The following is a 122,542-nucleotide window of genomic DNA, read 5'->3' as shown; positions in this document are numbered from 1 at the left end:
GCCTTGACATTTACCTGCCACTGCCAGGAACCCCACGGCCCTGCTTGGCCACTTTTTTAGCAACAGCCTAAAAATCTTGTCTTCCTTATACTCAGAAACCACAATTTCTTCTCTTTCCTCTCTCCCTGCAAGGCTGGGGAGGCCTTAGCACAGACCCAGCTACAAGTTTAAGAAAGCAGCTTGGCAAATGGTTTAAATGAAAATCTCTAGTGGTTTTGCCAACTCCTGCAGTGTGAGAGTGCCAAGATCCAGAAGATGGCTGTTCACCAGCATTTGGCAAGGCGGTGACATCTTGTCAGTGCTACCCTTGAGCACTGAGGCCCACACAGGTACCCCAACCAGTTGGCTGGGGCAGGATGCAAAGCAGTGTGGGAAGGACAAGGGAAGGCTGCCAGACTGTTCCCAAGGGAAGTCACAGCCACGTTTCTTCAAATATTGCCTACTCCAAGGTGACGTTACTCCTGATGGCAAACAGTCTCCAAAGCTATTTACCAGTTATGCCAATGTGTCACGTGGGTTTTCCCATCCTTCACATTCAGGTGTCCCAGTCTGCACTAGCACAAAAGGATGGAAACTCTCAGCAAAGGAGAAAACAATCCACATCCAGCAAAGCACAGTCCTGCTGCAGCGAGCTGCCAGAGTGCTTGTGGGGCTCAGCACTGACTGTTGGGAAGGTGCCCAGAGCTGCAGGGGAAAAAAAGAAAAAAAACCCAAACAAAAAAGAAGTCTGTTTTTACAGTGAATTCCTCCTGGGTCCAGAGGAGCAGGGTTTACATCTTCATTGTAAGCAAGCTATGCAGCATCTACAGAGTTGAATCCATCACCGGTTACATCCCATGGTGGGAAGAACCTGCAGGTCAGCTATGGCCAAGTTTAATGTGAGAGCTTGGCCATGCTAGATGTGTTAGTTAACAGTTCAGGAACCCCTTTGTCAAACTACATGTTATTCACAGCTTGGTGCCACTCTGCTGTCCTGTTTCAGGGACAGGGAAGGACCTTTTATTTCACAGACTGCTGCAGGGCATTGGGGTTTTCTATCCAGCTCATGCAGGTGCATTGTACTGGTATTTCTTTCCCAGTCAGAAAGATTTTTTCCACTGCCAAAGGCTTCCAAGATGTTCCAGTGTCTCCCCTTCTTTACAGGATGCACAAGTCCTGTGGTTACTCTGCAGTTGTTGGAAACTTTACAACTATCTGCAGCTTTTAGACAGGTGAGTATTCACTGCACCTTCCTACACAAGCTCAAGTTTGGTGGCATAGTGTGGCTTTCTCCTGAGGTGGGCAGGAAGCTGGGCATAAGGCTTGCTGACCAAGAAATGGTGTGGTCCACTGCCCTGGCATGGTACCTGCATATCAAAACCCTATTTGAATGAAGAGTTTCATGAGACAATTTATTGGAGCAGCCACAGAAGATAACTAAGATGCTCCTCACCAGGACACGGTCTAAGCAGCCATCAAAACAGTATCACCTTCTGCCTTTGTCTATCAGTGTCCAGCAAAAGTACAACTCAGCTGCAGGTACGTTTCCACAGGAGACCCTTTATCTCCTGCCACTTCCACACTCTATGGAAAACTAAGTGGCTGGTTATGTAAGAAAAAGGAAACTTAAATTTCATGTGCAAATACAAACTTAAACCAAGAAAACTGTTTAGTTGTGTTTTATTTACTCGATTGCTGAATAGAAAAATGACATTTTCTTTCCAGGTGTCCCTAAGAAATACTGGTTTATTTAAAAATAACTATAAAACCTGAAAAATACCTTCATTTGGTTTTTCTAGAAAGCTCTCATTATAAAAAGGATGGGGGAAAATGGGTGAACCAGTTCCTCCTTATTCTGAGCTCGCTGCATTAATTCCATATTGCATAAGAAGCAACAAACACAAAATCTAAGGAATATAAAAAGTCCCTGTGCCTTCAAAAGCCTTAATAATACAACTCTGAGCTGGGGAATGATGGCACTGACATGAAAGTGTTTTCCTTTCTAAGAAATTCCTGGATAAAGCAGAGTTTAGGAATACCTGCACTGTATCCTCACCATGAATGCTATGTGGTGGCACTTCTCTGCGCAGGGCCTGTTCCAGCAGCAGACCTGCTGCCCCAACGTGCTCTTCCTTCCTGGGAGACTGAGCTGCAGCAGCACAGGTCACGCCAGGTGAGACTGTGGGCTGGAGACTGGGTGGTAACTAAGGCCTAGGTGAAAGAGGAGAATTTGGACTTAATAGCACTCACTAAAGCATAGAATCACAGAATGAGTTAGGTTGGGACGGACCTTTAGAGGTCATCTAGTCCAGTCACCCTGCAGTGAGCAGGGACATCTTCACTAGATCAGGTTGCTCAGAGCCCCATCAAGCCTGACCTTGAATGTCTCCAGGGATGGGGCCTTAACTAAGTCTCTGACCCACCTGTTCCAGTGACCTACTACCCTTGCATTGAAGAACTTTTTCCTAATATCCAACCTAAATCTCCCCTTTTCTAGTTTAAAACTGTTACCCCTTGTCCTATCGCTCCATGCCTGTGGGAACAGTTCTTCCCCAGCTCTCTTACAGGCACTGTTCAGGGACTGGCAGGCTGCTGTAAGATCTCCCTGGACCCTTCTGTTCTCCAGGCTGAACAAGCCCAACTTTCCCAGCCTCTCCTCATAGCAGAGGTGCTCCAGCCCTTTGATCATTTTTGTAGCCTCCTCTGGATGTGCTCCAACTGGTCCATGTCCTTGTGTTGAGGGCTCCAAAGCTGGACACAACACTGCAAGTGAGGTCTCACCAGAGCAGAGCAGGGCAGAGGGGGAAGAATCCCTTCTCTCAATTTGCTGGCCACACTTCTATTGGTGCAGCCCAGGATGTGGTTGGCCCCTGGGCTGCAGATGCACATCGGTGGCTCATGCACAGCTTCTCACCCACAAGTAAATACACCACTGTGTTTAACACACTGTTCCTGGCCTGTGAGAGGAAACTGCATTCTCCACTATGACCTTTAATGGAGAAAAGTCTCCATGAAAAAAATGGTAAAACCCATTTCTGATGCCCACAGTTCATGAAGGTAAAACCAAAATTGCTGCTTCCCAGGTTCTTTAACACTGAACCTTTCTCAGACTCGAATCCTAAAGGTTCCTTTTTGCAAGTGGCATAGTTTTGGTGGAGGATAAGGTCAGTGCGCTCCCAGATTGCATCCTGCTTATCCCTCCTGCAGACTCTGAGGGATATGCAGATGCTCAGCATCTCTGCACACCAGGCTTGCAGAGAGAAAAGGGCAGAGCACAACTATTACAATTACCAGGGAATTAAAAAATAAATACATCTGTATTCAAAGTAAAAATAAACCTGGGATATTTAAAAAATTCCTGAGGTGCTCTTTTTGATCAATTAGAACTTTGGCTTCATTTCAACGTAGGCATTTATTTTATTGCAGGATGCAAAATGTAAACTACAGTGTGAACAATACAAAAGCTTTTTTTCCAGACAGGAATTCCAGAACATTTCCATTGTTTGGGGGTTTTTCCAAGGTATTTTTTAGCAAGTATGATTTTCTGACACGGTTAATCTTCAGTGGAGCTGTGTTCTCTGATACAAAAGGGGATGGGTCTGTGTGTTGCCTGGTAGAAATGATGTAGCCCTGTAATTTTCACATCTCAAAGTTCTGTGGCTCTGCTTGAATATTCCAAGTTCTTTCTAAAAAGATGCAAGCATATCCTTTATCATAATTACCAGTGGAGGTGTCTACTCATGTTAAGCCATCTAGTTTGGGTCCAGCCTAGGCTGAGTGGTTAAGTTTTATGATGGGTTTTGTATATTTGTGCACTTATACAAGTTCTGATATCGTGGTGTTGATGGAAGAGAAAGCAGAGATGAAATGATGGTCTATAAAATCATCACCTCTGGGGAGATGTTGAAAAGGCAAAGTTCACTCATGTCTTGCAGTACAAGAACGGAGGGTGTGAAGATGTGATCAGGTGGCAGGTTTAAAACGGAGCGGGTGGAGCTTTCCCACAGGAAGAACAATGAATCTGAACTCCCTGTGAAGAGACCTGGTGGAACCAGGAGGGTACGTCAGTTACGAATGGACCAGATGAACTCTGGGTGGACAGGCCTGATCAGCAGCCATTAAACTGCTCGGGAGCTCCCCAAGCCCTGTGAAAACCAATTCTTCTCACACTCCTCCCAAAACCTTTGGCACTGGCTGCTGAGGACACTCATTGTCTTCACAAAACCCCAGCCAAATCAGAGATGCCAAATTCCATAAACCACCCCAGAGATGCACACTCCCAGCTCTAAGTGCAGATGTCTGGGTACACAGCTGGACTACACACAGCTGGGAATCCCAACACACACTGAGCTTGGAAAAAAGCTGGCTTCCCATTTCAGGAAATTACTAGGTAAGTGTTTCCCAAGAAGAGATTTTTTAGGCATCTTCCTCAAAAAGATACTGTGCTAGATACTTCTTCTTAATATGCATTTTTGTTAATAATCTGTTCGATCTAAACTCTAAAACGTGCTGAGCAACATGACTGAACGAATATTGCTGTGAGAAATAGTTCCCCCTTGTTTGAGTAATTTAAATTTGTAAGCTAATGTAAGTTTTTGTATTAAATAATGTACTGTGTGCAATTTTCTTTCTTGTAAAGCACTTTGAAGCTTTCAAAGGGCACTCTAGGTTAATAAATAATATGGTATTCTTTGCCAGAACTGTAGGGCATTTCCCATAAGTTCTGAATCTTCTTTGCCAGAATTGCAACATGTTGCATGCCAAATCCTGCACACAAATGTTCTGCATGTGGCAAATACACACTGGCAAAGACCAGAGGCATGGCATTCCTGGATTTCTTAGAGAGAGTGGGGGAAGGGAAAGAAGTGGGAGGGCATAATGAGGGAAGGCAGGAAAACAAAAATGTCTGTGAATACATCTTAAAAAAAAAAAACCAACCAAAGAAAAAAACCCCAAAAACCCAACTGACAAAAGAAACAACCCCCACACCCAAAACAACCCTTAGCCCACACTTCATTATTCTCAGAGAGTAAACTGCTTGCTGCACACAGCACAAACTCACAGGTACCCAGAGCTGGGTCTAGATTTCCTGCAGTTATGGAAATCAGGACTCCATTTCTGGGATAGCTGCAGAGTCTTCAAATCCAGATGTCTGAAAGGACCTAAACACCTGCAGTCCTCGCCTCTCCAAGCACATGCTAACAGAAACAGAGGCTTGGTCAGGATTACCACTATTTAACAGACTGTGAAAATGAATCCTTTTCTTCAGGCAAAGCTGCAAATGCATTTCATACACCCTAGGCTACTGGGAATAAACCCAGACCAGTATTTATTGAGAGGGAACACTTGCCTTTTTGCAGTCTCCCCCACGGATAACTAGGCTCCTACTTCTGTAGCCAGAAAGAGGAGCGTGAAGCGTTACGACCCAGAAATGAAGGCAGTGCATTTGGCCCCTTATCACATCAGTTAGTTTTCTGAAGGATACCAGGAGTTTAAAGTGTCTTTGGTTGTAATTGTCTTGATTTAATCTCTTCATGCATTAAGCACAAACAAGTAATTTCAACATTCCTTGCTAGTTTGGACTGAACGTCTACAGTAATTAAACCATGTACCACTTCCTGCCCTTCACTGAATGTTAAGAAAATGGTGACAAAAATTGTTAATCACACAGCAACTACCAACAACTTTGAAAGGCACTAGACTCTAGTACCTAATCTGGTAGGTTATTAGACCTAATCAGGCCATTAGCACCAGGATTTGCTCCACATTTAAAAACCAAACCGAAGTTAAAACTGAACTCCACATTCTGCAACACTAAACGAACGCTTTACTACATGGTTTCCTTTGAGGTGGCAAGAAAGGACTGTAAAGCTTTTGGTGTTCCCAGAATTACAGTGCTTAGAGAAAAAGATCCGGTGGGTTACCATTTGTTGCCATGATTTACAGAGATAAGGCCGATAATCTGTGTCGGTTTCATGCTGAAGTTTTAAAGGAAAAAAGCTTTCTGCAGAGTTGGTAGATTTCTGCATGAGGGTCTGTGTTGTTGCAAAGAGGACCAAGTGGTGCTCTCTCACAAGCTTTTCAAGAAAGTTGGCACATTTCTTCAGATTCATCTCCTGCAGCTTAAGACTCTCTCCTCCGTTGCTTCTGTCTATCCAATAAAACGCTGATACACTATCTAAGATCAAAAGGCACAGAGAGGGGTGGGTGCAAAACATGTTTTCTAAGGAGTAGAGGGTGAGGAGTAACTGAGTGCTACTGTTGCAGCTCACAAGGAAAAGCCTCTCCAGGCACTGCTTTATCATTTCTTCCGTCCTTTGCGCCAGTCTGTTCTCCAGAATGGTGACCAGACGCAGCAGATCGAAGTGGTAGTCTGTGTCAATGAACATGACTTCTACTTCCAGGCCTCCTCCTGACTTTGGAACGATGCAGCGGGCTATTAGGTGATAGAGCATTTCTGTTTTTCCTGTTCCTTCTGGACCATGGAATTCAATGACATCTCCTGTTCAAAAACAAAGCAGCAAGCTGTGAGGTAACAGAATAAGAGCTCAGTTTTCAGCGTTCACTGAACCCACAGTCACTATTACACTACATGGAAAATGCATTTTTGAAAGTTTGATATCTGTAAAATTGTGTTAAATCCTGGTTAGCATCTCCCAAGGGAAGCCTCAATTCTCAAGAAAGGCTTCTGAAGGGATGAAAATCAACTGGGAACAAAGGTTGAAAAAAACTCCAACCCTGCCAGCAGCATCTAGGACACAGATACCAATAAAAGGCTGGCAACTGAATTTCATCTCTATCTATATTACAGGTAGATGAAAGCTGAAAAGGAAACTGCTACACAGCACTGGAAGAAACCATTTATTTACACTATGTGCACAGTTTGGTGTCCTCAGCAAACTTGCTGAGGTTGCACTCCATCCCACTGTCCACATTGCTGACAAAGACATTACACTGTGCCAGTCCCAGTACCAGCCCAGAGGAATGAATGCCACTTGTCACTGGTCTCCACTTCGACATCAAACTGTTGGCTGAATTTAGCCAATTCCTTATCCACCCAGTGGTCGGTCCATCAAACCCATGTCTCTCCAGTTTAGAGACAGAGATATCATGCAGGACAGTGTCAAATGCTTTACACAAGTTCAGCTAGATGATGTTAGTCACTCTTCCTTATCCACTAATGCTGTAACCCCACTGAAGGATGCCACCAAATCTGCTAGGCATGATTTGCCTTTAGTGCAGTCACCCTGGGCTCCTTCACCTTCCTATTTTCCATGTGCCTGAGCCTAGTTTCCAGGAGGATCTTCTCCATGATCAGGCACAGAGGTGAGACTGAGCAGTCTGTAGGGACGCAGACACTTCATCCACCAGTTCCCTCAGGACCCAAAAATGTATCTCATCAGGTCACATGGACTTGTACACCTTCAGCTTCCTCAGATGGTCTTGAACCTCATTTCTCCTACAGTGGGTGGTTCTTCCTTCTCCCAGTCCTGCCTTTGCCTTCTGTGACCTGAGAAACGTGGCTAGTGAAGACTGAGGCAAAAAATCATTGAGTTCCTCAGCCTTTTCCATATCCCAGACAACCAGGTCTCTTGTTTCTTTCCAGAGAGGGACCATGTGTTCCCTAGTGTTTCTTTTCTCACCTTTAGAAGCTTTTCTTGCTGCCCTTGATATCCCTGGCCAGATTTAACTCTACCAGGGCTTCAGCTTTCCTAACTCAATCCCTGGCTGCGTGGGTAGTTTCTCTGTATTCCTCCCAGGCCACCTGCCCTTGTTTCCACCCTCTCCAGGCTTCCTTTTTGTGTTTGCCCAGGAGCTCCTTGTTCACCCATGCAGGCCTCCAGGCGTTATTGCCTGACTTCCTCTTTGTTGGGATGCATCACTCCTGAGCTTGGAGGAGGTGATCCTTGAATACTAACCAGCTTTCTCAGGCCCCTCTTCCCTCCAGGGCTTTGTCCCATGGTACTCTACCAAGCAGATCCCTGAAGAGGGGATTAATTTAATTAACATTTAATTAATTTAATTAACATTTTAAAATGTTAATTAAAAAAAAAAAGCATTACTAGGAAACCAGTTCTTTTGTTGGATGTGAATGCAAGATAGTCTAAGTCTTTTCCAAAGTCTTCTGATTTCTTGTGTCAGAACAAGGCTCTTTTTAATTTATTAGTTGTTCTTTATAACTTTCTAATTTTGGAAACTGGATTATTTATTTATGACATTTTAGATTTTAGGCAGAAGGGGAAAGACAAGCAGTAAGGAGAATCACACAGCTATAATTGCAGGAAGGTGAGAGATTTCTATGGCCTTGGCAAGTGCAAATGGTGTAACAGCTTTTCATAGGGGGGATGCAAGAGTAGAGGATTAATTGCAACTTCACTTAAACATGTTTGTGCCTGCCTGAGCTAACAGGGTTTTTCAAGTCATTACTCAACTTCCAGAGGATGTCCTTGTTCATAATGCATACTATGTCAAGATGCAGCTTGGGATGAGGGGTAGATGGTGGTGGGGAAGAAGCAAAGCTCTTAACTTCACCCACCCCAAGCCCTGAAAGCAGTTTACACCTGATATGACAATTGTATCCATTTTGGTGACACCCAGACTGCCTGCCTCTCCATAATGAAATTCCTGCTGCTCCACAACTGCAATTCTGTTTCCCTGAATTTCTGATACTTTGAAATTTATTAAAAAGCTTGATTGCCTCCCAAGCCTTTACTCATCTGTTCTGGATGGCTCTCCCCACTTCTGAGAGCAAAGACAACTACATTTCCTATGACAGAGCAACTCGTTTTCTCTTCCCATTCCGAGGTCGCAACGTCCAACTCTGCCACATGCAGCTGCTCTGCTGTCACACAGACTGTGCCAGTGACATAACCACACCCTGTCAGGGTAAGATACCAGCTTGGAAGAACCCCTCCTCACCACGCTGGGGAGGGCATTCACTCATATTTCAAGTCTACTGAAGTATTTCAGAAAAACTGCGTAAGGCACCTCTCGTTAAAGAACTGAGGGGATCTTGTGACTGCCACCACCAGCTTTGCCACGAGACCTTTGCTGCCCTGACTGGCATTTCTGAATCCAGACCAGTAACTGAACTGGGCCAACACGCAATACAGATTGCTTCACCTACCTTTACAGTAAAATATGACTTGTTTAAGATAAAACAGCAACTCTACCCAGCCACTAAGAAGCAGCAGTGGACAAATCCCAGTGTCTGTTTGGTAATTATGCAAAATAATAGAAATAAAGGCTGTGACTTCATCTATTTGCAGACGTTTTATCAGGATGCCTGTGTGTTACCTCCTAGAAAGCTTTACATAAGGGAGTTGTAACACACAGAATAATACTGGATGAACTTTTATCGTCAAAACTAAGAAATTTATAAAAGTAAAAACTCTTAAGTTGAATGAAAAAATCATTGTCAGGCATTTTTGTGGTGGTAGATTATAAATTTTAACAACAAGACAGCTACACACCCTTCAGAGGCTGTGCAATATTGCTGAACAAGATACACATCTGGGCTGTAGTTTGACTGAAACAATTTACTCTTAAAAGAGTAACGGTTTGGACTGTAAGAAAACCTCAAGAGAGCTGGGGATTTCTGTGCCTTCATGATTATCAAAGAGGCTGCCCACAAGAAGAACGGGTGCAAAACAGAAGCCATTTATAGAACATCTATAAATGTAGGGTTTCATTAAATTAGCAACCGGGCTGTTACTGCAAGATAAGAGGGTAAATTCATCCTTCTGGATCAGAGAGGACAAACCATATACAGCAGAGGAGGAAATGTTGCCAGCAACATTTTCAAGAAGCCTTTGACATCCTCACAATAAGTCGTGGATGTATTGGTGATCAGGACTAGCATCATCCATTAACGATGTCAAAACACTTTCAAAGGAGGATTAGTAAAGGGATACTGCTATGGCATGGGAACAGTCTGAGCAGCAGAGCAGGAAGACACTTTAACATGGAAGAAAGTTAATGGGAAATTTTCCTGTTAGAATTGGTGTTGCCCAGTGGTAAAAATAGCAGTAGACCAATGTTCCATTAGCTTGGCAAAATGTATAGAAGACAAATTGGCTTAATACAGACTCAAGATTGAAGATCTAACAGATCAAGATGGATGGTTTCATATGAAATTCAGCACTGACAAATTCAAGAAGTATGTTTTAAGGAGTAGCCCCAGCACATTGCTTGTCACAACAGCTGGAACTGGCCCACTATAGTCAGACTAAAGAGTGCACAGCTCTGCAATGACATACAGGATAAACTAAATCGTGTTGCACACACGTAAATATTTATGTAACATGAATATATTTTTTAACTGAAACATTGTGCTCAGTCCTGGTCATCAATTCAGTGTTATCATTTGAATGAGAAGAGCCTGTCCTGGTTTTGGCTGAGATAGTTAATTCTCTTTTAGCAGCCAGTGTAGTGCTGTGCTTTGGATTCAGCATGAGAATAACGTTGATAACACGCTGCTGGTTTCAGTTGCGTCTGGGCAGTTGCAGTGTCTACACCAAGGGAAGGACTTTTCAGCTCCCCACGCCCTGCCAGGTGCACAAGAAGCTGGGAGAGCACAGCCAGGACAGCTGAGCCAGCCTGGCCCAGGGGATATTCCCTGCCAAATAGTGTCATGCTCAGGATAGAGCTGGGGAAGCACAATGGGAGGTGGGATCACTGCTCGGAAACAGACCAGGCACTGGGTGTGGGGGTGAGTGTCAGGAGGACACAGCCAGGCTCTTCCCAGTGATGGCCAGTCATAGGACAAGGGGCAATGGTGTCCTGGTTTTGGACAGGATGGAGTTAATTTCATTTGTAACAGCAGATGAATGCTGTGTTTGAGAGTAAAATGGGAGTAGTGCTGATAACACCCTGATGTTTCTAGTTGCTGTCAGACAGTCAAGGACTTTCTCAGCTCTTCATGAGAAAGGAGGGGCAAAGCCAGGACAGGTGACTGAGCTGACCAAAGAGAGTATTCCACGCCAGTTACGTCCTGCCCAGGATATCGGGGGGCTGATGGGAGGAAGGCCTGGGGCGGCTCCGGGACGCGCGGTTCTTGGGGGACGGTCAGGTTCTGGGACGGCTCTGGGTGGCACGGCCTGAGTTGTGTGGTTTGGTGAGAAACTGCATTGTGTATCAACAGCTTCATATATTTTGCTTTGAAGTCCTGTTAGTATTGTTACATTGTATCTTTCTGTTATCTTAGTAAACTATCCTTATCCCAACCCACAGGCCTCTTAATTTCTTGATCTTGGGGTTATTTGCCCCTTTCTCTTCCTTTTCCCTTCCCTTACTTCTCACCCCCCCTCCCCTTCCCTTTAACCTGCTCTTTTCCTTTAAGGAGCAGGCAGCTGCGTGGATCTTGGCCCTCAGCCGGGTGAAACCACGACAAATGGGTACAAGCTGAAGCTCAGGAAGTTCCATGTGAATGTAAAGAGGAACTTTTTCCACTGTGAGGGTGACAGAGCACTGGGACAGGCTGCCCAGAGAGGTTGTGGAGTCTCCTCTGGAAACATTCAAACCCACCTGGATGTGTTCCTGTGTGATTTAGTCTGGGTGATCCTGCTCTGGCAGGGGGGTTGGACTAGATGATCTTTCAACATCTCTTCCAACTCCTGACGTTCTGTGATTCTGCAGGTGGTGAGCTACTGCATTTGTGCATTATTGTCTCCCTTTGTTAACTTATTAAACTGTCTTCATCTCAACCCACAAGGTTTTTTTGCATTGTCCTCCCCATCCCCTTGGAGTGGGGGGTGGAGGGGTGAGCAAGTGCCTGTGTGGTGCTCAGCTACCGGCTGGGGTTACAGCACACCAAGCCCTAAGTTCAGTCTGTAATCATTACACTAGCAAATGTCAGTTAAACTACTTTCTAATGCTGCAGTAACACACAGGCTGTTACAATACTCAGCAACAGCTCTGCAGGTGGCACATCAGATACCTTGAAGTTACTGGACTAGCAACTTACAACAGTGAGCAGAAGCTGTCACTAACATTTGTACCATTTAGAAGTGAAGTGGAGTGGAGAAGCCTAATATTTATTCCAGGTTAATGTTGTGTGTCATGCCATTGCTGAACATCAGAGCTTTATACTGACACCCACACCTTCATTCCAGTGGCACAGGAGAAATATGACTGGCAACAGTAGGTGGTTATTTAAAGCCCGTGTCACTTTTGCTCCGTTCCAGAACAACTGAAATGGTATGTAATTAATATGCTTATGTGTTCTTAAATATGCAAGCCCATCATAATTAGAAGCAGTGACTAGAATACCATCACAGCAATACCTTTATTTTATAGTACTCTGATACATGTTATGAACACCTAACTATGATGTAACTTTTGGATAGTTAAAAAACCTTCATATTTCTGTATATTTGTTTCAAAGAACATCAGGAAAAAGAATAATTTGGGTCTTTGCACTGCTTTAGTCATAGCATTTTAGATTAAGAGCTGTTCAGTACAGACTTCATGGGCAATGTATTGCACAGTGATCTACTGAAAGTCAGGTTCATGACAAATGGAGAGGTAGGTCTTCAATGGGGATTTAAGACTGAATAATGAGAACACACATCAAAACAACATGCACTCACAGAAATACTGTGGCATTAAAAGACAAAGCAAAAATGTAATAAAAGGTGAAGTCCATTTAAGTATATAAAGCCAAAGATCTGTGCTAGTATGTTATGCAACTCCACTTATGTCAGCCAAAAATCATGACCAATATGGATACTAATTGATGCCATTTGTTAAAAGCAGAAGAAATATAGAAATACTTCAGAAGCTCGATGACCGTGTTGGCACAGAGATATCAGTGATGGATTTAGGTTTCCAGCCACCTCAGAACTGAGGTTCTGGAACACTCTGAACAGTCTGGAACAACCTAACATAGCTTTGAGATCAAAGCTGATAGTTTGATGATGAAATTATGTGATGCTCTGAACTGTGACAGCAAGGGTGATTACTGGTCCCCAGGAAGGCTTCTTATAGTCTGTTCTACCAGAACATGCTCAGTTTAGTCTCAAAGATTTGTTTCTTGTGTGTAAAGTTCATTAAAAAAAAAAAACCCAAACAACAAAACCCATACTGAAAGATCAGTATTTTCTATTATTGAATTTTTCAAAACAAAAATATCTCATATTTTAAAAACCTGTTAAGACTTCAGGAGCCTTGTGAAGCATATGCCAATTTCACTACTGGTTCTTAATTCTTGTGGGTGACAGAGCAGTTCAGAACTGAGAGCATTTAAATAATCTTCTCTGATCCATTTGTACTGGCTTACCAGTATTTCTCTGCCCTTTATCAGTGTTATATCACATTTGAAACTTTCAGAGGCAGGAATCATATATTGCTAAACCCCTAATGTATTCTCAAGTGCTGCAAAATAATACAGAGGCAGTCTCACAGTGTCTGCCTTTGTAGACTGAGCACCATCTCTCATCCAATTATCCTGATTCTTTTTATTGCTTTTTCTGCTCTTTCTTCTGAACCTTCTATAATTTGTGGGAATTCAAACTGCAGATAAGTACATTGATAACCTCTGCAGCCACGTACTTTTAATATGAAATCCATTCATTCATACATATATTCAACAACTGTAGCACCTCACAGAACGACCCTTACAGTTTGCCATTCACATGACAGTTTGTCATTCTATTTTTCTACTATCTATATCCAGTTTTGTGTAATCAGAATAGCCCACTCCATTTTGAAATCCATGAAATTTCACACAATCTGGAACACCAGTCTGACTTCCTGAATAATCAAGGAATTACTAAGTGTGCTAATTTCTCTTTCGCTCAGTAGTTCATTTAATTAAAGCATCCAATTTTAATCTTAAAACTTCTTGCTCCAAGAATCTACCATAAACTTGTTGTACCAGCATCACTGGGAGGTAGCCTGATTTCTCTGGTTTGAAATTCCCATTTGTTTACTGAAGTTCTACACAAACCATTTTGATCCCAACATTGTCCACAAACTCATCCAGCTGATTCATACCTACATACATAATGGAACTGTTTCCAAAGTTTCATTTATGTATAACCAGGATTTTTCAGGCCAAGACTGAATTGCTTGATGGCTTTGCTTGATTGAAAAACATTGATTGCTCATACAAACTGATCCAGACCACTCCATATCACCGAACTCTTTGCTACTTATTCAACCTCAAGTTCTTGGCAAATTTCTGCAGTTATGACATCACAGTGTTTTTTTTGGACTACTGATTTGAAAAAAAAAAAGGCTGAGTGACAGAATCTAGAACAAATTTCTGTAGAACTACTAGCAACAGACTAACATGTTAGATACTTACTCACCCACGTCTGTGTTTTGATTCCTGTAAAGTAGATTTTTAAAGCCCATTTAATAATGTTTTGAATGGTGTTTGGATTATTTAATTTTCTCTAGTTTGCATAAAACTACATCAACAATCCAGGGCTAAAAAAACAATCTACTTGTATGCTTATCTCTGCCATCTTACTCTGAGAATACTTTAGATCAAAACTTTTCCACAAACAGGATAAAGATACATTTTTACCATGAACAGGAGATCCTTCCTCAGCAAACAGAGAAGGTTCAAGATTCTTCAGAGAACTTCTGCCCTCAAGTCGTGCAAGTAGCTTGTAAAGAGAAGACAGAAGAGATCTGCTGTTAACTCAAAGTAATGGACTGTGGGAATTGAATTTAAAGAATTCTGAGAACTGGGAATTTTCTGTGACATCCCTATCAAAAGATTAGTTTGATTTTAGAAATGTTTTCATAAATACATACAGAAATCTATAGTCTGGACTACTACAGCAACAGACAATTAACACACAAGACAATTAGCACTCAGACTCAATGGCAATAAAGCTTAAAAAGAAGAGAAATGCCACACAGGTAGCCTAGCAAGAGGGATGGTCCCTGGTACACAGCAGTGCTGCCATCTGACAGAACAAAGGGAAAGCAGATCATTCGTAATACCCAGCACCTCCACAACAAACCACCAGTTGAGAGGTGAAACATCACCCATCAGGAGTCTCATTCGTAGGCAAAACCATGTATATTTCATCTGAAAAGTTATACAGCACTTCTCTAGACTGCAATCCTATGATATCATAGTTACTTGTTCAAACATAGTATGGATTAAGAATGATCAAAAGAAATTAGCCACCAGCGGCTCTGCAAGAAGCTTTCTACAGCAAGCTTGAATTTGTAAAGCAAGTTCTTCCAAAGCCCCTTGTAAAGCAAGTCCATTGTAAAACAAATTAGTCCAAAGTTCATAGACAATTTCTTAAATTGACAGGTATTTGCATAGCAAGTAGACAGGTATTCACATAACTTGTGTTATTTGTAGTTCTGGCATACATTCGTAAACCAAGAATTAACATTTCACCCAGTGCTAGAGCTGTTATTCCCTGCATGTATTAACACACCCGGGAAAGGACACTATCAGGATACTCAGAGCATTGCCAGAGCACGCTCCCTGGTGCTGAATGCTTCATTCTCCCTGACACCCAGCTGTCATTTAAAGATTCAAACAAGCTCTGTCCAGTTTTATCCCATCCTCCTTAAAGCCCGTCACCGAACGAGCAGCGAGCACACACCTTTAAACACACACTGCCTTATCTTGCCTGCCTCCCTGCCACATCCATGAGCACTATGCACTACTCTGAATCATCTTAGAAGCTGTTTAAACAGTTGTGTGTGTGTTTGCCTTTAACAGTGGAATAAAACTCTACTAAACGGCCCTGAATTTACTTCAAGTGGTCACGATGGGAATCTAAGTGTGACATTTTCATTGACATTTTAACTTTCCCTTCCATTAACAAAATGTCAATGCGTTTGCCTTTGTTTGCCTGTTCACACTATTCAGGGGAGTTCTCTGACACCTCCACTGAAGGGCCATAAAAACACCTGAGTTGACCTTGCTCTGGATCTGCAGATCTTCCCGTTACTTTTCACACATTTGTGCAGCGCAGAAAACACATGGTGAACTCTTGAGTGTTTTGGGAAGCAGTAGGGGCTCTCTGCAAAATTCCAGACAGACTTAACAGACACAAGAATATAGGAACATATGGTGGAGTACATGAACTAGGAGCTTGCAGCTACCAAGAGGGTCATCAGAGACCCTACACATGCAGCCCTGCAGTCCAAGGGGCTGCCTGTGCCCGGCCCCAGCCCCAAGGCGAGCCCGGGGAGAAGGGCCCCAAGTCTCTCACCCACTCATCCGGCTGTGGAAGTCGAGAGAAACAGGAAAGCCACCGCCTGCTGCTGGTGTCTGATGCTCTTCGCTTCTCAGCAAAGGAAGCGCAGCTCTGGCACCCAGTGATCACTGGGGCTCGATTATGGGTGCTGTGGGGACTGGGAGTCAGAACTACAGCCGGTCATAACACATTTCTGCAGCCCCCCGTTCCCAAATTTATGCCCACACTAGCAAATACCTCCCCTGAAGTTTACTACTTCTGGAAACAGAGAGCCCCATCTCTTAGCCTGTCACCTCTTTAAGCTTGCTGCTAGAGCTGTGGAAAGACACAGCACATTGATCACTATCCTTTACGTATCAATCTGCGGTTATTTAAATTATGAGTTTATATGTTCATTTTAAATAACTACAGGTGCTTACCCTGAGCACCGCTCCTGTAGGTAATTTATGATAATTCACTGATGATAGCGCACCTGTGTTTTTATCAAACTTGTATTTACTTCCGAGTTCTGAAGCAGGATCTCCACAGGCACTTGCCTCATTAGTGTCACGCTGGGAGCAACGGGGTTCCTGGCAGAAACAGCTACCAATTTCCCTGCAAATCTAACAAAGGTCTGTCCACGCTGCAGCACAAGTGACAGAAGCAAAGCTGCGATGAGACACTAACTAGACAGGCACCCCTCACCTCCGCTGACATTAAAGACAGGGACAACGTGGGGTTTTTCCAACTCGGCAAAAGCCACCCTGGCTCTTTCCCAGGCCAGGCATTTCCATTTTGACTGCTCACATTTTCTTCTGTAAAGTGAGGAAGGAGTGGATTTCCCCCCGGACACCACGTAAAGGGTGATCTGGATGGTGGATGTCAGTTGTCCCAAGGTTTGTTGGCTTCAGCATACAGAACACAGCACTGCTGGAGGGAGCCTTTGAGTGGGAAAAGCTTGGAAAAAAAACCCTCCCAAAACAATTTCAAATCATGTACTAGGGACACTGAATTCTACAATTTCACTGCAGATGCTCATTTCTTCTTTCATAATGTTCTTTTTCATCTTCTTTTAAACAAAACCCACTTTTCAGCAACCTACTTTGCTCTTAGATGTTCTTCAAAAGTATAATTATATTAGCAAGAAATTGCCCATATATGCAGATACAAGCAGAAAACAAGCTACACAGCAAGAGTCAGGCAACAGCTGGGTTAAATTTCATTAATCACAAGGCTGATGAGACTCAAATATTTCAACTATGTCTTTTATAATTTATCATTTTCATCTTTTTAATAAAGAAATATGCATGTGGACAGTCCCACTGACTAATACACTGCATGCTTACACTATATTGGTTTCAACAAAGCTATGCATAGATGTAGGTCTTGTCAGGAATGAGATATTACTTCATTAAAATGTTAAAGAAATTCAAATTAAATACTCCAGCTCCATTCGAGGCTGTGAGCTAACCTACGGGCTATTTACAAATACAAACCTATCTCAAGTATGAGACAAAATTTAATTTTCAACCACTCTAACCGCTCCGACTGAGCTTTTGTAAACTTTGGGCACAAAGACATATGCAAGCAATTTATCATTTATTTTATTGTGATACCCCAAAGGTGTTTTGCCAGAAGTTCTAATTTGTTGTATTAATTATATTCAATAATAAGAGTACAAGACTGCGGTCTCTGTAGAACTCTCACTAAAACTTGATCTTATGCATGACACTATTTGAGGGAGTATTGGTTTAAATTAGCTATTTTCTGTTTCAAGGGCTTTTACCATTTTTTTTCTGGACAAGATGCCTGCACATTTTGAACCCACAGGTTATCAATTCCTCCTTGGTTCGGGTTGGCAATCCATTCCATCATGAGCAGTAGGCACTGCACGTGTTCCCTCCTGGCACAGCATAGGTGGGCAAATAAATGCATTTACTCACTCGGGCACGGAGCACAACTCGTGTCCTTAATTTGTGTGTGTTTGCTGATAGTGGACAGCTGTTACTGGGGTGTTTTTTTTCAGTGTGGAAAGGGCTTAAGAACTTAAGTCCTACTGAAAAAAACCCCATGGAGCTTTAACAGTATCACACGTTTCTATGCTTTTATGTGCACTGGTGGCATATTGTGTTACAGTAACAGAAATCCCCAATTAACTGGTTGATTCCAAGTAGAAGTCACAAAAAGCCCATCCAGCAGGGAGAAAAACAAAAACACAAACAAAAGCAAGCAAAAAAAACTATCCCCAAAACCAGCAACTTCTCCAAACCTCAACCCCCTTTACTGCAAAGGACAAGAACGCGATTCCACCTTCCATACTGTTTATTTAAACCAAACCTTCCTCCCAGCTCCTCTCCTTTCTACGCAACCGCTCGGTGTGGGAGGGAGAGCGCGAACATTACGTTTATAAAGGAATTAAACACCTCAATACGCCCCCCACCCCGCGCTCCAAGGGCCCGCCACGGCAGACGTTCAGCCCGAGCCCCAGAGCCGGGGACACAAAGGCAGGACAGAGACCCGCGCTCCCCTTCTCCCGGCCGAAGCGGGCTCTGCCTCAGCCAGAGCCCGCCGCCGAAAACCCGCCACCGACCCCGAAACGCTTCACGGGCGACTGAACACCCCGCGGCCCCGCCGCTCCCCTCGGCGTGAGGCACACCCTGGGGCTGACGAGGCCCCGCTCCCCGGCAGCCCGCTCAGGGAAGGCGGCAGCAGACGGGAGGGGGGAGGGGGAAGGGAGGCGCGGCTCCGCGGCGCGGCTCCCCCGCTCCTTCCCTCACACACCGCCCCCTCGGGTGGTTCCGCGGTTGCCGGGCGCTCCCCTCCGCCCGCCCCGAGGGAGTGGGGGATGGTTGCCCGTCCCCCACCCTTTCGGGGCGGGCGGAAGGGAGCGCCCGGCGCTTCCCCTTCCCCGGGCTGCGGCCTCGCCCCGCCCGGCGGTACCCAGCACCCCGCGGCTGAGGCGAACCCGCACGGACCGCGGAGGGGGAGGGGGGGAAAGGCCGGGGGGGGGATGGGGGGACAGCGCCTCACCTGAGTGCCCGACTCCGCCCTCCGGAACGCGTCACCCATGGCGCGGCTGGGGGAGGGGGCGCAGCTCCCACTCCAGGCCGGCAGCAGCTACTGCGCAAGCGCGCTACCGCGGGTGCCTTCCCCCGCCGCCAACGCCTCCGCCTCTACCCCCGAGCGCAACAGCGAGAGCCGGTCGGTTGCTGTGCGCATGCGTGGCTCACCCTCCGGGGAGGGTGGGGTGGAGCTCACGTGGTGCTTCGTCTTGTCGGGTTCGAGTCCCGCCTCGGGCTCTTGCTGAGCCCGCCGGCCCAGCGCCGCCGGGGATTCCTGGGGGACCGGTCACTGCAGGGGAGCGGGTGTTTGTTTGGTTTTTCTTAAAGCGCTTTATAGACTTGGGGGGTTTTTTTTAGCTCCTAATGAAATGGGGGCAGGCTGTGTTGGCGTGGCTCAGAGGAAGCTCATCTGTGCAGCCGCGATTAAACTCTTGACGCCTGCAAAATTGCTCTTCAGCTATCAATTATGGCTTAGATTAAAAGGGGGGGCTGGAATATCTGACATGTGCGTTGCATGAAGCAGGCTCGTGTGGTGCATGATGCTCCAGGGCAGAAGCTGACCGCCTGGTGAGTCCCTTGCGTGGGTGGCTGCGTGCCCATGGCCAGCAGTAGGACCTGCTCCTCCCAACGACCACATCTGCTGAGGTTGTGCAACCTTGAGGCAGCGAGAGGGACCAGTGCAGGAGGAACACGGGGAACCTGTTTGTGTTTTCCACAGGCTAACTGCAAAAACAGGAGGATAAGAATAGCAGCTTCCCATATCTGCATATCAAAGAGCGCTAATGATATCATCCCTTTGGGTTTAGTGAGGTTATTGGTGATACTGCACGTTCTTACAGTTAGGAGGAGAAACTGGTGGTAGAGTTTTTTTGTGTCTTCAAAGAAATCGTGTTTGTCTATATAAAAAGACCTTCTGCCAGCTTGGTCCTCGGTGCATCACAAACCAGAAAAACCTAACCTCAGATTACTCCCTCAGCCCAAAATACACGGCTCCCTCTGTTCAAAACACCCTGTTGTTGCCACCAGACTCTTAACTCAAGGTTTTAGATGGATGCCATCTGCTTCTGCAAGGTCAATCAGATTTAACTCAACTCAAACCAGTACTTTCTGTGTGAAGTCCTAACACCGCTCATTAAAGCACAGAAAGGAGATGGGTCTCTTTGGACAGCTGTAGTTAGTGGCCTTTCTTCTTCTCCAAGTATGAGTACCTATGCAAAATTATCCAGAGCATGCGAGGTGGTTCTCTAGTGAGAGAACCTTGGATGGCTGTGGGGGACACATGACCCAAAAACACAACTACAATACTACTAGTTTAATTTTATTGAAGGAATTTTGGAAAAAAGCCAGGATGAGAGACAGACAGGAGCTGCATGTCTGACTGTTGTTGTAGTACCTTAGAGGTCTGGACCATGTTCCCTGGAAGAGTTCAAAAGCCTCGATAATTAGAAGTGATTGCCTCTGAAGCTGTCTGATGATCGCACTTAACCCAAGAGCCGAGTGGACTCGCTGTGACTTATGACAAAGACATGACTCACTGCATCTACCACAGGTTTTTTTTCTTTTTTTAATTATAAGCTTTTTGTTGCTGTTGTCCTCTAATTAAAGCCCGTGCACTAATTTTTTTAAAAGGGACTGCTACTTGAATTTGGAGACATAAAATATGCAGCACACATAAAGGGCAGTTGACTGAAGCCACTCCTACCTCATCACTTACCACGGCCTGTATCCCAGTAGGGTCCTATGGGAGCTCTTCTACCTGCATGGGTGAACATAGTTTTTGGTGTTACAGTCTAACGCAAGATGAAGTATCACAGTTCAATGGAGATCAAGCAACTAAGAGAGAGAGAGAGGGTAAAAACATTAAATTCACCTAAGCAGTGAAAAAATGGCTATTTTATCTCTTGACATACTTAGTTCATAACAGAAAGGTGTAAAGCAAATATACTGGTCGCCTTGATAGGCAGATTGCTGTAACCACCTCTCATATGTTACCTTTGCATTAATTTTCTCCATGCAGTGGGGCTGGCACCATGAAGTTAGAAAATTGATACTTACGCTGACAGCACTCTGCCTTAATAAAGGCTCACACTGTGCTCTTCTCATTTATTTGTCAGTGCTATCATTTCCCTGCTTGGCGGATCGAAAGCTAGGTTTTGGCAATGATGCACACTTCCAACTTTAACCCCAAAGCAGCCTCATGTAGATCTCTGTGCATACCCCTGCCCTCTGCATTTTAGCAGTCAGCTTCACAGCCACCTTACCAAAATTAATACAGTAGTAGCTTCTCAAAATTGTCTATGTATTTCTCATCCATTTATCCTTTTTTTGGTTGGGTTTTTGTGTTGTTTTTCTAGCTGTAAATTCTGCATTCACCTTCCTCCTTTGGACAAAAGCAGTAACATAAGTAGGAAAACTCCTTACCATTGGCTTCAGCAGGGCCAGGATTTTAGCCTCTGGGGTTTTTTTAAGGTTTCTGGTGGGTGGGGTTTTTGTTGTTGTTGTTTGGGGTGGTGTTTGTTTTTTTGATTCTGTCTGCACTCTTTTATATTTCCCTGTAGCATCTCTGTGTGGTCCAGGGCTACGGGATCCTACCCGCTCCTTACTCTTCTTTCTGAAACAGCAGAAACCTCCTTAATGCAGAATCCTCCTTAATGCAGTACAGCTATAAGTAGCTCATAGTATCCAGGGACTCTGTGCCCCAGCACTCCTGTTTCTACAGGCAGAAAATTAATCTTCCTTTGTTTGGCATGTGGGGAGCCTGAGGGTGCCCCTGGAGCCACAGGCACTGTTGATGCAGCAATTCAATAGCAAGAGCAATGACTTCTCTAACAGCAGAAAGACCCGACTCAAGGGGCTCACATCTCTCTCTTTATGAAATGAGTATTGGGGAAAAAATTCCTCTTTCCCAATCTTGATTTTGAGCATCTTCCACTCCAAGATGCTGTGTATTTCCACTGCACATGTTTAAGATCTTCATTGTAGGGAGAGAAAATCGACGGTGCAAGAGAGGAAAGTATTTTGAGCCTTGAGCAAAATCAGTTTTCCTGCTGCTTTTTTTTTGTCTGTTTTTGTTGGGGTGGGGGTATTTGCTCATTCATATTTTCAACATCCCTAATTTCAGCCAAAAGAAGGAAACTGGTCTGGGATCTGGGGAAGCAAGGACTAGCCCAGGTGCCCCAGAGCTGTAGAGGAGAACCCAGTCTATTGTTTCTATAAACATTTATTTCTTTTTTTAAGCAGCAAAGTCCTAACTTTAAATTGCTAGCTGGTCTACACCCTATCCTGGAACAAGGCCTGAGGTAAGAGCTTAAGTAAATGGGAAAAGCATGAAGAAAACCAATGTGGTGATAAGAAATTTAGATTGTGTGAAGATGTTTGCAAAAAAATACATCAAACTTTTATATTTAATTAAATAATAGCTAAATTAGAAACTGGAATGTAAATGTTTCCTCCTTTAAGCATTTTTTTTCAGCTGCAGAGATTCTGTTCCAACATAAGCTTCATCATTTTGAGCGTATTGTCACTTAATGTTCCCTTGCAAGATTTGAGTGGGTGACGTTCCAGCACAAACCAGCTCCAAACAGATCTTCTAGGTTGAAAACAGTTTGTCTCTGTTCATATAGCTGAATTAAACTCTTTCAGTCAAGTCAGCTGTTGTTTTTCTAATTAACCTCCAGACTCTTAAATACCTTCATTCCAAACGTGACAAACTATCTGAAAAGTCACTACACGGAAGAATCACTCCAAGAAACAAAAAAGAAAGGCCTTGTTTTCTCAATCTGTCTTATCTACTCCTTTGTGTAGTAACGCTCAAACCCCAAAAGCTTTATCAGCTAAGGATCATCTCATGTTGTAAGTAGACCCCAGCGAGGAACATCATCATCATCATTATAATAACAATAATTAGCACTACTACTAAAACAATTAAAACTAAGACTTAAGGTAGATGTTGAAGGGAATTATGAACTGCCGGTCAGATTATGTGCCACCTCTCTGTTGTGTGACTCCTCCAGTTTCATATTGCTGACTGCAGCCCAACTGTTCCAAGTTTCTCTCAATGAGTGAAGTGATCTGTCACCAGGTTTTATTATATTTTTTTTGGAGCAGATGGCTGATTCTTTTTACCTGGAGAGCTGCCATTTTCTTTAGATGCATCCCAGTTCTATGGTATTCTAATTTATCTGATTACTTGAGAAATAAGTAACTGAAATTACAAGGGTGTTACAATCTCACCGACCTCCAAGAAAATGATAGATTTGCTGTGTAACCTGGGCAGGAAAAAAAAAAAAGAGAGAAAACAAGTTAGTCCATTGGTAGATGGACTGCTAGCCATGACAAAAACAGCCCAGGGCATTACTAAGTTCGGGCATCTGGGACAGTGTTTCATAGCTGGTTGCTCGATATTCTGCTTTACATTTGAGCTTATGGTTACTTCAGGAGTAAACTCACTCTGTGTAGCCATTCACCTGTATTTCTGTCTAGATTTCTTATTTCTGCAGGCTGCCTTTTATCAGCTTGTATTCCTGAGTTGGAATTACTCCTCGTTCATTTGCATCAGGTTGTTCTTTTCTTGCTGCATCTTCCATCCTGTCTGAATAATACTGCACTGGCTCAGTGTAAGGGCGTTGGGTACTCCTTGCTCAGACGTTAATTGCACAGATAAGGACTGGTTTTGTATTGTTGACCTGGTCAGGGGTATTTCCTTGCTTGTCTTTGGGGCGCAGTTTCAGGTTAGCAGTAAATAAATAAATAAGGCTTACAGAGATGAGCAGACGATTTGCAAAGGCGCCGTCACAGCCAGTGGTGACTACAGATGAAGTTTCGTTTTGAGTGCCTGAGCTCTGACCCGAAGAGGTCTTGTATTTGACCTCGTGAACCTCCGTTGCTGCTCGTACCCCACAGATGGGAATGATGCAAATTCTGGCCCAGTCAAACATGCTTGTGAAAATGTTCTCCACCATCTACAGAGCTGTTCAGTGAAGTATGAATGATCTTTCTAAATTCTACTCTTGTGAGTTCCCCTTTGCTTGAATGTCGGTGCCCTCATGAGCCCCAGATTATATGAACGCAACAAAAGAGCAGTGCAGGCAGTATGACCTTGCTGAGAACAGAGCACAAACCCTAGGCCTGTCAATAGGAATGAATCCATATTTTAATTAATTAGCTACATATGCCACCTTGAGTACACTGATAAAAGACACGGCCAGGTACTGGCACCAAGTCTAAGCGGACTGGTATTCCTTGGTGAAAGCAAACTAGAATTTCCCTCCCCCTGCAGTACAGAGAATTAATGGTACGGGTCAAGTGTCCATTTCTAACCATGAGATAAAGCCCAAGAAGAATAACTGTACAATCCAGGCCATTTCTTTTTTTTTTTTAAACTGACTAGGGAATCTCCATTTTACCCTTTTTACACAAATTTAGCATTAAAGTTTCTGTTTTCTGTAATCCCCTAGGACCTCCTGTCAGCGTGAAATATACATCTATTTCTTTTCTTCTTGATCTTAACACTTGTAAGTAATAAATAATTGATTGCCAAAGGAATTCTGGGAATATATTCAGCCTTAAATTGAGCACTAAACTATTTGCAAATGTGCTTAGGCGCTAGCCCAACAGATACATCAAAAGAATGTCAATTGGATATTGGGATGTGAAGTGCCATCATATGTTAGAATTAGGAAGCATAAAATATAAGTAGAGATATAACAGCTGTCAGATCCGCTACCAGTGGTAATAGAAAAAGGTATGTTTTTATAGAAGGCTATAAACTTCTGTTCAAGCTAGACCACACTTTCACCTCAGTAATGACACTCCAGACCCTGTTCAGGGAATGCCTCGGTTTTGACTGTTGTCTTGAAACCGGGGCTTGATAGTGTACTCACCCAGGAGATGCCTACAACTTAGTCTGAATGCCCTGTGAAATAAATCTCTTAGAAAGATATGGGGCATATTTACTGCTGTGACTGGCCGTCCTTGGTACTGATGACAGATTTACTATGGCAGTCTTGTTTCACCGTGGCTATAAGCCCCAACGTAAGCTTGGTCAGTAAAGCTGTGTCTTGGTCTCTGTGGCAGTGGCTGCACTGTTTGTAGGGTCTGAGATAACCTGACTACACCTACATGTCTGTGCTTGCAACAGAGTCATACTCCAATATCTGGGTACCTGGAAATCAATTTAGATGTATGGTGTTTGCCTTGCTCCTGCAACTAAAGCTCAGGTATGGTCTTCGTGGCACACGTTCTCTGGGAATCCACTTCCAAACAGGCAAATGACAAGAAGAGAACGATGAGGAAGACTGAGAATAGAATTATTTATCAATGATATATTGACCACCATTTTATGGTGAAATGTTTGATGAAGAAGATGAGAGTGATGGATGTAATATATCTTGTCTCCAGTAACAGCATTCTTATTCGGAGGCTGAGGAAGTATAGCCTGGATGACTGTTAGATGAGATGAAAACTGTCTGGACTACAAAGTCTGGAGAACAATTATCAACGGCCTGATTAGTGTACCATGGCTGGTTAGTGTACCATGGAGTTGATATGGGGGCTGATACCCTTCAGTGCTTTCTTTGCAATCAGTGAGAATGCACCCTTGAAAAACTTACACATGATGCTAAACTGGAGGAAAAGATTAGCACACTGAACAAACAGAGCTTCAGTCCAGAGGGATTTGAAACACTTGTGGATTGGACCTTAAGACATTCAGTAAGGTGTGTGAAGCGTGGTACCTACAGCAGAGTAACCTCATGCAGCAATACAGACTGGGAGCTTACTGTTAGAACTGGAAACTGAGGGCAAATTTGTGGGCAAGGGGCACAGTTTACATCTTGGGAGATTGAAACTGGACATCAGCAAAATTTCTTCCATTACAGCACTGGAACACATCATTTGAAGAGTTCTGGAGTGTTGATCCTTGGAGGTTTTCAAGACTCAGATGGATTAAGCATTGGCTGATTTGACCTAGAGCTGTTGACAATCCAGCATTAGTGGGATGTTGGTTCAGATGTCCTTCAGGACCTTCTTCTAGTTTCTCTCATTCTGCAATCATTATTTCCACACAGCAGCTAGAAAAATCACAAGTGAGTTTGCTTGTGACCTCCCCAGATCTGTTAGATTGTTCTTGCTTACAAATTTCTTGCATCTGTGCAAACTGGCCTTCTATGACCACCAGCATACATCAAAGATGGCTCTTCTCTGGCTTTGTCAGAAGCCATTCTGTCTTCTGGTACCACAGAAAGCTGTATCACCCATGATGTAGGTTACATCAGCCTCACATACTCGCCTGTGTAAGGCAACTTGCAGTAGCGCTTATGAAGTTGCATATGTAGAGTGTTGCAAAGAGAGCAGGCTCCACCCATGTCCATTTGGCATACTCATGGTTCTTCTGTCATAATGATGGAAGATGGTCATGATAGTGACACAGAATAGAGTCAGTCAAGAGTTTCCTGACGAGTAGTTTTCCTATCAGACAATACAGATGGGTGTAAAATCAGCAATTTATGTACTCCCTTTTGGTTGAATGAAGATGGGTTGGCTGGATTTCTCCTCTTCAAAAGTACAGATAGAGGTTTTTTGGAAGCTGTCGAGACATCATTAGCTAGCAATCACAATGTGAAACCGTCTTGCAAAAATGAATTTTCTGATAGCTCTTAATCACACTAAGATAATGTCAGTGAAAAAGGGACATAGTTGAAATGAAACATTTAAAAAATGTTCATGTTGGCTCACTGGTGGATCAGATAAGAGTACAAGACTTTCCTCTTTCGGTTCTGAAATCTTGAAACTCCCCTAGGATGGGAAATTTCTTCCTCCTGTTTGTTAAAGAAAATAGCCACCTAACGTTATGTTAGGTCAGGGTGGCACAAACTAGCCATGTTGTGGCCTGGGACCATCACCCTGTATTTTGATTTCCTATATTTGGTGCATCCTCACACCAGTGCAAAATGTGGCCTTTCTCTAATTTTTAAATATATTCACTTTACTGATGTTCACATCTATTTCAGTGCTTGGTTTTCTGCAAATGTTCTGACAACAAGCTGCTGATGGCAATGTTCACTGAAGCAGCAAATTTGTAAGGGAACATTCAAGTATATCTGCAGAAAATTAATTCTAAATATATATATATATTAAAAAAACCACAATTTTTTTCATCAACTGTATTATCTCAACTTCGAATAACCAGCAGTGGCCTGAATTTTCTGATGATGCACGTTTATAACAAACTTGCTGAGGGATAGGTTACAAAAAGATATTTCTTATGGAAAAGTTTGAAAAAAAGTAATAACATTCCTTCTCTGCAAATAGGGTTCTTTTTCTGAAATACTTTCTTAGATTATGTTGATTGTGGAAAAAAAATGGTTCCTTCTTTCGCTGTTGCAATCTTTGATAAGCAGTGCAGCAGTGAAGAGTGTTGTACAGAAATATTAACTGTGAAAATTAATCACTTTGCTAAAATTAATGTTAATTTAAGATTTTCCATGTGCAGGCTAAGGCTACAATTGCCCAATTGCTCTTAAATGGCATAAAATCAAGCTGGTCCTGCAAGACGTGATTCTTCTCTGATCTCCATGTTCCTGACTGTGCTGTGTACTGAACCAGCTCAGCCTTGTGACCCAACTGGGAGCTGATGGAGGTGAAAGGAAGGAATCTGCCTTTCTTATGGGCACTCTGTTCCCGATGTGGAGATGACAGCATGAAGTCAGAGGTCTCCCTTATGATGGCAGCCAGTGTTTAGGTTGGCCAAAAGTGACTATAGAGCCAGTTGCATGGAGACCTCAAGGCACTGGTTAATCTCAAAGGTTAACTTCTCCTCTGTGAAATTTATGGTCTCAGAAATAAAGCCTGAAATTCTGCAGTGTCCAGAAGAAAACATGCTGTTGCCAGGCCATCCGGATGTGATCCAAAATGGTTTTTGTGCCTGACCCAACACAGGGCAGTTTCCACCCTTTAATTTGTGAAGGAATTGCGATAGAGTTGTAGGCTGAAATCATTTCTGTGTAAATCCGCTGTCAGCAGCAGAGTTTCAACAAGAGTGATTTCACCCAAGGTAGCAACTGCAGCAAGAAAAGTGTTACAGTGCTTCCCAAAGACCTGCATGCAAGCACCAGCTTGGATTTATTACATGGATGGTCAGTAACAAAGAAAACTAAGGCAACGTGGCAAGTTGGGAAGTAGTACCAGACTTGTAGGAGCCTCACAGCCCATGAGCACTGGTTTGAGTGGTATTAAGGGTGCTGAGAACAGAGTGCAAACCAACAGGGTTGGCTTTCAAAAAGAGAGTGGTATTTGGGGCTGATATGGTTTGGAGTCTGATATTGACACATCTTCAAACTGAACACAACAGCCACTAAAATCAGTGAAGTTTTTTCTTAGTTTAAGAATAACAATTATTTAGAGAGTGCCAGAGTTACGAGGACTCAGAAAAGCTCTTCTCACCCCATAATCTGGAGTCTTCAACTGACTGTCATGTTTGCCTGCCCTACTAAAAGGAACCTAATAGTTCCTAAAAAATAGCTTTAAATAAAGTAACCAGAATCTTTCTCTCCATTTCCCTTCCCCCCTGGGCATTGGCAAACAAAGCCCTGACAGACAAAAGCCTTCACTACAGTAGTTCCCAACCCTCCACATTAACCTAAAAAGTCTCATGGAGGTAGAAAAAAATGGTATAATCTGGATGATTATACCATTCTTATAGCCTGAAGGCTGTATGAGCAAGTATTCTTCTCCTTCTCAAGAAAGGAGGTACCTATGAGGGATTAAACAAAGCTAGGTAGATGAGTCGTCTGAAGAGTCTCAGGAGCAGTGAAAGGGAACACAAATGTCAGGTTGCCTCCCTTGGAAGCAGCTCTGCTAATGTTTTAATATAGATATAAATTAGGGGGCTGAAGAAAGAAGGGAAAATGGTTCTGATAAATTGGAGGGATTGTGGAAGTATCTTTTCAAGGCAGAATTCAAATCTGCATCTTCAATATTGTCCTATTTCTCTTAGGATCCTGCCTTGGAAAAAATATCACATTTCACAATCCGAGGTAATTAGCCAACAACTGTGATTTAAATCACTAATTACAAGTATCTCTGCTTACATATAACTATGCATCGACCTTTGTATGGCCGGATGAACTCCTGCTTGCTTGTATCATTTTATCACCTTCTATGATCAGTCCCTTTCATCCTTATGGCATGTTGTCTCGCTGCGCTTTGCCTGTGGGGTATCTCAAGCCAGGTAGCAGCCGTGTGCTCCCTTTCTCACAGGCAGTCCATCGATTTGTGTCCTTTCCCACTAGCATGCTCAGTCCTCAGTGGCAGTGGTGACCAAACCATGGTTGGTGAGTTATCATAACACTGTCCTCACAGAGGCAGCCAGGTGTTGACCACAGCAAGAGAAATAAATGTTGATTCTCTTTTTCTCGGGGTCATCTGCTTCCTTTCAGTTAAACAAGAGGTGAACTAGGCCCAGCCAGCGCTGAGATGTCTGCCGACGTTCTCCAGCTGTGCATTTATCATCTGCTTCTATTCTTTGTTTCCCTCCCCCTCCCTTTTGCTGGATGAAAGTAATGACAATGTGGGATGCTAAATATACCCGAGTCGCTCGCAGGTTCTGTGATTGTGCTGTAGGCTGTGTGAAATCTGCAGGCAACAGTACGTCCGCTTCCAGTGTCGCTTTAGGTGAGAATCTGTGTAGTGCCCTAAGAGAAAGTTAGACACATACAAAGGCCCAAAGGCTAACACGCTGGAGGAGATGTTGGCAGCATTTGCCTGAAACCCTCTGTCTGTCAGCAGGTAATGTCCCTGGTGGAAAGTAACGAGTGCATTCAGTGGTAGATCTTTGTTACAGTGAATTAGACACACAAAGATTCATCAAGTGAAGCATTTCAGGGAGAAAGCACATCCATATCCTGACAGAGGCACCCCAGGAGCATTTGATCCCAACGAGAGAGTGATTTTTTTTTAGGCTGCGGGCCTCAGACCTGCTGAAGCGGTCCCTTCTGCTCCCTCACCTCCTCCTACTTCCAGCCACCCCTTCCCACTCCCGTGCTCCTCCTTCTGCTATGCTGGCACAAGCATTTGGGCATGTGGTGAAGTGCAAAGGGAGAGCTAATCCGGATGAAAAAATATTGGCTGAAAAAGAAGGGGGGGGGGAGGGTGTGTTTAGGCAGCTTAGGTCCCTGCTCCGATTTATTTGCAGCAACCTCGGAGGTACAAAGAGGAATGATATAGGAACAGGGACTCCTTAATTAGACAGAGCTGCTGAAAATAATGCTCATCAGGCTATGACAAGATTCCTTATTGTGATTTCTTCCTGCTACCTGCAAGGAGACAAAACAGCTCTATTAGAGTTTGCTTGGTGAGTACAGGGAGGAAATCACCGACTCACAGGTGCTGGACTCCAAACCAGGCATTGAGGGGGAATTTAGAGTAAACTGTCACATGATAATAAAGATTTTTTTATATTCATTTGGCATATAGTTCAGGTCAAAATAACAGCTTTTCACTAGTGAAGTTCTGCGTGGTTGGAATCTCACTACCTCCGAACAGAGAAACTGCTGCTTAGTTCAAAGCACTGATACAAGAAAACAGTGGACCATTAGAGAATCATCTACTGAAAGGGAAATGTCTCCTTGGTTTATATCAAGGAACACCCAATTTGTGCTCAGAAACTGAATGCTTTGCATAATTTGTAAAATATCTTCTATGGTTTTTTATTGTAGTGTTAAATATTATCATTAACTTATGCACATACATATCTATATATCTATATATCTATATATCTATATCTTCCCCTCCTTGATTTTTCTGTCTTACCTCTTGGCCTGAAGAGATAACAGAAGGCTGCAGAGAGCATTTTCAGTGAGTCAGCTTGAAAGTTACTCTGGCGATCTGAGGTTGCACAAATGAAAACACGACCAAGGACTCAAATATACCTGATAGCTTCAGGCACTTGGCAAAGTGCAACAGTGCTTCAAAACGAAGTCCTGGCCATCAGGCAGCGATTCCAAGTCCTGCTGGTCTCCATGTAGTAAGTGAAGACAGATAGCTCACAGGGCATGTCAGCATGCCTGGGGCAATACCTCTCCTTCTGTGCGTAATGAACCTATGGGATGATGAAGCCTGTGGGCTGAGGAAGAAGCACTTGGACTAGCCCATGAGAAGTGATAGATGAAGATGTGTCTGAGACCAGGTGCTTGACTTTGGACTGCCTAGGGGGGCCTTTGTCATTTACAGATGAAGAACACCAGGTTCTAGGAAGGTAGGTAAGTGGGAGCTGTGGGGAAGAGCAGTTTTGTTCTTTAATGCCTTAGGAGTGTGCTGCAGGCACTGATTTATAATACAAAAGGGTACCACCATCTTCTCCACTTGTTATTTGCAGTGAATTCATGTGTAAGACACACCTGGACATATTAAGATAAACTCCCCCCCACCACCCTGGGGAGTTTTTCAATAGGCACAAAAGCTTCACAGCAATTTTGAGGCAGCTTTTAGGGGCTCAGCGTGTTTCTTCTCTTTCAGTTCTCAGGTAGGTTTGTATGCCAAAGCAGTGACAACAGTTGAGATAGACACACATACAGACATACATACATGGATGTGTGTATGTGTGTATATATCTGTATGTACTGCTGCAGTAAGTGGTCAGAATCACTATCTGAGAGTAAGTACCCCCAGACTGGCAGATTTGCTAGTGATGTGGGCGGTGAGGATCTGGCCTTCTGGCTGTTACAACAGGCAGGTAGAACAATCCCCTTGTGTTCTGCTTTCTTCTCATTCCAACAGGAATGGCTGGTGGCAGGGCTGTGGCGCACAGAGATGAGCCACGACTTTGTCATTAGAAAGTGAGTGAGGGTTACACAGTGATGATGTAGTGGCCATGTCCCTGCAGCGTGCTGGCCAGATTGTGACTGCTGGATAATCTTTAAGCTATTGCCTAACTCTGTGTAACTTTGAAATCCTGAATTACATTAGAATCTCATTTTTCATCTTTAAAGCTGTGAAGCAAATACATTTTTCAAACAGTAAGAAACATTTTCCTTTCCTGTCTTTTCCATGCCAATTCCATACCTTTCCTGAGGGAGCTGGAGTGCCTGGCTAAGTGGAAAAGTAACAGTGGGTCTGCAATAAATAGATAAGATGAAAAATTGTAAAGGTTGCAGCTGCTTGATTGCATCTGCTTATTTTGCCAGTGTGTGATATCCACTTTCTTCTTGTCAGGCTTTGAGATTATTAGTACTGAATCTTCACCTCATTGCTCGCATCTACTGATAGTCTTTCTTACTTTCAACCTCATGATATGATAGTCTCAGCTACTGTAATAACAGCTGACTTTATGCAAAAAACAACCCCACGAGCAACAAAACCAAACCATCTGAGGAAAGGCATGGCACCCACACTAGTACCACACAAGTCCTTCTTCCTTACAGAACCACAGAATTGTAGGGGTTGGAAGGGACCTCAAGAGATCATCGAGTCCAACCCCCTCCTTAGCTGATCCAAAGAGTTTCATTGCTCTAAACAATATTCCTAAGAGTGGGATTATAGGCAAGAGGAGATCTGGTATGCAAGGACTCACAGAATAGTGGAGTGGCTGTGTATGTCTGCCTCAGCTGGGGACCTGCTTGTAGTGTGCGTAAATACATTCGATTTAGCTTTGATCTACTTTGCTTGGGCAACAAGCAGGGTGAAGAGATCAATGGAAGAGCCACCCACGTGGTTAATCACCCACAGCCCACTCCATGCTGCCGCATCATCACTACTACCTGTAGCTGAGATGGATTAGGGACTGTCTGCTTATGTTTACAGGTGCTGCAATTGTTATTTTTTTTTCCAGTTGCAGAACAGAGCTGTTGCTTTGAGGTGTATGTGAAGGTGCGAAACCAGGTGTCCACAGACTTGAAAGCCTTTGTTTTTGCAAATGCTGATGCTATGATATAGGAGGCATGTTTATAAATATCTTAAGTGTGGGAGACAGAGGTAAATGGCCAGCCTTTTTTCACTGCTCTGTGGAGACAGGATAAGGGACAATGGCCTCAAGTTGGAGCACAGGAAGTTCCGCACCAATATGTGGAAGAACTTTTCCACAACAAGGGTGAGGGAGCCCTGGGACAGGCTGCCCAGGGGGTTGTGGAGTCTCCTTCTCTGGAGATGTTCAAGACCCGTCTGAACGCCTCCCTGTGTGACCTGTTCTAGTGAGCCTGCTTTGGCAGGGGGGTTAGACCCAATGGTCTCTTGAGGTCCCTTCCAAACCCTACAATTCTGTGAGACTTGAAACATGGGGGTTTGCCTTTATGTGGTAGTAGTATCAAAACATTTTGTAATCCATTACCAAAATTCTATACTTCATGGAAAAGTCTGAGTTAGCCTGTTCAGTTGATACATATTTTAGCTCCCCCCAGACAAGTGGACCTGGATGCAGGGAGGCTTTAGTGGAGACATAAGAGCCAAGGAGGAAGAAGATGCAAGAGTATTTGAGAAAATCATCTTTTTCCGTATAGCAGAAGATGAAAATACCAGTTTGGGAAGATGGGTTTCCTTTGATATCTTGTGTACAGAAATGGGAAGTTTTGATAGTGACTGAGTTTGTGTAACTTAATAACACTGATGCTGCCATAAATCTTATGGTGCTTGAGGTAGAAAAGCAATGTTGCTTTAATGGACAGCTGTCAGCAGGGCAGCTACTACAGCTCTGAGCACTCTGCAGTAGGTGACAGCTGTCTGATGTTGGGCCTATGAACTCAAACAACACCCTATATTTAGCATTTTTACTGCTAAGTGGATGAATACTTACAATGAGTTAAGTCCAACTTGAGATTTTTGGGATTCTTGATCAATTTTGATATGCAAATGCCCAATAAATGTATGTTTGCTTGAGTTAGAAGTAAGGCTGGGCTCTAGTTATTGTGAATCTTTTTGTGGGAAGGCCTTGGAGAAGGAAACAGCCCGCTAGCAGACAGAATATGCCAGGATTGTGGTTTTACTGAAGAGAATTAGCCCCTGGTCTCCTTAGAAGGCTGGGTTTCCACCTCAAGGTACTATGAGCCAGTACCAGCCTCTGAGCCCTTCTGGTGTGTGACTTGTTGCTGTTGCAACCTGAAAAATTCACAAGATTTTCCTCAAAAGCCTTTTTAAAAAACAGTTCTGCTGCTTGAGACAGTTAAAGACAGACTCGAAAAGGTATTTGGTATAAATTGCAGGGGGTTATGAGATGAGGAATGGCCCGGTGCTTTTAATGGTACTTCAGACCAGCTAGTGCCCTACTCCTGCGGCAAGGCTTGGTCAGACCCCTTTGTGTGCCCTTGGGGTTGATCCTGTCACATGCAGTTTGGATCTCCGTGATTTTGGACAGCTGTATTCAGCTACAATAAATGTTTTCTTAAAGCCTGATTAAATCAAAATGATGTTTGTGGTGCATGTGACAGTGATTGTGGTGAGTCGGAGAACCAAAGGCTTCATCTCTACAAAGAGGCTCCCTGGTATCTCCGGTTTGGCTGATTAACAAATGCATTTAGTAACTGGAAAAATATGCTGCTGCTTTGTTGACGTGTTGACTCATTTGATGTATTTTAAAAGAAAACAAACAACAAACCGATTTGCTTGTCCAAACAAGTCTAGCTGACATATCTGCAGAGGTAGGCTGGGCTGGAGGATGTCAAGATCATCTCTCATCAGATTACTGTGATGTCTTGTTTTCTTCATGGTCCATATGAAGAAATCAGTTTTGTATTGCCATCAACTCTTCTGGCCCTCAGATGAGGTTTCATATGGCATTGTTAGGACAAACAGATCTATGCTTTATGACGAGCATGTTATGGGGAAACGTACCAAACCATGAAACTTGAGCATGCTTGATATGGATAAAAAATATATTGCATAAAAATTAGCTGAATGGTATTGTAATAACTCAGATATAGGAGAAAATATTCCGTTCAGCCCACAGGAGACAAGACATGCAGTTTACAAGGTAAAGTAACAGAAGGGGAGTTCAATCTGCAGGCAATTTTATTTAAGGATGGAAAGCCCTTGGATAGGAAGTTCTGCACATACCTATGTGCTTTGAATGATGCGCTTCTTCATAGTGGGGGTGGTTCTTACACATGTTGTTTGCATCCTGGAGTACCCCTGGAGGAACTGAGCTCGCTCTCCTTTTTGGTGTGTCTAAGCAGCCTGAATTGCTGTTTTTAGAACTGGCTGAGATGCATCTGTTTTCAAGCAAACAGATTTGTATGGCCTTACATGCTCTGACACGGACAAATTAATCACTGTGTCGCTGTGTCCTGCGCTGTTCTGATGACTTTCTTGTAGCCATTTCAGGCAACTGAGGGAAACAGTCCCCTAGAGAGAGGCACCTGGGAAGTTACCTCTGCCACGTTTATTTGTTGTTGTCTAATAATATAGCTATGCTGATGCTGCAATCGCTCTGTGAGGGCAATACTGCCCTTTCTGTCAGCTCCTCGGCTATTTTTTTATGCAACTACTGAAAGATGTTTACATCTTTCAGGCCTCTACCCTTTACTCAATCCTGGTTGAAGTTGCCCAGTGAGTTCAAGATGGAGGGTGGGAAGAAACTGGCCGATAATAGAAGCGTTTTTTTTCCTCAGAATACCAAACTGAATGCCAAAGATGGAATTTGAAAGGGAACACCAAAATTAATAGAAAACCTTGAGAAATACAGGCGACACTATGCCATTGTCATGTTCAATATGGACTGACTATTTTCCTTTTCATAATTTACAATTCATAAGCCTGTATCACTGGCATTTTTTAGGGAGATGGCGTAGTTCATCCTTAGGAACTTGCTGGACCTTCTGACGTTTTCCAGATTGCCTCAGAAGTGTGGGGTAAAATCCCCTGATGCAAAAGCGTAGCTTCTGCTGTATTGTTTTTAAAACCAGAGGTGTAATGTTTGGCAAATTCCATGGTGCAACATCACAAAATACACAGAACTGAGTGTATGTTCCATTTTAAAGCCATGTAATGCAGTTATGTTGCATATATACATATATATATATATATATATGTATCCGGAGTTTTACTGTATACTTAGCAGTAACTAGATCTCAAGGCAGATGGGTGCCTTAGCAGGGGTAAAAGTGAGCACAAGAGTTTACTGGAAGTCCAGTGGCTTTGCTTGAGTTCATGGAATTGTTATTTTTATAAATTGTTTACGTTCTGCATCACAACATTGCTCTTAGAGAACTATCTAAATAATAAAGAAAAAGAAATTACACTGGTGGCAGAATTACTGCAGTTGATATTCTCAGCTAAAGCTGGGCCCTGGGTCATGCTGGACTGTCTTCAAATTTCAGACTGTTATTTGCAAAGTGCAAAAGGGTAATTTCTCAGCTGGGGTAAGCTGAAGTTGTTAAAATTCAGTTTTAAAGGCAGAGAATCAGAATGGTTTAAAAACAGCTTTGCATAGCCTCTACCTCCAAGATACTTCCTAAGGCGTTCAGCTACCATGGTGATGAATGTGGTATAAATAGAAAACGGATTAGATAGAATCCAAAATGTTTCTGAGTAGATCTAAATTAACAGTGGCCACTGAGGAAAGAGGTAGGAAGTCACTGTGCAAAATTTAAGAAAACACCCAGCAATAGTAAATCTAGAGTGGTTTATAGAAAGAGGAAGGTGGGAAGCCGTTGGTAATATCCTGGCTGGTAATACACCAACCAGAGTATTGTATTGTATTCTGTTCTACCCTAGCATGGAAAAAGCAGACACAGGAGATGTTGTAGAAACTTGAGAGAGACAGAAAGATTTTTACCTGGGAGATAAAAACCTCCTTTGAACACTTTGAACAGAGAGATGCTAGAAATGGTGTTTCCCTGTGTATCATAGAATCATGGAACCATAGAATAGTCTGGGTTGGAAGGGTCCCCAAGCATCACAGAGTTCCAACCCTCCTGCCACAGGCAGGGCCACCAACCTCCAGGCCTGGATCTACACAAGGTTGCCCAGGGCGCCATCTAACCTGGCCTTGAACACCTCCAGGGATGGGGCATCCACCACCTCTCTGGGCAGCCCATTCCAGCACCTTACCACTCTAACTGATGAAGGAAATAAATGATCCCACAATAGTGGGATACACAACTAGGAAAACCGCTCAGAAATATATTACCTGTTCTGCAAACATCTTACATCTCTGTTCCCCCTCAACCAAACCCTCTTTAACTTGTCTCTTTAAGTTGCCTTGTAACATAAGACCCCAATATAATTCAAAGACAGCAAGTACTTTTTAGTCTTTTTGCATAAGCAGCTAGCTGTTTCTTGACACAATATATTAAGATCAGCTGTTCAGTAGGAATTAAAGCCCCAATTTGCAGACTTGTTTAAAGGACATATAACTTCAGGGACATGGATAATCCTATTTTTTCTTCAGTGGGACTACTCACATGCTCTAAATTGCAGGTGGACTGAAGAACCTTGCTGAAGAATAGCGTTAGAAATAGCCATAAGAATTTGCAATAAATAATAGCTACGTAAAGAATTGACAATAAGTTAGCATGTGCTCTACAGACATGTCTTTGTACGAACAGTTTGCACAGTGTTGCTGCATGGTTTTGGCTTTGTTTCGTGTGCAGCCAAGGGGAAAGCTTAGCTTTGCCAACAATTTACTTTCCAGTGATTGAGTAATACCCTGTGATTGCTAGTGTGTGAACACCATTACTTGGTGACCTTTCCTAGTGATTGTTTGATGACAACTTCATAACAGCTGCCCTTAACTTAGCCTCATGTTTGAGATGATCAAGGGATTAAAGACCTGTCTTTCGTGTTACTACTTCTTGAGGTTCTGAATTGAGTCTTTTTTACACTGACATCAGTCTTGCTCATCAGAAAACAAGGTGAGACTGTAATCAAGTACTTGTGACCAAGATTTAACTGTGGGTTTCAGCTGGTCAGATGGACAAAATCAGATGGTGTAGTTTATCTAACTAAGAAGTGATTCACTGAATACAATCTGACAGTAGTTCTCTACTACTTGCCAAAAATCAATGTTTGAAGGATGAATGCTGACCGGCCACTTCTCTAGACTGAAGTTTTAGATTTGAAAGTAATTGAAAAAAAAATAAACCGAGATAAAATTATTTTGGATGGAGGATGATAGCTGGACAGAACAGAAATTTCAGGGGCTGTGTGATAGTCCTCCTTCACTCTCGTGTTACAAGTGATTCAACATACTGATGACCTCTCTGCAAAAAGGCAGAGGTGCAGGAGAATATTCTCAGGCCCTCTATGAAGATGTCCACTAAAGGAGTGATGGAAGAAAAGACCCTTTAGGTAGAAGGAACATGACCCTTTAGCTAAACTATGAACGTGTGGCCAGCAGGTAAATTGTTCAGGCAACATGAACCTCTGTGGCAGCAATGGAGTCCTTTAACAGATCTTAGGTCCACTTATCAGTTCCACTAAGATACCCTAGTGCTTTTACAGATCAGCTCAGCATGAAGAAAAGGTGACTGAAGCTGATACCAAGCAGGGGAGAGGTTATATAAACAAAGAAAACCTTTTTGTAGTCTCATTTCTTTGAGGGTAGGCAAACAATTGGTTAGCTTGCTAATTAATTTGGTGATGTCCCTGGACTCTGAGCTGTCACTAAGCTTGTGCACGCTTTTTGTTCAGGAACCCATGTCTCCTCCTGGCAGATGACATATGTAACCAAAGCTGGGTTTCCATTACCTCTTCTCTGAAACAGCAATGTGATATATCTGGGTATGACACCATCAGCTTTTAAGATGCATGATCTAGAACACAACAGGCAGTTCATCTTAATAACAGAGTTAGTATAAATGCATCCCAAGCACCCTCTTCTCATATACTGGCTTCTCATAGCTAATTGCAGGCTCACTTTTTCAAAGTTATCTAAAACTCCCTCGGGGGGGTTGTGCTCTGTCACCACTGAATAAATTCTCACAGGAGGGAAGGTTTATCAAAACTTCAACACCTTCTACTTCTTTAGATTACCTTCTTTATTGTAAACATACTTTACAATCAACATTTTAAGATAAAACCCCTAAAAGAAAAATTAAACCCACAATTCTGTCCTGCCTACACAGTTCTCCCTTTGAGATTGAAATGCAAGAATGACAGATATTAGCTACGTCACTTAACGCGTTTCCTGGAAGGCATTTGGATGCTGTGGTGTAAAGGGGTGTAGACAAAAGCAGTGTAAATAAATCTGCGTAGCTTCAGTCTTGTAATTCAAGGAAGGCCCTAGAGATAGTCAAACTGAGATCATATATGCTTCCTTGGGCATCAGTTTCTCTTTCAGTCTAGGTTAAACTTAACTAACCGCTGTGGCCTCTATGGAGCTAAGAGTGGAAGGACATCATGAACCCTGTGGGATCAATACCATGGCTGTGTTCTGAGGGAGAGGTTATGATATTCTCCAAATGATGAAGATGATCAGAACTGATCGTTCGCTAAGCTATATAGATCAGGTGTCTCCTCCTTCCTTTTCTACCTGAGGAACTAGTCACCATTATTGTCATTGAAATAAGCATTAGAGACATGATTTCTAATAAATCAACATAATGAATGAATGTTTTCACATTTCTCATTGCTGTAAGACCATCAGCTGATGTACAATATCATAGTTTCAGAGCACAATTTTTGCTCCAGGTTTTCCATGTACTTGTCTCTCTGTTTCTTAGACTATAGACAGATGTCATCTTCTGGATCCAGCTGGAACAGCTTAAAACGTTACTGTGATTTATCCCTCCCCTCACTTCTGCTAACAAAGCAACTTAGTTTGAGTGTTCCCTAACCCACTTCAGGCACAATCAACCAAGTCAGTGCATTTCGCCTACTTATACTGTTTGAACTCTCAGCTGATTCCTCTTGAAGTGGGTTAGGGGGCACTCAAAGAAGCAGCTGGGAGAGCTATGGGGGTAGTAATCAATGCCCCAGGGATCCTGATAAACAGCTTGAGAAGAGAAGGGCCGGGCACAAATGTTTTAAACCCCTGCAGCTGTTTGCAAATTGGATGTCTATGTAGGCTGCATGTGAGCTATGTCAAAAGAAAAATGTTGAAAATGATAAGAAAGTTTACGGTGATGTGCCCATATAGCATATGAGAAGATATGCTCTGAGCCCAGCACAGCATATTGTGCAACAGCATGGGAGAGGGGAAATTTTGGCCAGGAAAGTCAAAGCATATTCTTTCTTTTATCTGTTGGATGCTAAAGCAGCACTGTTCACGTGCTGTTTTGATTTGACTGGTCTGAAAAGGGGGGCAGACAATTTCTATCCAGCTTCAATCCCTAATCCTGGAGCCTACTTACTACAGCCTGAGAATTCACTGATAAGGGAGCCCTTCCAACAAACAAATTGGGCTGCCTTCCACCATACTCTGTGTCTTCCAAACTCTCCAAGGGGAACAGAGTGAACAAATCTGTTGAATGAGTGTGCTCAGTTTGTGGCAAATGGCTGAACAACCTCCCCCTAGGGCATACACACAGTCTAGAGCCATCCCACAAACGCTGAGTCTGAGGATCAGAGGCTACATCTCATTCATTTTCTTACACAAGCCCTCTGCCTGCATGAGCCTGTAGTGTAGCGATGCAGAGCTGGGAGAGGGTCACAGAAAACTACACCCTCATGAGAAACACACTTGTTCTCGTGGTTCATGGCTGGGCCCAGGCATCTGGAGGGTCTATTTCTGGTGTTACCACGCACTCAGTGTGACCAGGGCTGAGTCACAGCTGAGCCATCATTACCCTGTATGTAAATTAAGTATCAACAACTTTGCAGGTGATGTTTGTTGCAGCCAATTTATATTTTTTTTAAAGTACTTTAAGTGTACTAGTATATTGTATCATGGGGCTGTTCACAGCTGACCTGGAAGGATTTATGGGCTGTAGTGTGGCCACCTGCATCCAGAGGAACACAGCTTTGTGTTTTTCACAACTCACTGGCTCTATGTTGGTATTTTTTCCTGCGGCAAACCCCACCTTCACTGAAACGTGAACTGTGAGGCAAGCCCTGCTCTGAATGGCAGCACCATCTGCAGTGTTTGCTGGGGGGTGGCGAACCCTTTCTTCACCCTCGCCCATGCACTGTACCTTCTGTGGCCACACACGGCTTGAAAGGAGCTTCAAAGCTTATGAAACCCACCCTGGCCAGCGTGTTCTGAGACACTGCCCTAGATGAAGGAGCACCCCTCAGAAAGCTCTAAGACGACTACAGCATCGAGCCCAGAACAAGGCTCCGAATCCGCTGACGCGCACATAGCTCCTGACAAGCCGCCAGTAGAGCCCATGGCAATACCGGGACCACCCGCCTCACCCTGCCTTACCCGCCGCCCCGCACCGCCCTGACCCAAGATGGCGGCCCGCAAGCGGCGGGGGCGGACGGCGGCAGGGACCGCATCACGTGGCGGCGGCGGGCGGCGCATGCGCCCTGGGGGCGGCGCTGGCAGGCGGCTGCATGGTGCCCGCCGCTCCGCTGCCGCCGATGCAGTGAGGCCGGGCCGGGGGAGCCGGCGGCGGCCTGGATGGTGGCGTAGGGCCCGCGTTGCCGGCTCCCCAGTATGGCGAGCTACCTGCCCCCCTGCGTGATAGACGGAGGCACCGGGTGAGTGCGGGGAGGGAGGGACCGGCGCTGCCAGTCTCCTTTCTGGGGGGCGGGGGGGTGTCTCCGCCTTGCCGGCGCCCCTCAGCCGCCTCCCGCCGCCGGTGAGGCCCTCAGCGGGGAGTCCCTTCCCCTCTCTCGGGTCCGGCCTCCCGCCGTGTGTCCCGGGACCCCCTCGGCCTGTCATCCCTGGAGCGGAGGGGCTTTCTTTCCTCCGGGCACCTCTGCCGCTGGGGCCGCCGCTGCTGCCCGCCGCCTTCCACCGAGTACCCCCGTCCCGTCCGTCCTTCCTGCCGTTGGGAGCCCAGAGGAGGGCAGCCCGCCTGTGTCCCGGCCGTGTGTCCCGGGCAGGCCGTGTGCCCCCGGGCATCGTCTGTCTCCATGTGCCCTTTTCTCTCGGTGCCAATTTTCATTCATGTTCGCTGACTTTAAACTGTTACATAATAAAACCTCTAGAATTGAGGATGGCTTAATTCAAGTGGCTGCCTGGAGAGAGTAGACGTTTGCTTTGCCTGGGAGCTACAAGCGCTGCCACTGGTCCAGAGGCAGGTGAGGTGCACTGGGCTGCAGTGTCTCCTCATGACCGCAGTGGCCTTGCCGGGTTGCATCTCTAGATGGCATGAGCATCTTAAACCTTTCCAGGTGTTAATTGCTGGCCAGCAATGGGATAGGACCTGGCCGTCTTCTAGGTCATCCCTTCTTTGCCTTTGTCAATCATTCAGAGATTTATTCTACACTTAGCCAAACCACGAGTTTTATAACTCACGGGTCTTTTGAGGACTAAAATGAATCTGAGTTGCAGAGGCTCTGCTCAGGAGGTGTTTCAGGAACAGGTCTTTCCTACTTGTCTGTAACTAGAGAAGACCCATTCATAATCTGATAGACCAGTTCCGTTGTGCCTCAGGAGTGGGAAGTGTCAGAGGCAGCTATAATGGATATACTGAGTATGTGGTGTGTTATTGCAAATATCTTTCCTTTAGCCAAAGTTATAGACAGCTCTGAGCTGGAGAGGAGACAAAACTTGTTCATCTTAATCCAAACCCCAAACCAAACAACGTTCTACAGATAACCAGAGGAAGCACTTTGCAGTGGTATAGTGTCACAGTACCTTCTCCTGCAAAAGGTGTTTTGTGTTTTGAAATACATCTTTATTCAACTGTAAGAAAACTTCAAAACCACTCTCACTCTGTTTCAGTTTATACCTTATCCTATCAGAAATAGTCGCTGTCCCCCTCCATACTGGAGTCCACATACAGAAATTTTGGGGGTAGAATAGATGCCAGGTTCCATCTTGCATGTAATTCTGCCTATCAGTTGGATACCTCTTGGTAGTTTCCCAGAGTTCCTTTGATTTATTTGTAAAGGTATTTTAAATATCCATTCTCTACACATCTGTTGGTGTTACAGGAATATAACTTGACAGGTCTTAAAGAGTTTTTTGAGGAGAGAAATGGAAGCTCTAGGTGGATCCTTTAAAATAGCTACAGTGTAAGCTACAAAACCCAGAAAATGCATGAAATACAATGTCTGTTGCTGAACATCTCCTTTGCTTTCAGTTTGTGGAGCGATTCCAGTGTTGCACTAGCAGTAGATACTGCTAATCCAACGGCTGTGCAAAATAAACAAGGACAGAAAAGTTTATTGTGCTGTTTCAGGGAAATAATAATTACATGGAATTATTAAGCCGAATTTCTGAAATTTATTTAGTGCTTGCCTGGGAAAAACTGCTGGATTTTGTGTATATTAGTGTGTTTCAGGAAGGGTTGGGATACTCCCTAAATGATGCAACTTTGCACTTCCATGCCTCTTAATTCATACATGGCAACGTGGTGTCTCTGCTGACGGGACTTCTGCTTGGTTTCGCAGCAGCACATTGAAATATGGAAGACTTTTCAGCAAGGAGATTACTGAATTTGCAATGAGTTGTCTTGCAGAATTCAAGGAGAAATAAAAGTCTGAACCAAAGCAGCCAAAAGAAGTAGCTTGACTCATTGATACGCAGTCTCTGGAATTTTCCTCTGTGTGGGCTGAAAACCTTCTTATTGTTAGAATGAATCTACTTTGGGTTACAAGCCTCAAACAATTCATCCAAATTATTCATGAAAAGGCTTTCAGATGAAAAACTTGGAAGAGCATAGCGGAACGGGAAAGGTGTATGCAGACATGTGGAACATTATGTGTATAAAATACACTTTTCTACTTACATCTCTGGTGCTGAATGAGGTGCTTTGTCCAGGCACTAATCCCTCTTCTTTTTTTGTAAGGGGATTTGAGAACTTTGTGAAAAGACTCTTGTTGTTTTGCAAGTAAGGAGCCTGGTTTAATTTACTGTTGTTTGCAGCCATAGGCCTCAGTCCTGTAAAATGCTGGAATTTCTCACAAAAAAAATTTAAAAAGGGAACAACAGGTATATAGAAAATAGGTACAGACCTTTACTGAGAAACATAACGTCGTAGCAGGAGAGGCTAACGTTCCTTGTCTCTGTTGGGTACATGACTGGAACTTTCTTTATAAATAAAGACAGTTTATGACAGATTTGGCAGAAGGTGGTAATAATTTGCTATTATCTTTGCTGTTTGTGTTTGGAAATGGCTCGTCCTGCTTCGGTTTTGATCATGTGTTAGGTTTTCCTTGTGATCAGTTTACACATTGCTATTGGGCTTTTTATGGAGAAGGGTGTGCTATTTTTAGTTTCTGAGGACTACCAGGCCTCTCTGGGGTGGCTGTTTGGAATCGCTTTAGACTTTGTAACTAGTTTTATTAACTGGCATTTAGCTGTGGGACATCAGAACGCTAGTAGGTGGGTGTGTGAAACAAAGATGTCTCAAAATACCTCTCTCCTCTTCAGTGTGTGTATTTGCAGACACTGAGGAATACTTCTATTTTGGGTGTATTTTATTGATGTCACTTCATTTTTTCTTTTAGTAAAGAAAAATGACTTTGTCAAAGCCTTACTGATGAGCTTGGAGTTAAATACTTGATTTCTGGAAGAGGTGAACTGGACTTATCTTAAAACATGAAGCTTAGGGTGTTTGCTATTGGGCTGTTAACATGTTCTGAGGTTCCAGCTATCTTTATTTATGTTTTCCACTTTTTACTATACTTCTGATACTAAAAGAGTTGCTTCAGCCAAGCATTACCTGTGATACTTACATGTGAGACTTGTGAACAGGCATTATTGTGATTGTGGTTCTGGGTCTAAGGAGCCTGGGTTAATTAACTTGTTTATAATCAGAAGCTTCACTTCTGTAGAGGGCTAGGTGCTCTCAGAAAAGCAATGGCTATTAATGTATGCTTTATTCTTATAGTGGCTGCTGGCGCTCCTGGGTAAACTGAGCAGACATAATACTTTTCTTTTTATTCCTGTTTGATATTTCCTCCTTCATCTCGTCCTTCTTCATTCCCATTCCTTCGTCACATCCTCCTGCATTTCAAAAGCACCTTTCCACATCTTTATGGAGCTCTCATGTTGCTAGTTTCTCAAGCATATTTGTACTAATGATAATACAGTCTGTTTATGACAGCATCGCATCACAGTTGTTCTGGCAGTAATAACTGTTAGTTACTTACCATCTTAGCTGTCTGAGACAGTGTTCTTTTTACAGAGGTTATTTTTTTGTTTGTTTACAGGACTTTAAGCCATTTTTGCTGTTTACAATCACTTCATATCTATCTCTATGGAGCTTTTTTGTTTGTGTGGATGTAACACGTTGGGTTAGAGATCTGGACCAAAAAGCAATAGAATCTGAGGAAATACTAAAACATTCACAGCTGGGTTTTGGTCTTTTACATACCTGTCCAGAGAAAAATTGGATGTCTTGCTGTTTTGAGTTGAATAAAGCAACTGCCTGAGTTTGTGGTTTGTAAATGCCTAAATGGTGTTGTTCTCGTGCTTTAGTAAGAATTTTCCCAAACAAATCTTTACGCTTCAAAGTGGTTGATGGTGCAGAAGAGAACAGGGTTAGAGGGTGACCATTCCTCATGCAAAAGATGTTGAGTCGGATTTGTGTGCTAACTAATCACCTGGGAAAAACAGTATGGAGGGAGGAAACAACTCTTATTTTTAGAAACTGCTTGTTCCACCAATATATAATTTCCAGTAGATTTTTTTTTTTTAATAACTAGTTCCTCCAAATCCCCTTGTATGAAATAGCCTTAGTTTATTGGATCAGTCTTCTACTAATCTTTAATGCAGCTTTCAGTATCCTATATTTTGGAGAGTTTCCAGTATGTTCCTATCTCACTGGCAATAAATCTGCTACTTTTAATGAAATTAAGTTGGAATGCTGATTCTCTACACATTCCCTACAGCTGTCTCTGTAATTCACAGATCACAAGATGTTGCATTACCATTAGTCTGCTAGGCTGTAACCCAGGAGAAAGAAAACCATGTTTTAGATGCTTAAATATTCATTGGAGAAGGGACTGGAGACCAGGTAACCTCTCTAACTGTTTAAATCCAGAGCCTTTCAGGTCAATGAATATTTAAATATCTTGTATAAAAGGAAACAATCTCTGTAGGAGGGCCTGGAAGTGGGTCACCCAAACACTTTAATGTACTCTTGGGTATGGCTTTGGAAGGTGGAATGTCTTTGGGTCCTGCTGGGCAGAAGGAAAATCTGAGACTGAGTCTGGCACATTCAGAGTGAGTAGGCTACTGGGTAGGTAAGGGCAGCACAACCACAGCATCTTTTTCCTTCTCTTCCTCAGTGGTTTTGAGAGTAGTTTGAGTTACCCTCCTTTTTTGGTTTTGTTAAAACACCTGAAATGCATCTGCTTGTTCAGGTCTCTCTCTCATTTGATGCTAAATAGATATTTTTTTTTAAACAGCAATTTTTTTTGCCACTTCCTTGCTTTAACACTGAACTGAGAATTTAGTTACTCATAGTTCTAGTATCAATCCTTTCTGAAATCTTTCCAGATGCTATCTTTTCTGAGATGTGTTCTTTGAACAGAACTATTTTTCCTTGATACTGAAGAATAAGGTTGTACCATATTTCTAATTGGGGTTAATTCAGCTAATGAAAAAAACCCAAATCTGTAAAATACTGAGCTATAGGCTTTTGGTACCTTTATAAATTATTCTAGTAGGAGGATCTGATCTCTACTTGAGAGGAAAGGTAAAACTATTGCAGCCTGACAACCCGAGTTGACTTTTTGAGGGTGTTTTCTTTTTAATACTGTAGGTGGGTGTGAGTTTAGCATGTGTGTAGAGGGGGGGGGGGAAAGATGGCAATCTGAATTCACCTCTTGGCCAGAGAGTTTAAGAAATGAGTTTAAGAAATGAGTTATATTGCAGGAACATGTAATTGCATGTGTGTGTGTGTATGTATGCACACACGTGTAATTATATATAATGTATTGATATATATAAATGTATAAAAATATATATACATTTTTACATGGTTAGGTATGTGTGTATACATCTTAACTCTGTTTTTTGTCACTGGGCCATTTTCCTGAGCCTGATTGCCTTTTCTAAGGCTCAGAACTAGGTCTCTTGAATCCAAAAAGCTTTCCTTGGTCCTCGCTGTGTGCATTTGAGCAAAACCCATTTCAGAGAGAAAAGAAGTATCCTTTAATGTGTCTTAATTCCCAGTGTAACTCCTGTTGTTGCTTTGTTGCTTGTTATGTTTTAATGCTATTCCCTAGGTAGGCCTCATTCTAAAATGTGAAGAAGCTATGCAATAATAATCCTAAAAAGAATTCTTACTAGTAATAGTCTTCTCTACAAATCAGTCTAATTTAATGTCCTGATTATATTTTTTAGAGAGCCACAGAAAGTATGCATAAACATTTTGGATTAGATTGAAAGCATATGCCCGTATAACGATGATTAAAAATACAACAAACCCTTACACCCAAAACACAGGCCTTGCCTTTTTAGCCTTGGGGATTTTTTTTTAACTATTATTTGATGCCTATTGAAGCTATAGCTTTGAAGAGATGTTAAAAATATAATATTTAAATTCCAAAGTCCTTTCTAATTCAGTTTTGATTCCTTTATCTAAGCAAACTGACTCTTAATGAGTGGTTTTATACTAAATATTCTATAAAAGGAAACTCACTGTTTAATCTGTTAATGAAAAAGCAACTCTGCTTTAGCGATGGCATAATATTGTTGGCAAATAATGAGAGTAGGATGTAGACAAAGACCCTAAATTCACTTCAGACTGTGATTGGTCTTGTTCAAGAATGTCATAGCTTTAGGTTTTCATGGTAAAAACTGATGGTAACAATGCTAATTTCCCTCAAATGATTGTATTATTATACTTTTATTCCAATCTATGACAATATTAGGGAAAGATTAAAGTCTCTGTAACCATTCAATTAATTTTGTGGGGTTTTTTTCCTTTGTTTGGAAACTACTTCTGAGTTGGGTTTTGTTTTTGTGTATCCTTCCCAAGGAATTAGAGCTGTTTTGCGTAGTTTGAGTTGTTAATTATTTCTAGTTGCTAAAGACCTACATCCAGTTACACCATGGAGAGATTGAAGGTTTTGTGTGAAAATTCCTGGACTTTTTTTCTTCCCCATTTTATGATTTCTTTTTTTCTCTGGATCCTTTAGTTGTTAAAATAAATACTTTATGTATATTAAAAGAGACAGACCATGCTTCATACTGTGCTGCCCATCTGTAAAGCATTATATCAGTGTGTGCTTGCTTGGGCATAGGATGTGTTCATTACCACTCACAGATACTATACCTGTGACAAAGCTAGTGGTTTGTGCAAGTTGTGAATGGTATTGGGATTGCAACTTAAGTTCTACGGTTCAGAACTCTTAAGACACACTATTGCTTCTTCCCCCCCTGACATCTTTGGTCATGGTAGCCTTCTGAAAGGTAAGATCTGCCCAGCTCCTTTTTTGCCAATGAATGTGGCTTTCCCATCTTTTGTCATAACTGGTCAATGGGATGGAGAAAGTAAAAGCTGAGTTTTCAGATTTCATAGTATGGGAAAAAAACATTATTAAAACTTGCAAGCTGAAGGTGTCTGGAAAATAAATAACACCTAAAATATTTACCACTTCTGAGTTTGCTTCTCAGCAGGATGACACTTGAAAGCATAACCCAGAAAGCTGTAGATGTGGTGTATGATTATTTGGCCCTATAGTGAATTGAAAAGTATTTTTTTCTTTTTTTTTTTTTTTACATCTAAGTGCTTTTAATGACCTTGTGATCATTCTTTTTCTAGGTATACGAAACTTGGCTATGCAGGAAATACAGAACCTCAGTTCATTATCCCATCATGTGAGTAACTTTTTGTCCCTCCAGATTCTAATGTACACAGCTACACTGCTCATGGAACAGGTTTGTGAGTAAATTATGTGCTTTCCAACTGAGCCTTCATAGTCTCTTGTCCATCTGGGAAGTGATATTCATTGTGTTAGCATCTTTGGCTAGAGTGTAGCTAAACAGAACTCCTTGTTTGCACTTAGCTAGGACTGTTGCTCATTAAATCAGCTTTTGGTTGCTATGACGAAGATGAAGAGAACTCCAGTCCAATTTCCTTTTTATCTCCATTATTTTTCTGCCAGGTCTCTTGAGTAGACAGAATGCAATTTACCTCCTGTCTACCTGACACCATGGTTACTGCCCAGATAATCTGGGGAAAGCTTCCAGTGAAATGAAATAGTAAGGTACAGGTGGTGTCTGCCTTATTTACATTGTCTGGGACTGTAGACAGTTTAATATTCAAAAAAGTTGTTCCAATTAGAAAAATCTTTTTTTTGGGGTGTGTTTTCCATTTAAAATTCTTTTGTTGGGCAAATGTACTCTTTTTTCAAATTATTTTAAACATACTTAAATGTTGTACCTTTCTGGTGTTCTGGATTCTAATGGTCATCTTAATAGTTTCTCTCAAATGCTGTATATATTTATAAATAGTTTCACTGACTACTTATTTACATCTATAATGGCATCTGTTATCCCCACTTAAACACTGCCTTTTACTTTTTGTGAGCTCTGTCAATGAACTATGTATTAATGTACCTAGACTGCCTTGTAGCTGCTCACAGTAGAAAGTGTAAATATAAGGAAATAATAAAGGTAATGGGGAGCCGAAGAGGTGGAGGAGGACATGCTCTTTACAGATGTGGCTGCAGTACTGGTTATGGTCTATTTTAAGCATTGGTAAAAAAAAATTCAAACCTAAACCACTAGTAAAGATTTAAATGTCTTATGTTAAAGAAGTGGGATAGCAGGAGTTTCCTGTGAATTTGTTATAAATCCTGTTTTTTAAAACTGTATACTTGTTGGGGCTTAGATGTGCTTCCAAAAGAATTGTTTGCCTTTCAGTAAATTTTGGTGCTGATAGTATTTGGTGTGTTTGTAGATGATGCCTGTCTGCTCTCCATTTTCTACTGTATATTACTTACATCCTGTTACGTGACCTATTCGAAGAAATCTGTATATAAATAAGGTTATATTTTAAGCATACTTTATTCCATTTTTATTTATAGCTTGCCCCAGATTTGGTTTTTTGCTGTCTCATCTTCTTGCCTATAGCAGCCATCATCTAATAATTTTAGTGATAGTTGCAGCCTGCTAATGGGAAGCATAAATGTCTCCAAAGATTTCTGTGTCACACTGTAAATTGATTTCTCCCCTTCCTTGTTCTTCTCACCAACTGAGATAATAACTCCAGTAGTTATTTCTGAAGTACATGGTTTATTTTCTTCTCCTCCTGTGCTCTTAATTCTCAGAGTTAAAACTCAGAAAATCACGTTGCTTACTGGCTAAAAGAGTATCTCTGGTGGAATGCTGCACTTGCACAGGTTTAGTGACTGCTGTAGTCTGGAGCAGAACACATTTTTAAGGTTTTCTGAGTTATGATTGATATGAATGAGGCATGGCTGGCCAGAACCCTGTGTGTCACAGTAAGAATGGACAAGATATATTGGCTTGTCCTAATTTCAGCTTTGTCAAAACTATACCTTCTATGTCCAAATTTTTATTTATGGAGAAGAATTCTTAATTAACTAATTTTTTTTTATTTACCTGGTTTAATTTTGTTTTAATTTCTTTGGGTTTTGTTTTTTTTTAAGGTATTGCAATCCGAGAATCAGCCAAAGTAGGTGACCAGGCTCAGAGGAGGGTAATGAAAGGTGTTGATGATCTGGACTTTTTCATAGGAGATGAAGCCATAGATAAACCTACCTACGCTACAAAGGTAAGCATTGAGTGTTTTTAAGAAGTCTTTCCAGTGTTTCACATTTTTATTAGTATCTGGTTATCTAGGCCTTACTGGTAACCATTTAAAACTCACATTTAATTTTTGTAAAGAATTTTTGTTGCTTTTTAAACACTGCATGGTTTTATTCATGGCTCCACCCTTTCTAAATGTCGGTTTTACCAGTGCTGACCTGTATCATGGGTGCTTGAATGCTTTTGTAAATATTCATCAATACAGTGCAGCTGTTCAGTTTTCAAAACTATTATTTATTAAAATAGTCATAAACACTGAATACTTAAATTCTTGCTGAAAATGTATTGTCTTAACGTGGCATATGAACTGGGGAATGTGTTGGATACTTTTGCTTCAGGGAACGTCACAATTGTTTTGCGGAGGGCTGTCTTCAATGCAGCTTTTCTGTGAATCATATTTTCCATACCCAAGTAAAGGACTTCTTGTACTTACAAAATGTTACTGGCTTATGAATTATGTGGAAAAAATCATATTTTATACATCCTACTGTATTACTTAAATGTCAGCTCTGTTCTTAACATTGAACAAAATGTAAACATCATCCCTGCCAGAATTTTCGTTGAAAAATATATAGCCTATATGGTCTTTACTCCTTTTTATAGGTTGGAAAGCATATTGAAGACAAGTGTGATTTTCAACTTAATAAATGATAAATTTGATACAAAGAGAGGTTAAAACACACTGCTGCGATAGAGCAATAACAGATTTAGGGATAGAGTCTGAATTCTGGCTTCAAGTCATGCAAGATAAAAATCACAATTTGGAGTACCTGGGAGTAGCAGATAACTTCAAATAGTGCCTCTAAATTAAAATTAGAATGGAGGATTTGGTAAGGTAACCATGAGATGAGGTGTTTTTATTCTAGCAGAAGATGTAAGGCTTTGGGGACTTTGGCTGTTCCTATTTCTGGATTTGTTTATGCTTGCATGGTCTAGAGTGTTGATGAGTTTTCTTGCTCCAGTGGCCTATACGACATGGTATTGTTGAAGATTGGGACCTCATGGAAAGATTCATGGAGCAGGTCATTTTTAAATACCTACGAGCTGAACCTGAGGATCACTATTTTTTAATGGTGAGTTAATGAGACTGGGTAAGAAAATATTTTTGTAAGGGGAAAGCTAAGTAATATTTGGAGCATAAGTAGCTGTTGGAGGATTTTTCTCTGTATATGTCATGTATTTCTTCAGCAAGAAAAGGTTAGGGGTAGGGGAAGAGGAAAGTAATCTGTAAAGCTACATACAACCTAATCCTGTTCATTTTGCAATGCAGGCTACTACAGATTGGATTTTGGTTTGAAAAACCTTCACTTGTTTTGTTTAAATTTTACTGGAAACTTTCTGTTTTGAGTGCACTGAAAATATTCAAAGTTTGATGACTGCCGTACCCAGCGAGTCAGTACGTGAACTATTAAGACTATATTGAGATGCTTTTTTCAAAACTCTTTTATTTTGCAGACAGAGCCTCCATTGAACACACCAGAAAATAGAGAGTATCTTGCAGAAATCATGTTTGAATCATTCAACATACCAGGACTTTACATTGCTGTTCAGGTGAACAAAGTGAATGTATACTTCTAAAATACAGTATAGCTGCAGTATGTATAGTCTTCTGTACACCTAAAATGATTGAAACAGTATTTTCTGAGATTGTAATTTAGCACACACTGCCTGCTGCTAAACATAAACTTTCTCCTGTAGGCAGTGTTGGCCTTAGCTGCCTCTTGGACATCGCGGCAGGTTGGAGAACGTACTTTGACTGGAATTGTCATCGATAGTGGTGATGGTGTGACCCACGTCATTCCTGTGGTATGTAGCGGGATGCAGTTTGAGATAATCAGTGGTTTGGGCATGGTTTGTTTACTATAGGTTCATGTAAGAAGTGTTCCTCCAACCTTTCTGCTCCAGTGTGGGGTCCCACCCACAGGAGACAGTCCTCCATGAACTTCGCCAGTGTGAGTCCTTTCCCACCGGGCTTCAGCTCTTCACCAGCTGCCCCAGCATGGGGCACTTCTATGGGGTGTAGTCCTAGAATCTCCAGCCTGGTCCCACATGTAGTCCCAAGTCCCTACCCCAACAACCCTGCTCCAGTGTGGGTTTCTGTCTCTGACTCCGTGGGCTGCAGGCCTGCTGCCAGGGGCTTGCTCCAGCACGAGCACAGCATCTTCCATATGTCTCCACCCGTTCCAGTGTGGGGCCTCTCCATGGGCTGCAGATGGGGTCTCTGCTCCCCATCATCTTCCATGGGCTGTGGGGGGACGCTCACTCCACCCTGGGTTTCTCCACAGGCTGTAGGGGAATCTCTGGTGCCTTGGAGCGCCTCCTCCCCCTGCTTCTTCACTGACCCTGGTGCCTGCACATTTCTTAGATCATCTCACTCCCTTCTCTGGTGGCAAAAAGTGGTTGCTAGCTTGTTTTTTCTGCCAGATGTGATTCACAGAGACGCTGTGACCATTGCCGATGGGCTTGGCCTTGGTCAGCAGTGGGTCCAGCCTTGAGCCCAGCTGGTATTTACTCTTTGGGTCTACAGAAAGCTTCTGGCTGCTTCTTGCAGAAGCCAGCCTTGCAGCCTCCCACTTCTCCACCAGAACCTCACCATGTAAAACCACAATAATCATGTTGAGACAGAACTTCCTGTGTTCCAGTTTGTGCTCATTGCCCCAGGTCCTGTCACTGGGCACCACTGCAAAGAGTCTAACGCCATTCTCTAGGCACCCACCCTCTAGATATTTATAAGGGTTATTCCAGATCCTTTCTCAGTCTTTTCCAGGCTAAACAGTCCCAGTTCTCTCAGCCTTTTCTTCTATGAGAGATGTTCCAGTCCTCTCATCATTTTGTAGTCTTCCACTGGACTCTCCAGTAGTTCCCTGTGTTACTTGAACTGGGGAGCACAGAACTGGATGCAATATTCCAGATGTGGCCTGCATCTTGATTGTTTAATACAACTGAAAATATGTGTGTTTTTATCATTTCACTGTATTTTAGCAGTTAGGGATTTCTGCTTGTGTAGAAACAACTACAGGCTGATATAAATCCGCATTCATATACATGGTCTTGCTCAAATGGCTTAATTATGTTAGGATGTTAAAAATACAGTGTTACCTGTGCATACTAGCATCTGTTCTGTTGATGTCGTTTGTGTATTTCTGAAGCATACAGTATGCTTGAATGATCACTTCAGAAATGAAAATTTGATTCCCTTTAACTTCATCTGGCGTGTCAGCATTAACCAAGTCTTCTCAGTATTTTCTCCATGCAGGAAATGCTGTTTTCCCAGCATTTGATGTATGAAGCTCTTAAAAGGATAAAAACAGCAAGGGAAGAAATAACATTAGCTCAGCAATACCAGTGTCTCTAGTAAATGCATCCTGGAAAAAAAAATAATCAGCAAATAGAATTCTTGTTTTCATTGTGCTTACCATTAAATACTACTTCATGGTGGTTTTCTTGTGTGAGGATTTCAATATATGTTATGCTTTTTCCTGTTCAGTCTTTACTCTTAAACAGGACCTGAGTGGTCTATTTATATTACGTTTGCTTTTCAGATCATGCCTAAAAGGAACCATCTGACCACATTTTGCCTACTAATGTGTGCAACATTTTTTTCATGTATCACTTGCATATATATTAGATAATCAGTATGTTTACATGTGGCAATCAAGGTCATTTAAATAAAAATAATATCCACTATTCAGAGTTGCATATTTTTATAGTAATTTTACAGTTTCAAGATTTTAATTAAAAATCAAAACAATTATAAAAAATGAATGCTAGTTTTGCTGTTAATTATTGACACACAGTATGTTTTTCTCTTTAATATTTTTTCCTCTCCTCCTACATAGGCAGAAGGCTATGTAATTGGAAGTTGCATCAAACATATTCCTATTGCAGGTAGAGATATTACCTACTTTATTCAACAACTCCTAAGGGAAAGGGAGGTGGGAATTCCTCCTGAACAATCTCTGGAGACAGCAAAAGCCATAAAGGTACACCCTTTCTTTATCTCTTAATAAATAAAGAAAAGTCTTTGAGCTAATTTTTTGGCTTTAACAAGTTGCCAGTGGCTCTCTTAAAAATGCAAATGTAGGCAGTGCATTGTAATTACACAAGCTTCTGGTTGTTTATCCAATCAAGTGCGGGGGAAGGAGAAAGAGGAAGAAAATCTCCATGGAAGACTGTTTGGAGCGAGTATGTTCTGCAGATTAAATCAGCTTTTTAAGCTTTAAATTTGTTTAAAATTTGCTTTCTAATTTAATATAAAAAAAAATAAACGTTTATAATACTGGTGGGGTGATTGTGTGGAATTGATCTTGCAATGAGAGCTTGCTGTTGGAAAGGTTTGTCATGATTGACCTAATGGTTGTGGTGGTTTAATTTTGAGAGAGATTAATCTAGAGGCGTCGGTGTGCAATCTTACTGGGGAAAAAAATAGGCCAGGTGAGTTGTCTTGTAGGGTTGTCTGTCTTCAGTAGCTTTTTAGGTGAGACCATTTGCTGAACAGCCCTGTTGTGAGACTGCTGGTGTAGCTTTATTTTCAGATTCTGTTACACTTTATTTTAAAGATGGAAGAATTATTATTATTATTATTATTATTATGGCAATTTCTAACACATGGTATTTCTTTCCAGGAGAAATACTGTTACATTTGCCCTGACATAGTGAAAGAATTTGGCAAGTACGATGGAGATCCTCGAAAGTGGATCAAACAGTACACTGGCATCAATGCAATCAACAAAACCAAGTTTGTTATAGATGTCGGTTATGAAAGGTTCCTCGGACCTGAAATTTTCTTTCATCCTGAGGTAAGAGTAGGGACTAGGGATTCAAAGTTAGTGAAACTTTACTGTTTGAATAGAGGGGGAAGGTACAGTCATTTTTGGAGCCAGTGCGCCATCAGGTGGAAGAAGGTACCAGTACAGTCTGCTGGCTGAAAGCCATGGCCAATCTCAGATAACAAGCACAGAAAACCCTGAGTAGCATTGCATCGATAATATTTTAAATCAAGGACGCTGGCTTTAGTATACTTTGTCTCTTGATACAGAGTCAATTTATGAAGCATGGATGTTAAATGTGTCCTTGAAGTAAGTCTGTTGAAATTTGTGTTGCTGTGGCTATAAGTAACATGTACAGTTCTAGGAAATGTTACAGTACTGAGTCTGTCTGGTTTTTGGTAGTTCAGTTTGAGTGAGCTTCAGGCAATTTTGGTGTTGTGGGAGATCAAAAAGTCAAGTTTTAATGTTACAGCGTAGTAAAGAAGGTTCTCTCCATTCCTGTGTGCTGTATTCGCTTTATTGCTGTTAAAAATTCCAATAGATACACACTAACACTGGTGAAGTTTCTCTTTGTCTATCCTTGTCCTGTCTATCCTTACTGTTGGAAGAATATTTAAAAAAAGATAGTTTTCTCACCTCTTCTTTGAATTGCAGCCTGAATCTCTCTGTAGCCAGTTTATAGCCATCTGATCATTTGACAGCATTAAAAACTGTCTTCTCCCTCCCTTCTGTTCACCCATGGGATCTTACAGAATGGCATTGAATCTCATGTCAGACATTGGTTTAATAGTTCATCTTTTTATAGCCCCTTCAAAGACTGTTAGGAACAGGATAAAGGATTAATTTCTGTTTTCCTTATTTCTTGATAGTTTCTTGGCTATTTTTGAAAAAGAAACCCACCAAAAACTAACAAAAAAACCCCCAACAAACTAAAGTGACTTTCTAGACAAGATAAACAGACTAGATGATACATGCTGCATCCAAAGAGAAACTTTTGCTGGACTTCATTAACACCTCCCTTCAAAGGGTTTCAAGTTAGCTAGGTAAAAGCTGCCTTTGGGAAAGCTGTCTTGTAATCTTTTCCTATTTTCAGTTTACAAATTTTGTTCTGAAATCTTTAATAGTCTTGAAGTTTGGGGTTTGTAGTTATCCAGATTCTCTATCCTCTTTTCAAATTAGCTATTTTTACTTGCTATTCTCCGATTGTATGGTATTTGCTAGCAGACTGCAATTTCACATGTCAGTGCTGTGGTCCCCATTTGGGAGCATGTTATACTTTTCTCTGGATGCCATAATTCCCTTTTCTACCTATTCCTTTTGCCCTGCTGTTGTAGCAATATCTTTGTGGAGAGCTCAGGAGATGTTCTCAGGCTGTAGTTCATTCAGACAAAATTTCTCCAAATGAAGCAACAGCACTTCTTTTCTTAATTTGTATGGCATCATGTTTTATATTCTTGCATGATTAATTATTATTATGGAAATTAGCTTAAATTCTTTGGTATTTTTTGCATCTTTCTTATGGCTCCTGTTCTCCCAACTGACTTCCTTTGCTAATTTCTCTTTCAGTTCGATGTGTACTTGTTGTGTTTTGGCTTTTGTTACTCATCCAGATACTTCATCTTGCTTAGAATGTAAATCCCAAATAGTTTCTACACCTTTGGGAAAGCTTTAAAGTTACTTAATAATATAATCTATGATAATATATTACTGTTTATTCATAATTAATTTAATTTCTCAAAGTTTAGTCTCTAGGCTATGAAGTGGGTTGTTTTTTTTTTTAAAGCTTATGGTAAGTTTTAAATGGAAAATTGCCACTAGTCCAAGAATGTTTGTTTCCCAGCATTAGCAACTCTGACTCTCTAGTATTTATAAATGCAGAAATTCACATAAGCACTGTATTGATGTTTGCATTGATGTGGACTTCTGCTCAAGGCCCTAGAGGATTTATGCCTTTTTGAATATTAGAGATTTTGTGCATGCTTAGAGGAAAAAAAATCTGATTTTTGGTGTTAATGTGATGTGAGTATCTTAGTGAGGTTGAAAATTTTTTACAGGGGAACTTTCCAATTTGCACACTGAGATTTTTGATTTAACTTGAAAGGCAGGGCCACGTAACAGTGTATTTAACATTGCAGAACTCAAACTCATGTGACGTGGGGTAGTACGTCCATAGTGTATGTATTGTGAGCAGTGAATTTATGACTGAGAGAATCTGAATTTTTTAGTGGAAAAAGGAATTCTCATTTCCCTTGTATGGAGGGGGTCTGTTATCATGTAGAAAAGTGGTGAGCAGGAACAAAGCTGGCTGAGTCCCACCTGCCACCTTTAAAAGTGCTATTACAAAATCTTTCTACAGTCTCACTTCTGCCTTTTTGTTTCTCCATTCTTAGGATGAAAAATCTAATGCCTGTTCTCTTTCATTTTAGTTTGCTAATCCTGATTTTATGGAATCCATTTCGGATGTAGTAGATGAAGTTATACAGAACTGTCCCATTGATGTCCGGCGTCCATTATATAAGGTATGGGCTTTCTGTTGTAAGACCAGCTTAATTTATTTATTATTATTAGCATCATCATGATGAAGCATATACATAGATATCTCTTCCCCCACTGAGGGAAGTGTGAACTTTGAATAGGAATAAAGTCAAACGAAGTGCCACTTGTGAATGGAGAGTACTTGATACTTGCTGCTTTTTACTTTCAAATGTGTAACAGTGACCTGATACATTGGTGAGTATCATCCCCAAGGAATTGAGGCAGAGGGATGTTATTTGTATCTGACACTTGTCATGTGTATTCTTGTGTGTGAAGGTCTTCTGGCTTTTGCCCATTTTGAGGGTTGTGTTGTGGTCTCATTGTCTCCCTCCCACACCCCACTTAATTAAGCTGTGCTTTCAAATACATGTGGTTTTTTCGTAGTTCTAACTTGAATCTGCTCAATGTCAGCAGTTTTTGCTAGGTATTGAACCCAGTATTAAAGTACACGAAGACTTAAAATCCTTTAGGAGACAATAATTAAGCCTGCTTAAATTAAACATGCCCAGGGTGTAGTCAGGAGTACTTGTTGGTCACTGATTCTTCCAAGCAATGAAAAGGAAGGTGCTGATGGATATGGCCTATGGCAAAGGTGCTCTGTGTTGACAGCTCATCCTGTGCTTCCTGATTGTTATCTGCTTGTGTCCCTTTCAGAAATAACAGCATAAAGTAACAGCCTGGAGAGGTTTGCTTGCTTGTGGAAAAGGTGGTAGTTTTCCTCACTATTAAACCAAGCATTAAGTTCCAGCTAAGTCATATCACAGCGTAATTCATAAATATTAACATTTTGCAGTCTGTTTTATTTGTCTGTTAAATACAGACAAATGCTTCAGAGCCAATCTGTGGAGCAGGTTAAAATGTGAAGTAGTATAATAGGCTCATATTGGAGTAAATTTTGCAGTATATGTCTTTAGTGGCTTTAAACTTTGGTATGGTACAGAAGGCTTTAGGAAACTCTTAGTGTCTGGTTGTGCTTAGGGTGTCTGCTTTGTTTCCTGCAAGATCAAAGTTGCTGTAGAGTAACAGCTTCATTGCTTGGTGAGGCAGGGATTAGTACTGACTTCCAGAAAGTGGTATTTTAAAAATTGAGGTGAAGTTCCTCTTTCCTCACCACAATCAGCAGGCAGAGAGCTTTCCCAGCTTGCCACTGATGGAGACTTTGTTTTTTCCATTTTCTTTTTCATTATACTTGCTTAATTAAAACAATGCTACACAATTACCTATTGAGTTTAATGATAGATGTTGGTAGTTAATAATGCTAATAGTTGCTATCTTTTTTTAAGCAAGGTCACTGCAAAGGGACGAGCATCTCTGCTCTCCTTGTTCAAAGCAGTATGTAGGTACAGAAGTCCACTCATACCTTCTCTTAGATTCTGTGGTGTGTCAGTTTTGCTTGCCACAGTGCTGAGTGGTGACCAGCCATAGCCCTGCACTTTAGAGCTGGGTTTCCATCAAATGTGTTTGGATTCTTCCCCAGTGTTACATAGACAGTACCTGCAAGTATCCTTCTTGCAGATTACATGAGGTAGGTGGCCTTTGAAGCATTGTTTCACAACCAATCTTTTGATGTCCTACAGTACTTCTCTCTTTCAGTTTTACTGCCAATATCCCTGTTTCCTAGTCTGGTCAACATCTCATAAATCCAGTTATTTTACCTTGAGTTGATGATTGAACCAGCGGGACCTTCAGACTGACTTCTTTAGGCAGATCCCATAGCCTGTAGCTGTTCAGTATCAAGCAAAACCATTCTTTAACATGTGGTGGAGCCTTTTTAATTGTATAATGGTTGCCAACAATGCACTCTTAATTCCCATGATTATGCTCTCTTAATGTGATTGCTTGGAAGAGTTAATTTATATTCTTATTCTGTGTCTAATGGTGAGTTGAGAATTCTAGATTGCTTGAAATGAGCTACTTTCTGCTACAACAGAAGATATGTAGGCTGCAGGGCTTGGAACCGGGGTACTTGCACGCTTGTGTCAGTGTTCCCTCAGAAGGTTAAACAGTAGACTGCCCAGCTCCTAAAAAACCACCTTCAAAGCCTGGAGAGATGTGGGCTGTGGGAAGCTAAAGGGGTGGTAAACATTCCCCTAGCATCACTTCTAACCTGAATTGCCGGTACTTTGTGACATGAGGTACACGTGCGCTGCGTGGTGTGTAGATGGCGCTGTCAGACTGCTGTGCTGAGGCTGGCTGGCTATCTGCGAGCTGCAGGGAGCAGTACAGTCTGGGTGGTTCCCGACTTACTTGCTGTATCAACCCTATTCTTGCCTCTCCTCTCTGAAATTGTACATAGTCTCAAGCAAAAAGCAGGATAGGGTTCAGCTGACTTCTGTTTATCTGTGCTTCAGCAAAATGACAATGTTTGCTATTAATTAGTAAGTACAAAACAGAGAGGCTTTGGTGGAGAGACTGCCAGGCCAGTAGATCTGCATCGTGTTGGCACCGCTGGTAAGACATGGGAAAGGACAGGTATTCTTGCCACATCATGCAGAAGCCCCATGTGATCGGCCCTGTTAGTGTAGCACAGAAGTACTCAGGAGAAGTTCTGTTTATTCCTATCACAGCTGTAATTACATTTATAACACTACCCTTGCTAGCTGGATTAACAGTGGCTCAATGCACCCATGATATTTTGTGGTTACTTCTGTGTCTGGGTGCAGACGTATTTCTGTGGAACAGCACAACTGTAAGTCATGCTGAAGCCTTTTGCTATTACTCCAACTGGAAAATGAACATTGAAAATCGTGACTTTAAAGGAGCAGAAACTGTTTTTTCATAATTCAAAGTCAAACCTATTTAAAAAGTGTTGATCACAATACATTTACTTTTCAATAGTATGTGTTTGGTATGTTTACTTCTCATACTTTCTATACAAGGCTCACAAATATTGCCTAGTTTAATTAAATTAACAGAGGCATGTTGTTTAATTTATTCACTTGCTCATGGAGTGCCTGGCTTCAGCTTGTGAACCTTTTCAGTTTTAACCCATAATAGTTTTTAAGTCCTCTATTGCTCTCATTACATGCCTCTGGTGTGGTTGTGTCATGTTAAACAACTTTAATTTAGGCTACCATTTGGAAAGAAGGGAAACTGGGATGTGTTGCTGAAGTTTGGAATTACCAGAAAAGCAGTGGAAACATCTCGGTTTGATGCTGCAGAGTCTGAGAGTGTCCAGCTGAGAGCGTGCTTGCACCACGTTACAAAGTGCAAAGATGGGCAAACAAGTTCAGCACCTTCTGTTTGGTAGTGTTGAGTTCTGCAGAAGCTAATTTAACTTTTTTTGAATTTTAATGTAAATTTTATTTAGATAGAGATTTCTGTTACAGTAACAGTTGTTCTGTTGGGTAGCTTCGTATCTCTGCAGCATTTCACTGAACAGGCATAACACTAGAAATGGTATGGAGAGAAACTCAATGTCTTCTAGATCATAAGAGAAGCAAAGGGCATGGATGAGAAGTGAGCAAATAAAATTTTTGCCAGCCCTCTGAGATGAGTGTTCAGCCCTCTCTTTCCCTCCAGAAATGGTCAGCTTTCATTATTTACTTGTTGTGATTAGCTTTTTCCAGTGTGTGGAAGGTCTTTATCCCTCTCTTCATAGAACCACAGACTGTTTTGGGTTGCAAGGGACCTCAAAGCCCATCTAGTTCCAGCCCCTGCCATGGACAGGGACACCCTCCACTAGCCCAGGGTGCCTAAAGCCCCATCCAGCCTGGCCCTGAACACTGTCAGGGATCCAGGGGCAGCCACAGCTTCTCTGGGCAGCCTGTGCCAAAGCCTCACCACCCTCACAGGGAAGAATTTCTTTCTTATATCTCAATCTGCCCTCCTTCAACTTAAAGTCATTACCCCTTGTCACTTCCTACCCCTGTAACCAGCCCCTCTCCAGCTTTTCTGTAGCCCCTTCAGGTACTGACAGGCTGCTGTAAACCCAGCAGAAGTGTGTTTGAGCAGAGAAAGATCAGAAGAAGTCTTATTTAAAGGATTCAGCTGGAAACATATACCTAAATGTGAACTTCTTGATGTCTTTTTCTGGGAGGCCAGTGGATTCCCAGGCAGACTGAATGCCCAAACTGTTCTATTTTTCATTAAGTAGTTACTGGAATGACTGTGGTGTGTTTACACTCAGTTTTTCTAGTCAGCATTTGCTGTGAGGGGTGGTTTCTTGGTGGGCCCAGTGCTGACCAGAATGCAGGGGGACTATATGTATAATTAACCATTTTATAATGACAGTTGGTATTACCTAGCTACTTATGCACAAAATTCTGCTTGGCCTGGCTCTTAACAGATACATGATAAGACGACTTACCTTTTTAACAAGCATACCCTAGTGCTTCTCTTCTTGACAAATATCATTGTTAAACTTATTTCAGTGTGTGGAAGTACTTGAATAATTTGAGGAAGGTGTAGCCTCTTGGCTTCTAACCCTGGAATAAGAAAAGATCCTCCCAATGTCACTGCTCACTCTGTAGCTGCATGAGTTGGTCCCTGATATATTAAAAAAATTAGTCTCTGGTGTATTGTGAAATGTACTTGTAGTGGTAACATTGTCCACTTTATGCTGTATACTTGAAGTTTAATTTGCTTTGAATAGAATTATTATTTTCACCATCTTTGGCAACTTCATTATCTTCAGGTAATATTTTCTGATGGCATCTTTTTTAATTGCTCAGGTTGGTGGATGACTTTTTTTTTTTCTCCATTAGCAATTTTCTTTTTCTACATGGAGTGTGTGACCACTTTGAGGTAGAGAAGAGGTGTTCTTGTGTATGGGAGGAGCAGGGGGAATCTCCCTCTTCCATAAATTTTAGGACCAACTGTGTGTTCCCAGCTCCTGCTTACACACATGGCCTCTTTCCGCTCTCCTCTTTCTTTTGGGAAATTTTTCAGTAATGTTATGGGGATGTGTGCTTTTCTTTCAAGTACACCTGCTGTGTTATGCACTTTTCATACTGCATATAATCTGAAACTGTGAAGACATTATATTTTTCATTAATAAACAAACAACTTGTCACTTTACAAGTTGCAAACAAGATTTTCTTTGTAATTTGTTGCTTAAAATCCAAGCAGATACTTCTGTACCCTGCAATGTTTATTATGCATGTCTTTGACCCTGCAGATCTGTGTGCAGACTTTCTGGCTGAAAACAGTGTTTCAGGGATTTTTTTTCCCATTGTTACGTGGGCAAAACTGGTCTGTGGTGTCAAAAACTGTCACTGAGCGGGGATGATCCTTTGACCTGTGTTAGAATGAACTCTTGATCTTGGTGGAGTTCCTGTGGACATGTGTCTTGGGCACACAAGTGTTTTCCATAAGCACTGATTGACACTTTGGTTTGCAGTTGCAGCAGTATGCAAGGGCACACGTGCAGTTTTGTCATAGAGGTCCTCTTTCTGTGTATGAAACACATTTTTGCTGCCACTGATCTGTTCTAGGTTTCCTGTTTTGAATCCCCCCACCTTTAAAATGACTTATGCCTTAATCTATGACTCTGCAACACTATCAGAATTAAGCATGTGACATTCTAAAGCCCCTGTTTATAATCCAAGTAAGAGTCCAAGCTAAGAAGGTTTTGGTTCTGCTCTGAAAACTAAGTAATACGAGGCAAGCAGGTAGAGATAAGACAAATGAAAAGCATTGTGCCTTTCCCTGTAGTGCAGTTTTCTTTGGGAAGTGTGGTACCTTTCTGATGTATTGTTGGATTTGCTGGTTGCTATGTTTAAAAGTTTAACTCAAAAAGTACAAATTGAGTTCTAGGTAATTTTACATCTTATGGAAAGGTGCTAGTAGTAATACGAGGCTAGAGCCTTATTTGTTATCTATATACTGTGAGCATCTATGGGAAACTTCTTAATGTAGCATTTTATTTCTGCTGCTTTGCACGTGTAGTGTACTGGCTCACCATTTTAATGGAATCCTTCTCTTTTCTAATAATGTGTTCTGTATAAAACTCTTCTTTAGAAGGGACCACAGACCTCCTATAGAAATCGAGCAGTGCTTAAGGCGCTCTGTGTAGAGATGTTAAGATCCGAATAGTTACCTCTGTGGTGTTGGCTTTTGGGGAACGTGCTTGAAGATGCATTTAAAGAATGTGTCTCTAATTTCTGTACAGAATGTGGTCCTCTCAGGAGGATCCACGATGTTCAGGGACTTTGGACGACGACTGCAAAGGGACTTGAAGAGAGTAGTGGATGCAAGGTTGCGACTTAGCGAGGAACTCAGTGGTGGTCGGATAAAAGTAAGTAAGAATTTCAGGTGTGTTAATTATGTGAGTGGTGAAAGAAGTAGAGTTCAGGTTTTTCACCTCAGTAGTGACAGTGGAGTGTTGTGAAATGAGTGGTGCGTGTTTGTGGTGTTAAACCTGTTGATAGCTGTGCAGTGTATGAGATGTCTTTATAGGAATCTTGAAGTTACTGTGAGGAATCTCTAAGGACAATTCTGGTTTCCCTTCTAGGAGATTTGTGATCTTAGCAGTAGGCAAGAGGGACTTCTGTTGTGTCTTTCAGAACACTAATCACAAAGAGTTTTATGACTTGTTCTTCTACGGAACCGTGGCACACTGAGTAATAAGTGTGAGATAGTGATGTGCATAGAGGGGTGAAGATGTCTGGGTCTGAGCATTTTGAGTTTGTAAGGATCTTGTCAAAAAATGTCAACCGACTAAATTTGAACTGTTTTTCTTAGCCCAAACCAGTTGAAGTTCAAGTGATAACACATCACATGCAACGTTATGCAGTTTGGTTTGGTGGCTCCATGCTGGCTTCGACAGTAAGTCTTTATTAAAATCATTCTCATTTTCTTTTTTCCTCATTGTATATTGTCTCCCAGCTATATTCGATCGGAGTACTAAGTTTTCAACCTTTTCACTGTGACAGCCTAAACTGTGTCACCTTCTAAAATCCTTACACCACTTCTATCTTGGTAAGATATGTGCAGGGCAAGTGGGAGCTTTACTTGAGTAAGGGTATCATGATTTGACCTAAATCTGAAGTAGTTTTATATGATAGTTGCAATGTAGTATAGGCTCCTAATGGATGGTTTAAATGAGAAGCAAATACAGGAAAATGGGAGCAATTCCTCTGTCCAAAGTGGGCTTTCTTTTTGCTTATTTGCTTTGTTTAAAAGCAGTTTTCTCTCCAAGCAAACTTTTATTGATTAGTAGTATTCATATCATAATATTTCTTGTCTTCTCTTTCAAATTTGTAATACAGAATCACAGTATATCACATCATAAAGCTGCAGTCTACAAAAAACATTAAGGCATTAGTTTATTTGTCATTTTATATAGTATTTTATATATTCTTATGCTTTTGAGGGGATTTGTTTTGTATTTTCATAGCCAGAGTTTTTCCAAGTATGTCACACCAAGAAAGACTATGAAGAGTATGGCCCCAGTATTTGTCGTCATAATCCTGTTTTTGGAGTCATGTCATAACGCTCGCCTGACAGAAACAAGAGCTCTGATACCTTGCTGGTGAAGAAACTCATGTAAAGCAGAGGAAGGCAGCAGGTACTGTATATACTGAAGCAAGATGTGGTTATCTCTTGGAAGCATTTGGATCACCACCGTGCACTAAAGCACAACTTACAGCCCCAGGTCATTTCAGTAAAAGCCATTTCTCTGCTGACTACTGTAAAGCCTATCCTTCTTTCTTCCTAAATGTGAGGTAATTGAAAATAGGTAAGTCTTGGTTTAGGAGGTTGTGCAAATACTACTGAAACCGAATCTAGAAGAATAAGGCAGTGTTTTACTGCTTGTGGAAAGATTTAAACCTTTCCCACGTGTGCCCTGATTCTGCAATCAAATCTTTAGCAATGGAGCACTACATACCACATTGCCTTCAGGGGAGTCGGAATGGATGCAGGTACCTGCCCAAAAGGATTCGATTGCAGGATTGGGACTGTACTTTGTAAATGTAGGTTTTTCATATCATTTTGTATTTTATGATATTGGTAGGGTGAATCGATGACTAGTTCTAAGCACGAACAGCTATCAATGTCATGGAGTGATGTTACGCGTTTCCAGGTGTGAGGCATGTATTGGAGTTGTGCTGGTATTTATTTTTTGGGGGGGAAGAAAAAAAAAAGCCATGTATGCTAGAAACTGATTTGTTCTTGTTTGGATGACACAAACTAAGTGATTTTACAGTATTGTATGAAGCTTATTATAGCCACTGTTACTTTGTTTTGAACTTTCTGAAACTGTTTTATAGAAGATGATGTTTTGTTTTTTGATGTTGGTGAGTGGTGGACGACACAAGGGCCTTGCACCAGTGAAATAAAAGCTGTTAACATCTTTATGAATGTTTGTGGTGGTCGTGATTTACATACTCGTCCTTTTTATTTCATAAGGTTATCTTTCCATTTATAGCCAAGGTGGGTAGGATCACTGAAGGTTGGAGGGAACCTCTGTAGATTGCTGATCGGAACTCCTGCTCAGTGCAGAACTCACTTCAAAGTCAGACCTGTTGCTCAGAGGCAGTCAGGTTTCAAATTTCTGTCAGTAGATGTTCATTAACATCTCAGGCAACTTGTTCCAACACTTTAACTACCCTATTTATGGGTATGTGTGCTTGTGTTGTGTACAGGGTGTTTCTTCTTCTATAGTTTAAATCTAAATAGAGTGGGAAATCCTACTTACTGTCTTTGCTGATACTTATCTGATCTGTGTCAGCAGAGCTTTTGTAATGGTTTGTGTAGACCAACAAGAATTTTACAAGACACTTTGATTTGTTTTTAACTGGCATGAGGAGATTGAGACTGAGCAATTATTTGTTCAGCATAAATTAGAAATGAAACAGAATGGGACTCCGTGACTCAATTGTGGTTCCGGATGCTACTGAACTTCAGCTCTGTGTAGAAACACACTCAAGCTTCCTTTGCTCAATTGTCTAAGAAAGAAACTGGTAATCCAGTATAATGTGTACTATTTCAGCTTGTTCTGTGTCACATCAGCTTGTCTATGTTTAAATTTGTTTCAAGTTTATCACTGTACTGATGGCTAGTCTAGGGTTTTTTTGCCTCTACAGCAGAATTCATAGCCATGAGCACAACATGGCTGGAGTCATGCTTCAGAGATGACCTACACTGTTAGCACACTGAGCAAATGTGGGCTGAAACACTGGCATGCTCACTTGGTGCTACCAAATAGGGAGTGCTGGGGATGTGGCATAGTTACATGTGGCCTGCAACCAGTTTTAGCCAGGCATTGAGATAGCTTTGAGTTAGCAGGAGGTGGCCTTTTCTGCTATACACTTCTGACATACAACATGGGCACTTATTTTCTGTGGGGGAAGAAACTTCTTTCAAAAGGTAAGCAGTACTTGCTTTGAAAACAAATGAGGGAATGTGCTCATGTCTACTCTTCATAAAAAATCCACATTGATACTAAGAAAACCCATGGGTGGTCAAATGTCCTGTAACTGAGTTCACCTGTCTTTCAACTTCTGGGAAGAGTGACCCTGCCTCACACCACATGAGCTTAAACAGTCATTTGACAGAAAAAACTGTTAAGATGAGATGTGACAGAGGGCAAATTCAGATATGAGTTGTTAGCTCTTTTCCTTTTGTCTTGCTGATCACTGTTGGACTAATTCAAGCTTGTTTGCAAGTAAGCTTGCCCTTTCAGTTATGTTTTATGGATTCCTTGCAGGTAGTTAACAAATAACTACAAGGACCTGTGAACAGCAAGTTGAAAATTGATTACCTAACCTGCTGTTCTGCGTGCTTGCTTGAGGAGCATGTGCATTGGTTTTGAATCCCTTTGGACAGAGTTAAATCCAAGACTGTCCAGGAGGGCCAGCAGGTATCTGTTCTGCCTGTAGACATTTACACACCAGTAGTTACTAGTACACTTCTACAAAGCCTGATTTCTTGAGTTTCCTCTTACCTGCCCTGATGCATCAGGTATGATGTGGAGCCCAGTGAGGTAATAGTTTGCTGCTCTAATAACTTGCCCCTGCTGAAGGGGTTGTGGTACAGCTTTGTTCCTGGCAATCACAGGACACTTCTGTGGCATGATTTGACACACCTTGCAGAAAACTCTCCCCACTCCTGTTTCCTTGGATGCCACGATGTGCTAGATTGGCTCACCCTCTTTGGTGAAACTGCAAGTTTACCGAACAGAGCAATGACCATGGACTTAAGTGGGTCTTGAGCTTTGCTGCTGATTGCTTAGTCTTGTGAAGTCAGTTCCTTTGTTCTGTTCTTTCTTCTTTATTGGCTTGTAAAATGCCTTGAATATCTTAAAAAACACTGTAAGGATCAGTGCCTGCAGCACTGCTTCTGTGGTGGGGCTGCATGGAGACAGAGGAACCAAAACTGTGACCAGTTCAGGCAAGTTCAGTCTGGTCTGTGTGGTTTTGTTGGGGGCTTCTGACTTTGAGGGTTTATGGTACCATATGGCCATTGGAAGAGGGGAGTTCCTGTCCCCATCAACCAATTAGCAAATGATGTGTTTTAGCCTTGATTAACTTTGACTGCAGTCAACGCTCTGGAAGTGCAAGGTATTGTTTCCTGCTACTGATCCTCTGAGCGTTTCCCTTTTTTTTCTGTAGTATTTAAAAGCACTTAAGGCTTTTATGAACCTGAAGAGCATTGTGCATATGTTCAGTGTGGTACTTCCAATTAAATACAATTAGTGAAGTCTTGATGTGAACTGGAGTACTGATCTTTCTGTAAATAATTCATTCTTTATGATCACTGCATTCTCTCTCATCTGGAAAAATAACTGTTGTGCCAAACAAGTGTTGGAGATGGAACAAGTGAAAGGCTTATTTAAAACCACCGGGGGTGCTGAGCAGACATAGGAAGCCTCCTGCTTAATTGAAAAGTGTGTTTTGTTATATTAAAAAGTGCTGTGGTGGCTGTCAGAGGAAAGGAGAGCTCAGGTAAAGCCATGGCAAAGGAGCAGCCAGTTACCTCCCTTCATAGGCTGGTCTTACCAAGAGTGTGTTGCGGAAGGAAAGGAAGTACTGATGAGGAGTGTCTGGTTTAGTTTTTGTGGGAAATGCTGGGGAATGCTGCTTTTGCAAACTGGAATGGGTGTGGTATTTTTCTTTGCTGATTTGGGGAGTGGAGGACTCAGGCTGCCTCTCTGGAAATCGTTTGCTGGGGATTTAGGAAGGTAAAGGACAACTGTCCATCAAGATATGGAACAGGTAAGGCATAAATAGAGGGGGAACAATGCTCAGCAGTAAGATAAAGGCAAGCGGGAGGTCTCCATTTGGCTTCAATGGGCCCAGACAATGCAAAGATAGGCAACAGTTAAGGGCTAGTTAAGATGAACAATAGTAACTTAGAAAGATGCTGCATTTTGCTCAGTAGGCTCATGAATATTATTCCCTTCACTAAGGGGAAGCAGGAACCAGCCAGACGTGATGTGTATTATACAATGTACTCTTGTGAAGAAGGTGCCTCAGCTGAGCCTTTAAACCTTGGAAATACCTAATTCATGAGTAAACAAGGGAGGGATTTCAGGCAGGAATAGGGTATAAAAATGCTGGCAACTCTGACCCCAGGTGTGCCTCCTTCACTAGGACACCCGCTCTTGCAAGAACGTACAATAAATTGCTGCTTCACTAGTACATCTACTGCAAGTCCTTTCTCAGGACCTTTGGCTCTTCTAACAGTTTTTTAACTTAGGTTTTGTATCTGCAAGCCGAATGCACATTGAAGAAAGAGGCAGAATGTATGTACTCAGAGCTCGCTTCCGTGGCTGCTTCTGTTCTTACTGTTTCAGGTGTGATGATTTTTCTTCCCACACTCAGGTCCTGACCCCAAGTCAGTGGAGAAGACTTCTCTTTGGCATTATTGATCCTGTAATTTTCTAGTTTCCATTTCTTACTGCCACCTGTCTTGTCAGTCTTGACAATGCTGCGTCATTTTGGGCAAGTCACTTCATTTCTGTATGCCTTCTCCTGATCTTTTCCTAGTGACTGCTTCTTAGACAATGACTTAGCTCTGACATATCTGTCATTGTTAAGTGCAGATATCTGACATGGTTGCTCTGGCTTCAAGGAAGTAGCATAATTATATCTTGAGGGCAAGTCACCTCATCCTAGGATATGCATCTGAGACAGGTTAGTTGACTCATCCTTTGGCAGAGCTTTCTCTGTTCAGTTGACTGAGAAGAATCTGTGATGTCTAGCAGAGGTGCAGCATCTCATTCTTAAGGGCTTAAAGTTAGAGGAGGAAAAAAAAATCCCACCCTGATTTGGTTCTCTGGGCACCACAGCCAGGACACAACAAGCAGTGTGGTGAGGGAGCAGGCTCACCGAGGAGGAGAGCTGATGTAGTTCACTGCATTGTACCTGGGAAAAGTGGTGAAGGGTGAGGGCTCAGCTGCTTCAGCTTCAGAATAGCGAGAATTTTTTCCCTTAATCTTACTTAAATGAACAACAACTGCATCTGCTTGTGTGTTCACAGCTTCAGTCTCTGTGCCAACCTGTTGTGTGTGTGTTAGGTTTTCTGTCTGTTTTTACGAATGGTTTAAGAGTAACTCCTGCAGCTTACTCGCATCTGAGGTAAGGATGTGCTAGCCCAGCAGTTCTGATGTGCCTCAGGGTGCACCAATTGTCTAACGACTGGCATGCTGTGTCCTCCCTGCAGTCAGCACAGAGCTCCTGTGAGGTGGTGGTGGCTCTCTCACGTGTGTACAATGTGTCACGCTGCATGTGAAAGCAGTTTTGTACACTCCACATGCTGTGCAGTTTCAGTATTTGTGTCTTGCAGCATTCTCCTGCCAGGCAGAAGAAAGGCTGTGGAGCCAGGCCAGCAATGTCTGCTGCCTTCAGCTACTGTCAAAGTAGAGGTTAAGCTAAATCTGTACGTTTGGATGATCTTTCAATGTGTGGAATTGGGAAGAAGAGGAAGGACCTTGTAATTCCTTAGGGATTTAAATGAGACTTCCATCGTCTACCAATGCATTACAGTATAATAAGTGTCATGCTGGGAAGAGACATGGGGTTCATAAGTACCTGTGAATAATGAAACAAACTCCCAGACACTTCTCCTGCTGTTCCAATACTATTTTCCTTTAAGTTCCCTTGAGTTCAGCTGATGAACATAACTAGGTTATATTATTTGTCATTGTTTCTTACTTATGTCTAGTTTGAAGTTTGCTGCTTTCCTTGTGGTCCCAGGAGCTGTTTTCATCTTCCCAGTGACATCAGCTGTTCTAAAATTAAAGATCTTGCATTTCCCAACGAGCATGGTACCTCATGTTATAAATGAGTACTTGGGAAATCGTGAAGGATTTTTCCCCCCTCATTTTCAATTTATCTTCCTCTGTAATTAGGGCAAGGATGGGACAGAGTTGCCAGTAAAGGGGAGGTGTATAACCCTCGGACTGCATGTGAAATAAAATGAACAGCTGTGGATTTGAAAAGTCAGAAGATAGAGGGTATTTATGAGGATGATTGTCACTGTGCATCTGAGTTTCTGATGCCTTCGCAACCCTGCGCATCTCCACTTTAAGAAGTGGTGCCCTGTGATGTCTGTTGTACACCAGTAAATAAAGGAGCAGTGAGTTTCCCTGGGAGGCTGCATTCATCTCTAGCAATTTTCCAGCAGTTTGCTGTGCTATTGTTTTTCTCCCACTCTGTGGGGCAATGGCAAGAGGTGCAGCCACTTGCACAAAGGGAAGATTACTCACGGCAGCCTTTGAAGAGTGGTAGATACTCTGTATGGGAGATGTTTATGTTTTAATGTAAACATGTATTGCTCGTAATTCTATTGCTACTGGTGATCTGTAGTTTGGTGCAGGAGACAGATGCTTTGGGTCAGTTCCAATAAGGATGTAACCAAAACAAAATAGAAGATATGTAGCTGAGATAGTGGGCACCTCGTGGGCCCGCAGGGTAGCACGGAATTGGCAGCTGGGTGATGAAGGTCCCCTGATCTGGACTTAAGGTGAGTGAAATTAATGAGCAGGGATAGAGTCAGGCTCTACAAAACACCGGATGTGACTGTGCCCTACTTCTTGTCCTTTCTGTGGAGCATCCAAGTGCTTCAGGGTCACCTTGGATGCAGAAACAGGATACGTTTCAGAACCTCCATTACCTTCCTGCAGAGCTCTTCATCTTGGTAAGGCTCAGCCTTTTTAATGTGGCAGGTGATGCCTGCTTCTAAGCTACCCACCTTGTCATAGGAGCAGCTGTTGAGGAAACTTCTCATCAGGTGACAAAGGTGTCTCTTACACTAGGAACAAATGTGAGAGGCTGGATCTAGCATCTGGCTGCGGAGTGGGCAAGTTCTATGTTTGAACTGTTTAGGCATTTGTAGTAGTAATTATTAGTAAATATTAGTAGTAAGTAACTCTTGGATCAGTGAGGAGGTTCTTGAGTACTGCATTACTTACCTGAGAGTAATGGCTAGGTTCCTAATTGTATTTCCTTTTAAGCTTTTTCTTTCTGGTCCCATATGCTGTATGTGCTCTTAGGCTGTAGATAAGCAAAAGGTTTAAGCAAACTTTCAGCTTCTGCAGCTCTTATTTTCCAAGGTAAAAGCAAAATGTTGACAGTGTTAGTGTGGAGAATATAGAGGAGAATAGTAAGAATAGTTCTCAGTAGCACTTGGGTGTATGGGCTGTGTGGAATTGTTCCATTTGGGGCTGGGTCAGCATCTAGTGCACTTTAAGTCCTCAAGGAGTTGCTAGAAATCTATTTCTGCCCTTTGATGGTTGGTTGAGAGAAAAGGCAATTTATGATTGATTCCTTTCAGTAGTTTTAATTTGTGTATCCAGTAAGGTGCTCTAGAAAGACATCTATTGGGGCAACAAATGTGCAAAAAAAGAGTAGAAATCATGATGTTTTCTAGGCTTTGTATTCTGACTGTTATTAACTGTGCTCATTTAATAGCCTCCATCGCTAGCTATGCTCTTGCTTTTACTGTGGCTTGCTCGCAGAATGTTTTAGTACCTTTGTTCATCTAGTCATATGGTCTGTCTATAATGCATCAGATGATATTGGCAATTAAAGGATTACAGCTAGGATATAATTATGGCCCCGTGGAACAAAGTTTTCAAATTATTCTGCTGCAGTCTATAATTATACTGTGTGTGCCCTGATGCCAAGGTTTAATAGGGGGATTACAGGCTGTTTTCCTGTAACACACCGTTCACGGATATGGAGTTTACAATTCACTGGCTTTAAGGAGCTAGTGACCTCTCATGGGAAGTGTTATTAAAGGATACTGTCCAGTGGAATGTTTTTGTGTTATACTGTGCTTGTTTCCCTCCTTCCCCCTGAGTTCATCATGTGGTGACTAGTCTGGAGTTCTCAGATCTTGAGTAGAAAACCCTTAAATTGCGGTATTACGGCAGTGAAAGCAGACAGGCTTCAGTAGGCAGCCTTGCACTGTTAAACTTGTTCCTCTTTGGTGTGAGGGAACAGCTCAAGAGGCGTCTCCACTAAACGCTGAATTCTCTGTCCATGTGGAGTGGGAACCTTTGTGATATAGTGTTACATATTACAGATGTAGTGGGATTTAAACATTTTATTTCTGTGTATCTGAATATGAGTTACTCTAAGAACCTCTGCAATCAGTGCTTCTCTAAAGAACTGCAACTGTGTTTAATTGTAGTGAAGATAAACCAGTGTTGATGCTATTTAAAATGAATGAGAATTCAACTAAGGATTGTCTCTGATGTAGCAAAATAGCGTTGAACTGTTAGCTGCATCCCCAAATCAGAAACTTAGGCTTTTTTTTCTGATGAATTACAAGTAAACTAAATGCCATTTAATTTTCTGTGAACTTGGATGACTCTCTTTAAGGGTGCTATCAAGCCATATATTAACTTTGAAATGTAACATCCTGCTTCCCTTGCCAGTTGTGGGTGGTTATAGCAAAGCCTGTAAACCAAATGTGCTCAAACCCCTTCTTCGACACCAAGACCCACTTATGTGCAACAGTCTGTTCTCAGCAAACTCTCCTGACTTTGCTGATAAAGTAACCACATGTGGACTCTTCTTTGGGCTGGTCTCTGAGCTGTCTCTGCCTTTAGTTGGCTCAGTGACAATTGGCCATGGCTGAAAATGATGGTATGGATCATGCTTTAGTAGTATAGTTGTAGGGCCTCCAGTGCCTGGGAATGTTTCTTGGCACTATTTAACTTACCAACATAAACCTGTGTATTTTCAGTGTCAGAGTAATGCCAAATATTTAAAATAAAAGGTGATTTTATTTTCTTAAGGCTCCAGATCTTTGTCATGCTGGTTTTATGTGACTCAGATTTGTGTCTTAGGAGAATGCTTCTACTATAGTTGCTGAAGAAATGTGAATCTCAGGCTCCTGTAAAACAATGGCAAACACAGACTTTCCAATATTTTTTTAAAAAATACCATAATTTTTAGCCAGTAATGTGGTACTTAATGCCAGAATACTATTTAAGTGTTTAAGTTATACATATGTAAGAGTATAGGTCAGCTTATACTCTTAATTTTCTGTAGTGTGGGTGGTGGGTTTTGCAGTTTTTTATGGTTAACAGGGTGGGGTTTTTTCCTTAGACTTTTTATATCACTATTTTGCATGAGATACCACCATGTAACCTTGGTAAGGCTCTCAGTAGAGGGATGTATCTAGCATCTAATTTGTCTTTGAGAATCTCTTCTCCTGACGGGAGCATGTGAGAAGGAAAAAGAACCCAGCTTGACTCTTCTATTTCTCCGGATGGCTTTACGGAACTATAAATCGAACGATTTGTTCTGGAGCATTGCCACAAATAAGGCCTGGCAGCCAGAACCGGTCTGCTTATGTGCATTGCATGAACATTAAAGCTTCTGTGTCTTTCTCTTCAAGCAGAAGCAGCTTTGAAATGGTGGTCAATATTCTTCTTTCTCCTTTTGTGTCTGTGGCGTGGTTTCGCCCCAGCTGAGCGCCAAGCACCCGAGCACCACGCAGTCGCTTGTTCTTTAAAAGGAAAGGGCGGGGGGAAGTACCCTGTGGGTTGGGATAAGGATAGTTTGCTAGAATAGCAGAAAGATAGATATAACAATGATAACAGGACTTTATAGCTAAACATATATGAAACTGGTGATACACAATGCAGTTTCTCACTGAACCACACAACTCAGGCCGTGCAGCCCAGAGCTGTCCTGGAACCAGACCGTCCCCACAAACCGTGTGTCCTGGAGCCGCCTGTTCCTCCTCCCATCGGCCCCTCTTTATACTGAGCATGAGGTAATTGGCATGGAATACCCCCTTTGGCCAGTTCGGATCACCTGTCCTGGCTGCATCCCCTCCTTTCTCATTAGTAGGGAAATATGAACAACTGAAAAGTCCTTGATTGCTTGGCAACAACTAGAAATGTCAGGGTGCTATCAGCACTGCTCTCATCCTGACTCCCAAACACAGCATTCTATCCACTATTAGAAAAGAAATTAACTCCATCCTAACCAAAACCAAGACAGTCTATATGGTGTTTTCCCTGTTCCCTCCCCCACCCCCAGTTTTCTTCTGTCTTGGACCCAAGAAGCTTGCATGGATGTGTTGATGAAATGATTAAATTAACAATAAAACAATTGGCTGTATCAAACTGGCACTCTTCAAGTGGAAAGGTGGGAGTCTTTTTAGGTAACTCTACTAGAAATAGTTTCTTTGCACAGACATTTTTCAGAACCAGGAATACAATTCCCAGTATTCGACAAGACATGTTTCTTTGGAACCTGTGTCTTCCCAAATGGCTCAAAGTTAATGAAAGTGTGAAACAGAATTAAATAGGCTGCCAGATGCAGTTGCAATCTTGGTGTGCATCACAGCAGAGTAGTGCTGAAAAATTAATTGTTAATATTAGCAGAAGACAAGTTTAATGGTGGTGTTTTTTTTCAAAGCATTGCTGTGTCTTTCGTAGGCTGGGCTGTATGCTCATAACAAAACCAGAGAAAGCAAATCTTTCATAGAATAGTAATTTAAATCTATCCTGTGAGTTAGAAACCCTCCAAAAGTGTTAATAACTGAAAGTAATACTGAAATTAATTCCCTTTTCCTCTTCTGGGGCTAAATGTAATTGGACAACAGATCAGTGCTATCATCAGTTAGACTGCACAGATATAAATATCCCAAAATTTACACTAAGTAAACTGCAGTAAAGCCAACTCAGTTCTTTCCCAAGGGAAAATCTGCTTCTTCCAATCATGATTTGCGCCATGGGCTTTTATAGCAGGACTACAAAAATCTTATGAAAATTGTATTAGAGAAGGATCAGCCACCCTTAAACATATTAGGCTTCTAGCTGGGAGCAAATTTGTCCCAGAAGCCCAGGGAGTTTTGCATGAGGTTCCTAATTTTCTTAAAATCTTTCTTTAATGGTGTCTATTATTAAAGCTATTTCTTCCTCCTGGGTGTGTACAGAGAAACAAGCAACTCGTGATTAAATGCATTTCTGGGTCCTGGCCACAGCACTTACTGATTCATGAGCCATTGTGTCTTCAGAAGCAGAAAGACAATTACGCTCCAGAGAGCACACTTTAATTGTTCAAACAGGTACATTAAACTTTTACATGTGAATAATAAATTATGTGGAAGTAGATCAGCCTCTTTGCAGCTACTTTATATCTGCTCCAGCCACTACCAAAAATCACCAAGCAGGTCAGCAGCCGGCTGAGATCATTCAGGTACCATCTGACCATGGCCTGTGGGTTGGTGCTCCTGGGTTCCCTGCCCTTTTTGGGGTTGTGCTTTGACTTTGTCCAGAGAAGGGCAACGAAGCTGGTGATGGGTCTGGAACACAAGTCTTACGAGGAGCGGCTGAGGGAACTGGGATTGTTGAGCCTGGAAAAGAAAAGGCTCAGTGGAGAGACCTTATTGCTCTTTCCAACTACCTGACAGGAGGATGCTCTCTCCAACTACCTGACAGGAGGATGTGGTGAGCTGGGGTTCAGCCTCTTCTCCTAGATACCTAGCGACAGGACAAGAGGGAATGGTTGCAGGTTGCTGCAGTGGAGGTTCAGGTTAGAAATTAGGAGAAATCTTTTCTCAGAAAGAGTGGTTGGGCAATTGAACGGGTTGTCCAGGGAGGTGGTGGAGTCACTGTCCCTTGGGGTGTTCAAGGAAAGGTTGGATGAGGTATTTGGGGACATGGTTTAGTTAGTAGTATAGGTGGTAGGGGGATGGTTGGACTAGAAGATCTTGGAGATCTTTTCCAACCTGAATGATTATGTGATTCTGTGACTTCTGCTGCCTTCAGAGGGATGGTTCTGTCGCTTCTCAAAGTAGCTGTTACTTGAAGTGAGATGCCCTGAATTGCTAAGGTTTTTTTAAAATTCATGGAAGAAAAGAAAAGGGCTGGCTGGAGCAGGGAGAAAAAGCATTGAAAATGGCTTGGTTACTGTGCTCTATGACCAGGCAGAAGTATAATAAGGCACAGTGCTCATGAGTTGGAGAATGAATATAACAGGCAAGAGAACATGTACAGCATGGACATCAAAGTCAAAGCCTCCTTTCTTTAAATTAGGCAAGTTTAAAATCATTTGGAATAATCAGTTTTCCTTGTTCACCCCATTCTGGGCCCTACTGAAATTCCCAATAACATATCCAAGCAGCATCAGCTATCAGGGTGGTTTCTGGATTTGGCACAGCTGGGAGCTGAGCTGAGCTGGGAGCAGTTAGAGCGCAGGAGAAGTGCAGTCTTTGGGTAGAACCCCCTCAACCTTGGCTGTCCAAAAGTGATACCAGCCCAGTCAGCAAGACTTAAGGAGGATTCATGTTGAGCTGCTTGATGTTTTTTCAGCCATATTAGGTTAGCCCAAGAAACCATTTGATTAAGGCTTTTTTGATTAAAGCATTTAAGTCCCCAAAGTGAAATTTTTCTGTCCCAAATGTTGCTAATCAGGTACCACTGTTCAGCTGCACTTGCACTACAGATTGGCTCTGCCTGGGGTTTACCTTTCCTTTGGGATTACAGGCGAGTGCCTCTAGGTTTTCTCACCATTCTCAGTTGGTTGGCTGGTTTGTGGGTGGTTGGTTTTTTGGTTTTTTTTGGTTTTTTTTTTTTTTTAAATACATTTTCATTTCATTTGAGAAAACTTCTCAAAAGAGGTCATTTTAACTGCTCTTTTGGTATTGTGAGACAAAACTCCAGTAAACCTAATATTTTGACCAATATTGTGTACTGTCAGATGTGCACTCAGCAGGCTTACTGGATCTCCTCAGCAATAATTAACAGTGGATATTAATTTTTTCAATCCCAATGATCTCTGATATTATCACAGGATTGGTGAGTGCTGAGTAGGAAGGGAAGCCTGGCATGCCTTGTCATCACTAGCATCTCTTGCTCTAGGTCTCTCTTTTTGTCAACTGAGTCGTCATGGTTTTTCAGCTGTCTCTGGGCAGCTCTGTGAAGGGCAGCTCTGTGAAGATAGACATGGGCAAATTCATCTGGAAGGGGGGAGGTATTGTGAAAAACTTGTTACTTTACAGCCACTCCTTCTCCTGAAGGTCTCAGCTTTCATGTGAGGAAAGCAGCCCTCATGTTCAACATGAATTCCTTATTAGTGGATGTTCAAGTAACTGACTGTTGTGTGCTGAGAAGCTGGGTTATAATTCTGAGACAAGGTGCTGGGGTTTTTTTTAGGACAGAATTAATCTGTTCTACTTTATGATTCTCAAAAATACCTAAATCTGAGCTCGTCAGTTTTGGTTCCCATTATAATCCAAGGAGAGAAGTACAGGCCCAGGTCTAATTCATGTGGGTTTAAAATAGGTCAGATACGTGACTCTGTGACACTGCCTGTTTCTTTTCTTAAAGAGAGATCAATTGTCAAGATATGCAGCTGAACTTAGGAGGGAAGAGTTTGCTTCCCAGAAGCTCAAATCTGTGTCACAAGCTGGGGCTCAAATTCTCTGCTCTCTGACAAGAACAGATGTTTGCTAACCCTTTGCCAGAGACATTGGGGTTTCTCAGTCTGAGAGCATCAGGTTAGGACTAAAACCTCTGAAAGGCTGAGAAAACCTGTTTGTGCCAAGCAGCAGGGAAAGACCCTGCCTTTCTTAATGGCATTTCTGGTAATATTTTCATGTTGTCCTGGATTTCAGTTGATTCAGACATCCATTTACCAATTACCAGATGATAGTAGCACAAAATTGAGTGTAATGGTCAGGATCAGATAAACTGTGAGTGTTTATTCTTTCCCTGCATCTTTTCTGCATTCCTCAGTTGTACTTCGTGGTGCTGTATTTGAACTGTCTGGTGTAATTTGGGTGAGTCTGAATATTACATATTTTTGAAGGTTCTGGGATGATGTGTGGTGTCAGAGCTGTGAAGGTTCATTTCACACTGCTGCTGTTTCTGACAGTCCTGCTTATGTTTAAAGATCTCCTGACATCTTTGAAATCATCTGACTCCTGGGCTGTAGCTGTTCTTGGATCCTTCCATGTTTGTGTTTCATGATTCTGATTTCAAAGTTATTTTGCTTCTCATCTTCAGTGAGCTGTCAACATTTCTTCCTTCCAACTTGCTGTATTGTAATTTATCACATGCTAGGGACATCAACTAAGGTATTAGAGCTGCTGGAGCAAGTCCAGAGGAGGCCATGAAGATGATCAGAGGGCTGGAGCACCTCTCCTATGAAGACAGACTGAGAGAGTTGCAGTTGTTCAGCCTGCAGAAAAGAAGGCTCAGGGGGGACCTAATTACAGCCTATCAATACTTCAAGGAGTCCCACAGGAAAGTGGGAGAGGGACTCTTCACCAGGGAGTGCAGCGATAGGACAAGGGGCAATGGCTTCAAGCTGAAAGAGGCAGGTTTAGATTAGATGTTAGGAAGAAATTCTTCCCTGTAAGGGTGGTGAGACCCTGACACAGGGTGCCCAGAGAAGCTGTGATTGCCCCTGGATCCCTAGCAGTGTTTAAAACCAGGTTGGATGGGGCTTTAGGCACCCTGGGCTAGTGGAGGGTGTCCCTGCACATGGCAGGGGGCTTGGAACTAGATGATCTTTGAGATCCCTTCCAACCCAAAACATTCTATGATTTTATGATATATTATAGTTTTGTAGTTCAACAGTGGGGCATTCAGAATCCGAAATTCCATTGTCTTACCCTAAAGGCAGCTTTTAGTTCCTGCTCCTGGGTCTGTATGTGTTGCCACTTAAGACAAAGACCAAACTCCTTAGTGGCTTTATAAATTCATTTTGTATCATTTTGGGATTGCTTTTACCTTTTCCAAACCAAGGAGAGCTTCTAAGAAAAAGATAGAAGAGCAGGGGGAAGGCATCATGTTAGACTTTATAAAAGGTAGGGACTAAGAGCCTGAGCAACCCTGGGGAGGAGCGGGTCAGGAGGCCATCCAGCTCTCCAGCAGAGCCTCTTTTATCAGTATTTATTTGCTAAGTGAATACGAAGATGGAACGTGCTGTAGGGTTGAATTGACACTGTTACCTTGAGCCTGATCTTTTGTTTTTATTTTAATCTTAATGGGGGATTATTAGACCTGAGACAGCCATGTGTCTGTGCTGTGCTCTGGTTCCTGTGGTGTTGGCTAGAGTCCCTTTAGCTGTTGGTCCGGCATGAGCAGAAGAAAAGAAGAACTTTGAAATCCCAAATATTCTCCTCACATAAAATTTAAACAAATAAATTATCAGTGCCAGATTCATTGGCCAACAGCCCCCAAATCACTTTTTGTCAGTCTGAAGCATCACGCTGTGGTCAGCTTAGCTCTTACCTTCAGGATGTCTGGACAGCCACAGCCTGGTCATGTTTCTGTTGTTGCTGTGAAGCTGAATGCAGTGTTTTCATTCCCTGCCCTCAGCAGCATTATGCTGTTTGTTACTGTACAGCAGCCATCTATCGTTCGAGCCATTCTGCTGCTCAATATCCAGCTATTTGTCTTGCATTGAAAATTGCTGCCAAGTGTCCTGTCATTTCAGCCACGTTTGCTTCCCATCAGGTTGTTACCTGTCTGATCCACTTAGGTTCTATAGTGAACAACAGCAATTGCCATTGACATCAGAATGCTGTAAGTCAACCAGCTCTGAATTTGGAGGCACATCCCATGTTCCTCATCTCAACATGATTCAAATGGTGAAGGTAAGTTAATCCATTCAGAGTGACTCTGAAGAAGCAAAAAGTGTGAGCTATTACACTTCTTTGTACCATTATACCTGCTCCTCAGACCACATTGTGACTGTGTGGCTACAAAGGACGTGCTGGTAACAGAGAATGATGCCTTCCATGTCACAGGAGTAACGGCCTCTGCTCACATGTGGGTTTCCTTTTTGTAAGTCAAGAATTGTACAAGGTGACTAAATATTTTTATGGCCTCTTCACAGATGGTGGAACAAAGGCAGGGGACAGTAAATGACTTGCTGTAGAGCATACAAAGGATTGGTGGCTGTGCTGAAGTATCAGAGGATCCTGTCTGAGTCCAGACCGGAGCGTTTCCCCTGCTTACACACAGGGATATTAATATTCTCTCGCTGTGGGCTGCCGTTGTACTAGAATGTTACTCTAAGGATAAGCTTCTAATTAAATTGTCTACAGATGGGTGATTTGCTGGACTACCCACATGGTGTCTTAATAAAGCGCTTTCCTGAGGGTGTAGGGTGTTGTGGTAAGAAAGTATTTCTTCTGCGTTGATTGGGAGTGCTGAGCACATCATGCAGCTCTTAGGTCCTTTGCAGGGCAGTTTTCCCTGTGAATGCCCCAAGGGAAGTAGAGCAGCTCAGCTCATGCTTTTTCTTTCTGACTGACAGAAGCAACACAAGCAGCTCAGATGTTGGTCCGTGTAGTCTATATTGATGCTCTTTGGGGCAACATTGTTCTCTTCATCTGGCCATCTAGAAATCCATTGCATGGATTTCCCATGTCCTGTAACGGTGTCTTTTGGTTGCAGCAGACATATTTCATGAGTAAATGTCATTGAAAAATATTGTTTTCTTTGTTTATTTGTTGACAGCTTTAGAGCAAAGTGTGTGAGATGACAGCTGGGGCAAAAGTCTCTTACCTCCTTGGGTGGGAAAGGTCTGGACAATACATGTTTCTGGCAGCAAGGTGAAGCTCTGGGGAGCTGGGGAAGGAGTCTATAGAAAGGATGCACTGGGGAGAAAGTAGTAGCCAGCATCAAGCAATTGTTGTTTTTCCCAGGCTAAAAATGTAACAGCAACAGCAGTGGCTCCTGTCACTCACTGGTACTGGGGAAGATGTCTTCAGTTTATCCTCTTGCTTGGGAGAACAGTGCAATTCTGTTAGTCAAGCTGTTATAGTATGTCAGGCATAACAGTAAGAGCTTCCTTAGGGAGTCAAAAATAGCAGTAATTCACTCAAATGGCTGCATTACTCTGGATTGTGTTGACTTTTGAACACAAAGCGTTTTGGGGCACAGATGGACAGGGAGGAGGGTTGTGCTGACATTTACTATAAAGCCTGTCGACACCTGATGCTGTTTTCTCTGCGTGTCTTTACTCCACAGGTATGTGTACCTGCTGCGTGAAATTCTGTATCCATCTTCTTGTAGAGATTGCTGGGTTTATCGTAGGATTACGTTTTCTCCTGCTGATTACCACAGTACCTCTGATAGTCCTAAGTGAGAACCTGAACTGCTGTGCCTGTTCGTAACGTGGGAGAGGATACACTGATTTATCCCCATGTGGGTACTAGGGAAAGGTTTTTATTGCTCTGTAACTTTCTCTAGGGAAGTCACTAAAAGTTCGGATGCTTTTAAAAGCTGATTTACTTTTGCCTATTTGTTGTTGTGCTCAACTTGAAGAGGAATTAAAAAACATTTGGTTTTCTTAATTTTGATGCAACAAGATAGTATGAAAAATATCCCAACTGCCATTCACTACTGCCATCTGGAGCCATGTCCATTAACCCATCGGCTCCTGCTTTCTAGTCAGTTCTAAATCCTTGTGGCATTGAGATCCTTCCATTACACTTGATAATTAAAAAAAATTCAAGCTTCTGGCCAGTTCTTTGCATGAAGTTTTAACTGACGCAAAGCTTTTACTCTTCAGCTAACATTTGCAGAAGCAAAACCAAATGAGACCATTGTGGTTAGCCTACAAGGGGCAGAGTCATAGCTATTCGGCAGCAAATTCCTTCATTACTCTGATTTTTGTGCTGGCAAAGTAATTCTGGGATATTGCCAGTTCTTTTTTTCAAGGTCATTTCTATTTAACATATCGTGCTGCTTAATTCTGCTCTAGCTGTCCCTGAGCTGAGTTACGAATCCCCGTATGCTGTAACAGTTGAAACCATACCTTCATTATCCTTTCCAGGACAGTGAAATGGCCAGCTATTAATGGAGGTGCTTTTTCAATGATTTTTAAGTTGGTAAAAAAACCCCAAACTGTCATTCACCTCAATGTTCTTTGCTGAAATATCACTGGGGCACATGATGGAAGTGTGGAGGCAGCCCAAGAGCCTGGATTTGATTTACTTCCTCCATTTCAGAAATGAGAGGGAATCAGCAGAGGGAAGCTTTCAGGCAGTGCTGATAATTGGGAATCTGATGGACAGATTTTGCCATTTTTATGTATCCTTTATACAGTCAAAATGTGTCTCTTGTCAGTCTCAGCAGGATTCCCAACTGTCAGTAATGATTCTACTACCACCGTCCCATGCTTGACCATTGGAATCAATACAGAATATAATGTTCAGTGGTGAGTTAAACTGGCTCTTGGAAGGCTGCTTGTTCCTTATCTATTTTTGTCATCTGCAGAAGAGTGCAATTTAGGAGAGGTGGAAGAGTAGGAGGATTCCATATCCAGAGGGATCTTGTAGCTTATTTGGGAGAGAGTGGTCTTAGTTCTTTCCTGCCTGTGTAGGATCCTGAACTTGGTGGGTGTAAATAGCAGCTTCTGGTCAGTGCAGTCAGAAGCTGGAATACAATCCAGTGTTTGATGCATAGCTACAGCTTAGATCCCATTTAGGTGACACGTACACTAATACTGTGCGTGCAGAGAAGTACTACAGATCACATACTGCACCTCTTCCCAACCATAGGAATGCTTGCATGGCTACTAGCTCCTGTAGTTAATGTGTATGTCTTTTGTTAAATCTGGTAGAAAACCCCTTCATTAAAAGAGAGGTGGCAGGGTGGTGTGGTGTGCTTTTTGCAAAATAACCCCTTGTATTTAGAAGAATTCCAGATTCTGAAGCCAAGGTGGGGAGTGTTGGGTGAGCAGTGCCAGGATGGGTAGCATTAGGGTGAGGGAGGAGTAGCTCAGTGCACTGCAGAATAGCACAGAATCACAGAATCACAAGGTTGGAAAAGACTTTAAAGATCAAGTCCAACTGTTCCTGTCCTGTGCTAAACCATATCCCTAAATACCCCATCTACCCATCTGTTAAACACATCCAGGGTTGGTGACTCAACCCCCTCTCTGGGCAGCCTGTTCCGGGTCCAGCAACTCCTTCAGTGAGAAACTTTTTCCTAACATCTAATCTGACCCTGCCCTGGCACAGCTTTGTGCCATTTCCCCTTGTCCTATCTCCTGTCACCTGGCTGAAGAGACCATCGCCCACTTCTCTACAACCTCCTTTCAGGTAATTGTAGGTGGTGATAAGGTCTCCCCTCAACCTCCTCTTCTCCAGGCTGAACACCCCCAGCTCCCTCAGCTGCTCCTCACAGTATCTGCCCTCCAGCCTCTTCACCAGCCTGGCTGCGGTTCTCCGGACTCACTCAAGGACTTCAGTGACCTTATGATGAGGAGCCCAGAACAGTACTGGACAGCAAGCTTCAGTTCTGCCCACTTGTGCTGACCAACAGCTCTTATTTACACCTGCCTTAGAGTCTGTCAGTTGATGCCACAGACAGAACGTGCTCTCCACTGTGTTAAACAGCCTCTGTTGTTGTGCACATGTATTCATCCTCTGCTACTTGTCAACCCATAAGCCATGCTCATCAAACACTTCATTAGCATCCAGATGCCCTGGCCAAGGGGTCTTCTGTCCCAAGAAAGGCATGATGGTCTGCATTACAATCAGAATTGTGCTGACCCTCCTAGGAATCCCTCTGTCTTTCAACAAAACCAGTTAACTTTGGGAAAGCTGCTGAGTGGCAGCAGGAGTTTTCCAGTTGCTTTGCTGGGATGTGTGGGGAAAGAGTGGCAGGAGGGGAAAACCCACAGTGAGTGTGAGCTTGCATACCATGGTTTATAATTTCTTGCTTTTTGTAAGTTTTACTTTTTCACAGTTTTGTACTCAGGGAGGACACATTATCATAGAATCACAGAATGATTTGGGTTGGAAGGGACCTTTAAAGGCCATCTAGTCCAACCCCTGTCCATGGCTGAACTAGATCAGATTGCTCAGAGCTGTATCCAACTTGGTGTTGAATTTTTCCAGGGATGGGGCATCTACCACCTCTCTGGAAAACGTGTGTCAGAGTTTCACCACCCTCATCATAAAAAATGTCTTCCTTCTATCTAGTCTGACTACACCCTCATTTAGTTTAATACTGTGACCCCTTGTCCTATTGGAGCAGGACCTACTAAAAAGTCTGCCCCCATCTTTCATAAGCCCCGTTTAAGTATTGACAGGCCACAACAAGGTTTCCCCAGAGTCTTCTCTTCTCCAGGCTGAACAATCGCAACTCTCAGCCGGTCTTCACAGCAGAGGTGCCTCAGCCCTCAGATTATCTTTGTGGCCTCCTCTGAACTCACTCCAACAGCTCCATATCCTTCTTGTAGTGGAGACCCCAGAGCTGGGTGCAGCACTGTGGGTGGGGTCTCATGAGAGCAGAGGAGTAGAATTCTCTCCTTTGACCTGCTGATTGCACTACTTTTGATGCAGCCCAGGACATGGTTGGCAATGGTACCGGATGGTGATTTGAAGTCAAAGCTTCTTATCATGGCATAACAAAGTAACTTTAGGTTTTGATCTGACTGAAGGTGAGCAGGAAAGTGTATGTGAACTACAGCCTGGTAGGGGTAAAATTTGACAGCATCATTCATCCCTCAGCTGTCCCTCTGCCCAGCTTATGCTGTGCTTGACTTGAGAGCCCCCTGTTTGGATTGAGTGCAGTAAAAGGAGACTGGTGACCAAACCTAGCCCAAATTGCCAAAGGACCCTAGTAGTAAAGCAGAGGTATTTATGAAAGCCTTTGTGTACATCTGAATGTTTTATGACACAGATATTTGCAAAACATTTTCACTGTCACCTACTTTTCTCCTTCAACCAGAAGTACACTGGCTTCCTAGGTGATGGTCACAATGGGTTTATTCTCATAATAGAAATAAATCTTGTGGCAGGGTTTGGACATCTCTGCAACAGCCACCTGCTCATTGGCAGCTAGGTGTTAGCATACCTGGGACTCTGAATTAAAATAAAGTACCAGCCAGCACTGGTTTGTTAGTTATGGAAAGGCAATTAAGGTACTAATTGGAAAGGGGGTGCATAAATTTGACTGGCATGAGTAGGAAATGCCTGAGGAAGCTGACAGTCCATCTCTACGACATTGTTCCTCAGAAGTTCTAATTAGAGATAGCAATTGGGTTCTTTTAATTTTCTTCCATGTGCACTCCAAGCAACGTGAAACCAATTAACTTTCTTATTGCATCTATGCATTACTTTATGTACAGAACATAGCGATAGAAGACATTTCTATTTGAATTCTTGCCTTTTGGCCTTTAATAGAAAATCAGATAGTTGTGGTTGATTAGACTATTAGAAAGTATATGGGAACACAAATTTTTATCTTTTTTCTACCAGAAAGGAAATCCTAGACCTTTGTACTTCCAGAAACTTTTTTGTATGGTGCTTGTGATTTCTCAGCAATTTTCTAAAACCTGATAAGGGGGCACATTAATTAAGTTTTGGGGAAGGAAACTTCCGTGCAGCTAATCCCTGAAGTCCAACTGCAATCGTGTACACAAAGCTCTCTGTGACTAGGAGTAGGTATTTAACCAGGATTTTGGTTTGAGGCAAGGAGACATGCAAGCTTGAGTCTGAGCACTGTGCACAATCATACAGAGGATAAGCTTTAACTCAAAATAAGTGGCTTGGGGTGATTAATAGATTTAATTTTTCCCCGCCTGGCTTTCTTTTCTTTAGGTAGGGCTTATTTCTCATGGAAGGTTATATAAAGCTCTAAGCTAAAGTTTTATTGTGACCCTAATTACTTGGTTAGGTGTTGCCCTAATGAAAAGAAATATTGAATAGAGTCTGGTGGGGGTTGGGAGGAGGCACACACAGATCTGTCTCAGGGCGTTGTTTTACTCTCAGCCTTTCTTCCATTTATTTTCTTTATCATTTCTTTCTTCGTGGCTCATAAATCAAGAACAACGATTATGATGATGACTTCTGAGAAGTGTCTGTGTTTGGGGACACTCAACAAAGGGTGAAAATTGGCAGAGACTGAAGAACTTGTCAGTGTCTAGGTGTAGATTTATGGTGTTACAGACCCCAGCCACCCCCATCATGGCCTCACATGGTGCTGCTTGTGCTTCATGAAGCAGAAGAAGGAAGAGTCTGTCTGCTCCCAATGTAGTACCCTCATGGAGTACCACATGTCCAGTTCTGATAGGGATCCAGACCCTCTTCAGACTCCGCTCCCAGGGAGAGGCATCTGACTGAGAAACCACTTTCTGTATTGCTCAGTAAAGCAATACATGGCAGCTGCTTTTTTTCTTTATAGACTGTTCTGAGGTCATTGATAGAGGACTAAAGAATGACATGAGTCCTGTTTAACATCTTTGCCAGTGACATGTACAGTGGTATCATGTGCACCCTCAGCAAATTTGCCTACATGAAGTTCAACAAGGCCAAGTGCAAGGTCCTGCACATGGGTTGTGGCAATTCCAAGCACAAGAGCACTGAGTGACAGGACAAGGGGGGATGGCTTTAAACTAAAAGAGGGCAGATTTAGATCTGATATAATGAACAGATTCTTTGCTGTGGAGATGGTGAGGCTCTGGTATGGGTTGCCCAGAGAAGCTGTGGCTGCCCCTGGATGCCTGGCAATGTTCAAGGCCAGGTTGGATGGGGCTTTGGGCAACCTGGGCTAGTGGTGGGTGTCTCTGCCCATGGCGGGGGCTGGAACTAGGTGATCTTTAAGGTGTTTACCAACCCAAGCCGTTCTGTGATTATTTGCTGCAGCATGGTCTAACCTTTGCAAGTTCTAGATTTGGGGGATGTGACACTATCCCCATGATCTTTATCTCCAGGGATGTAAACTTGTTTGCCCTCCAGATAAGCCAGCATTTTCATCTCTTCTCCCACATCCCCTGGGCCTCCAGAAGCCATCACAACCACTCTTTGGTACTTATTTCCTACGTGAGGATTGGGAGAGGAAGGTGCAGCAGGGTGGAATGATTTGTACTACCAGAGGTGTTGCTGCTGGGCATGTGGGTGTTCAAGAAGCAGTGACAGTAACTCAGACTTGTGTCGAGCCTGTGAAGGCTCATGACAGGGTGGTAGGGCAGTCAGTTGGCTTTCAGACCTGTGCCACATCTCTTCTGGGGCAAGGCAGCAGGTCAGTCAGTCAGTAGGTTGGCTTGTGGACCAGGAATCCACCCTCATTTACCCCCATTCAGAGGGTTTTTGAATATGTGGAATCAACCTTTCTGGGCACACGGAGTGATGTTAGTTACCATGGCTGTGGTAAGTGTAGGCACTGCCCTCGGTAGGTTCCAGAAATCTCTCTTGCTGGAGGAGTACTTGTCCCTTTCTCCTGGCCAGTAGGTAGCTATGCTTCATAATCAATCTGTTTCCAGTGTTTTGGTTACTGGAGGCAGGGCTTTGGCTAGGGCTTTGGCTAGTGTTGCCTGATGTGTTTGAAGATGCTTTGCCTCCCTAAAATGTCTGTGTTTCAGAGGTAACGGAACAACTTCTGCTTTGCCATCTCCTCCTGGTGACCTGGGAGAGAGAACAATGCCAGCTTTACCCAGACTGACATAAAAATACTGAGCTGTGATTTTATTTTGAGGGGGGGTAAGGTGATAGGAGAGTTACAAGAAGCAGCAGAACCTCTTCTAAGCTACATTAGATTTAGAATTCAGGAAATAACCTTGGAAGTAGTATGTCAGGAAGCCGAACTTAATGGCTTTCTTGTTCATATTTATTGCTGTTCTCTGACGTGTGGGGTGATGAGAAGTGGACTTTCATACTACGTATACACTATGCTGCCACATCTGCAGAGTGCAACTTGCCTATGCCTGTTGTTGCTCTGTGGTGTAAGAAATGGCTTTGTGCTACCGAACACTGATTAGCTAGAGGGAGCTCTTTGTCTAGGATATATATCGTTTCAGCCCTGCTTTTTTCTCATCATTAAACAGTAATTTTAATATCGCCAACCCGTCATGACTGTTGTTCTCCAAATTAATTTTCAAATGACATTTAAAAATCTTGGGGTTTTTTTTCTGAGTTTGCCTGTCTGGTCTCCAGAAAAAGGTTTGCTCACCCTGGTAGGTGGAGTGGCAAATAACTCGGTATGTGTTTAGGAAAAAAAGTTAAATTCTTCTATTTAATATCTGAAGATGGCAGGGCTGGTGTTGGTGAGTGGTGTTTTCCAGTAAGAAGCACGTCATGCTCATGTGCTTGCTCCTGAACAGCCTGATCCAGAGCTCCTTGCTCTCTGTGGGATGACACTCATTGACCTCAACAGTTTGATCCCAATTATTTCCCGCTGGACTTGTGACATCATACGGGAAAATTCCTCTGTTTTCTTTAAACATTTGTGAAGACTCTTTCAGGTTTTTCTTACAGCAACTTCTCCCTCCTCTCACGTTTGGATTTGGTACAAAGGATTAGTGCTTTCTGAACCTTGAGTTAGGACTTTCCTTTGTTCAGCTCATCTCACAACTATTAATGAAACAAACCCTACGACATCACACGAGCCCAGCAATGCTGGTGTTCCCAGTGGAAGAACTGAGGTGCAGCATACACCAAGACATGCAGGATTTCTGTGGTAAAGCCATTAAGCCCCCAAACCTTTCTAAGCCTTTGCTGTGGAGCTTAGATTACAGGGTTCACAGGCTTTTAGATATTTGCATGTACTTCAAGAGTGCAACTTGTGCCCCTTTTCCTTTCTGAGCAAGACTCTTGCAGTGTTATTGCTGAGTATCAGTACCTCCCTCCACGAAATTCAATGTACCAAACACAAAATAAACAGCCTGACTGCCCCGAACCTCAAAATCCAGTTTGTTGAACTAGAGAAATAGTGAGCTGTCTCACATGTGGGTGATGAATTTGTATCTGTACATCTTTTACAGCAAGCTGGTGACTCGATGCCTTCAAAGTGGAATATTGACATTCGTAATTCAAGGCTGCAGGATACGTTTTTGTGTGTGGAGATAATGGGTTTCAAGTCTAAAAGACTCCTGCACAAAAGCAGCACTAAAACCAAGTGGAGCATGGAGTACTTTTCAGTGCAGATGAAATCAATGACTCTTTCAGCTCTGGCTGCCACACGTGATGTCCTGGCCGGGTCTGTCTGCGCAGGAAGCCAGTGATGCTGGGAAGACTTCCGTAGGCAGAGGGTTAGGTCACAGAAGGTCAGGGAGAACTGGCTGTGTAACTCCATCGGTGCCATGAGCCACCTTTCTCAGTGAATTGTTGTTCTGGGCAAGATAAAACATCGTTTCTGTGCTTCCATCTCAAAATACGTATAGTCAAGATGAAAAATATGTTTAAGTACACACAAAAAGCAAATAAATTAAGAATAGCAAAATAAAATACTTTGGAGTCCTTATTTTTCCTCTTCAAAATGATTCACATAAACTCATAAAAATTTTTAGTCTCCCAAACAGAGATTTCTGTTAGAAGCGTAGTCTGGGAAACATTGCCCAGCTGCAGGACTCAGCCCAGCACTATGTGGTGGAGTCACATGCTGGATGAGCTCCAGCTTGAAGGGGGGATGCTGCACCTTGCCTTTGAAAATCAAAATCCCAGTTTGAAATACATCCTCTGAACAACCTGGAGAGGCAAGGTGTGCTTTGCCCTTTCCTGTCCCTCGGGTGACTTTTGCAGGACCTGCTTTCTAGGTGCTCCTCAGGAACATCAATCAGTCAGTCTGGTCTGCAGGGGAGCGTGGGGAAAATGAGATTTTCTTCCTTATCTGTGCTCAAAGATGCTTCAATTGGTGGCTGTTGCTGAAGTCACTTCCAATCTTGTCTTGCAGAAATACGCTGCCAGCTAACACACACTCCCACTTCTCCCCATTAAGGATGCAGCTGCCAGGAGCTGGAACTGGTCCCACTGGGGAAACTGGCCACTGAGTCTGAAAAGTGATGAGTTTATAGAGCTAGAGAGGGGGAGTGGAGAGCTGGAGGGATGCTATTTCCTATGGATTTTCTCATTCCACACCTCGGGAATCCTAGACCTGGAAGTAATGTTCTCTAATTTGTTTGTTACTGTTGAGTCTGTTTTGCCTGTGAGGACCTGCTTCTCACACTGTGTTTGTGCAGGGCTCGGCATTTCTGTAGTGTGAGAAATGATAGCAGCAGTTTGGATGCTGCCCAGGTTGTGTGGTTAGCTGTACCCAGCTGAAGATCTTCTGTAGGACTGCATCTACATTCATCATCTCTGCATTGGAATGGGTTGTCCAGGATGGTGGAGTCACCGTCCCTTGGGATGTTCAAGGAAACGTTGGATGAGCTACTTAGGGATATGGTTTAGTTAGTAATATAGGTCATAGGAGGATGCTTGGGCTATGTGATTTTGGAGTTCTTTTCCAACCTGAATGATTCTATGATTCTGAAATCTGTGGACTGTACGTACAAGTACACATTTACAGGAGACAGGCTAAAACAGGTACAGTCCAGCTTGGACCTGATGCTGAAGCATGTTCCCGCATCACCTGATACGGACACAGCCATGCAGTCCTCCTGCTTATATTGCAATGCACCTGGCCCTGTGGGAAGGTCAAGAAGATTCCCAGTACTGCTGTAATTCTTTTCTGGCTGGTGAAGCATTGAAACTGCTCCACAGCCCAAGATATAATCTCTTTAAAATTCACAGGTCTGGGTCATCTGTCATTAAAGAAAATCCCTGGCTGAAAAGTTCCTGCCATACTAATGCTGTCAGTCTGGAAAACGTCTTCTGAATTATTTGTCTGTGATGTAAATAGCTATTTTGTTTGAGAGATAGAAGCCAAGTGGTGTAGGCTGGAAGTCTTGGAGCTACCCCAGAGGCTTGACTGAAAAAAACCCATGAAATTTATATGAGGATCATCTGATATCTGGATAAGATACCAAAGGTTTTGTGGCAACAATGTACATGTCTGCGGGTGAAGCAGATGTTTGAGCTCTCATAGCTGCTGGTGCTGTAGGAGGGGAGACGTCTACTTGACACTGAATGGATTCATTCTCCAAACTGTTGGTTGACTATCAAGTACACTAGGATCTCAGACACCTGGCTTCCATGTACAGGGCTAGGGGTAGTCACTTGCATTGAGGCTTAGTCTTCTGGAGCTGGATCCCCTTGTGAATTAAGAGAACATATGACCTGGAGAAATTAAGAACAACACAGTTGCTCAGCCCAAGTGTGCAAACACTGAAGAAGAGTAGTGCTAGTCTTCAAATACACAGAGGACTGCTACCAAGAGTAACTTGTTTTCCAAATCCCTGGAGGATGAGAAATGATGGGGTTTGTTTGTAACAAGGAGGATTGAAAACTGACATCACAAAAAAAGTCGTAATGAAATACTGACTACATCTACTGAGAAGGATGTAGATCTGTCATCGTTGGAGGTATTTGTCGACAGATATAGACAGTAGCTGTCAGAGGAAGTTGGTTTAGATTACTTCCATTTCAGTGACTGAAAGATAAAGTCACTTTAGTATTGTCATATAATTGAAATACATTTTATGAAACTACAGAAATCACAGCTTTACTCAGAGATGGTTCCCCATCCTAGAATTGGGGATGTTGTCAGACTGGGACGGTACCCAAGTGTAGGTTACTGCCTGTGCTGACATTTTGCTGAGGAGTCACTGGTGTGACAGCAGGAAGAGATAATGTCTTTCTGGAGCAATGCAAAGACAGTTTTGTTTTCAAAGGCTCAAGCTATTTATAAAAAAAGAGTGTAAGTCATCTTTAAAGACATGTGGTATGAGCATTTCTGGTGGTGTTTTGGTTGGTAAAGGATCTACCATTTTGAAACCGTAGCCCATCATGTCATACAGAAGCACCTTCTGAAGCCACAAGATTCTTACCAAAACCAGTGAGATCTACAGCACATCACACTGTTTGTACTTTATCTTAAGGCTGAGTATTTGAAATATGCATATAAGAAATGCTGAGATCCTGGATTTTCCTGTGGGGAAAAAAAAATAGGGAGAAGGCATTTGACATGAAGTCATGTGTTTACGCCTTGTGAACTGCTGACACAGCATGTTTGGGTAGGGCTATCTAGTGTAGCTATTATAAATATCAAGCCATATATTACTGTGGCTGTGTTATCTCTGACAAGATTAAGTGCATTCCTGTCAAAGAGAATTTTCTGATAAAGATTTCATTGCCTGTTCCCCACATACAAAATGATAAGTGACCCTGATATTTCTCTGCTCTACTTTATCAATAAAAATTGTTCTGGTCGGCTTATTTCTGTTTGTCTCCTAATGAAGTGACATTTTGTTGATGTGTCAGTCAATCCTGGAATTGAGAAAGACATATCATCTTGAATCCACATCCTAGAAATAGCAGATAGGTACCACACACTGAAATATGCTGTGCTGTGCTTTTAATCTGCTTTACTCATAAAAGCATAGATCACCCATTAAAAATAATGACTGAGGTGAGAGAGATTATTTGATGAACCAGATTGCTCACTGTGAATCAGAGCATCACTTGCTAAAATGGACGTGTGATGGGATGGAACTGGAGACATCAAAACTGATTTAGGAAGAGACACTAGCAACATTAAATCAAAGCTACTGCTTATGGAGCAGAATATATGGTCTGCTGGGTAGACATCCTGAGGACCACATGGGGTTGGTTCCATGAATATTAAATAATCCGTGGCACATGTGAAAAATGCAACAAAAAGGTGTAAAATGTGCACAAGGACCTGAATGGATGACAGAGGCTGCTGCATCGAAGTCTGCCATGGTGACCTTTTTATCACTCTCTCACCCTAATGCAGCCGTTTCTGGGGAACCACAGCAACGTTGTGATGAACCCTTCACAGTCAACTGGGCCCAGTACAACAGTAGCAGTTGGGATTTCCACTACCATTGGTACTGGTGGCAGTTGGCACAGGTGAGCTTAGCCAGAGTAAAAGTTATCTCTGGCATCTGTGTAAGTTGGAGAAGCTCACAATGGCTATGGCTACTCTTCAGGGCTTCTTGTGAAGAGCAAATCCCATTTTAAGAGTATTTTTAGTAATGGAGATGCTATAAAGAGTCTGTAACCAAAGAAGTAGGAGCTTGGATTATCTGCCCATTCTTGGCTTGGAGTATCGGGGAGCTGTTGCAGGTGGTATCTGATGGAGATTGCAACCAGAGTTACACCTCCACCAGGAGCAGACTAAGGAACATTTTAGTCCCCAAGGATGAGAGGGAGGAGGTGGAAGAGCATTTAGGAAAGGCTGAAGCTGGTGAGATTGTATCTGATTCAGAGTGTGGAATTTATATCTAAACTGAGGCATGGAGAAAAGCGAAGAGCCATGAAAATGGAGCAATGAGCTATGATGTAAGAACTGACATCACAGCATGGATGAATGACTGAGTCCCTTCCTCTCAACAAACCCACACTGGTTCTTCTTAAACCACTGGCTGTTCTAGTGGCCTTGGACTACTTGAGTAGCAAGACCAGAGACCAGAAAAGTCGGCATCAGCCTGCAGCTAGTGCCACTGCTTCTAAAGCAGCCGCAGCTGTTTGCATAGGTGACATAGTTTTCATTGCCCATTATGATGTCAAGTGTGGTAAATTTATGGCGCAGTGTGTTTATTTTAATGTGCAGAGTCTGCATCTCACCACCCACATACATCTCAATCTTTAATGTAGCCATCCCATTGTACTATAACACTCTTGCATATTTACTCCCAGTCTCTCTGAATGGAGAATTGAACAGTATCTCATGGCATTTTACTAATTAAATAGATTGTGTGTTTTTGCTGGCAGTGTGTTGTGAACATTAACTTCTGAAAGCTTTTTCATTTATCATTGTCTCATTCCTTGGCATTATGATTACTGCAATTTTATATGTGATAAGACTTTACAGCAAGTTAGACTGTATGTCAGAAATTCCTGCCCGCAGCAATCTGCTCCGCGAGATAGAAGTGTAATGGGATTCATAATGTTCACTCACACTCTCTCTTCATCAGCATTCCCCCCCTCCTCTTGACTGGGAGCTTTATTTGTGTCTCTCTCTGTTCTGTTTGGACTGTGGGGAGGAGGGCAGCACTCATTTTGGGTTTCCTGCTTTCACCTTGGCTGTGGAACACTCCTTTTTATGAAGAGTTGGACTCAATGATCTTCAAGGTCTTTTCCAAACTTGTGATTCTGTGGTTATCAGGAAGCTGTTAGGAGGTGTTTCAAAAGAGCTGGGATGCTGGAGGGGCATATGGCTGTGAAGGGAGGGGGGGTGTTCTCACAAGTGCTGTTGAAAAGACTCTGCCTCATAGGATAGGGAAGAAGCTACTCCATCCTTAAACCTCCAGCTTGGTGGCACTACTCTGGAAGGGCGTGAGACACAGAAACCTCCAGCTTGGTGGCACTACTCTGGAAGGGCGTGAGGCACAGAACCACAGAGCTGAGTGCTTGCTTGCTCCTTGCACTGAATGGAGTTTATGTAACAGTGAATAAATCCCCTTGATGGCTTTAGGGCTGGGGCTGCTCTTGCAGTGCAGTGGTGTTGGTACCTGTTTGTGCCCATTTTCTACTGTAGAAAAGCCATTGCCATCACTTTGAGTGGTGTTTATATCCCCTAATCTAGGGTGCCTGCATTATAAAAACCTTGCCTCAACTCTACTCCAGCATGGAATGGAAAAAGGATTTATCTTTGGAAAAAAACAGTCTAGTCCTGATTTCAGATAGTGCTAGTGATTCAGTTTGTTCTAAGTTTAGGGACACTCAGTCTCTCAGATCCAGGTGGTTGTGTGTGAGCCAGGTGCCTGAACACCCATTTTAATCCATGAATATCCAGCTGATGGAGTCAGCAGAATGCAGAGAGCTGTTTGGTTCTGCATAAATGTAGGCTAAGATGAATACTTTCAAGATTTCCCTAACTGCATGGGATATATTAATGGGAGCTCACACATAGACTTCTCTGTGTAGGCACTGGCAAGATGAAGTGCTCAGGGGTGAGGGTGCTGTATGTTGAAACCGTCCTAGGTGCAGATTGTGGCCATGTCTGTCCCTTGGGGTGGCAGGGACCTTGAAAATTGCCTCCTCCAGACACCTCATATTCCCTCATGTGAGAGCAAGCCCTTCTAGAAATGCTGTTGAGGTAAACCCAAGCCTGGACATGTTTCTTTCTTCCTTGCTGATGGTTCCGAAGGCCACGAGTTTTATGTGCAGCAGACTGCCTCCTTCCTGGGCAATGGAGTGTGCTGCTCTGTGGTTTCTGAAGGATTATTGTGCCCTGATGCCTATTCTTAGCTGCATCTCCAGGATCAATCAGTCTCCTCCCTCTCCTGGTGGCCTCATCACCTGATGACATGCCTTTTTGTGTACGTCTCTTTCGGAGCCCCTCTAAGCACTCCAATCTTCAACATATTTTTATGCTCATTAGAAATTTTTTTAAGGTAGGGAGCTGCTCTTCTAAGTTATATTTTTTGAATTGATTTTTGCTCGGGCGAAATAAGATCAATCAAATCATATGGCTAATAAAATTGATAAAGAACCAATAAAAGCCTAGCGACACACCATCTGGCATGCTGAAGATGAACGACGAGAAAACCAAGCCACTGCTCAAATCTTAACCTTCCTTAACACATTAGAAGCTCATTCACACTTCATAATAGCCCAACATTTCATTTCAGCTACTGAGATTAATGCCAAAGAATACATAATCAGACAATAATTCTCTGTATCTTTCTATCCAGATGCGTCGAGTGGAGTCATCAAAATAAACAGATCAGCCATTTATTCCCCCCACCATACTCACTAGCACTGTAATAGCAGCAACCAAAACAGAACCTCTGCAGCAACAGAGGATCCTGCTGTTAAACAAAAGGCAGCTGAACAGAGCAGATTTTCCAAAGCATCACCATTTTCTAGGAGGAGAACCCCTGTTAAATACACACAATTTGGACTTGTAATCCATGAGCCTTGTGCTCTTGAGCCATCAATGGGATTTTGAAATTTTCACCTGACCCTGCCAAGGCTGATGTTCCCACATACTGGAAAGTTGAGGCTCAGGTGCAGATCTGATTTGCTAGCACCCTGTTGCAGTCAATGCAGTTGTATCCTGTCAAGGGGTGACTTCGACTCTCAAACTTCAGGAAGAAATTGCAGAAGCCAGATAAGGGTTATTGGAAGTCGTAGCACTGACCAGCCACACCTGTAAACGTGAGAGGCCTTTTAAAAACCTCATATGAATGTATCCTTAATATGAATCATGACCCTGATGCACCCTGAAAACACGGGATATAATAACAAATATTGACAAATTATCAGGGCAGTTGTACCAGACAGGGCTGGAGATTTGGCTGCGTATTTGAAGCACAGATTGCTAAAGGCTCCTCAGTTACGCCTGTCCCAGTACTGACCATTCCTCTAACAGGAATATCACATACACACCTGCTGAAGTATTGTGAGCCATTCACAGTCCAAATGATGGGTTTTGGTCATCTATCACTGCAAAGTCCTCAGCAGAGCTCCGCTCTGCTCATGGTCTGTTGGTATAATACATCTGTGGGGAGACACGGGTGAGGATTGCATACCCACACTGCCAGCAAATGCATATGCCCTGCATGTTTATAGATGTGTATGGGCACATGCAGTACAGCTGTGTACTGCTGCTCTCTTTGGCTTTAGATTAGAACTGTATTGATGTTTTTATAGTGTAGCTCAGGCCTTCTGGAAAAGAGGGGTGTATCTCTTGAAATGCCTGTGGACCAAAGTAACTCTTGGTGTATCTGCCCTGGGGAGTGACATGAATTGGGACTAATGATGTTGGGAAGAGTATTACAGCAATTGCATCTGGTGATATTAAATTAGTATTAAATGATTTATTAAGCCTCACAATAAATGGGATATTAAACCATGCCAAGTCTCTCACAAAGCTGACTTACCAGGAGATCTCAGTGAGTAGTTATAGAGAGGGTGTAGTTAAGTGCAATGGGGTTTATTAATGATCTAAAGGAAAAGATCAGCTTATCACTAGCAAGGTTTGCAGTTTGTAGCAATAGCTGGCAGTGGTGAATAATGGTAAAGGAAGGGCAGTTATACATCGTTTTGTAAGCTGGAATGATTTAAATAACAAGTGCTTTTAATGTAACCAAATGCCAGCATATGCTTCTGGGAAGTGGAGATGTGGCTAGTGCTTACAGGATGTGGGGCTGCCTCCTGGAAGGCATTGACTGGGGAAGGGGATGGGAGGTCATGGACAATAAACAGCATGCAGTATAATCATGTGGCTAAGAGAGCTTGTGCAAGTCTCTGATGTATAACTGGGGGGAAGATGGAGTAGGAGGAGGAAACTGATGTTACTGGTCTTTGCTGCAGTAGTATGTCCCTTGGTCAGAAAAGATTCTGGGGTCTATTCAGACCCCAATTACTGCACAATGCAGTAATTGCTACCAGAATAACTACATGTATTTTTTAAAAAAGTGCTCTGAGTTTAGAAGACAAAGCTTAGTTGCAAGAGAAAGATTACTCAGGAATAAAGATGTCTCACTAGCAGACTGGAAGCACCTATGTAGGGAAAAACTGGGGGCAGAGGACTGGTGAAATGGACATGTAGAGACATAATGAGATCTTGTGCCTGGAACTTCAAGCTGGACCTATGAAGGGTAACAGCATGAAGCAAATTTTTATGGGGTAACGGCCTTGGTAATATTAAATTTCATGATTTTGTGGATTCTTTGTCACTGCTGGATTTCTCTTGGTAAGCTTTACTCAGTTCAAGCAGAAGTTATGCAGGAATTACCAGGTGAAACGTTATGCCCTGTGTTATGGTGCTGTCATACTCACTGATCTTAATGTTCCCTTCTGGCATTACAAATCTATGAACCTAAGAAATGCATGACCGAAGGGCACCCACGGTGCAGCTACCGCATTCTTAAGTGGAGAAAGCTATCTGGGTCATATCTTGGGGAGAGAGGCTGTGTTATGCTGGGGAGACAGGCAGAGGTGAGGACTGACCTTTGACTTGTTCACAGTGAAAAGAATTGCAAATACATGTTCTTTGCAAAAATACATCTCTTCCTGCCAGTCTTGGGAAGCCTTACTTCTGCAAAGGTCTGCTATAGGCTGTGCCTGATTCGCTTTGCACCTGGCTTTGAGAAGGGGTACCTGAGGGGCAGGTGTTTTTAAAGGGAGTGTACATTGGGGTTGTAGTGGAGGAAGGCTATTTGGATGGCTGCTGAGTGAGGCAGCACATTTCTAACCTAATCAAGCAACATTTCAGAGGGGTATTGCTCATATTTCGCACTGTGCAATCCCTTGCTGGCAGTGCTCCTCATAATGCAGCCCAGGACAGTGTTTGCAGCCATAGCTACAAGGGCACATTGCCATTGCACTGGGTTATGTTCAACTTGGTGTCCATCAAGACCCCAGAGCCTTTTCTGCTGAGCTACTTTCCAGGTAGTAAGCCCCCCAGCATATAGCGTGCATTGGGTTTTTCCTCCCCAGGTGCAGGATTTCATGCTTGCCTGTGTTGAGCTGCATGGCAGGACAAGGGGGAATGGACTAAAGCTAAAGGAGGGAAGGTTTAGATTAGATATTAGGGGGAAGTTTTTTACAGAAAGAGTGGTGAGGTGCTGGAACAGGCTGCCCAGAGAGGTAGTGGATTCCCCGTCCCTGGAGGTGTTCAAGGCCAGGTTGGATGGGGCCCTGGTCAGCCTTGTGTAGATCCAGGCCTGGAGGTTGGTGTCCCTGCCTGTGGCAGGGGGGTTGGAGCTCTATGATCCTTGGGGTCCCTTCCAACCCAGACCATTCTATGATTCTATGACATTCCTGTTTGCCCCTTTCTTCAGTCTGTTGAAGTCCCTCTGGATGGCAACAGCCCTCTCATGGATCTACCACTCCTCCCAGTTTTGTATTGTCCACAGACTTCCATACCAGTTTTCTGGCTTGAGTAGTCAGTTGCTAGTGGACATTCTGCCACCTGAAGCATCCCTCAAGATTTTCACCAATGCAAGGAAGTCATTGTGCCCCTGCAGCCTGACCTCCCCAGGGCTGTGAGCAAAATGCCGTGTTTAGGACACCTCTACAGAGCAAGTTTGCATGACAGTGGCCCCCTTCGATTACACTGGTAAGTGGCAACTGTTGAGCAAGAGCTACTAGTATCTAGGAGAGGACTGATAGTTCCTGTGCTTCATTTTTGCCTGAGCTGTCAAAATGTGCATGTCTCCTTAACCCCCTTGACTCCTCCCTAGCACAAAGCTACACTATCAGACCATCACTTGATCCATCCTGCCTGTAGCCTTGTCTACACCTTGTGCTGATTTCAGTGCAAACATCAGCAAGGTAACGTGGAGTTAACTGATGCAGACACATCATGTGGGCTATGGAGTCACTTAGAGAGCCTAGCTCAGACCCCAAGAGCAATTCATTACCCTTAGCACAGTGCTAAACCCAAACCAAACCCAACCCCAAACCCAACCCAAAACTAATGACCTCAGAGGTACGGCTGTACTCTTCTTGAGCCTGGGTAGTCATCATTTCCTTCAGCATTTCTGCTCTGTTCACCATGGTGTGGTGTGAAAGCACTCAGATTCTTTTCAGACCCACTAAATCACAGCCGTTCCCAGGAACTGAACGGGGAGCTGTGTATAACAAGGCTGTTATATTGGTGCATCAACAGTGGCCAGGCATTTTTACAGGCAAATAATAACAGACCAGCAAATAACAGCAGATCTCAACAGGAGATTGAAAGGTGTAACCAGTAAAAAGAACAAAGCAATGGGGATGGAAAATTGTTGGAATGCAGATTATTTGCAAAGCAGTTAAAAATGTAAAGCACAAGTCAAACAAGTTGGGTAGGCAAAAGATAGCTTGATAGACAAGGAATAAAATGCAAAGTACAGAAAAAAAAATGCAATTTAAACAGGAAGTTTTATGGGGAATTATTGCCCTGAGATAAGGAATCTGAGTCTGGAAAAAATGACCAATAAAGCAGAAAGAAAATAGTTTATTATTCGAAGAGGTTAAGGTTTAGGAGCAACATTTGTGACAGCCCTCTAATATCAGCAGAGATCTGAGTGCCATTATTCTCTTGGGTAACCTTGAGACAGCTCTGGAGCTTCTCCAGCCTGCAGAGGAAGACCAGCAGCAGCCTGCCCCTCTCATGAAATTATGGTGGGTCCACACCATAATTCAAAAGCATGGGACAGTGAGAAACTCAGGGGTAGAAAATGTGATCCTGAGGGCTGAATGAGTTTGATGAATACTTAAGTAGTGAAATGTATTGCCCTGGGCTGTCATGGTGCCCTGCAAAGTGAGACAATTCATTTTAAAAATAGTCATAGGTAGAAATGCTACATTAAGTTGACATTACAGTTGAGCCTGTCCAGCCTATTGAACTGGAACAGACACCATGTACCTGTTTTTTCAGCTACTACACACGATGCCAGCTATTATCTGTCCAGTGGAGGTAGCAGCCCCTGCAGTACTCACAAGTAACATTCCTGTCGTTTAGGCTACTTGACAACTCCACTGATAAGACTGTCTCACTAAGTTGGCATCACTTAATTGTTAGAGAGAAATTTTCATGAATGGTCAGTTCAAGGAGGATAGGATCTGTGATTTCTGTCTTCTTCAGCTTGTTGTCAACCATGTCCAGCTCAGGCATGGGTATATGACGACAGACTTGTTTAGGGATTTCCTTGGGACATCCAAGGCCAGTTGCCTTCAGCAGTTGGCCTATTACTCATGAGTTCATTTTCCTCATTGCTGCAAAGGGTTCCAGCATGCAGAATTTTTCTTGCTTTCCTGGCTCCTGATGCAGAAGACTGAAACTTTTCAGATTAATCTGATGTCTGATCCAAAACCCATTCAGCCAATGGCAGTCTTCTGATCAGAAGCATTTCATGGAAGGTGCTTCAAAACCTCCTAATGATAACCAAACCAATATCTTGCAGACTTCATGCTGCCCTATACTAGGTGAAGGTCCCTAGAGAGCTTAAATAATGATCCCATCACTTCATGTGCAAATGGCTGCCTTGTATACCAAAGAGCTTTCTGAAACAGAAAAAAAAAATCCTATTTATACCTTTTTGGTCTGTTAAGTTTTCCATGCAATATGAGGAAAATCATGATAGCTGTCAGTCTGAAGGGGGTCAAATAGCTTCTACTATAAACTTCAGTGAATGAACAATTATAAGAACATGAGAATGACTGTACAAGGGCAGATCAAAAGTTCACCAAGCCTGTGTTGGATACAGCCAATAAAGCTTGCATAGGGAAAATATAGAACATAGGAGCAAGCAGACAATATACCCTCTTTACCACCAACACTCCTCTGCAGTTTCCTTATGTTTACTGCTTTTCTTCTCTTTTTTGTGGTTTATTCTCTTACCCTCATAAAAACAGATCATGCTGCTGAAGTCAGTAGCAATTCTCTAGATTTATATAAGCAAGTCTGGTGCTCTCATCAGGTTGGGGTCAGGAATGCAGGTCTGCCTAGGCACGACCTGCCACACTGCTACAAATCCATTTCTGTAGGAAGAGCCCAGACCTGTAGGTCTGCAGTGGTTAGATTTAGATACAATTAAAGAGCAGATAGGATTGACTGGCTCTCTGGGAATTGGGATACTGACATTTGACATTCTCTAAGAGTAAAAATAGCCTGCTTTGATTTACCAGGGATTATCTTTCACTAATAAATAAACTTTGGTTGTGAATTCCTTCAAAAAGATGTCGAAAGACACACACTGGTGTTTCAGTGCAAATCAGAAGCCTTCATGTTATAACAAAGCTGATGATACACTAAAGCAAATGAAATTCTCTCCAGTGAATGCTTGAGGTTCAGCTAATCAGTTCTCTAAAGCCAAGGGCATTTATTCTTTGGTCATATCATAACAGTAAATACAATAAAACTCGCTATAAATTGTGCTGGTCATGTATGTTCAGATTATTTGTGGGAATGAGTGCTACAAGGACTAGAATTACATTACCTTAGGTTATTGGATTACATATCATGTCTCGCTGAATTTTAATATCATTTTGTTTAAATGCAAATGCTAAAATAAATGATAGCTTCTGCTTTAGGGCTGTGGATTAGTTATTCAAGATGATCTTACTATTAACTGAGCAGGGAAGATAAATTGGTTAAAGGAAAAACTTGACATCTTATCAATTTTTTCTATATAGTGGCTTTAGTGCAAAAAAATGCTTGTTGCAGCAGTTTCTTTTTTGTTCCTTAATCATGTGTTAAGTAAGTCTATACTAGGAGTTTAATACAGAATTTTAAAGTGCTTAGACCTACTGAATCCTGAGAAATCGCTGCACATAGGACAGTGGCACTGCGGCAGCAGCGGGACAAGGCACCTTACAGTAGGAACAGCCCAAACAAGGCACAGTGACATTCCTCTGTCCCAAACTGAAATTTGCCAAAGCATTTATAGGGGCTGATGGCACCTAGTTTGGGTGCCAGAGATTCACAGACAGCTAAGTGCTTTGTCTTTCCAGGGAGGGAGGGGACACACAGTTATGCACCCATCCCAGAGTACAGTGACATTTTACAACTCAGCACAAAACTTCTGAGACAGAAAATTGGAAAGGTTGGAAAATGGGGCAGAGAAAAAAGAAATGGGAAGCAATTTAGAGAAAAAAAACCTGTCACAAACCCCACATTCCTTCAACCCCACATTCAGTGGAAGGAGCAAATGCATAACGAGTAGCAGGGAAGGGGTGGGAGTTAGAGCATGGGTGTTGTGGCAGGGAGCCTTGGGACAAGATGGTGTTGCCTCCACCTTCCCCAAGCTGGTGTGTCTGGAATCTTCTGGTCTCCTTGGGCAGGTCATAAATGGCACACACTGATGGACTGGATAGAATTCAAGCAGAGACAATAATAAGTGCCGTGTGGCAGGATTTATGAAGAAAAGTTAAGCACCAAATGTGCACAGTTTGTCTCTGTGACAGCCTGACATTAGAGCAGTGTAAATACAGATGAAAAGGAAGAGGTGTCATTTAACATAATAGAAGGATGCTGTGAGCAAGGGCTTTCCCTGGTCCTTACTTGAAGGAAGCCCACACATTGACGAAGACTAAACTCTTATCTCTTCTGCATGTTTGGCTGCTGCTGAGATGCCTGATGCCTGTGCCCTACCGCTCTGACCAGGAAGGAAATCACTGTCAATCACACCCAGGGAGGGACGAAGTGGGAGTCCCTCCCTTCCTCTCCTAGGAGTCAGCAAAGCTCCCTTCCCATTTCTCCACAGGGTCAGTGGAGAATTTAGTAGTCCCTTTAGTCAACATTATGCTGTGCTCACACCAGCTCTCCTATAGCCTGTAGCTCAGGCTATGCTTGAGTTGTAGCTATGGAGTTTGTTATCAGGTAGCTCCTAAATGCTCTCTAATCAAACACTGCTCCTTAGATTAATGGCACATAAAAATCTGGGCACACTTGGCCCTGAGCAACCACTTAGCTGGTGAAATGAGTTACCAAACCTCAGTGAAAGCTTTGGAGACTGTCAGGTAGAAAGAAAAATCTGTCCACCAGAATAGTACTGTCTTGCAAGCAGGAGCTGTGGCTCCTCTCTCTGCAGTTCTTTTTCCAAACCTCACCATTTCCTCACTCAAGGGTAGCAGCTGCCTGAAAGCTCCTACAGCTCAGAACAAGGCAACTGGTGCTCAGCGATCAGGAAAGCATCCAGAAGTCGTAATTTCCCATTATTTTTTAGATTGCATTTTAATTATTGACAGGCAGCCAGCCAGCATTGGATGGTGATGACCGCCGAGAGCTGGAGTGCCCAAAGGCATTCTGCAGTAGGGGGTTAAATTTTGTTAATGATCTGAGTTTCTGCCAAACTCACTGCTGTGTATCACGAGTGACACTAACTAGACTTGGAGGCTATTTCAGTTAAGTGCTTGTGCTTTATTTACATGAGCAATTTCATAGACTGCCACTGAAGACCACAGAGAAGAAATAAAGATGGGTGAGTACCTTTGGGTGGCTCTGCTGGGTAAAAAAACTGGCTGGATAGCTAAACCCAAAGAGTGATGGTGAATGGAGCTAAATCCAGTGGGCAACCGATCACAAATGGTGTTCCTCAGGGCGCAGTACTAGGACCAATTCTGTTTGCTATCTTTTATCTGTGACTTGGACAAAGGGTTTGAGTGCACCCTGAATTCACAGATGACACCAAGTTGGTTGGGAGTGTTGATCTGCTTGAGCACAGGAAGGTTCTACAGAGGGATCTGGACAGACTGGATCAATAGGCCAAGGCCAACTGTATGAGGTTCAACAAGACCAAGTGCTGGATCCTGCATTTGGGTCAAAAAAACCCCAGGCAATGCTACAGGTTTGGAGGAAAGGACCTGGAGGGTGCTGGTCAACAGTTGGCTGAACATGAGCCAGCAGTGTGCCCAGTTGTCCAAGGCAGCCAACAGCATCCTGGCTTGACTCAGAAATAGCGTAGCCAGCAGGACCAGGGCAGTAATCGTCCCCCTGTACTTGGCATTGTTGAGGCTGCACCTCAAGTTCTGTATTCAGTTTTGGGTCTCTCACTGCAAGAAGGACACTGAGGTGCTGGAGCATGCACTGAAAGGATGGTCTCCTTTCTCTTCCTGGGGGAATTGTCCATGACCCTTCTGAGGGACATACAGGGAATATGAGTTTAATTTATACCTCTAGCTCAAGACAGCAGGAAAGAAGTGAAAACGGTGTCACTTTGCTGAGTGACATGTTAACGTTCTGCGCTTATGTGGCTACATAGTCCTAATAAAACCAACTCTAACTCTGGTGGGGTTTGCTGGTTTGTTTGTTTATCCACTTCTTGTACAAATGAAAGTCTATGTGCAATCCATCACATTAGTGATCTTGTTCTATATTACTTCAGGTAAGGCAAGAGAGGGCACTGTATAAAGCACTTAATTGAGTAATAGGCTTAGTATTAGCATATTAGGAAAACAGAATAAGAAATTCCCAGACAGCTCAGTGCTCTGCGTTCAGCTTACTACCTTACCTAGTTCCTTATCCCAGTAATAGACTCCCAGTAAAGTAAAATAATGCTTAATAAAACTTACACTTGAAAAAGTAATTTGCTCGGGCTATTGATTTAATTAAGTTGGGTCCATTTGTTTCAGAACTGTTTGTGGTTTAAATGCACAGCACAGAACCTACAGAAGAATGTTCCTCGCTGCAGTTGAGTACAATATACCTTGCTACAGAGGGGTAATGTTCAGAGAAGCTTCCCTTTGCATGTGCCCTGCTGACAAGCTAAGGATGGAAGACTAAAATAATCCATCACTGACCTTAGGCCCCAGTTCAAAACTAGGCTGATGTCTATGCACTGGGAACCCTTTGCATGCTTGGTTTAGTGGAATGTTGTGGTTCTAGTAGGGAGAGTTTGCAACACTACATAAAGTGGGGATTTTGTCTGAAATTGGTTGGCTTTCCTTGTCATTTCAACAACAACAACAAAAGAAAAAAAAAAAAGACCATGAAGCCTCTCAGGCTTTGCAAAGCTGATGCCTGTTCTACCAGCTCACTCTCTTCTGTGTTAAATTGACTCAGCTCTACTATTCTGTAACGTCAGTATCACTTCATTAGATGAGTCACACCATTCATTAGATCCAATGGAATAGGTGTTCTGGAATACCTCATCTGTGAAAGATCTTTGGGTGAAAGGTGGAAAGGGCCTTCCATTTTGCCATTTGTAAAGTGGAATTGCTCTTACCTATGTGCTTTAGTGCTAGGAAAAAGTCTTCAGTTGGAAGAAGCAGCAAGTTAAAGAAGGTAATTTTAGGAAAGTTAACCCAAGAGTATATAGACAGGTTGCCTTGCTGTATGATTGCTAAAAAGAGGTGAGAAAATGCCAGGTATCTCATTTTCTCTGTGTCTATTTATAAGGCTGAGATCTGGAGAGTGCTAACTTCAGCAGTGGCATTCTTTATTCCAGTCACTCACTCTGAACTGGGAGCTAGTAGTGTTGTGTTGGAGTGTCCTTAAAAACTATAGAACTGATTAAAAATAATATTTCTGAAAGATTTTACTGAGCTAGCACAGAATAAAAATTGTGGGGGGAGATTACAAGTGCCTGTTGAATTCTGTGCGACAGTCTTGCGGGTGTGGGAATCAAGATTTGCAATCACCATAAATTACATTGCACTTGTGGGACAGACTGCTTGCTTTGTGGGGAATTTCACAGGGCTTTTTAAAAAGCTGAGATCATAAAGTTCACTGTGACATCCATTGGACCTCAAGACAAGATCTGAACTTTGGGAAATTGTGGCTACCTCTGGGGTTTTTGAAATCTGGGGCTTTGAAATCTCTTCTAGTATGTTCAGATATTGGGGTTTTTCATAGCAACATAGCAAAGATTATGTATGAGCTCTAATGTAAGAGCTGTGGTAGATACAGTATAATATTACAAATACCCTCAGCAGTTCTAAGTGCTTCCAGCCACTCTGCTCCTCACCACTTCAGCCCTGAAAGCCCCATTTGCCACGTTACTGGCCATTCTGGGCAGCATCTCTCTTGAAGCCTACCAGTGGGGAAATGGAAAGGGAGCTGGGTGAGGGACTGTTGGTCCCCAATTCATTGTGTGCACATCTTTCCCAGTGCTGTTGAGGACGAGAATAAAGGGACAGTGTTTAAATAACTAATAATTATATTAAATAATATGAAAGCAGGTGAGTGTTAGCTTTGTTAGCTTTTGTTATTTATTAATTTTAGGAAAAAAGAGCTTTTTGTCTAGCCAGGTGGGATTTTTATTGCCTTAATGGAAGGAATCATAAAACCCATAATGTGTCCCCTTTCCACCATCTCCTTGTTGAGCTGTCTAAGACATACTTGGCTGGCTGCTGCAGCACACTGATACTTTTAAATCCAGGCCATCCATCTTGTAATTGGTTGCAATCAGGGAGGTCAAGAATGCTTTGCAGAATCAGCTTTTTTAGGCTCAATGCATGTAAAAAAATTAAAAGCCCATACTTTTGAGCTGAAGAATTCATTCAGCAAATTCTTCCTCTAATCACAATCAAGCTAGATTTCTATTAAAACTCACTAAGCGCTTGACTGCACGTGTTACAGGAACCACAGTAAACAAGGAGGTTAGTTGTCTTTTTCACTTTCCTTTTCCTGTGACCCTTAAATCTGTACAATATCCATCGAGTGCAACTAACCACAATCCCTGTATTTAATCTTAAAATGTAATTAAAACAAAGAAGTGTGAAATGAAAAGCAATCAGACAGAAACTATGGACTCCAGTCAGAGCACTTCTGTCTTTAATTTTGGGAATATAAATTGGACTGATGGCCTAACTTGGACCAGTCTAATCAAAGTAGTAATGGAAACCCAAGGCAGTTGTTGAGGAGAAAAAAACAGATGCAACCTATAGATTTTCCACTCTATAGTGGACACAAAGGAGTCAAAGTTACAAAGATTTTCTCTGGTGCTGAGTCAAATTTGGACTACAGAGGATGAGCCTGTGCTGGGAGTCCACGGAAAGGCTCCATCATGGCTGTTGCTGTCCAGGGGAGGCAGAAAGTGCCAGCCCTGCCAATTTTGGTTATTATTCTGTAATTACTGAGTCAGAAATTATAACAGTGGGCATGCACTCTCAGGCAAATGAACAGCGGCGATGCCTGTTACGGTTTGGGATGTTTCTCAGGTCAGATCTTAGCTGTATTCTCCCTTGGATTCCTGTTTTATCTGATCTTCACTGAGGAGACTTTGAAGCCATTAAACAAGCAGTTTGATGCTTAAATTCTTTCTGTGCCAGAGTTCCCAGCCTGCAAAATAGAAAAAAAGAAAGAAAAAAAAAAAGAGAAACCCCCCTGATAGTGTGTGTTCTGACAAAGTTCAGAACTTGGGCTTCAAACATCTCTGGGTGTTTTTGATGGGGAAGATGAAGGTAGAGCCCCCCTCAAAGTCTGATACTTTCTCACAGTGCCAGAGAGCCCAGGCAGGCTGTCTTTGGGAGTCAAACCATACTGTAAAGCAGGGAGTCAAACTTCAACCTTCTCCAGCACCAACCTGAGAGCCTCCCTGGCACCAGGTGGTGGAGTGGAGGACTCTGCCTTGTTACATGAGAACACTGTGTGCCTGGGAAGTGTTGGGAAAGGGCTCCGTGCAGCCAAATTTCTGACCACAAAGCCAGATACTCCCCGGTAGGATTGAGTAGAGAAGAGGGAAATCCTGAAAATTACCAGCACTGCTTTCCAGTTGATGATTTCCACAGTTTAACAGGAAGGATGACTGTATCTTTCATCTGGTAGTTTTACACACCTCATGGCTTCAGTGCAAAGGGAATGGAGTGCTGCTCCACTGATTGCTCACTAGGAGGTGTGTTGGCCATTGACTAGAGAGGTGCTGGGTTTGGTTAGGGTTTTCCACTACCCACCTCTCCAGTCTGGCAACATGATAGCAACACAAAATAATCTATGTTCCTCATTCTTCCAACTTCTGGTAGCACTCTTCTCTCCTTTCTTCTTTCAGTTTTCTTGCTTTCTGATCTTTTTCTCAAACTTTAATTCTCTCAGTGTTTTCCTCCCTACACTTCCAACACTGTCTCCCAATTTCTCCTTTCATGGCAGCTCCCTCTTATCTTCTTTTGAGTCCAAATTACTTTTGTTTAATACCACCCGGTGTTCTCTCACCATCTCTATTCTTCCTCTTTATAACCCAAACTCTGTTTTCCCAGGAGGCCTGGTTCATCCCAGCTCTTTGAATTCAATTAATTGATCTTCATCAGCCAGATTGCCGTTGGCAAAGAAACTCAGCATGCTGACTGTCTTTGTGCTTTAACTTCTGTTTTATCCTCATTTAATTTGTGCCCTTTGCAGCTTACTGAGCCCTAATTACCTCTGCTACCACCTCACCGTATTCAATTATAGCCTTCATCTCACTGACCTGATGTCTCTGTCCTCATCAAATCTCACCTCTCTGACTTTGCCCATTACTTTTGTACAAAGTCAGTACCCTCCATAGGGAGCTCAGTTCTTCTCATCTCTCACTTCATTCTCTTGACTACTCCCAAGCATGAAGGACATGCTTGCTTTGTGTTGCCCTGCCTTCACCTCTCCCAGCTATCATGGGGTTGACTAGAGCATGGATGGATGGGCCAGTGCCCTCAACCAGCACACCTTGACCTGGCTTGAAGAAACTTGATCTATAGAGCAGCACTTTATAGTAAGGCTAAAATATCCTCCCACACCCACTACCCAGCTGTGATTAATGCTTAGATGCTCATACAAAGCTGTTCAGTAAAATGTTTGTAACACTTTTCTGGTGAAAGCTACCGCATGGTGCCTGGGTACCTCCTCTCCTGCTCCTTTCACTACTCTTACTATTATCTCTTCTTCTACTGGCCCACCTCACTGCTGTCAGGTCATGATTCCTAGATATGTCTCTTTCAGATAGCCTGAATCTCCCCCATCCTTTCCTCCCTGACCTATTTTTGTTCTGTTCCTGCTCTTTTCCTTCTTCCTAGCCCATCTACAGAAGGAGCTGCACACTGTCACAGGATTTCCTTCTCTCGCACCTTTGTTGTTCCTCCTCTCTCTCTTTAGCTGGGTCTGTTTATTTATTCCTGATTTTGTTATCTTTTCTGGAAAGGCCAATGACTTGCTTGTAGCTAACACCCTTTCTTTTTGACCATTTCTAATTTTTACTGTAATTTCATATGCCTTGGCTCCCGTGATTGTGATTTCTGAGCGATTGCTGGGCTGTGGAGAGAGTTCATCAGGTGAGAGGCTGTTAGCCACAATACAGAAATGATCCTGAAAGTTTACTTCTCACTGAGCTGATCCCTCAAAGTGTCCAGGTTTGCCCATTTTCTTCCTCCCCATCTTCTCTTGCCTCTTTCTCTGAAGCACCTTCACATGGCCGAATTGGAGTCTGGGTTATGTCCTCAGCTCTATCTTCCTCTTTCAGCAGGTTTCTTGTCTGTGCTTGTATCTCTATGTGTCACCAGAAACAAATGTCATTTACTGATGCAAATATACCATGGTCTGCGGGGCCTCTGTATATGTTAATTCCACTCATCTCATTACTGCCTCTTGAAAAAAAAAAACAACTCTGTGACTGGCAGCTGCTGCCACAGTGCTCCATGTCAGGGATTTTAGGAGAGCAGAAGATCCAGCCATGAGGATGGATCCATCCAACCTGCTGCAGGAGCCCAAATCTATTAAAAGCTGTCCATCTGTGTAATTTCTGTCTGTTTTTGTTAAACACCTCAGAGGTGAGGAGGGCCTGGGCAATTTCCCTTTCTAGGTTGAGTCCCAAACTCATGAATCTGGTTTCTGATTCCTTGCAAAAGTCTGATTCCCAGTTCAGCGTGTTTCTCCATTAGATGCTGGGCTTTGTCAGTGGCCCTAGATTCTCCACCCCTCTTGATAGTCTGAAAGCAGCGCTGGTTTCTCACTGTGCTGAGGGTGAAAAGTCACCATGAGGACATCTGCATACAACATGTGCTGTGTTGTAGTTTGTATGTAAAACCCACCTGCCTGGGTCTTGTGCTGTGCACAGGGAGTCAACAATGTCCTATGGCTGAGCCCCACCTCAGGGAAAGTCTCCAATCCCAACTTCGAGTTTTCCTCTCCCATGATGGGAAGGTGGCTCCTAAAATCACATGCAAACCCCTCATTTGCTGGTGCAATCTCAGATGAGTATTTTTCTGTGAGGGAACAGGCTGTGAGATTTTCCCTGAGTTATTTTCTTACTCAGGGCTTACTCCAGACACAAAGAGCAGAGTTACTGCTCAATCTCTTGCTCACAAAGGAGTGAAATAAAACACGCCAGCTTCCTCCTCTGACTTCATGTTAGAAGAGAAAGTGCTTTTTAGTACTTTTTCTTTTTGACATGACTGTACTCCTGTGTCTCCACTTGTTCTTCCTAAGCGTTAAGCCCCTATTGCAATCCCCTTGCTATCCACCGAAGTCCTTTTATCCTCCTTCTCTTCACTCTGCTGTGCTATTAGAGATACAGCCAAGTAAAAGAAACAGAAGTGGACATTTGGAAAATACACTGCTTTTTTTGATTCTCTGGTTGCTTGATGCCTTCTTTGAAAATATCACTTCTGTGCCAGGCACTGGTTTGTTTTTTTTTTTCAATCAGAGGAGAACTTCCTGCTTTCACTCCTCACTGAGATGTTTTGTGGTACACACAGGTACAATAATACGATAACACAGCTTCAGGTATGCTCAGATTCCCATTTTTCCCAAGGCTTTGCATGAAAGCAAGGTATTACAACGTCATGGAGTGAGGCTCTTCTAAGGCTCCCAGAACAGGCAGCCTGAGCCCAATCCCCTCCTAGGGCACCATGAAATGAGATCTTCAGCCCTATTGCAAGATTTATCCCAAGGCATCAGAGGGGAACAGCAGAGCTTAATACTATAGGGTATCACGGTGGCATTTTTCATCATGTCCAACTTACGTCTCAGCTTTGGTTTAATTTTCTTACCTCTAAATTCACTGTAGTTATGCTTCAAATGTGTACTGTGGCTATTTCTGCCTGGTAAAAAATAGATACTGTGTGTGCTTAGGTTCTCATAAATGGGTATAGAAATATTATAAGGGTCAAATTCTCAGCAAATACAAATCAACCTCAGTTCATTAATGTTTGCAATATCATCCAACTTCCACTGCTCAGAGATATTTATAGCCATTTCCCCCTTTACACATGCATGGTGTCAAGGCTGCAGTTACCAATAAAACAGTGAAGAATTGGGGCCAAATGGGATGTCTTTACCAGCTGCAAGATGAATTAACCATTAAAAAATGGCGGCAGTGGTGTAGGCCCCAAATGACATATAAATTGGTGAGTGTTAAGCGTGTGGGCTGGGGAGCTTGGTGTCTGGAAGGAGGGATTTGGAGTTTTACTGCCTGTTTCCTTATGGGCATGCTGTATGGGAAGCAGGATGATGCAATGATGGTGCTTCACCCAAGGTGATGTGATTTTTGGGGCATATCCTTCAACTAGCCATAGTCTGTGCTCACTGTGGTGAAGTAAAGGGGGTGCTGCTCTTCTTCTCTGTACAGAGGAGCTTAGAGAAAAGCAGATTTTTATGTTTTAGCATAAAGCCTTTGTTGAGAAAGACAGGCTGCATCTGTATGGATGCATTGCCTATGAAGGTGAGCACCAGAGCTCTTCTGTTTTCACAATAAATTGTAAGCACTCCTACCAACTCTGGGGTTCCCTGGGGGAATAGGTAAAGGCTAACCTCTATGACTTCCATGAACTTCCCAGAAACCCACTCCTTTTCTAGTCTGGCTAATGGAGACTCCTCCTTGGCGTTGTGAATGACAATTTTATGTGTAATGCGCTTTCGCCCCCTTCCCCCACTCCTCCTGGCAATTTTCTTCCAAAGCAATTTCAGAGCAGTAATTTGGGAAGTCATGCTTTAAGTTTCCAATTCCTCTGTTGACAGATCTCTTTCAGAGTTGGGTCACTCCTTTAACGGCAATTCACCTTTTGCCACCGTGAGCAATAGGTTTACTACTTCATAAATTTAAAGTAGGCTCAAAATAACACCTTCTGTTCTGATGTGCTGGCAGGGCTACAGCAGTGAAACATGGCAGAAAAACCCATCTGCCATCCTTCGGAGCAGGTGGAGGTATGTTCCTTACCTTTGGGGGTATCTTCTGTGCTGTAGGAATCTGTCACATCTTCAGACTTTGTTCCCAGTTTCTTTTTAGGGTGGATGCATGGGGAGGGGTCTGCTGATCACAAGGGTTAACTGTTGAGCCTTAGCTGGGAGCATTAGCCGCATATTGCTCTGGAGCTCAGGCTGGAGTGAGGAGGAGATGTGGAAAGGGGGTGTTTGGAGATGCTAAGGATTGAATGTAAGGAAGGGAAGTGGTTACTAAGCCAGGAACACAGTCCTCCATGTCGAGCCTTTCCTGGAGAGCATTGCACTGGAAAAATGACTGTAAACAAAGGGAGAAAAATAGCTTTACTTTTGAATTAAGACCTTAAGGAAGCTATGAAAGCCACTAATGAGGGAGAAAAACCCCATTCAGTCCATTTTTATATCTGCATTAATTGTCAGTTCTTGACTATGTCTTGGGACCAGTCATTCAGCCTTGCTTGGGGGTGTGTGCAAGGACCTGAGAGCCAAAATCCCATTGCTAAAGATTTCCTGTGGCTGAAACATCTTCATCCAAACAGGCAAGATCTGGGACATTCTTGAGTCTCTCATCAACTCTCCACATCCTCAGTTCAGCTGATAGGACTTTGGGTGGCTTCATCATGTACACGTAGCCCAGTTCCCAGTGCCTTTTCTGGTCTCCTTCCCTGGCTTGTGTTTGCACATGACTTAGTACCAAGGGGTTATGAATTCAGTGTAGAACTTGTCTATGCTTTTCCAGTAATTGTTTCCAATAATGATTGAACAAATTTAACAGATAACCTGCAATGAATGTGACTTTCTAAAGAACAATTCAGTAACTTCCCAGAATCATACCTTCCTGAGAGGTTTCTTGTCCTCAGGGAAAATGAAGACTTCTGTGACCAGTGGTAGAGCTGGATACAGGGCACAGTCTGTAGTTCCTGATCTTCCTAGGAGTTTCCTTCTAGGAACACTGCTAATTTCTCCAAAGGTTGATGATGTTGAAAATTAATAATTCCCCACTTGAATTAATTAATGTATTTCAATTGTCTTACTATTAGGAATGTAATGAAGAAAAAGTGGACGTGGGGGAGGTGAACCCAATTAAAATGTAATTATTTAATTCAATTCATAGTCCTAGATTAGTGACTCTGTGTAAAAGAGCTTCTATAATTAAAACCAGAAATAAGTTTGATGATGACCACAAGCACATTGGGAGTCCATCTATATTACAACAAAAAGAAACTCAAGGCATCTGGGTTTGGAAAGAGCATCTGCTATGTACCTCTCCTTTCTGACTTGACAAGGATTATTAGAACAGAAAAAGCCAGTGAAAAGAAGAAAATATATAGTGATCTTTTACCACCATTTCTGATACTGGAAATATGCAGTACATCAGGCTGGAGACTCTCCTCCACATGGTAAGGTTTATAAGCTCGATGAAATGACTACCTACTAGCTGAATTCCATCTGTTCAAAATTCTCCAGGAAGCACTGTACTGCACTAGGTTTTGGCAAACTATTCTATGAGGTTCAGCCCCATATTAGCATTTTAATTGCTGGCTGATTGCTTTTATGTTGCAAAACTCGGTTCACAACAGTATGTAACTTGCAATTAGTTTTTACTGTGTGATTCATTAGCTCCCATAAAGCATGTCGTGCTTCAGCATTTGGAAGGTAATACGCTAGAAACATTAGTGCTCAGCATTAAAAAGTGTGGAATGGCATTGAAAATGTACTGGCCCTGCCTTTCACAAACACATAGTCCGTGTTTGTTGGCAGGACATACCCTCTCAAATGAGATTTAGCTGACAGCTGCAGATGAAATTGTTTCATAGTGACAGGTTTTCCATGTAAACAGCATCTTGGTCCTGCAGTCTGTTCCGTTTGGGTTTACATCTGCCTGGGATTTGACCAGCATCGGTGGAATGGACACAGGTGTGAGAGTTCCCTTTAGGAGAGCTTGGCTGTGGAGCTCAGCCTGGTTTGTGATATTCCTCTGGGGGTGTATCTGACATCTTTTTCATGCCTCAAGAATCACATGCTTCTTTTGGATGTGTTGTCTTGTTCACGTTGCTTGTGATGGGGAGGACATGTAGGTTTAAGTGACATTAATCAGTTCTGCCTTGAGAAAAGGGGATAAATTAAACAGCATCTTTCAAACCTTCTGTCCTGGTTCTGGCCAGGCCAGAGTCACCCTCCAGAAGCAGCCAGCGCAGATGAGCTGAGTCAGCTGGGGCTGTTTCCACACTGGCTGGCATCACTCCCCATAAAAGGGGTTAGTTGGGCAAGGGTGCTCCTGTATCCCTCCAGAGCAGTCTGAGTGGGGCTGGAATATTGAGTTGGTCCTTGTGTTATACAGCAGCACTCTGTAATTGTTGGGTCAGTAAGGTACTCTGTTATCACTGGGTGTGAGTGTAATTGGCTGTTGTTGTTCTACTTTCATGGTGCTTTTGTCAGTAAGCTGTCCTTATCCCAACTCAGGGAGGCTTGCTCTGTTTCTCTTCTGGGAATGAGTGAGTGGCCTGTGGTGCTTGGGGCTGAACCTCCACACTTTCCTACCTCTATTGTCCTACATTCTATAGGTAAAGGAAGTGGTATTCTGACTGGGTTAAGAACCAGCCAAGAATTATTGATTCCATTCTGATAAGAACTGAGCTTCGTTTTGCTTTATTCCATCACTTTTGGAAACTTTCTCTAGCAGAAAATGTCAACAAATAATGCATGAGGACATGATCAGTGAATTTTCCACTGGTACGTGCAGGGTATGACAGTGTTTTGAGTATACATGTTTTTTTTAGTCTTCCCTGACTGGATGAAACTGCCCTGGAAAGGTTATTCTGCATTGTGGGTGCTGGCAGTCCAAATTGTGAATAGTCTGTCTGGGCAGTGGTGGGGTGTCTGCTGTGCCACACCATACATCATAGCTCAGGACTCACCGTTAGTGCCTTGCTGAAGGTGCAAAACTCAAAATGTAACTTATCCTTTTGATAGAGTATTTGAAATTTTTGAGACTGATGAATAAAGAATGGATACAGAGAAGAATAGTTGAAAAAATCTCTCATCTTGGCAATTTCCCATGGGATTTTCTAGGGTTTTTTCTTTCTGTTTTCACAAAACCCCTGATTTTTGTCCTTATTGGCTGCCAGAAGTTTTACACTGGGAGCATTTGCCCAGGGAAGATAAAGACTGCTTATTCCTGTAGAAATATAAAGAAGTCAAACTAAACTGGTGCATTTGTAATTACACAACAAATTAGATAAAATACAACCTCTCAAGACTTCAGACTGTATCTACTCACTCAATTTTCCAGCCTATGCTTTACACCTGTAGAAGTTGAAAGCACCTGCATTTGTTCAGTCTTCCCCATTGGTTTGGAATAAGTGGCAGCTGCCTCTCAGCCCTGATTTTGATCTCTCCATTTAAGCATCTTGCTGTTCACATCCTGCTGTTATGCAAAGTGTGGTCTATGCTGGGTGTTTTTTAGATGCATGTTCTAGTTATATGTTGGTAACTCTGGTTTTGGAATAAGGGTGTCTTTGTTTCATTAGCTTAAGCTGTCCAACATCATCTCTGAATGACAACTGAGAACGTGAATGCTGTGGTCAGATGTACCAATGCAGGTGAGATGGATGACTCCAGAGGTTTTGTGTTAGGTGTGAGTCACAAACTCAGGATTTACTGCTCTTTTCATGTCTTTGCTGCCTGGAAAGTGAAAACCAATAGGACCTGTACTGACAGACCAGAGGTAATACTGAAGTTGGAAGGGTGGAAATGCTGCCTCTCCTTATTTTCGTAGTTCATGGTGTATAGAGCCTAAACAGCCAAAACCTTCATTGAAGCCTTGGTTGGTAGCCACTGTTGGTCTGCTCTGCCAGCAGTGCCTGAGAATAATTTCTGTTTGAGTGTTTTGAGGACTGAGAGGAGGTAGGATTTCCCAAATATGACCTTGCCTTGTGCAGGTTAGAGGACTGAATCCCACTTGATTGGGTAAGTCAGCTGCTCCGACCGCAGTGCAATAAGAGTGACTCTCCTGTGTGGCTGCAGTTGGTGTATTTGAAGTCTTGCCCCGATACCAGAGCATGTGAAGCAATGGCTAGAGAAACCAGGAGAACAGTTTGCTCTGCTGATCCACGTCCCACTGCTAGCACTGTGGTGAACTGATGGGGTGTAGTAAAAGTTTATCCTTTCAGTGGGAAAGGGGGACTAGGTGGGCAGCGCAGAGCAGGTGGTGTATGTAGGGGAAGGAAGAGTGATGGGTGGAGGTTTGAATGGTGCAAATGCTTATTTGGTGTCTGAGATGAAGGGTGGTGGGTATGGGGTCTACTGGCCTGTCTAATCCTGCATTTAGTTGTGTAAGTGTTGGTCAAACTCTTCTTGGGATGGTGGTTACTCAATACCTAGCAAAACTCTTCTCCTGGAGTGTGGCTGAGACTCTTGTGTGTTATGAAGGTGTGGACATACCTCCCTTGTAGATCCTCTCCTGTTGTAGTGAAAGTGTTTGTCTTTTTTTTTTTTTTTAAACCCAGCTTAACTGGTTAAAATGACAAGCTAAGCTGGAAAAAGGCTATGCTGTGCTAGGGTAGGTGTGTCTATAGGGCATATGGGTATAACTGTAATGAACAGAATTACATGGTGTGTTTTAGTGATCAAGCTTTATTGCAGAAGCAAACTCTTAAGCTAGGGTTGGTAATGTCTTTGTGGGACAGTGCAGCAGGAAAGGAGATTTTTCCATAGTAATTTTTTATTTTTAAGCTGTAAAGGAAAATGGTGACTTTTTTGCTGCATAAATTTACATGCAAAAAGTAAGTAAATCAAGAATTCTCTCTAAATGCAAAACTATTGTGATGTTTTTTTTTTTAGTGTCTTTTTCCCCAAAACACTTCTTTGGTGGGGGAGGGTAGGGTGGGAGGGTTGTCAAAGTTTCTATGTTTCTTCCCAATACTGTAGGTCTGTGGTGGATTTATGGTCCTTTGTAATCTGTTCTGAATTCAGGATATGCAGCTTCAGCTGGGAAGCTGCTTCTTAGTAAGCTAAAATGCAAAGGCATCTTTACATGTTGGGCACTTCTTTGCTGGAAACTCAGCAGGGTCTAAACTCAATTCACTGAATTGAGAATTGTTTCATTTTGGAGGCTTCCTCCTCCTCCAACTTCTGTTAGAGCTGACCTCAGAGACTCCCTTTGTGGGGATGAGGAAGACACCCAGAGATAAGACATTTGCTTTGTGCCACTGAGGGAGGGAGAAAAGGAACAAAAGCTGATAACACAGGTCTTGGTACTTACCTTAAAGATATATGGCAGCCCAGTGCTGCTCAGTCTTCCAGCTTGCTTCTTTTATTCTTTTTTTTGGAATCACAAGCTGTAGGTGGGGAAGGTTGAATGGAGGTGGCAGAAGCATCTTGTGAATCTGTGCTCCTTTTAACATATGCCTCACAGCACTGCTGCTTCTGTGGGGCTTTTGATGGAGAGGTAGTGGTGAGCTGAAAACTTGCCTGATGCCCAGAAATCCTGGTGAGAGAGAGGTTTTTCTGTTTCACTGTGTCTTACAGATTGCTTTTCAAATGTTTACACTGGGGGACAAATGAAAAGCTGAACTTCTCTGTGACTTAATATTGAAATTGTATGGCATTGGAAGTGGGGAGGAGTATTCATAGTCTGGCTTTACAAATGGAAATGGGTGCAAAATTCTGGGTGTGGGAGAAGAAAATTTGCTTCTTCCTTGGGTATCTGTGTGGGTTTGGGGAGAGGAGATGAGGGGAAGTTGGGGTTAGCCTGGCATGGGTGCAAGGGAGTATGTTTGGTGTCCCTTTGCTGTGCAAGGCCATGCCAGGTGAGAGGAGTGGACACATTCAGCATTTCGGTGTAATGGTTGTCAGTGTAACTGTGCCCAGTGTTAGAGGAGCTAGAAGGAGACCCCTGCTTTCCTGGATGGAATGGGAGCAGAGGAAACTGTACCTTTAAGGAGACAATTCATGTAGAAAAGGCATAAAGCAAATACATAAAGGAAAAAAAAACCCCATCCCTAAAGCACCACCAGCAGAATGAAAACAAACCCCACACTTTTAGCTTTGTAATGAGACTAAAGGCTCTGAGATGCCCTAGGAATATCTGGTGATGGCAAAAACTCACAGTAAGACAAAAATAAACATGCCAGTCACCTCCAATCTAGCAAACCAGCTGATCTCAAAGCTACAGTAAATAAATTAACAGTTGATTTATTTACCCATGGTTTTCTCTGGCACACCTGGCCTCCATTTCCAGAAAAGCAAAACACTTGTGTGCTTGCAGCATGTGGGAGTTGATGTGTCAATGAAGCTGCTCAGGATATTAGTTAAGCACAAAATAATTCTGTGTATTTTACTTAATGCAATTCATCTGAATCTTTTCAGATTAACTGAGTAGAGCTAAGCTGAACACAATGGCATCTGCAGATAAAAAATGACAAGTGATGCTATTACTCCTGCTCTGTGATTCATTGGGAAGAACTCAGAAGCCAAGTTTTTTTCTTCTTTGTTCAAACAAATTATTCAATGAAGACTGAACAGTGACTATAAAACAACAAAAACACCTCCTTTGCAATGGCTTTAAATATTGTTGTACATAAAATCTAATTTATATGGTATTAAAGGCTTTTCTTTGGACCACAAATCATCTTTGGAAAATGCTATATTCTAAATGGTTCATCAGACACATCTCAAATACTTTTATGATTATTAGTAAATGGAATTAGAGCACCTTGTAGTAGTTTTATTACACTTTGCACAGTCAAAATGGATTACAGAGGGGCTCACTCTGCTGTAGTTTCAGCTGTGTAGCAGCTTCTAAGTCAATGCACGTTTTTCATAGGTGCTTTGGTTTTTGGGAAGATCTACCACTTTACTCTGAAATGATCCATGCCTGCTCTCAGCTGAAAGTGGGAGCAGTGGAATTTTGCTGCCTATTTTCATTAAGAAATCCTATTAGGTGTGCAAGTGCCTGGCCTTTACCACCTGTTTTTATTTCTTGCACTATCTGGCAATTAGGGGATTTGCTGCCCCTCACTGAGCTATTAATGAGGTAGAAGAAAGGGAGGGGTTCACCCTTGGTAATGCTGAGTGTTGGTTGTGCAGGGTTCATGTGATAGCTCTCTAATCTCCCATGATACACAGTGATGCTAAGGGGGTGACTCCAATCCTGCACCCTTCTGACATGGCAGCTGGTGGCCAGACATGACAACCCACAGTGCCCAAAGCTGTGCTACAGTCCTATGTTCATGGAACTGAATACCCTCTGTCTGCAGGTAAGCTAGTTGATGTAGGTCAGGCTGGAGAGAAATAAGTATGTCTAGGGCATCTCTGGATGTCTACTTTGTGGCGTGTTGTCCTGTAACATGAATGTCTTCATTAGTTCTACAGATAGATAGGTAGCTTGGATGGACATGTGTAGTTGGTTAGATGAAACCAACATGTTCAATGTAAGTAAGTTCTGTGGTCTTTTCCAACAACAACACAGGAATAGCATGCTTTGTCCTGCCTTTCTTGTACACCTTCCCAAGGGATGAATTGCTATCTAGAGAAGTTCTCTGACTGCAGGAATATCTTGGCTGTCCTGTTTAGACAAGGTAGCAACCTATTATCCAGCAATAAATTGGATGAGTTCTAGCTTTACAGGGCTGAAAAAAGGTTTCTGCTGCATAAAACTTACAGCTTTTATCCAACTACTTACCACATAGTGAAAGATATAATTTCCTCAAGAATTTATGGGGTTTTTGATCCTTTAATCACCATAGTTACCACACCATGACTAGGTCACTCTAGAAACTGGTCTTGGCCTCTTAAGTAATAAGATAGTTTTGAAAAAACAAGCTCTTACCCAAATAGTATAGCATCTTATCTTGGTAGTGACTGGCCCAAAACATCATTGGTAGGACAGTTCTTACAGCTTCCATGTTTTTTCCCTATTCACAAGAGAATTTGTGCATGCTAGATGGGTGTTGAAGTTAAGCACACAGATAAGTGCTTTGCTGAACAGGGATTGATTAAAATACATGCTTTGGGGCCTTAGTTAATTATGTGTCAGGGACTGCATAATTGGCAGTATAGTGAAGGTATCTAATAGCTTTCTTCTGATAAATCTGTACGTACACAGTGGTCCTGAACTGTAATTTAGCATGATAATGCTAGCTTCCTCAAAGCCCATGTTAAAAGCAGAAGGACATTTGGATCTAAGTCTGTGAGCTGTGATTAGAGTCTCTGGTCTGATTAAAAAGCAGTTTTGGTGTAGTTTTCCACTGAAACAGCTTACTTGAGTAGAACAGAGGAGTACCTGTGCAGCTGGAAGATGCTGAGCTTCCTCAGTAATAAGGTAAATTTTTAATGTGCTGACAAATAGTGGCACAACATAAATTCACTTTATAACTTAGAGATTACAATGCCTTAAATAAGTTTTAAAGAGTAGCCCAGTGCCTGATGTGTAAGCCACTCACTATTTCTTGGGTATAGTAAAAGACAATAAACTATTTGAGCTCTCT

The 122,542-nt window shown here is 42.6% G+C and overlaps 2 protein-coding genes across 3 annotated transcripts; one reads left to right on the top strand and one right to left on the bottom strand.

Moving 5' to 3' along the window:
- Window positions 1-5,765: 5,765 nt before the first annotated feature.
- XRCC2 (X-ray repair cross complementing 2) lies at window positions 5,766-19,208 on the bottom strand (the record flags this gene model as incomplete). The annotated part of the gene is made up of 3 exons (XM_084260895.1): window positions 5,766-6,481; window positions 14,513-14,594; window positions 19,170-19,208. The coding sequence occupies 3 exons, from the start codon at window positions 19,206-19,208 to the stop codon at window positions 5,766-5,768; spliced, it is 837 nt and encodes a 278-aa protein (XP_084117021.1).
- Window positions 19,209-41,606: 22,398 nt separating this feature from the next.
- Window positions 41,607-66,573, top strand: ACTR3B (actin related protein 3B). 2 transcript variants are annotated; one of them, XM_084280494.1, is made up of 12 exons: window positions 41,607-41,767; window positions 48,958-49,013; window positions 50,810-50,934; window positions 51,932-52,042; window positions 52,425-52,520; window positions 52,668-52,775; window positions 54,809-54,952; window positions 55,595-55,768; window positions 58,165-58,257; window positions 64,386-64,511; window positions 64,958-65,041; window positions 65,617-66,573. In XM_084280494.1, exons 1-12 carry the CDS (start codon window positions 41,724-41,726, stop codon window positions 65,749-65,751), a joined length of 1,296 nt encoding a protein of 431 aa, XP_084136620.1. In that variant the 5' UTR covers window positions 41,607-41,723; the 3' UTR covers window positions 65,752-66,573. The 2 variants fall into 2 exon arrangements, with proteins under 2 accessions (XP_084136620.1, XP_084136619.1); XM_084280493.1 differs by having other exon boundaries at window positions 65,613-66,573.
- The last annotated feature ends 55,969 nt before the right edge of the window (window positions 66,574-122,542 follow it).

Source organism: Gallinula chloropus (assembly GCF_964237585.1).
Source record: "Gallinula chloropus genome assembly, chromosome: 2".
In the NCBI taxonomy this organism is placed as follows: Eukaryota; Metazoa; Chordata; class Aves; order Gruiformes; family Rallidae; genus Gallinula; species Gallinula chloropus.
The sequence above is the reverse complement of the archived record's forward strand: the minus strand, read 5'-3'. Positions and strand labels throughout refer to the sequence as shown.

What these genes read in the sequence shown, in the direction of transcription:
- ACTR3B (XM_084280494.1), top strand. Translation starts at nt 41,724, where the DNA reads ATGGCGAGCTACCTGCCCCCCTGCGTGATAGACGGAGGCACCGG. An exon ending in TCAGTTCATTATCCCATCAT is followed by an intron (nt 49,014 to 50,809) that starts GTGAGTAACTTT and finishes TTTTTTTTTAAG; the next exon opens with GTATTGCAATCCGAGAATCA. An exon ending in GCTCCATGCTGGCTTCGACA is followed by an intron (nt 65,042 to 65,616) that starts GTAAGTCTTTAT and finishes TTTCATAGCCAG; the next exon opens with AGTTTTTCCAAGTATGTCAC.